Source organism: Lactuca saligna, chromosome 5 (genome assembly GCF_052625555.1).
Source record: "Lactuca saligna cultivar CGN05327 chromosome 5, ASM5262555v1, whole genome shotgun sequence".
NCBI classification, from domain to species: domain Eukaryota; kingdom Viridiplantae; phylum Streptophyta; class Magnoliopsida; order Asterales; family Asteraceae; genus Lactuca; species Lactuca saligna.
This window is the reverse complement of record NC_136421.1, coordinates 106,774,240-106,918,418: the sequence shown is the minus strand read 5'-3', so window position 1 is coordinate 106,918,418 and position 144,179 is coordinate 106,774,240. Positions and strand designations below refer to the sequence as shown.

General features: G+C 35.5%; 2 protein-coding genes and 1 long non-coding RNA gene across 4 annotated transcripts; all 3 read right to left on the bottom strand.

The window, feature by feature from the left end:
* Positions 1-33,007: 33,007 nt before the first annotated feature.
* On the bottom strand, positions 33,008-72,444 carry LOC145048866 (G-type lectin S-receptor-like serine/threonine-protein kinase At4g27290). The gene is made up of 7 exons (XM_078997492.1): positions 71,166-72,444; positions 34,976-35,131; positions 34,708-34,865; positions 34,381-34,591; positions 34,070-34,307; positions 33,829-33,979; positions 33,008-33,490 (listed from the first exon to the last, which is right to left on the bottom strand). The coding sequence occupies exons 1-7, from the start codon at positions 72,439-72,441 to the stop codon at positions 33,206-33,208; spliced, it is 2,475 nt and encodes an 824-aa protein (XP_078853618.1). The 5' UTR covers positions 72,442-72,444; the 3' UTR covers positions 33,008-33,205.
* A 35,276-nt stretch (positions 72,445-107,720) lies between these two features.
* Positions 107,721-110,937, bottom strand: LOC144998132 (uncharacterized). Of its 2 annotated transcripts, XR_013660143.1 has the most exons (5): positions 110,704-110,937; positions 110,455-110,568; positions 109,894-109,953; positions 108,514-108,594; positions 107,721-108,102 (listed from the first exon to the last, which is right to left on the bottom strand). It is a non-coding gene; the product is annotated as an uncharacterized LOC144998132 (long non-coding RNA). The 2 variants fall into 2 exon arrangements; XR_013660142.1 differs by having other exon boundaries at positions 110,455-110,935.
* A 2,734-nt stretch (positions 110,938-113,671) lies between these two features.
* Positions 113,672-122,821, bottom strand: LOC144997857 (uncharacterized). Its single transcript, XM_078957719.1, has 4 exons — positions 121,953-122,821; positions 121,744-121,869; positions 119,970-120,070; positions 113,672-113,819 (listed from the first exon to the last, which is right to left on the bottom strand). The coding sequence occupies exons 1-4, from the start codon at positions 122,076-122,078 to the stop codon at positions 113,792-113,794; spliced, it is 381 nt and encodes a 126-aa protein (XP_078813845.1). The 5' UTR covers positions 122,079-122,821; the 3' UTR covers positions 113,672-113,791.
* Positions 122,822-144,179: the final 21,358 nt, after the last annotated feature.

Sequence of the window (144,179 nt, the reverse complement as noted above, 5' to 3'; positions counted from 1 at the left end):
TTTCTATTTTTCCTTGCTTTATTCCTTTAAATAGTCATTAATTAAAGAAATAATATTAAACAGTTAAAATAAATCACCGTAAATTTTTGTAACATCATTTACAGTATAAATATCCTGGGAAAAATATCAAAAGTGGTTTTCATAATGTATAAACTGGTTTTGGGTATTTATGTATATTTAAGTGTATTTTAGTGCAATTAACTTTAGAAAATAAGAGAAAAATAGTTTACAGTAGAGAAAAATATTCAAAATTTTTATGTAACCTCCTACTCTATAATATTATATCCTGATAAATTTTCATGAATTTTGGATAATCAGAACTATTCTCCCATTTTTAGACCATTATAATTACCAAAAATTAGGAAAAATAGTAAAACATGATGGAAAATCTTGAAATTATTTTCTGGAGTCACCCATCACAGGTATGGTATGCGAAAATTGTTAGATACAATTTTCACATCCTAGAAAGTGGTTTTGTAATTTATCATGTCCTAAATAAAAGAAAATTAGAAATCATATGAAACAGTAACAAAAATTGCTGAAATTTGGTGAGGGGTCATTATTCCCCATAAGGATCATCCATGAATTTATTTAGGATTTATTGACCTCTGGAAGTATTTTATATGATTTATGCCCTTGGTTTTAGCAATAATTCTAATAAATCAAAGAAATAACAAAAGCTCTTGAAATTTTCCAGATTATCTCATGCATGCAAGGGCTTTCAAAAGGAAAAATGTAAAAAAATGTATTCAGAAGAGAAATGAGGGTAATGATTTCAAACAATTTAAGAAAAGTTGCATGCAATAATGCATGAAGTGTAAATGTGGCTGAAGTTCATGAATTTGTGTAGCCCATTCAGTGAGGTTTTAAGCCACGAAATTTCAACCATAATTCACTAGATATGTTAAGTTTCTAAGGTATTTTTCCTCAGATTTATGGTTGGGTTTAAGGCCATTGTTTAAGCAAGATAAAAATAGTGATCACAGAAAAAGAGCTGTATGCGCAACCTTTTTGTAAAATCTGCTAAAAATCGGATATTTAATATTTTACAGTGAGACCAGGTGGGTTTGAAAGTTAACTCGTGGAACTAACCAATACAAAAAGAATATCATGATTTGGTTAAGAAATGACTGAGTTATGACTGTTCAACGTCGAACAAAGTAATCTGGCAGATTGCATGTTTGCTTGTGTGCATTATTAGGGTATTTCAACAAGAACATCATGCATGTCTTTGGTAAGGCCCGATTTCTAACACATGCATGGAATGAATGAGCATCCAAGATGTACTAGAAATGGTTTAAATGCTTTTGTTCATGCATGAACACAAAAGAAATGGAGAAGAACATGAAATATTAGGTTTTGATGTCACATGATCATATGTGCATCTTTTCCACTCCTTGCATGGGTTTGATCCCGGATTTTCACCATCTCTAACACATGCATTGTGTTATGGTGAGAATCTACAAACCACAAGGGGAGAATAAAGATTTCTAGGGCTTCACAATCTCGAAATTTTGCATAGAAATGAGAGGATTTTCGTGAGTTTAGAGAGAGGGAAGAAGAGAGTGAAGTGTGTGAAGAGAGTGAAGTGAGAGAGTGAAGAGGGAAGAGGTGGAGTAAGGGTTTAAGCTTAATGATTGTGTTTTGGGGAAGAGAGAGGGCATGGGGAGAGGTGATGGCCGGTTTTTGCATGCATTTTGGCCTCCTCTCTCCTAATTTTAAACTTTATAAACTTCCCTCCTATATTTTATATAAAAACATTCATTTTTATAAAATGTTTATTAAGCAATTTGATTTATTTAAAAATCTTGTTTTCAACAAATAATTTATGATTAATACTTGTAATTTATATTTCTAGTTCATTGGTATAATCCATAATTTGATTAATAAAATTTGATATTAGGAAGTTTATAGCCAAATTTTATAAAGTTTTTAAGCTTTATAATTTATAACTTTGGATTTTTGGCTCTTTAGGGTTTTTGGAATATTGTTTGATATTCAACAACATGTTGAAGTATAATTAGAATGTTTTAATTTATTTTTAGAGTTTTATACCCTATTTCAATTATAACAAAGCTTGAAGCTTTATTCTAATTATAGTATTGGCATTTCCTATTGTAGCTAAGCAACTTACTAGAATTGTAAGTATCAAGTATATTAGTCCTAGACCTTAGTTGGATCCTAGTTTATGCAAGATTTTTGACCTAATTTATACTACTAGGTCATGGCATGTTGTGCATGAATGGTTATTATAAAGATGCATGAGTCCAAGAATGACCTGAATTGGCAGTTGGCACAGTATCCCCCACTTAAAAAGAATTTCGTCCCGAAATTCATTCTATGTCATCGCTTGTCATCGCAAGGGAAAAGTTGCGGATACTTTTCCTTTATGAAGTCCTCGCGCTCCCAGGTGTACTCCGGCCCGCGTTTTGAGTTCCATCGAACTTTCACAATCGGGATCTTACTCTGCTTAAGTTGTTTTACCTCCCTGTCAAGGATTTCTATCGGTTCCTCAACGAAGCTCAGCTTATCATTGATCTTAATTTCCTCCAGGGGTACTATCAATGTTTCGTCGGCTAGACATTTCTTAAGGTTGGAGACGTGGAATGTGTCGTGAATGGTGCTTAACTCTTGGGGCAATTGGAGTTTATACACTACTGGACCAATCCTTTCGAGGATTTCAAAGGGTCCAACATATCTCGGGCTTAGTTTTCCTTTCTTACCAAAACGCACAAGCCCTTTCCAAGGCGACACTTTTAAAAGTACCTTGTCTCCTACTTGGAATTCTAATGGTTTTCGACGATTATCCGCATAACTTTTCTGACGATCTCTAGCAACTTTAAGCTTATCGTTGATGATAGCAATCTTGTCGGATGTTTCCTGGATAAGTTCGAGTCTAGTCAACTGTCTGTCTCCGATTTCTGTCCAGCATAAGGGCGAACGACACTTGCGTCCATACAATGCTTCATATGGAGCACACTGGATACTCGTGTGGTAACTGTTATTGTAGGAAAACTCAATTAGGGGTAAATGAGTATCCCAATTTCCTTTGAACTCAATGACACACGCTCGTAGCATGTCTTCCAATGTTTGTATTGTTCTCTCTGTTTGCCCATCTGTCTGAGGGTGGTAAGCTGTGCTCAAATCTATCTTGGTTCCTAGTGCCCTCTGTAACATCCACCAAAATCGAGATGTAAAACGACTATCTCTATCAGAAATGATAGATAAGGGTACACCATGCAGAGAAACAATTTTGTCGATGTAGATTTGGGCCAATTTTTCCATCTTGAAATCTTCTCGAATGGGGAGAAAGTGTGCAGATTTCGTTAGTCAATCCACTATGACCCAAATTGAGTCATGACCTTTAGCAGTTCTAGGAAGTTTGGTAACAAAGTCCATAGATATTTGCTCCCATTTCCATTGGGGAATTTCAGGTTGTTGCAACAACCCGGATGGTTTCTGATGTTCAGCTTTGACTATTGAGCATGTCAAACACTTCCCAATGTACAAGGCAATATCCTTTTTCATTCCAGGCCACCAATAGTACTCTTTAAGATCCTTGTACATCTTATCTGCTCCAGGGTGGATGGAGTATTTAGATCGATGAGACTCCTCTAGTACCATGTCTCTCAGGTTGTTAACCCTTGGAATCCAGACCCTATCTTTAAAATAACGAACTCCATCAGGTTTGGTTTCAAATCTTTCTTCCAAACCATGTAAAGTTTCGCCTGGAAGATTTTCCTTGCATAACGCTTTCTCCTGGGCATTAATGATTTGAGATTTCAAGCTTGTCTGAATTACCATTCCCAAAGCTCTCACATGGGAAGGTTTCACTCTTTCTTTCCTACTAAGAGCGTCGGCTACTACGTTAGCCTTCCCTGGGTGATATCGTATCTCACAATCATAATCACTAAACAACTCTACCCATCTTCTCTGCCGCATGTTTAACATTTTCTGATCCAGGATATGCTGAAGGCTTTTGTGATCGGTATAAATGGTGCACTTGGTTCCGTACAAACAATGCCTCCATATCTTAAGGGCGAAAACTATTGCTCCTAGTTCTAGATCATGGGTGGTATAATTCTTCTCGTGCGGTTTGAGTTGTCTAGAAGCATATGCAATGACCTTATCTTTTTGCATTAGCACACATCCTAATCCTTGATGAGACGCATCACAATACACCACAAAGTTCTCTAATCCTTCTGGTAAAGCCAGAATTGGTGCATTGCACAGCTTGTTTTTCAGGATTTGAAACGCCTCTTCGTGTTTCTCTTCCCAGAGAAATTTTCTATCCTTTTGGGTCAAAGATGTTAATGGTTGAGCAATCCTAGAGAAATTCTCAATGAAGCGTCTGTAGTACCCAGCTAATCCTAGGAATTGTCGTATTTCTGTCGGGGTTTTGGGGGCCTCCCATTTCTTGATTGCCTTTATCTTAGTTGGATCTACATGGATTCCTCTTTCACCGATCACATGACCAAGAAAATGTACTTCCCGAATCCAAAATTCACACTTAGTGAACTTGGCATACAATTTCTGTTCCTTCAACAGCTCCAACACTAGCTTTAGATGTCTATTGTGATCTTCATTGGTCCGCGAGTAAACAAGTATGTCATCGATAAATACAATTACAAACCTGTCTAGGTATGGTCTACAGACCCTATTCATCAAATCCATGAATACAGCGGGTGCGTTCGTTAGTCCAAGAGGCATGACTAAGAACTCATAATGTCCATAACGGGTTCTAAATGTTGTTTTGTGAATGTCCTCTTCGTGAATTCTTAGCTGATGATACCCTGACCGAAGGTCGATTTTTGAGAAGTAGGAAGCGCCCTGCAACTGATCGAACAAGTCATCTATTCTAGGGAGGGGATATCGATTCTTGATTGTCAACTTGTTCAATTCTCTGTAATCAATGCACATTCGGAACGAACCATCTTTCTTTTTGATGAATAACACTGGGGCTCCCCAAGGTGAAGAACTTGGTCGAATAAACCCTTTGTCTAGAAGTTCTTGAAGTTGTTCGGATAGTTCTTGCATCTCGGATGGTGCAAGGCGATATGGTGCTTTTGCTACCGGTGCCGCTCCGGGAATTAAGTCTATCCGAAATTCGACCTGTCTATAAGGGGGTAGACCGGGCAATTCCTCCGGAAATACTTCGGGATAGTTTTGAACCACTGGAATCTCCTTGAGTTGCTTAGCTTCAGGTTCTCTTTCTAGCACGTGGGCCATGAATGCAATACAATTCTTCTTCAGGTACTTGTGAACCTTCACGCTTGATACTATGTTTAAACTTCTTCCTGGCTTCTCACCGTGTATGATAAGGGTTTCTCCATTAGGGAGAGGCACTCTGATGACTTTCTCATAACAACCAATGTCCGCTCTATTTTTGGATAACCAATCCATCCCTACTATCACATCAAAACTACCTAGCTCTATAGGAATTAGGTTAATGCTAAAGAGTTTATCAGCTAAATTCAAAGTACAACCAGGAATTATATCACTAGCCCTAATTTCATACCCATCAGCAAGTTCAATAGCATAAGCATTCCTCATCTTTACCGATTTCAAGCCAATTAACGGTCTAAATGCTAAAGAAACAAAACTCCTATCTGCTCCCGCATCGAATATTACTGATGCAAAATGGTTGTTTAGGAGGAACGTACCTGTTATCACTTCAGGGTTCTGACGAGCTTCTTCTGCACCAATCACAAAGGCTACACCTCTTGGCTGTCCAACTTGATTTCCTTGAAAGTTTTGCCTGGCTTGGCCTTGTCCATTGTTACCAGGTCCATTGTTCAGTTTAGGACATGCTCTACGGAGATGATCATTACTCCCGCACTCGTAACATGTCCTTTTTCCCTCCTTATTCACCTTACAATACTTTGAGTAATGGCCTGTTTGCTTACAGTTTTGGCACACCGGGCAAGCTCCCTTGTGATGGAAGTTACACTTATTGCACTTCGGAAGCGGCCCTCAGTACTGCTTTCGCTCCTGCACTTCTTGTCCTTGAGTTTTCACTGGTTCTTGCTCCTGGGCTCTTACCATAAAGTTTCTTGAGACTTTTTGCTTCCTCCCTGACTTGCCTCCATACTTCTTTTCTCCCTGATTTGTTGGCTTCCTCTTTCTACTAGAGCTTTCCTTTGCTGATGCTCCCATCCTTATCACATCATTGGTTAGTCGATTTGCTAGGCTTACTGCACTTTGAATGGTAGTTGGGTTTGCTGAGGTAACCATTCCCCGAATCTCTGGTGCCAGACCCCAGATGTAACGATCTATCCGTTTCTCCTCAGGAGTAACCATGTGAGGTACTAGTTTTGCTAGTTCATGAAATCGGACTGTGTACTTCTCTATTTGTGTTCCAACCATAGAATGGTTCCAGAATTCATATTCAAGTTTATGAAGTTCATCCTTGGGATAATACTCCTCTATCAGCAGCTTCTTTAGGTCTTCCCAAGTTAGCTGATATGCTGCTGTACGGCCTCGGGTTTGCACTAGAGTATTCCACCAGGTTAATGCCCTATCTTTGAATAGGCAAGATGCATACTCAACTTTGTTGCGCTCGAGGCATTTGCTAATATGAAGGACCGACTCCATGCTGTCAATCCATTTCAGTAACCCGACCGCACCTTCCTTTCCATGGAACTCCTTAGGTTTACAGGCCATAAAGGACTTGTAGTTGCATTCTCTTTCATTGTTTCCCCGGTTTCCTCCACTACTTCCTTGGTTAGCATTAAGTCCTGCAGTTACTTGAGTAACAATGTTTGGGATTGCTTGCATGAGTTGTTGTGCTACCATTTGAGCAACATCGGGCGTTTCGTTCTGTGGGCGCCCGCGATTAGGCCTTCCTGACATGGTTCTATGACACAGGAGAAGAAATACGTATAAATACATAAAATAATGTATAATATGTATTTCACTACCATTTTGAAAACCGTAAGTGTTGTCAAATTAATGGGTTGCATTAATACTATGCATATAGATTTGAGAAAGGAAAGAAAAGAAAAATCTCTTTTATTCAACCATTTATCAAATAAATTTTAGGGTTTGACCTCATAGTAAAAGTTTTCAAACATAAAATAAAATTTTTCATTACCATTTGAAATAATCTTAAAACCAAACCAATACGTCAATCCCAAAATAAAGTTTTAAATATTTTTCCCAAAAGACACCCAACATGGGTTTTCATTTCAAAACAAAATAAAACAAAATACTGAAATCAAAACCAAAAGCCAATCGCTATCCCAACAAGAAGCATCAACACCACAATCAGGAACAGCCCACTAAACACATAATATGCTGTCATCGCATGACCTGCCTCTCGTCTAGCAGCACTAGCAGTGTCAGCAGTCTCCATCGAATGCTGATACAGGATTTCCATTCCTGCCAAGACTTCATCCAAAACTTCTCGATGCCCAGCTATCACAGCGAGACTGTGACGTAGGCCCGCTGTTATCGACTGCAATCTCCGGGACTCCTCCGGGGTCATACCTGGCTGTCTGACAGGTATCCCTATGACTTGCTGAGGTGAGGGTGCTCTCGGTCCTGCATCGCTGGGTTCAGCTCCGCTAGGTCCTGCCGTGCCATGTCCTGCTGTGCTGGCGGGTATCCTTCCTGGAATGGGAACACTCTTCCTCGCTGTCCTCCGAATGCGAAGTCCATAGAGCGGTGGCTGTGGCAACACCGATGTCGGTGATGCCTCGCGTCGTTGACTCAGGGCGTTGTCATTGCTGATCTCCACCGAGTTCCCAGTATCTTCCGTATCCTCTGATGGGTCTTCTTCTACCAAGGCGGGGGGATTACGTCAAGGGATAACAGTGACGTAGCCGGATTCATCGGCTGAGGTGGTAGCGCGGGAAGATGACGATGTTGACATAGTGGACTGTGACATAGTTTCAATGAGATATGAAATAAATGACAATGCATGCCTATAATATGCGATGCTTACACACACCAAAATTAACCTTTTGAAATTTTGAAATAAAGTTTTCTCAAATATTTTTGTTGAACATATTCCCATTATAATTAGCTCAAGCTTTGTATAAATCTTTTCTTATTAAACATAGGTGATCAGGCTATGTTTAATCAAGGTCCAATAATACAACTCCCGACCTAATTATACTAGTAATATGTTTGATGTAAAAAGAATTTATTTGTAAGTTTTAGTTATAGGTTGTGTTTTCTTAAAGAAAAACCGATGTTCTCTATAACTTTAGCTCTGATACCACTTCTGTCACACCCCGCTAAAGCGGAAACGCAAGGTATGACATCGATAACGGTTTCAATGCAAAAGATAAAGATACATCACCATAGCAGTATTTAAAAGTTTACAACCCATAGCTTCAAAAGAAACAAAATACAAGTTTTTCAAAATAACATTGTTTAAAATATAGCTTCATAATAGCTTCAACACGATGCAGCATGCTCTATGATGATGAATCTTTACATCCACTTACTAATTACTTCCTGAAAAAGCATGTAAAACGAGCGTCAACTATGAAAATAGTTGGTGAGTATCACAAGTTTATAAAAATCGAGCGTACAATAAGGCTTTTCGTAAATACAAGTACATTGTTTCAATGATAAACAAGTTGATTGCTATTAATGAATACAAGTTTATTGCTATAATGAGAAACGAGTTTGTATGTGTATGAGCAAACAATGAGTCTCAACCTAACCTATGACTGAAGCCCTATCGAGATCTATGCTTATCGTTCCATAGATGAATATGGTATCATGCGCTCCAGCGATTCGGGCGAGTGAGGAGTTGTCAATTCCTAATAGCGGTATCCATAATGACCATTGGCTCAAAGAGTTAATGGTTAGAGATAAGGGAAGGGCCTTAGTACGATAAGTTCTCATGTTCCGTGTTGCATAGACATACATAAAGAAACATAACAATACAATAGCACTCATGTTTGATACAATTCAATTTAAATACAACATGCAAACAGTAGTTTTTCTGGACATGCTTTTCCACCCCAAAACATAAAACCGAAAATAGGGGAGTGCGTGAATACTCACGATGTTTTGTGTAGACACAAGCGGTACTTCGGGATGCACCAATGTCTTACTACCGGGATCCTACGACATCAAACACACGCACTAGTGAGTTTCCATGTCGATATCTAATGCTAATATACTAAACTCTACATATACGGAAATGCCAATTTATGTTTTAGTATTGGATTTTATATCAATTAGTTACACTTTTTCTGAAGTAATGAATTTCTATATATCGGGCGATTAATTACAACCTTGGAATATAAACTTTCCAAATTTTTAAGTCCTTATTACAACATAAATTCACGAAAATAGCATTCGAGGGATAAAAATTCTCAAACTTTTTATTTAACTGTTATTACACAATACTAAGTTGGGAAATTATAAAAATGGATTTCCAAGCTGTTTAATTATATTTTATGATTTTTGAGCATTTAGTTCAATAAAAATTGAAATAAATAGAAAACAGTTTCCAAAATTACCCAAACTTTTTATTTAATTGTTATTATACATAAATAGGCTGGGAAAAATATAAAAGATATTTTTCAGTGGGTATTTCTATTTTTCCTTGCTTTATTCCTTTAAATAGTCATTAATTAAAGAAATAATATTAAACAGTTAAAATAAATCACCATAAATTTTTGTAACATCATTTACAGTATAAATATCCTGGGAAAAATATCAAAAGTGGTTTTCATAATGTATAAACTCGTTTTGGGTATTTATGTATATTTAAGTGTATTTTAGTGCAATTAACTTTAGAAAATAAGAGAAAAATAGTTTACAGTAGAGAAAAATATTCAAAATTTTTATGTACCCTCCTACTCTATAATATTATATCCTGGTAAATTTTCATGAATTTTGGATAATCAGAACTATTTCTCCCATTTTTAGACCATTATAATTACCAAAAATTGGGAAAAATAGTAAAACACGATGGAAAATCTTGAAATTATTTTCTGGAGTCTCCCATCACAGGTATGGTATGCGAAAATTGTTAGATACAATTTTCACATCCTAGAAAGTGGTTTTGTAATTTATCATGTCCTAAATAAAAGAAAATTAGAAATCATATGCAACAGTAACAAAAATTGCTGAAATTTGGTGAGGGGTCATTATTCCCCATAAGGATCATCCATGAATTTATTTAGGATTTATTGACCTCTGGAAGTATTTTATATGATATATGCCCTTGGTTTTAGCAATAATTCTAATAAATCAAAGAAATAACAAAAGCTCTTGAAATTTTCCAGATTATCTCATGCATGCAAGGGCTTTCAAAAGGAAAAATGTAAAAAAATGTATTCAGAAGAGAAATGAGGGTAATGATTTCAAACAATTTAAGAAAAGTTGCATGCAATAATGCATGAAGTGTAAATGTGGCTGAAGTTCATGAATTTGTGTAGCCCATTCAGTGAGGTTTTAAGCCACGAAATTTCAACCATAATTCACTAGATATGTTAAGTTTTCTAAGGTATTTTTCCTCAGATTTATGGTTGGGTTTAAGGCCATTGTTTAAGCAAGATAAAAATAGTGATCACAGAAAAAGAGCTGTATGCGCAACCTTTTTGTAAAATCTGCTAAAAATCGGATATTTAATATTTTACAGTGAGACCAGGTGGGTTTGAAAGTTAACTCGTGGAACTAACCAATACAAAAAGAATATCATGATTTGGTTAAGAAATGACTGAGTTATGACTGTTCAACGTCGAACAAAGTAATCTGGCAGATTGCATGTTTGCTTGTGTGCATTATTAGGGTATTTCAACAAGAACATCATGCATGTCTTTGGTAAGGCCCGATTTCTAACACATGCATGGAATGAATGAGCATCCAAGATGTACTAGAAATGGTTTAAATGCTTTTGTTCATGCATGAACACAAAAGAAATGGAGAAGAACATGAAATATTAGGTTTTGATGTCACATGATCATATGTGCATCTTTTCCACTCCTTGCATGGGTTTGATCCCGGATTTTCACCATCTCTAACACATGCATTGTGTTATGGTGAGAATCTACAAACCACAAGGGGAGAATAAAGATTTCTAGGGCTTCACAATCTCGAAATTTTGCATAGAAATGAGAGGATTTTCGTGAGTTTAGAGAGAGGGAAGAAGAGAGTGAAGTGTGTGAAGAGAGTGAAGTGAGAGAGTGAAGAGGGAAGAGGTGGAGTAAGGGTTTAAGCTTAATGATTGTGTTTTGGGGAAGAGAGAGGGCATGGGGAGAGGTGATGGCTGGTTTTTGCATGCATTTTGGCCTCCTCTCTCCTAATTTTAAACTTTATAAACTTCCCTCCTATATTTTATATAAAAACATTCATTTTTATAAAATGTTTATTAAGCAATTTGATTTATTTAAAAATCTTGTTTTCAACAAATAATTTATGATTAATACTTGTAATTTATATTTCTAGTTCATTGGTATAATCCATAATTTGATTAATAAAATTTGATATTAGGAAGTTTATAGCCAAATTTTATAAAGTTTTTAAGCTTTATAATTTATAACTTTGGATTTTTGGCTCTTTAGGGTTTTTGGAATATTGTTTGATATTCAACAACATGTTGAAGTATAATTAGAATGTTTTAATTTATTTTTAGAGTTTTATACCCTATTTCAATTATAACAAAGCTTGAAGCTTTATTCTAATTATAGTATTGGCATTTCCTATTGTAGCTAAGCAACTTACTAGAATTGTAAGTATCAAGTATATTAGTCCTAGACCTTAGTTGGATTCTAGTTTATGCAAGATTTTTGACCTAATTTATACTACTAGGTCATGGCATGTTGTGCATGAATGGTTATTATAAAGATGCATGAGTCCAAGAATGACCTGAATTGGCAGTTGGCACAGTATCCCCCACTTAAAAAGAATTTCGTCCCGAAATTCATTCTATGTCATCGCTTGTCATCGCAAGGGAAAAGTTGCGGATACTTTTCCTTTATGAAGTCCTCGCGCTCCCAGTTGTACTCCGGCCCGCGTTTTGAGTTCCATCGAACTTTCACAATCGGGATCTTACTCCGCTTAAGTTGTTTTACCTCCCTGTCAAGGATTTCTATCTAATATTAAAGGAAGTTGCACTACTATTATTTACTTGAGATATAACTTACCATATTGCATTACTTATTGGTGAGTCACTATTATACTTCCACGATAAATAGTTTTCAAAGATGAAAATGACATAGTTCTTAAAGGTTTGCACTTACTATACATTTCTGGAAAATATAGGATTTTCTAGGTTTTACTACTACTTATGATTGTAAAATTTAGCTTTTCATACTATCGGTTCTAATGCTTTTTATATAAGAACTCACACTAAACTCTTATGAACTCACCAGCTTTATGCTGATATTCTTTGCAAAATAACTTGTATCCTCAGGTTAAAGTTAGACAGGTATGGATGCAGCATTTTTGGAGAAGATGGAGCATGCAAGACCAACTCTTATTTTTGGTTTACTTTTGGTGTTTGTTGAACATTACAAAACACACTTGTAAATACACTCACTATGTAAATGAAATATTTGTATGTTTCTTGCTTTTACTATTATGCAATTGTGATGATACCGTACACTACGTCCTCCACCCCGAAAAGATTCCGCCATTATCGGTTTTGGGGTGTGACAGATTGGTATCAGAGCATTGTTTATAGTGAATCAAGCATATCAACCTATAAAAGATATACGAACTACAAACACTTCGGGACTAAAACACTCTGACCAAGAATATATACTGTTAAGTATCTAAAGGATTTAACTAAGTATATATGTATATACACACATCACTATAAAACACAGAAGTCAGTATCATCCTAGAACAAAACAAAAGTATTAAGATTATTGGATAGCACAATTGGGCTTAGAGACATATAGTGACATTTAGGGGGATGTAGCCTGATCAACTACGTTTTCTTGGGAGTGACTAGCATTTGCCTAAGCTTGGTTGTGGTGTTACAACAAGTCTAAAACTTACCAACACTACCACAATAACGTTAGCATAAGAATGCTATAGGAGTATTATGTGAAGGGTTTTGAGCATTCTAACACTTCCTAAGTGTACATGCAACCCTAATAACCTTGGATCTATGTTTGTCTAATTGTCATGCAAAGTTGAATTCCAAGGTTATATTCCTATCTAGCATACATGGGGAACAATTTTAACATAAAGTATAGATAGAATAACTTACCTTGTTGTTGCTTGTGTTCCTTGAAACCTTGTGAGCCTAGCACCCCAAGTGTGATGCCTCAAATGCTTCACACAACACCAAATGCTCTTGGAAGAACTTATGAGAGTATACTCACTTCACAAAATCGGCCAAGCCCCCTATTTCTTAGTGTGTAGCCAATTTTGTGAGGAGAACATGTTACTTATATAGTATTGACACATCTAGGGTTAAACCCTAATGTGTCATGACTCTTCATTTCCATGACCCATGGGTTTGTAACTCCCATGGAGCATCCATGGAGCATCCTATGGGTGGAACCCAACTTGATGATCCATGGAGCCTTTTAGCCCACTATACAAGATATGGATGATTTACTTAATCAACCCATATATTTAATTAGTTATCTTTTGATCACTTAATTAATTCTAAATTAATTCTTGATCAAACTAATCAAATAATATTATTAATATATTAGAACTTATAATATATTAATAATATCCAAGTGTTATTTCTCTCATTTAGTCTATCCAATTGCATGGTGCCATGCAACCCAAATGGACCATGCCGGGTCGGGTCAAGTACATACCAGAAATAGTTATGGACTTAGACACCTTATCCAACAGTCTCCCACTTGGATAAGTCTAGTAACTATTACTGCAAGTATGACTTCAGGAACCGATCGGCAATCGTAGCTCTTTACAAGGTTTCTCGAAACTTGAGAAGATGATGGTACGCCATTTAAGATAAGTGATCATATAATCCTCTGTTCTAGATATAAGTCGGACAAATACATGGAACAATGTCTTACTTATTGTCCAACATTTGTTTCCCGATTTCCGATTTGTTTGACAGAGAACTTCATTGAACACATCAATTTAGTTCTGACCGGGCCCAGTACATAGGTCAAAACAAAATCATCGAGGGGCCCAGATATCAGCTTCTAATCCAAGAAGGAACAGATAAACTTCGACTCATATGTTTGTTCTACTACTCATTGAATTACACATAAGAGCGCGATTTTATAACATCGAGTTACCAATGCATTTTTCGTACAATCAATGCATAACCAACTTGTAAGTAACAAATCATATCTCTAGGTTTAAAGATATATATGATATTATCGTCTCACGATCACTCGAGATAGAATTCCATGAAGTGATTCCAGTGAGCGTGGGTTGAGTCCAATGCTCAGAACTTATGAGCACTCATGATTGTTGTAGCCTTGTCCCAGACCTCTACAACCAAACATGACAGTCTTGATTCATACCTACTTCCGACATATGACCGACTGTGGAGGTTTGAATAATATGTTATACCAAACAAAATTATTCTGGAAGTCAAAACATGCAAAAGAAATATAGTAAACGATCGACAAGAGATAGCAACAGTTTACTCATAAATAAAACACTTTTATTCATCATCAAATGTCAATTACACTTTACAAATTTCGAGGTTATCTAACTACTAAATCTAATATCATCCTTCAGCCCTATGCTCTGAGCATGCTGGAGATGCTTAACCCGAGTCAGTCCCTTCGTGAGGGGATCTGCTGGGTTCTCATCCGATGATACCCTCTTTGCCACGAGGAGTCCTTCTTCGATCCGATGTCTGATGAAATGGTATTTTCTGTCGATGTGTCTGGATCTCCCGTGATCCCTTGGTTCCTTGGCTAAGGCAACAACACTTTCACTATCACAGAAAATTTCCATTGGCTCTGTAATAGCTGGTACAACTCCAAGGTCTCCAATGAAGTTCCTCAGCCATAACGCCTCCTTTGCCGCTTCGCTAGCTGCAATATACTCTGATTCACAGGTAGAATCTGCCACTGTCTCTTGCTTGGAACTCTTCCAAGAAATTGCTCCTCCATTTAGGGTAAAGACCCAGCCCGACTGAGAGCGGAAGTTATCCCTATCAGTCTGGAAGCTAGCATCACTATACCCCACAACTCTCAAGTCAACACTCCCACCGAGGGTAAGGACCCAGTCCTTAGTCCTTCGTAGGTACTTGAGAATAGTCTTTACCGCAGTCCAGTGTGCCTTGCCAGGGTTCCCCTGAAACCTGCTAACCATGCTTAAGGCAAAGGCTACATCAGGTCGAGTACACGTCATAGCATACATGATCGAACCTACAGCCGAAGCATAAGGTATTCGACTCATTTCTGCTATCTCAGCCTCAGTGCTAGGGCTTTGTGTCTTACTCAGTTTGGCGTTACTCTGGATGGGCAACTCTCCTTTCTTGGAGTCTTGCATTCTGAATCTCTTCAGAATCTTCTCCAAGTAGGTACTTTGACTAAGTCCAATTAGTCTTTTACTCCGATCTCTCAAGATCCTTATCCCCAAAATATAGGCAGCTTCACCAAGGTCCTTCATAGCGAAACACTTTCCAAGCCAGGACTTTACTTCCTGCAGGGTTGGAATGTCGTTTCCTATGAGTAGTATGTCATCCACATACAATACCAAAAAGCTAACTATACTCCCACTAGCCTTGACATATACACAAGATTCATCTTCACTCCTAGAAAAGCCAAATTCCTTGACCTTTTCATCAAAGAAAAGATTCCATCTGCGAGGTGCTTGCTTTAATCCATAAATGGATTTCTCAAGCTTACACACTCTATTAGGGTACTCGTTACCGACAAAACCCTCTGGCTGACTCATGTAAACATCTTCAGCCAACTTTCCATTAAGGAAAGCGGTTTTGACATCCATTTGCCAAATTTCATAGTCATGAAATGCGGCTATGGCTAACAGAACCCGAATAGACTTAATCTTGGCTACCGGAGAAAAGGTCTCATCATAGTCCACTCCAGGAATTTGAGAGAAGCCCTTTGCAACCAGTCTAGCCTTATAAGTGTGTACTTTACCATCCATGTCGGTCTTCTTCTTGAAGACCCATTTGCACCCTACAGTCTTTCGACCTGGTACATTCTCAACCGAGTTCCAAACTTGATTGTCATACATGGATTGTATCTCGCTATCCATAGCCTCTTTCCATTTAGCAGACTCGGGGCCTGCCATGGCTTCCTCGTAGCTGTTAGGGTCATCTTGACTTACTAGTGTCTCATCACTAATAAGTGTCTCACCTTCTGCAGTAATATGGAATCCATAGTAATGCTCAGGTGCACTCCTAACTCTCGTGGAACGCCTCAGAGGTACAGATTCGTCAATTGGCTCAACAGGAGTTTCCTCCTCAAGTTGAGGGCTAGAGTTTGAAGTTCCTTCACCACTTGACTCTTGAATTTCTTCAAGATCAACTTGCCTCCCACTGTCTCCTTGGCTTATAAACTCTCTTTCTCGAAAGACTCCTCTTCTTGCTACAAAGACCACATTGTCACTAGGTCTGTAGAAGAGGTAACCAAAGGATTGTTGTGGGTAACCGATGAAAATACACCTCTCGCTTTGGGGTTCGAGCTTATCATGAGTCTCGCATCTCACGAAAGCCTCGCAGTCCCAAATCTTCATGTGGTCTAGTTTAGGTACTTTACCAGTCCACATCTCGTGAGGAGTTTTGGCAACTTTCTTTGTAGGGACTAGATTAAGGATATGGGCGGCAGTCTCTAAGGCATACCCCCAAAATGAGATTGGTAGCGAAGCTCGACTCATCATGGAACGAACCATGTCCAACAAGGTTCGATTACGCCTCTCATCCACACCATTCAACTGCGGTGTCCTGGGAGGTGTCAATTGTGAGACAATCCCACATTCCTTTAGATAGTCGAGGAACTCTGAACTAAGATACTCACCACCTCGATCGGATCCAAGCATCTTAATGTTCCTGCCCAATTGATTCTCAACTTCCTGTTTAAATTCCTTAAACTTCTCGAAAGTCTCTGACTTATGCTTTATTAAGTAGACATATCCATATCTACTGTAATCATCAGTAAAAGTCAAATAATAACGATTAGCATCTCTTGTGGCATGTTTGAATGGTCCACACACATCCGTGTGTATAAGGTCCAACAAACCTTCACCCCTTTCACACGAGCCTGTGAAGGGTGACTTTGTCATTTTTCCAAGTAAGCATGATTCGCAACTATCATTTGACTTTAGGTCAAACGACTCCAAGACTCCATCCTTTTGGAGTTGGCCTATGCGTTTCTTGCTTATATGTCCAAGACGACAATGCCATAATGATGCTTTATCCAAGTTATTATTATTAGGAGAATCAATACACAAAACATTATTTCCTAAGTTATCTACGACATATACAGCTTCATACACACCATCACAAGGTAATGCTTTAAAATAAAGAACATTATTGAAGAAAGCATTAATCGAACCAACTTCATTATCAAATGAAAATGTGAAACCTTGTTTATACAATGCATGAAAGGAAATAATATTTCTTGCCATTTCTGGCGAATAACAACATTTATTCAAATCTAAATTTAACCCACTACTTAGCGGTAAAGTATAAACTCCAATGTTGGTGACAGGTGTAACTTTCCTATTCCCCATGATTAAGTTTATTCTTCCTTGCTCCACATTCTCACTTCTTCCTAGTCCCTGCAAGTCACAACAAATATGAATACCGCAACCGGTATCAAGGACCCAAGATTTCAAATGGGGTGAGTTATTAGAAATGATAGTGTAAATACCTGCATGGTTGGGTTTGACTTTCCCATCCTTCACATCCTGCTGGTACTTTGGGCAGTTCCGCTTCCAATGAGCTTTTTCATGGCAATAGAAGCATTCAGCCTCTTTTGGGTCAGAAGAAGGAGTAATGAAACCTTTCTTGGTTCCACTTGAAGAAGAGCCATCAAGGGTCCGAGCCTTGGTACCCTTTGAAGATCTCTTTCTCTTCCTCCCTCGACTTTGCCCGATTGCCAAGACCGGAGTTGTGTCTGGAGTAGGAGTGATAGCAACCGACTTCCCCTTAAGACCTGTTTCTGCGGTCTTGAGAAGTCCCTGAAGTTTGCTGAGGGTGACCTCTTCCTTGTTCATGTGATATGTCATGCGGAATTGATCATAGCACGATGGTAAGGAGTGCAAAATGATATCTATTGCAAGCTCCTCAGGGAAGTTCACATTGAGCTTCAGCAAACGATCCACATACCTTTGCATTTTCTGCATGTGGCTCGTGACGGACTCTCCGTCCTTCATCATGGTTGTTATCATGGAGCAGATGACTTCGTACCTCTCTTGTCGTGCACTTTGATGGTATCTTTCCATCAAATCTTGGTGCATTTCATAAGGGTAGAAATCTTCATAAGACTTTTGGAGTTCAGCTGTCATGGTGGCTAACATGATGCAAGCCACCTTGGTTGCATCTCTTTCATGAGTATGAAAGTCAGCGATCTCCTGGGGAGTTGCAGTGGACTCGTCAATTTCCTTAAGCTCCTTGTCAAGGACATATTCTTTGTCCTCGTAGCGGGTAATCATCCTGATGTTTCTGATCCACTTATTGAAGTTGGATCCATCAAAGGTGACTTTCCCACACAGACTCATAAGAGTAAAGGAGCCATTAGGATTCGAGCCAGAAGCATTATTTGAAGACATCTGAAAAAGAAGAACAAGTTTAGTTTAGATTTAAGAGAGTCCTTAATAAAACACCCAAATGTAATATTAAGGCTAGGATCCAATCACAATATAATATAACTTAGAAGAGGTATGCCGTAATCTAAGCTATACCATATTTGAAAGGTAGGTGAATGACGATTCACCAATTTCCACCACGAAAACCGAAATATTAAATATTTAGTTTTTATTGGTTTTAGAAATTCCTAGATTCTTTGAGATCCAATGAACTTTTCAAAGGCATGTTTCAATCTCGGGAGTGCCCTCCAGGTTTTGTGACTGGGATGCCGAGGATCACAAAACGAGGTGTGAAGTAACCATGCAAATCACTTGGTACCCTTAAAGTTTATCACTCAATCGATGTGACGGTAAACCACACACACTCCACCGATACTATAATAAACCTTAAGTCACCCTTTACCTACCTTGTTAAGTCCAAGTTAGTGTGCCGGTTAACCACACACGCTCCACCAACGACTCAGACAAAGTGTAAAGTGTAATTTCATGGATTAGCACCTTATTCACATTTTTCCTAAAGTAACTAAGATTGGGAATTTAATAAACATTTAGTTACTTTATTATATTCATCATACTTTGAATGAGAATTTATAAGTCCTTGTCTTACCCGTTCGGCTAACGACCCTCCACCAGTCAAGCAAGCGGTGGGTGAGAATATTCACCCATTAAGTCACCATTTTATAGGCAACAACCTTATACCCACCTTATAGACCGGCTTCGTGAATGAGGCGTACTAGCGGTAAGACGACTTTATTCTTATACATATATATATAATTATTATCATAATATAAGTATAAGGGTTGAATTTTAACTTTTAAAATTCTAGGGGTTGGAACTTAAAGTTTTAACTTAACTTTACTTGTTCCAAAACTTGAGGGCAAGTTTTGTAACTTTCAAAACTTTTCATTTCTTGTAACTTATGAGTTTAATAGAGTAATAAAATGAAGACTCTTCATTTTTATAACTCTTGTGTTTTCTTAATGGTTTTAACTCAAGTGTGACTCTTGGTTTTCCATAACTTAAGGATAGGTTATGGACTCCATTAAAACACATTATGATCAAGAATTAAACTACCAAATAGGTTACAAATAATTCCTATGATCATCTAAAACATCATAAGAACAAGAACATGAATATGAACACAATCAAAAATTACATAAAACTTTGTAATTTTGATAACTAGTTGTTGTAAATGAATTAGCAAAGACATTACACCACCAAAAACAAGTTTACAATTACCAAAACAGTTTAGGGTAATGTTTCTAATTCATTTTCCAGCAACTGAATCGAAATTCTGCACTCATTCGACCCTACTCGCTGAGTGCATGAACATGACTCGCCGAGTTGGTTGAAGATACTCATGGACTCGACGAGTCCCCCATATAGACTCAACGAGTCCATTCGCAGACAACAAATTTCCGATTCTGTTTTCAACTTTTAAGCACAAATAAGAACAAACAAGCCTAGGCTCTGATACCACTGAAGGGTTTTGAGCATTCTAACACTTCCTAAGTGTACATGCAACCCTAATAACCTTGGATCTATGTTTGTCTAATTGTCATGCAAAGTTGAATTCCAAGGTTATATTCCTATCTAGCATACATGGGGAACAATTTTAACATCAAGTATAGATAGAATAACTTACCTTGTTGTTTCTTGTGTTCCTTGAAACCTTGTGAGCCTAGCACCCCAAGTGTGATGCCTCAAATGCTTCACACAACACCAAATGCTCTTGGAAGAACTTATGAGAGTATACTCACTTCACAAAATCGGCCAAGCCCCCTATTTCTTAGTGTGTAGCCAATTTTGTGAGGAGAACATGTTACTTATATAGAGTTGACACATCTAGGGTTAAACCCTAATGTGTCATGACTCTTCATTTCCATGACCCATGGGTTTGTAACTCCCATGGAGCATCCATGGAGCATCCTATGGGTGGAACCCAACTTGATGATCCATGGAGCCTTTTAGCCCACTATACAAGATATGGATGATTTACTTAATCAACCCATATATTTAATTAGTTATCTTTTGATCACTTAATTAATTCTAAATTAATTCTTGATCAAACTAATCAAATAATATTATTAATATATTAGAACTTATAATATATTAATAATCTCCAAGTGTTATTTCTCTCATTTAGTCTATCCAATTGCATGGTGCCATGCAACCCAAATGGACCATGCCGGGTCGGGTCAAGTACATACCAGAAATAGTTATGGACTTAGACACCTTATCCAACATTATGTACCTCTAAAACATACATGTGTGGGAACTAAAAAGGGTCGTTACTGATGGAGCAATAGTTGCTAAATGGATACTTTCCGGTTACATGTGATTAGGGCGTTATAGACTTAGAATCTGTGATCTTTGCTTTATTTCCTGTTCCTTGTTTGGCTGTGGATTTAGAGTTAGGGTCACTTATTCGACGGACTATCCTGCCCCAGTCACATGTAATTAGTATGCATTATGTAAGTATTGGTCTAACTCGTGACGATCATCTTATAAGTAATTTAGGTTAGTGCGCCTATTAATCTTCTTTTCCCTTTTCTCGCATAGATATCATGGATGGCTTCCACCCTCCAGGCGACCCGTACTACCCAAAACAGGGAAATGGAGGATGGCTCAGCGAAGATTCGGACGACGATCACCCAATCCCTCTGGATGACCACCGAGCAGAAGGCTTTTCGGATAACTCCGACTCCGAGCTAGAAGTTAATAACCTACCTCCCGGAGCTCCGAACCCCAACCCCCGTCCGATATTTCAGGGTCCCACTCCTATGTGGGCCATATCCTTGCACCGATGGAGTGAGGAACATGGTCAGCCCTTGCCTTACAATGGAGACCGAAGCTTCTACAACATATGCGAAGGAGGATCAGCAGATCGGGTTCTGCCCATCATGATCCGAAGGATTACCAGGAATGTCGAGTAGGGTCAAGCTGCTATAGGTCGAGTTGTAGAAGTGGATGCCAACTCGAATCTCAACACGGTTTGCATCCATCAACTCGAAGAAGCCGTGGACAGGACAAGGAGGACCAACAAGGCTCGGTAGCATCAGCTGGCTGCATCCCGAGCCGAAGTTAGGGAACTCCGAGCACGCCAAAGGATTCATGATCGACACCTTCAAGAAGTTATGCGTCAACTAGCGGATCTGAGGATTCGCCCAACAAGTAACCATCGCCAGTAGAAGACATCTAGTTATCTCACCCTTTTGTTTAAATGACTAGCCTTTTTCTCTCTATGTTCCGTAGATCTCCCGTCTGTAAACATTCCTAACTTAAAAGTACTCTACTTAAACCTCTAATCTGCCAACATTTTCTCTATGGTTTGATGTACGACCTACTGTTAAGTCAATTTTCATGAACCTGTATTACATCATTAATACCAGTATATTAGCAGTCAACTACTCTATTGCTATGACTCTCATTCTGATCTTGAATTATGTGATTCAATCCATGAGACACTTTATTCATATTCGCAATAGGCTCTTACTATTGCTATCATTTCTATGATCTTCCAGTAAAGGATGCCTCCACGAAAGCGTCCAAGCAGAGGAAGACCAGCAACTCAAACCCCTCCTCCACCACCTCCTCCTCCACAGATCGACCCGGTGTTGTTCCAAACAGCGGTGACTGCGACTGTGACAGCAGCCATGGCCCAAATGAACTCTGGGGACGCAAGCGGTGGTAACTCCAGGTTCGGTGAAGTCCATCAAAGGGTGCAGGGATGCACTTATAAGGATTTCATGAACTGTAAACCTACCTTCTTCGACGGTACTGGAGGAATTCTGGCATTATCCCAATGGTTCGAAAGAACTGAAGCTGTATTTGAAATGTGCTCTTGCCCCGAGGAGAGCAAAATCAAATTCGCTACTGCTACCCTCACTAACAGGGCCTTGACATGGTGGAACGACCATGTCAGTTCACTCTTCTTGGTCACAGCCAATGCCATGGGCTGGGACACTCTAAAAGACCTCATGAGAGGGGAGTACTGCCCTAGGGGCGAAGTTCAGAAACTTGAGGAACAACTCTGGAACCTCAAGATGAAAGGGACTGACATAACAGCTTACACGGCCAGGTTTTGCGACTTGGCAGCTATGTGTCCCAACATGATTCCGTCCGAAAGCAAGAAGATTGAACGGTATTTCTAGGGTTTAGTGCCCCCGTATCGGGGAAATGTTCTAGCCTCATGCCCTACCACTTTTGACAGCGCCAAGGAATTGTCCCAGAGTCTGATCAACCACGAAATCTCCTCCACTCCAGCAATAGCAACCACAACAACCACTGCACCACCTGCTTCATCTGATAGGAAGAGGAAAAGATGGGATAAGAAGAAGGGCAAGAAAACTCAAACCTCCTCAACGAACCAGCAAATCGTGGCGGTCCATGCTGCCACCATCCCAACCACTCCAGCCACACCAACCCCGCCAAAAGCTTATAGTGGGAATCTGCCCAAGTGTCCCAAGTGCCCTTTCCACCATAACGGCCCCTGCCATGAATTGCAGTGTTCCAACTGCGGCCGAAAGGGCCATACTGTCCGATTCTGCAAGGCCCCTCCCAAACCTATTTCCCAAGTTCTGGGTTCTGGAGTGACCCCGACGTGTTATGGCTGCGGCGAAGCTGGTCATTTCAAGAAGAACTGTTCGAAGGCTACAAATGTTGGGGGAACTGGAAGGTTACTCGCTATCAGTCACAATGAAGCGGTAGCTAATCCCACGGTAGTCACGGGTACGTTTCTTCTCAACAACTCCTATGCCTGTGTCTTATTTGATAGTGGTGCAGAAAGAAGCTTCGTAAATCATAACTTTAAACACTTACTCAAACAAACCCCTCAACCACTAAAAGAAACATTCGTCGTAGAAATGGCTAATGGGAAAACAGAAAGCTCTAGCGAAATCTACATAGGTTGCACTCTCATGTTAGACGATCACTCATTTCCAATCGATCTTATACCAGTCTCAATCAAAAATTTCGATGTCATTGTTGGTATGGATTGGTTGAGTCTTCTTCGCGCTGATATCCTATGCTCCGACAAAGCCATTCGCCTGAACCTTCCGAATCACGAAAACCTATTGATATATGGAGATAAGCCGAGTACGAGTCTTCGTATCATCTCCAGTATTCAGGCTCAGAAATACTTACGCAAGGAATATCGCACCTTTCTTGCTCACGTCGTCGACACTAACCAGAAATCGAAAGATCCAAAAGACATTCCCGTAGTATGTGATTTCCCTGATGTCTTCCCAGAGGATCTTCCCGGCCTACCTCCCAAACATCAGGTGATTTCCCTGATGTCTTCCCAGAGGATCTTCCCGTAGCTAAGTCGCCCTACCATCTAGCACCCGCCGAAATGCAAGAACTATCTGGTCAACTCAACGAACTACTCAGCAAGGGTTTTATAAGATCGAGCTTCTCACCTTGGGGAGCTCCGGTCTTGTTCGTGAAGAAGAAGGATGGATCGTTTCGGATGTGCATCAATTATAGGGAACTCAATAAACTCACGGTCAAAAATTGCTACCCCCTCCCTCGTATCGACGATCTATTCGACCAACTACAAGGAGCAAGTTACTTCTCCAAGATTGATCTTAGATCTGGGTATCATCAGTTACGGGTGCTTGCGGAAGATGTTCCGAAGACAGCCTTCCGAACCCGCTACGGGCATTTTGAGTTCGTAGTGATGCCCTTTGGACTGACTAACGCCCCTGCAGTATTCATGGACTTGATGAATAGGGTGTGCCATCCATACCTAGATCAGTTCGTCATCGTCTTCATTGACGATATCCTCGTCTACTCTGGGAGCGAGGAAGAACACAGGGATCATTTACGATGAGTCCTGGAAAAGTTGCGATCCAAAAAGTTATATGCGAAGTTCTCTAAGTGAGAGTTTTGGATCCGAAGAGTTGAATTCTTAGGTTACGTGGTTAGTGAAGAAGGAATTCACGTGGATCCCTCCAAAATTAAAGTTATTCAGAACTGGTCCGCACCAAAGACGCCTACAGAAATTCGTCAATTTCTAGGCCTCGCTGGTTACTACCGCAGATTCATCCAAAACTTCTCTCGGATTGCGAAGCCTCTCACTATACTGACATAGAAGGGTGTATCATTCGACTGGGAAGAGAAACAGGAGAAGGCATTCCAGACCCTGAAGCGAGCCCTATGCACCGCACCAGTATTATCCCTTCCCGAATGGACAGAAGATTTTGTTGTATATTGTGATGCATCCAATCAGGGGCTCGGTTATGTCTTGATGCAATGAGGTAAGGTTATCGCCTATGCCTCGAGGCAGCTAAAGACCCATGGGCGAACTACACTACTCACGACCTCGAGTTAGGAGCGGTAGTCTTCGCACTAAAAATTTGGAGACACTACTTGTATGGGACGAAGAGCGTCGTGTACACCGACCATAAAAGCCTCCAACACATACTGAACCAAAAAGAACTCAACATGAGGCAACGTCGATGGGTCGAGCTACTTAATGATTACGACTGTGAAATTAGATATCACCCGGGAAAAGCCAACGTAGTAGCAGACGCACTGAGTAGGAAGGAGTATTCTGGTCGAAGGACCAAGTCGTTGACGATGACTATCCATTCGCACCTATCCACACAGATCAAAGAGGCTCAGCTAGAAGCCTTAAAGCCTGAGAACGTGACGGGAGAATCCCTGCGCGGAATGGATAAAAATCTGGAGGTTAAGGGTGACAGAGCCTACTACTTCATGAACCGAATATGGACCCCGCGCCATGGGGGTTTTAGAGACTTGGTTATGAGGGAAGCACACAACACTCGCTACTCGGTCCACTCGGGTTCAGATAAGATGTATCTGGATCTCAAAAAGCTATATTGGTGGCCGAACATGAAAGCAGAGATCGCTACCTTTGTAAGTAGGTGCCTTACTTGCGCGAAGGTCAAGGTTGAATATCAAAAGCCATCAGGACTCCTCCAACAACCTGAGATACCAGAATGGAAGTGGAAGCGGATCACAATGGACTTTATAACCAAACTACCCAATACAGCGGGTGGATTAGATACCATTTGGGTCATCGTTGATAGGTTGACCAAGTCCGCACACTTCCTACCCATCAAAGAAACAGACAAGATGGAGAAACTCACTAGAGCATACCTTAAAGAAATAGTACGACTGCATGGCGTTCCTATATCTATTATCTCAGACAGAGATAGTAGATTCACCTCTAGGTTTTGGCAATCATTGCAAAAGGCACTAGGGACGAGGCTGGACATGAGTACAGCCTACCATCCACAGACCGACGGACAAAGTGAGAGGACGATCCAAACCTTAGAAGATATGCTGCGAGCTTGTGTGATTGACTTCGGCAAATCATGGGACACACACTTACCTCTTGTGGAGTTTTCTTACAACAATAGTTATCATACGAGCATCAAGGCAGCTCCATTTGAAGCCTTCTACGGTCGGAAGTGCAGATCCCCTCTGTGCTGGGCTGAGGTGGGTGACACTCAACTAGCTAAAGGACGAGTTCCTAACAGCGCCCTCACTGGTCCGGAGATCATTCGAGAGATGACCGAGAAGATTTTACAGATACGTGAATGACTAAAAGCCGCTAGGGATCGATAGAAAAGTTACGCCGACAAACGAAGAAAACCCTTGGAATTCCAGGTGGGAGACCGAGTCCTTTTGAAGGTCTCGCCCTGGAAGGGCACGATACGCTTTGGAAAGCGTGGAAAGCAGAACCCAAGGTACATAGGGCCTTTTAAGATTCTCGCCAGAATCGGCCCCGTAGCTTATAAACTCAACCTACCTCACGAGCTAAGCAACATACACCCTACCTTCCACGTCTCAAACTTGAAGAAATGCCTGTCCGACGAGACTCTCGTAATTCCCCTCGACGAGATTGAAGTCAATGAGAGCCTCAACTTCATGGAAGAGCCTGCGGAGATTATGGATCGGGAAGTAAAACGAACGAAACAAAGCCGTATCCCAATTGTGAAAGTTCGGTGGAACGCCAAGCGAGGACCGGAATTCACTTGGGAGCGCGAAGACCATATGAAACTCAAATATCCCCATCTATTCGCTTAGTAGTACTGTAATTCTTATCTGTATGAATTCTAAATTTCGGGACGAAATTCCCTTAACGGGGGATGATGTGACAACCCCAAATATATTGCCATTACAAATCCGATCTTCACTAACGGAATGCGTCACTATATGTTATTTTCTGTAATGTTTGGAGTCGTCAATAAACAAATATCTAGTTATTTATATGTCCCGATATTATCATAAGTAATTATAACTGGTAAACGTTAACCCCGTTTAACTAAATAGAGTTATATTACCTTTCAACCACTTAACCCGGGTAAAAAGTTTTAACCCCGTTAAACATTAGCATCGGGTAGCCGTGTACCGGGTGTAATACCCGAGACATATATAAGCAAATGAACACTACTTTTAAGCCTTTTTACCACTCCTTCACTCTCTCTCACTACTTTCTCTCTCTAGACCCGAACCCGACTCCAAAACTGTGAATTCTGGCTTCAAAACGTATGGGTTTCTTCCCTATCTTGTCCAAATCATAATTCATAACATTTTGAGGCCAAAAATCATAAGATTTAGGGGATTAAATGGAGTTTACGGCCTAGGAAGCCCCTTAGGCCATAAACCCCTAAAACCTTGCCAAAAGCCCCATTTTTCCTTCCTTTAAGCTTGTGTAATAATTAAGGGATATACCTAGGAGAGTTTAGTCATGAAATAATAAGAAATTGAAGCCTAAAAAGGAGTTTACGGCTCAAGCTTATGCTTAGGCCATAAACACCCAAAAACCCTTGATAAATGTCCCAAAAACTCATCTAGGGCATGGAGTAAATTAGCTATGAACCTTGGAAATGTTTAAGACCATTAAACAACACAATTTAGGGACAAAAGAGGAGTTTATGGCCAAGAATAGTCTTGGGCCGTAAACACCCAAAAATGTTGCCAAAAAGTCCCTAAAACCCCACCTAAGGCCTTCATAAATTTATCTAAGGTGTAAGAGAGTGTTTTGGACCATTTAACATGCCATTTTTAAGAACAAAATGGAGTTTACGGCCCAAGCACAAGCCTGGACTGTAAACTCCCCAAAATGTCCCAAAATGAGGGTTTAAACCCTCCAATTTAGTCCAAGACACTTGCTAGGAATTTAGGGTAGTGAAATAAGGCCTTAACTTGCAATTTTGGAGGACCACTTGAGTTTACGGCCAAGCCTAGGGGGCTTACGGCCGTAAAATCCCAAGGAGTGGACTTTGGGCCTTAAACTCCAAGGGAGTGAACTCATGGACTCCCCCGTAAACCCCTCTTGGCTTTGTACCACTCCCAGGAACCCCTTCTAGGCCCTAAAACCCCAAATTGATGCTAGAATGCCTAAATACTTAAACGGAAAGCATAAAATGATTAATTTCTTGTAAAATACATATTTCATATGACATTAGGGTCCTAAAAGGTGCACAAGTCATTATTTGGAACAAAACGCTCAACCGACACTTTTACCCGATTCACCCGATTTATGTGAATTCAGGTGAGTTCATACCCCTTTAATGAACATTTCAAATGCTTTATATGTTTTAGGGGGGATACAAGTTGATTATACATGTTTATGGAAAGTTATACAAGACAATTATTCATGTTACGGAAATTAATCACATGTGATTCACTACCCGTAGTTCAAATCACATGTGAATTATCACTATGCCTTATAAGTAAATTATTTGTTTTCAAAACTATTTTGGATAAATAAACAAGAGTTTAAATGTTTCTTTTGGACAATACTTTTATTTAACAAATCTTCTTATAAAATGTAACCACACTGATATATATTTATATAAGTAAGACTTGAAGGACTTACGACGGATAGCTCGCCTTATTTCCTGTTCTTGTTTGATTGTCGGCTTAGGGTAGTGGTTATCCGTCCGACTGTCGTTGATTTCTTAGTTATATATCTTGTATATTAGTATGGATTATGAGTATTTCTTATTTCATTATATGCCTAAATCACTAACCTGACAAGAATTATACACACTAAGTTAACTATAATAGGTATAGTTAAGGCCTCTATTACTCGCTTTAACTACTACTCTACACCACTATAATACTCTCTATTATGAAACTATACACTAATAAGAGAATACAATACGAGTTATACAAAAGACTACTAGACTATAATACAAGAGAAAGTACTAATCATGAGATAACAAATTAACCCACTACGGGATACTCTATTCGCTACGCACACGCCCAAAGTTTTCCAATAGGAAGACGACGCTATATGTATAGATCTATATGGGGCAGACGCTATTCCATCCTGACTGTTAACTTCAGTCCGAGCCGCACAGGTCCAGGGATGCCTCTACTCCACTACATTGTGCATGACCGGGAAGGTCATGGGGTCCGCTATTACTCACACTATTGGTAACATACAAGAAATACACTATAACCGCACTAAAATACTAAACAAAAGGTAAAGTTAAAATCCCGGAGTAAACAAGTTTCTAATACTAAAGGAAGTTGCACTACTATTATTTACTTCAGGTATAACTTACCATATTGCATTACTTATTGGTGAGTCACTATTATACTTCCACGATAAATAGTTTTCAAAGATGAAAATGACATAGTTCTTAAAGGTTTGCACTTACTATACATTTCTGGAAAATATAGGATTTTCTAGGTTTTACTACTACTTATGATTGTAAAATTTAGCTTTTCATACTATCGGTTCTAATGCTTTTTATATAAGAACTCACACTAAACTCTTATGAACTCACCAGCTTTATGCTGATATTCTTTGCAAAATAACTTGTATCCTCAGGTCAAAGTTAGACAGGTACGAATGCAGCATTTTTGGAGAAGATGGAGCATGCAAGACCCATCTCTTATTTTTGGTTTACTTTTGGTGTTTGTTGAACATTACAAAACACACTTGTAAATACACTCACTATGTAAATGAAATATTTGTATGTTTCTTGCTTTTACTATTATGCAATTGTGATGATACCGTACACTACGTCCTCCACCCCGAAACGTATTCCGCCGTTATCGTTTTGGGGTGTGACAGCAAAAGTTATGAATTTTCTTAAAATTGGTTGTTCTACATGCGTCCGGTGCCACGTGGCAGCACCAGGCGAAGCCTTGGTGCCTACACAAGGTCACGACGCAAATCCCCCATGTACAACCTATAAATAGAAGACGCAAATCAATATTTTCTTCACACCTTTGTATCCAACTCTCCCCCAAACACCCCCAAACCCTATAAGCCTTTCCGAAGCATCTCCTAGGTGTTAGTAGCAAGCCTCGGAGCGCTGGAAAGCCCCAAGAAGAACAACTTTCGACTTAGAAGTTTTGCCCGCTCAGAACCCGGTTCCTCGGTAAACTCCCTTGTAAGTGAGTTATGCTTACCATTCTTTAAGTATAACTTATGTTTAAATTTATTATAATTATTATGAACCTAGAAACAAGATTTATCAGTGATTCAAAGTCATTATATTGATTGATCTACTTATGGGGATGATTCCTAAGCTGTGATTTAGTGAGGTGTTTAAGGTGTGATTTTCAAACAATATACTTCATATACCAAATGAACCCTACCTTCGATATGATCCTACATGGTTGTTCCTTAGTTGGTCGATCATGAAAGTAGACTTTGAGTTAATGATGAATCTATAATAATAATTAGTCACAATAAATAATAAACTAAATCTTAGTGATAATAATACTATGTTTTGTCAACGGAAAAGACAATTGTTAGAAGCGAAGTGCTACCCGAATTTCGATTCGTCAATTTAACAAGTAAGTGCATAGTTACTTTTATCTTACACATAGATATGAAGTATTTTAATATAAATTACATGTTATATGTTCCTATTATGTGTGTTCTTGATATATATGTTGGATAAACGATTTATACTTATTTTTCTTGATTTAAACTATATATGTTTTTTTACGTATAGACATGTTGGGTAAAGATGGGTAGATGAAATAAAATGAAGAGAGGCATCGATGTTTAAGCTGATCTAGTCATCCAGCGGAGTATAGATGATCACCACAGACTATTCTAGACAGTCCAGTGGAATGTTGGCATGCTAGCAACCTGTAGGTGTTTTTAAACTATGTATTCATCAGGTGTATTCCATCCCCCTCATGGTTACCTTACTGATATATATATATATATATATATATATATATATATATATATATATATATATATATATATATATATATATATATATTGTTGAGGAAATCCCTAAGCAGTATTGTCTTCCTGATGATAATCCTTGGGCTAGGTCCCTTGAATTGGGTGTTTTAGGGATAGAAATTGAGGATAATAGGAATGGGTAATTGGGTGGAATTGTTTGATGAAATTAAAGAGCATAATTACTATGGGTTGAAACCATATGTGCTCACCAGGCTCCCAAGCCCGACACATTCAATATCTTGTATTATAGGTGGTGGCAAATGAGCACAAGTGTGATGATCAGATGAGAGATTTATGGATTATAGACCGTTAGAATAACAGATGTTTCTAAGGTCTGTACCATTTTTACTTTTTCTTATGCATTGTACTGACGATGACATTCCAACATCTTTAATATAATGAAAATATATTTCTTCGGAAATGATTTGATAATATACTTATCATATTTTTGGGAACAAATTTCGCAATATTATTCTTAAAAAAGATACTCTGATTTTAAATAAAGCATAACTAAATTGGTCTTTTCCAACCATGAAATTGAGAATGCCACACGTTTGAGGATATCATGATTGATATATCCAGATGTTCCTACCATGTAGCCAAGCGTCCTCCAAATCATGTTGAGGGATTGGCAATTAACAATTGACTTTTTGACCAGTTTGAATTACTGTCAAACTTTAAGGAATTATGGTTTTGAATAAGGTTTCACATTTGTTTGGTGCTAGTTAGTTTGTGGGAGCAGTCATTGCAGTGACTGAGTGTTTTTCTATGTTTCATTGGGTCTTCAATTTCGGTGAGTTCTCCTCACTATATTACTTATTTCATAGTAGGGTGCATGCTAGACTAGTTGATGGCTGTTATGAGTATTTACTGAGTTGTTGATAACTCAAAGACTGCTAATAGTCTCAGGGTTGATGATAACCCATAGCTGTTATATTGACATAGGGGTATTCGTGCATTGGTTATAGTACTAAGATGTCGGTAGTTGCCTAGTTGAGTGCTCTAGGGGTTGTTTGTAGTCATGTAGGATAGCTTGAGAACTCTTGATCTAGGATTTCCTTCCTATTCCTTGTTTGGTTTTGGCTATAACATGGGATCACCTAGTGGTGATGTGGAGCACTCTTTGATGACCGGTGTGCGATAGTGAGATATTAGTCCGGTAATATGGTGTAGATGTTGCCTATGTTTATGATCTTATTTGTTGATTGTTATTATGTGATGCTGAGCTACTGATAGCTCCAGGGCATGTTGTTAGCCCATTGGGACTGCTAATATTCTCCAGGGTTGCTGATAACTCACAATGCATGTTGTTAGCCCATTGGGATTGCTGATAGTCCCTAGGGTTGCTCATAACTCTCAGGGCATGCTGTTTAGCCCAATGGGACTGTCGGTAGTCGTTAGGGTTGCAGTTGTGAATTAAATATTTTTCAGGTACTATTGGTGCTCGTGGGAAGATGAAGGCTGACTGTACACACACATCTATACAATGAGGATTCCACATTATTTACAGTACTATGATTTTCAAACAACTATATTTGGGACAAATGTGTTTTCGTAACTAGGATTCTATGAAAATGAAGATTTTATCTAATTTAAAAATGAAAAGTTTTCTTATGAAAATGGGACATTAGACAAAGATTGTTGGTTTTTATTATTATTATTATTATTATTATTATTATTATTATTATTATTATTATTATTATTTTATATATATATATATATATATATATATATATATATATATATATATATATATATATATATATATTAATTCGTACCATTTTATTTCAATTTTTATACAATAATACATTAAGGTTTATGTACATTAATTAGTTATCTATAATAAAGTCATAAAATTATTAAGAAAATCTTTTATGTTTTTAGATTATTATTTTTTATATCAGTTTAATTAGATTTTAGTTTATTCTAGCAGTCTGCACATTTTTAAAAGACAAACAGTCTTTTTCTTCAGACTGCATGTGTTTGGTCCACATTTACTACTATAAACGTATGCAGATATGGTCCACAGACTGTAGATATTTTGTCTCAGAATAAACAAACAACACATTAGTTTCATATTTACACAACAAATTTCCATAGTGTAAATAAACTAAAAATGCTTCACATGTATGATTAAACTTAATTTCGCTGTAAATTATCTGTAACGTACATGTTTATGTTTCTGGTACATAGTTCTAACATACAACCCCGACAAGTTATAATACTTATTTATCAAAATGTTTTACTGTCCATCTATTCCATAATATTTTTCGTACACATCTTTGACATGGAAAAATTTAAATATTAGCGTGGTTCTAGTGTTGTCAACGTGATGTCATTGATAGATATTGGATTAGTCTGAAGCACACTTCCTTCGACAAAAAATGCAGGTTGTCTAGGTTGAGGTAATGTACCTTCTTTATCAAACATCAAAACCACATTTGGCATATTTGGTCTATCTTTTGCATAATGTTGTACGCATAAAAGACCGATATGTATCGACCGAAGTACTTCCGAGGGGACACATGAATCACGGATATCCACACCAAGCAGCTCCTCAGCCATACCTTTTTCAAAAAGTCTCCATGCCTAAAAAATGGAAAGAAACCTCAACAACAATCATTTCTAGGTAAACTTTTTTTTATTTTACTACAATAGTTTTAGGATTTGTTTTCTTTTATTCTGATTAAGGATTATTTGGATTAAAAGAATATCTTTAAATACTTGAGAAAATTATAGGAAAATAAAAGAAAAAAAAAATCATGAGAAATTTAATAAAGAAAGTAGTAGCTGAATGGGGAAAAATGACTATCACCATGAAGCATTATTCCGCAATAAGCAAAAACGAGTGTTAATAACTTATTGGAAATTGTATCATTATTGAGTCGATTAATTGAGCTAAAAGGAGCATATATTGCAGAACCTACATGTGCAAGAAGATTATCATTGTCCTTTTCATGAAAGAATCCCCTGTTTTTCTTCCCACTCACTATTTCCAGCACAAGAACTCCAAAACTGTAGACATCTGATTTTTCTGAGAAAGTCCCATCTACAGCATACTCTGGTGACAAGTAACCCCTGAAGGAAAAATATGAAGAATTAAACATATGACTTGAAGAAGTACAATATACAAAACGAATGTCTCATGTTTATTTTTTGGATTCTTACAAAGTTCCAACTATGTTATTTGTATTCGCTTCATTTTCATGTTCTCTAAACAACCTTGCTAGACCAAAGTCTGATATCTTTGGGTTCATGTCAACATCAAGCAAAATATTGCTTGCTTTGAGATCTCGATGAACAATTTTAAATCGTGAATCTTGGTGAAGATAGAGGAGTCCTCGAGCAATGCCATGAATGATGCGAAAACGATCTGACCAATCTAGTATTGAACTCTTTATTTTATCTGGCCAATGTAGATTATCATTATAACTTACCTTAAGAAAAACGGAGAAACATGTGTGTAGAAGCAGTTGTACCAAATATGAATAAGTCCAGACTTCGGTTAGGCATGTATTCATAGACGAGCATATTTTCATCTCCTTGTATGCAGTATCCAAAAAGCTTTACAAGATTTCGATGTTGAAGTTTACATATGAATTTAACTTCATTTTTGAATTCACCAAGACCTTGTCCTGAAGTTCGGGATAACCTTTTCACAGCTATTTCTCGTCCATCATCCAACACACCCTAAAAATTAAATGGCATTAAGATATTAAAAAAGAATTAAAATGTATTTTACAATTATAAATGATTAGCCATTGACGAAATAAATCACAAGAACTATAGTTAGTTAACTATGTTACCTTGAAAACCTGACCAAATCCACCTTCTCCGAGCTTCTTGTCATTCGCAAAAGCATTAGTAGATTTGGATATCTTAGTCAAGCTAAAAGACGATAACTCTGTATCGCCCTCTCGACTCTCCATGTTATACTCTTCGTCAATGGTTTGCATAACATCATCTGCAATTAGTAACAAACCAAGCTAATATAATTTAATGAATGATTCATATTTCAAATTATTATATCTTACACTTTTCCGACAAATAACCAAAATAATTAAAGAATTATACCTGGTATTTTCATATGGTATCTTTTATTCTTTCTCCAACCATACAAGATTGCTAAACTCAAGATCAACATACTAGATAAAATTGACACCACAACTATGATTCTTTTCCTCTTTTTGTCGGAACCAGGTTTGGAGGTAGATTCCGTGATTGATGGAACTGGTAGTAAAACAAGAACAAGTTAATGTTGTCTGATAATCCGAACTAACAATAACATGCATGTATGTATTAGGTTATGTTCAATAAGGAAATATGAATCAATTTTAATTCTTCAATAAAAAATACAAAGCACCAAAAAATAGGATATGTAACTAATGGAAATCTACACAATAAGATGCATATATGTATTAGGTTATGTTCAATAAGGAAAAAGGAATCAATTTTAATTCTTCAATAAAAAATACAAAGCACCAAAAAATAGGATATGTAACTAATGGCAATATGTAGATGACTATAACTAGAACCGAATATTCACAGTATCAACCATGAATACACCTAATTTTTTTAACAATCGTTTACCATTAAGTAATTAATCATTAGCATATAACACTTAATTTTTTTTGTTGGGACTTAACTACATAGTCACATTAAGTATTTTTTATTTTTTTGTACTTTACCACATAAGTTAAGGGGTATGGTCATTATTTGTCAAGCTACTCAAAATGTGACCCCACATACTACCACGACACAAACCTTTAGAAATTGTTACCAATCCACTTCATCTACACTTTTTTTTTTCTTTTTGATATTACGTTAAAGAGAAAACCATAATTTCAAAATCAAATAAATATTTTACTAATAAAAAAAATTACATAAGAAAACCGACCTTACAAACTAAAACTCCATAAAAGCTGAAAGATCAAAATTTAAACCTGCATTTATTAATAAATAAAGATAAAGATAGAAATTCAAGCGTACATATTAAAACCTATATAAGTATATAAAACTAGAATAAACTAATAATCGTATTTTTCGCGGACTTTTGTTGAAGTTTTAAAAATTTTGCTAGATTTTCCGGCTAGATCTCCGGTTGGGGCATTATGTTCAAAATTTTAAGGTCGGTAAGTATTATTTTTTAGCTAGGAACTTCCTACGATATTTCGAACTTTTTAAAAAAAAAATATAGATGTTTGTCTATTTTTCTGAAAGTAAGTCACTGGTCCTCTTTGTTGCCGATGATGATACCACCCTTTTATCTTTATCCCTTCCAGTTGGTCGACCAAAGATGACTTTCGGTGGACCTCCCCTCCCCTTCGGTGTGTCCGATGTAATCATTGAGGTTGAGACAAAAACCCACAATTGACGCGGATGTTCTAGGTCGTTTGTTTGAGTCAATGGTGGATTCTGAAAGCAATTCCAGACTAGGGACCCACTTTGGACCCTCATGACAAACTAGCCACTATTTTTGGTGATTGAACGATTTACCACTGTTGGTAAACGTTTTTTGTAGGGATGAGGTTGATAAAATATTCAAATCATTGCTTCCACTTTTGTGCAAATTTTTAAGATTTTCAAAAATGCCATTAAATTTGGTGCATTTTGCTTTTAGGGCACAACATTTTCAGTTGATCGTGTCGTACATCCAACATGTACCCTTTGCTATTTCCACGTGAAAGTTGTGTAAAAAACGATTTAAAAAACACTTACATGTTGCCATTTCTTTTGTCTTTCGATATAGATATCCAAGCTCTTGCTAAAATCGCTTCCTCTTTTTCGGTCCAATCTCGACTACCTTTTTAAACCATTCCTTTCATTTGTCTTCTTATTGGTGGTTGTTGAGTTTCTTGGACCATTTCGTCGTAGTCATATTCGACGTGTGAGAAAATGAGACTTGAGTTTGGAGTTAAGATTTTTGTAATTGAAAAGTTCGAGGTTGAGAAGGTAGTTGAAAAGTTTGGAATTGAGAATGATGGAATTGTCGTGGTGTAGGTTGTTGGAAGTAGTTTCTGGAGTATGGATGGTTGGTAAACAATGGTTGTCGGTAAATTGGGGATGTTAACATGTGCATGTAGCAACGAATATGTGTGTACGGATCATTTGGGTTATTTGGAGTATTTTGATTTTGATCCATAGTAAGTTAGTGAAAATTCGAGAGTATAGAAAAAAATGGAGGTATTCGTTGTAACGCCCATATTTCTTGCTAGGCACTTAGTAGAAAAATATGTATTACCATTGGTCGATAATGTAAATTTTAATGCAAATAAATAAATAAGAAATTTTCCTACATGTCACATGTTTACAAAAGATTATGTGTACAATTACTATGTGTATGTTATACGGCTAAATATTATGGTGATGTAATATTTGTATTAGATATGGTTATAAATGTTACAGAAAGCGATAAATAAAATATTATTTAGGATAAATGATCTTAACGAAAGTTTTAGTAATCGTAATTATGAACCCGTGAGTATAAAGAACACCTAAATCTGACTTCATATGAAGAAATTATGATTTTTTGAAGTTTCACGTTCCACCCAATACAACAATGTGTGTCATAAAATACAAAATGAAAATAGGTTTCCTATTAGCAAAAACAATGTAAACAAATGTTGGTTTCCTTGAGAATACAAATCCGTCCATATAAAGAACGTCGAGAGCGAAGCTCGTATGAAAAAGTTATGAATTCCGTAAAGTCGTCTACAATGTAATCGTTATAGACTGTAATATGACAATAGAATGCGAATTACTTGTTGAGATCTAAAGGAAAATTGGAGTACTCGTTGATACAAACTGATGATATAAATAACGTTAAAAACCGAGCTCGTATACAAAAGATATGATTTGTCGGATATTTTAGAAATTAGTAGTGTGTGGTGACATGGTGACACCTGAGCGTGCTATGTGGCACAATATGGTCGAGTCTCTCCTACTAACATGATAACATGGCCTAACAACAGAGTGATATGTGGCACCAAAAAGGACGAACTCATAGCCACGATGTGACATGCCTAGCTCCACAGTGCGATGCGCCCTTTCCGAACTACTATAAATAGAGCCATTTGCTTCATATTTTTTGGCACACATTTCTCTTAAATATGATTTCAAATTTTGAGCACTTAATCGACGCACTGAGACATTATAGAGTCCGTCGAAAAGTAGTATTCAGAGTCGAAGTTCTACCCGTGACATTCGAGCTTTTGCTAGAAAAACTTATAAGTTGAGTTATACTTATTAAGCTTTAATTGAAACTTATATTTATGTTCATTGTCTTCATTAGAACCTATAAAAAAGATTTATCAGTAATTTTAGTCAAAATACAGATCGATCTACTTACAGGAATGATGTTTAGGCTAGATCTTAGTGAGGTATTTCAAGTGGATTTTCCAAACAGTATACTCTGTATATCAAACAGATCTTACCTCCTATGTGATCTTTCCCAGTCATTCATTATTTGATAGAAATCGGTATTTCTTTGGATTATTGAGGAATCTAAAATGTTGTTATTATCTCGAATAATGCAAACAAAGACTAAGACTTAGTAATATTTGTATCTAGGTCTTTTAAATGGAAAATATAAGGTAGTAGGCGAAGCGCTAACTTAACCAAGAGACTTTCACCTATAATTAAGTGAGTGCATAGTTACTTTCAAAAGTGTAATCTTAATAAAAGTATTTACTGATTTAAAGATCAAATATATACTAAATGATTTTTACATGTGTTTTGTGTTGTATATATTTTTTTATGATGTATTGCATGAACATGAAACTATACTGGATCTCGATTGATTGTATTTTAATCTTGTTTTAGTTACATACTAAGGCTTCTAAATGATGCTTAGTTCGAAGTAAGTTGAATAAGTAAATAATTTTATTCAGGGTGATGTATGAGATTAAGTAGAGTGTAGTAGTCCTCCACTTTCTAGACAACCAAAAAAAGTGGGTATGTATAAGACAACTAGTTGTTATGTTCGCCTTATCTACTAGAGTAGGATGAGAACACTTAATTATTCTAGATGGTCTTGTTAAGTAATTTTTTAGTGTGGATTTATAACCCACGTAGGTGGATAAAATAGGATACCATATTTATCAAATACTCTAAACGTTGGTTGCCTTTAAATGACTGGTACTAGCCAAGGAATCCCCTAGTCCTGTAGTCAAGGTGATTATTCCAAGTGATCGTCAAGATAGGTCTGTGAGAATCGATTGGGTCGTGTATGTATAGGTAGAGATCTACATCTGATTATTTACTTATCTTGTCTGGTAATGTGTGTTTTGTAGAATTATTTTATAAGGTTGTTTATCATTGTAAATATTATGCGATCAAAAACCTTATGTGTCTAACCAGGTTTTTCAACCTGACCCACTAAATTTATAGGCATCATAGGTAGCGGCACTAAGTTTGTTGGGAACTCAATAGGATGCTGAGTAAAATAAGTGACAAGCCTGTAAAAGTATTTAGGACTATGTCTTTACTCTGTAAGCTATGTTGGATATTAATTAAGACATCCTTAGTGTTTTGGTATTTTTTGAAACATTATTTGTTATCTCAAAATGTTTTATTAAGTTAATATTTTCTGCAACAAAGATATCATGAAATTTTAAAGTGTAAAGAAAAAGTTTTAATTGGTTCTAAAAAATAGGTAAATATGGTTTGGTTTTTATTTTAAAAAATAATTAAAAAAATTATAGCCAATGAATTTCTCTCAATGGTCAAATTATTAACCAATTTCTCACAACCTATCAATATGTTTGTAATCATCTATGAATAGGGGCGATGCTAGGTATAAGCAAGGTGGGTCCTAGGACCTACCTAAGTTATTAATTTATCTAGAATTTATATGGAAAATTTTTATGACCTACCTCACCCATAAAATCTTTGAATTTGTATTGAAAATTCTCTATAGAAAAATTAGTGAATCACACGGTTTTTAATTCTAGATTCGCTACTTTCCATGAAGAGCTTCATTCCAAATAGACACCAATGCTCATTCGAGGTGATATTGATGCATAGAAGGAGGGTGTCATGTTAGATTCTATATGTCTCCATACCCCTTCTCCTAAGATTTTCCACATATAGTCTTAGAATGGCATCCCCGTTTTCCTTACAGGACGTGCTTTGTTGTATTTTAGGCTTATATATTGACTTCCATTTTTGAATTTATCATAATTTAAATACACCATTAAGAGTAGTCAATTTACCTATTTAAATTTAGGGTGAACATGATACGGTACATATCATTTTTTCTACAAATCGTGTATCATACCAACTATAATTGGTACAAAAAAAAATCTATTTCGTGATTAATGTATCGTTGTCAATTTACCTATTTAAATTAACTTTGAACTTGGTATGTTAATACTATCGTATTTAAATTTTTACATTATTATTGTACAATGATTACTCAAGAGGTAGAGTACTACCAACAAAATATGTTATCTATGAAACATAATATCTACTAACTTACATGGTTCGATTGATAACAGATTGATTGGTTTTCCATGACACATATTTGATAACAACCGTAATTTAAGACAAAACTGCAAATTTGGTCCTTATGGTTTGTAAAAATCTTTGGATAAGGTCCTAAAAGTTCCTGGCTTGCACAGAAGATCCAAAATAAGAGATTTTTAGGTTTTTGGTCTTAAACTTAAGAAATTCTTGTATTTTTGGTCCATGGAGCACTTGAATTGACTGTTTTGCCCTTTAAATTTCTTTTTTGTATTTTTTATATTTTTATTTTATAAATATTAACTAAAAAAAGGAATTAAGTTGGCTCTCTTTCTCTCTCTCTACCCACCCCCACCAAAGCCCTCCCCCTTCTCTCTCTTCTCTCTCTCTCTCTATCTCTCTCTCTCTCTCTCTCTTTCTCTCTCTCCGTTAATTATTCTCCCCAAGTACTCTTGTTCTCTTTGAAATGAAGAGATTGAGCAATCTCAAAACCTCTAGTAGCTTGCTTTCATGAGTAATAATATCAAGTAGAGATCGAAACAGATTTGCAGACACCATTTTCATGATTTCCTGCACTGAAAATGTGAGATGGGATGTTTTAAATCGAGCAACAATGGATAAATCATGCAACAATGTTGAAATCAAGCAACAATTGGGCACATTCCCTTTTCATTCTAGACTGAGGCCTAGTAAAAAAATGAGAGAAGTCTCCCCTGTTCACCATCTTCTTTACATAGACCTATAAATCTCTCATTTTTTGGGGTGTCTTTATTTCAATCGTCAATCAACACTTCCAACAAAAAGAATCAAACCTTTGTTCTTGGTATTAGCTGTGAACTGATTAGGGAAGTAGTATATATGTTCTTCATCTTTTTACCCATCCTTGGTGGGGTTGATTGGGGGTGGAACACGTATAGTCAACTTGTGGTCCTCGAGAGTCCATACAAACACACACATCAAAGAAATTAGGGCTTTTAAGAAGGAAGGACAATCGAAGCATATTTCCTCAAGTAATTGAAGTTTTTACATCTGGGTTCAATACACACATTAAAAAATTGAAAACACACACGCACACACACACACACACATACACACACACTCGAGAAAGTCAAAAATGGTGTAAACCCGGCTGAATAAAAATGAACTTGTGTGTGATTTTTTTCTGATTTGCAGGTCATGTTTATGATTGCAGTGGTCGAAGGTGGGAATTATGATGTCAATGGGGTTTGCTTATCGGTGAACTGTAAAAATATGAGGTTGCAGGTGGTGTGTCTATGGAGAGAAGATGATAGACCTGTGGGAAGAAGATGATGGAGTAGTTGGGTTTTTTGGTCTTAGGATGAGAGAGAGAGAGAGAGAGAGAGAGAAAGAGAGAGAGGGGGGTACCGGTAAGGGTGGAGTGGGAGTCTCTCTTTTTTGTTTTTTTATTTTTATTTCATAAATTATTAAAATAAACAAGAAAATAAATACAAAACTAAAATTTAAAGGGTAAATAGGTAATTTCAAATTTTTTTGGACCAAAAACCCACAAAACTGTTGATTTTGGACCTTCTGTGCAAGCTGGAATCGTTTTGGACCTTATCCAAAGATTTTTGCATACCACAAGGACCAAATTTGTAGTTTTGTTGTAATTTAAATATCATACTAGCTAACAAATTATATAATTGATGTTTTTTTCCTTTTCGCGTGCAATGCATACAAACATTATATAAGTTACTTTTATAAATATATTTTCTTATTCAAACCCCTCATTTGGCCCCATTCTATTTGCTCTCCTTTTTGCATACATTTCACTATTTCTTATCAAGTTGTTTAGTTTGTTTATATTTTTTTCGTGCACTTTACCAATTAAATATAACTAGTTTACTACTTTAGTGATTGTTAGTTTGTTGTTGCTACCACTTTTCTTACTAGTTATATTTAATTTTCTGTTTGTTTTTACTTTTTTGTTGGGACTTGACTATGTAGTTACACATAGTGACTCGTGTTTTACATTGTAGCATGAGTTCTTGTCATTATCATAGTGTACAGGGTTCATAGGGGATGACTGAGACCTAGGGGTGTAGAGGAGACCAGACTTAGAGTATGTACCTTGAATGTAGGTTCTATAAATACGGAGTTGCTGGATTTGACCAATGTTTTAAGGACTAAAAGAGTGGATATTACATGTATCCAAGAGACTAAATGGAAGGGGGCACAAGATAGAGAATGTTATAGGTGTAAGTTGTGGAACTCCGATGCGGAGAAGGCAAGAAGTACGGTAGGTATTTTGGTGTCGTCGGAGTTCAAAGACAATGTAATTAAAGTTTCTAGACGTCATGATATGACTATGATGATCCAGGTTATAGTTGAAGATGTGGTAAATATATGATGTGCTTACGTCCTACATGTCGAGTTAGATGTGGTAAAACCCTAACCCTAATTCCATTAGTGGTTCATGGCCTTTTTAGTGCATTTGATAGCTTGAGAAGGAGAATAAGAAGGAGCACGATGTGCTCCAGTTGTGGATCTAACAAGGATACCTCATTATTATCATCTTCTTCATATTGTGCTCATTTTAGACCTTTGTAAGTGTCCAAGATCTAAACTTTATTGCTTAATGTCGCTAGATCTAGGTTTTTGTCCCATGTTTTTCATGTTTGAGCCAGTTGAAATGGAAGGAATTCATAAGGTTGGCAACTTTGTGCATTCTAATGGTCCATTAAGTATCACAAGGTTTAGATCTAGGAGTTGGTTGAGTATTGGATCCATACATGTGAGCTTTAGTGTTATTTAATCACTTTTGACCTAGAATGGATTAAAGGCATGCATGAAGCATGCATGTCCATAAAGTAACCATTTTATGGAACTTTGCAGTCCCCTTAAGCTTCTACAAAAGTTAGAGTTTGAGACTTATTAGATTAAGGACCCAAATCATTAAGGATAGGTTTAAGACTGAAGTCACGACGTGTTACTGAGGGTGTCACCATGTGACCAAGATGGTTCTTGTGATTAGGTTGCCCTATTTTGCTCACAACTTGACCAACGAGGGTTCACGTTGTGATGTGTGTTGAGTGAGTTGTTCATGACCGAGTGGGCTGAGTTGGATCAAAGCGAGCTGGGATCAAGCATAGTGAGTTCTCATGACGTGACCAAGGGATGGTTACAACATGGGGCTCAATGGTTGATGTTTTGGCGGTTGACTTTAACCTTGCCCGTTGACTTGTTGATATGGCTTGGCTTTAGTTCAAGATGGTTGGATTTAGTGTATAGACTAAGGCTAGACCTCATATGTTTTAATAGGGGTATTGTAGCATTTATTTCGGGCTATGAACAGTTGTTTAGCTGATTGCATGAGTCAGGTGAGTCATCTCACTATACTCGTGGGCCGAAGGCAGTAATGTTGGCCCACTAGATTGTGTTGTGTAGAACACTAACGTAACATCCTCTAAATTTTAGAACCAATTAAAAATTTTCTTTACGCTTATATTATCATTGATGCGGAATTTCCCAGTATATTGAAAACTTTTGAGTATAATTGATTTTCTCAATTTAATAAAATCCTAAGAATGTCATAATCAATACAGATACATAGGTTAGAGCGTATAGACCTAATGGTCCTAAACTTTATCGTAGGCAGTCTCTTCATCACTCAGCATCCTAATCAGGTTCCAATAGCTTGAGTCTTAATACTTGTGATGCATATAAATTGAGTGGGCGTGACTTGGGAAACCTGGCGAGATCCATAGGGATTTCAATCCTACATTATTCTTATGATAATATTCCTTAAATATCATGCCAGAAAAATCAACCTGATGAACAGTTAGAAAGCTTGACTACTCTTCTAAGGGCTTCCTTTACTAGTGCAATCAAAAAGACATTGGGTAATCAAAGTATTTGATGAATATGGTATCTCATTTCATCCATGTCTGTGAGTAATGATGTCACGCCACCAATGTATTGATGACCTACCATGTTCGGTTATCCAATGTAAATACTATAATGTACTCCCATACGGAGCTACCACACATAGACACCTGAGAGTGTCACAAAACATAATTTTACTCTCCGTTCCTAGACTACACATATTCTCCTAATGAGACTACCCAAGACTAAACCTAATTGAACTATGTATCATCCATAAGTCTAAGTTTATCCCTAGACTAGATTACAACGCTTGTAACCAACTTCTAATATCAAATCTATTCTTAGGTCACACTAACCTATCTTTAGTGTATATGTATTGCCTACAGAGTATTAGGTATTATTGTTTATTTATCTTCTTAACATTGCTACTTCTAATATTATTATATATAGTTATCTATTTATCCTAAGAGAAAATAGAACCATACTTTGTTCGTAGATAGCATGATATATATATATATATATATATATATATATATATATATATATATAGAGAGAGAGAGAGAGAGAGTTAGGTTCATATATAATTCACATTTATTTTGTGAATGTATGACTGAATCGCAGCCAATCAATATATAGGGGCTTTATAGCAAATTCAATAAGTAATGAATTGATTAACAAAATTATAAACCTATAATTATGGAATGAAACATAAAAAAAACCCATACCCTTATTTAATTTTTCCTATACGTACCAATTTCAGTTCTTGTCTCTATCGTTGGTTGCTCGAAACCACCACTTCAAGTGTCGCCCTCCCGCCCTCCGATGCGAATGCCTCCCTTTGTAAATCTGATGATGTCGATATTCTTCTCTATTTCTTGATCTTTTATTGAACAAATTTATCCCTAATGGTTATTTGGAGATCAATCCTCAGACCCTACGATACCTCCGCCTCTATAGACCGTAGTTCTCTCTTCCACCACCACCGACTACCATAAACAATTATTCTTATTTCCTCACATCGCCACCACTATTAAAATTGAGATCGACACTATCTGAGCATTGCCTCTAGAAGAATTTAAGCCATCACCACTAGATTATAAATATTTTTTACATTCCAATCTTTTATGTAGTAGAGGTGATCATATTTCTGCATTTCGTTTATCTTCATCTCCAATCACACCAGTTAATCCGCTTTCAACAGTTTGCACCAGTAAGTTATCTGCTATCAGGTCTTTAATCTAATTATCTATTATTTATTTATTAAACCTTAAATAATTTATATACAATTTTCTGGGAAAGTTTGTATGGACTTAAGCATTTGCAACTTGTGAACTTATTTTGATTGATTTGTTATAGCGTTTGTGCTTTAATCTTGTTATCGTCTACTTTAGTAATTTCAATAATGATTGGGAATTGATATCTGTATGCTAAATTTTTAGGAATAAAAATTGAACACATTAGGAAGAAAAGATGATGTAAACTACAACTGTTTCTCAAAATATTGATACTTAATTGATAGATTAATTACACAATATTTGAAATGTAGTTCTTGTGCAATATTCTTGGTATTTTGATGTTTTTTTTTTGTTTTTTGTGTTGTACTGGCATGAGTCATTGGTATAGCCATTTGTTGGTGTTGTCCATGTATAATTGTTGTCATGTATGTTTATGCTGATCAGGCAAGTTATTGTACAATAACTTGATGTTTTTTTTTTGTGAAATTTGGCATTTTTTTGAGCTTATGTTCTTGCACTTAGATAGGGTTTTGGATTTATTGGTTAGAATCAGAATTAGTTTATTTAAAGTCTATGCAACTCAATAAGGGGTGATAGGACGCATGTGTTAAAATTGAATATCGCAATTTCAAAGTGGTAGAAGCAACATCCAAAAACAAATTCTATGATTCTAACTTTGGATTGATTTGTGTTTCAAAATCATAAAGTTCAGAACCTCGTGCAACCTGATGAATCATTGTCACAAAGCATCAAAGTAAGCCCTCTAATTCACTTTCAGAATCAAGGTAACTCATTGGTTTTCTAGTTCCTTTTGATGTTATTTCCATTTGTTAATTTAGAATCTTCACTTCGTTTACAATCCTTTAGTGCTTATCTAGGTGCACAATAAACAACTTATATATGTGTTTGGCTGCCAAGTAATTTCTATAGCATTTTCTCATGTTTTTCATGTTTTTCCTTGATGTTTGCAGTGTATATTGTCGTTGTTGTACTCTCCTAGTTTTGTTGTTTGATACAATCATACAAACCCATGGATACTCTTTGTTTTCCGTTAGATTTTTTCTTCCAAAAATATCCACTTATTAACCCTTGTAAGAAAATGCCCAATTTCATTTGGTATTTAACTTTTATCTAAATTTAGTTTTGTTAATTGTTGATTTCATTTGGTATTTGACTAATTGTGACTAATTTGATATATAAATAAGATTTACAGGTTGTGTTCACTAGTCAACGATGAACAAAATTTTTGTATTCTTTAATAATGAAAGAATGAAACTAGCGTATGCGAAATTTATTCTTTAAGAATGAAATATTGAGAATAGCAATTTCTTTAAGAATGAATGGCTGGAAAAAAAAAAGATTGATGGTTCAAGAATGTTGCATGCAGTGCTCGTCGGTCAAAGATGCACATAAGTGATAAAAAATGATGAACAGTGAAGAAGAATTCAGGGTTTGTATATTTTAGTTTGACATTTTGACAAAAGATTCTTAGAGAATATAGTATATAATATATTTTTTTGTATATATTTATGAAGAATGTTGTATATTAAACAAAGAATGTAATATATATTACAAACAATTTCTTAAATAATGTAGGATAGAATGTTGTGTATATTCGTCGAAATATGTATATATTCTTGTGTGTTATAAAATACCTTCGTATTCTTTTATAATGTTAATTCTAATAAGATATCTTGAATGAAGTTGTATTCTTTAAGAATTAAAAAAAATATATGGAGAATGAACTGGAAATTAGATTTGAATGTGTTCACATTGTATAATAAAAATTTTGATATGTTATTGTATAATATGTATGTGTGTATTCTTTAAAAAATATTTTACTTTTGGTGGAAATTGTTTTTATTAAGAATATACATAGTGATACTATTTAATAATTTTTTATTCTCAACAGATTCGTTGAAATTAACCTGCATTCTTTAAGAATATACTCATATTCTTCTTCATGTTCTTCTATCATTAGCCTTCTTCTCTATTTATCTTTTCAATATGATTCATATATTATCATTTCTTAAATATCCAGATAATTAGAGTTGATTTTGATAGCAAAATATTGTTTTCGAATAAGATAACTATGTTCTCCTTAATTTTCTCAATTTCCATATTGGAATGAATAAAAATGTAAATTATGCATTTATAATTATTATTATTATTTTTCTTTTATTAAAAAGAAATGTTTATATGTATTGTGTTCCATTAAAACTATGATACACTACATAATCTTCTCCATTTACAAATCTCATCTAATGGTCAATAATTTGTCATACACTCACACAATAAATACAATTCACATTTAATCCTAACCCTATATATATATATATATATATATATATATATATATATATATATATATATATATATATATATACATACATACATATATATATATATATATATATATATCTTAACATATAATCTAGGAAATAAGCACATAATTCATATATGACTACCAACATATATTTCATACCTTATTTAATACTTGTATTAAATCATGTTCATGAAAGGGAATTTGCACTAACTTGATAAACTGGATGACTTACGATTTCGGTAGCGCCTCACTTCGCACTTCCAAAGAGACTTAGATGTATACAGCACTAAGCCTTAGTCTAGTTTCATAATCCTGGCGACTATAATAATTCTTGTCTAGATTCCTCAATAGTCTCAATGTCTACATCAAGATCTATCAAATAAGGAACAAGTTGGATCATATTGAAGGAAGGGTCTGGTTGGTATAGATGGTATACTGTTTGCAAACCCCACTTTAAACACCTCACTAAATCCATAGTACACATCACCCCCATAAGTAGATCAATTAGTATAATAACTTGCAATCCCTGATAAATCTTAATTATAGGTTCACAATAACGACTATGACTATAATTTAAAGTTACATTTAGTTAAAATAAGTGTAGCTTAACTTACATAGTAATCTAGTGAAAACCAGGAATTAAGTGGGCTGAACTCTAACCTGGGAGCTTCTAGTCATCGACTATTTGACACCACAAGCATTCGTCGAAGGGGTGGGGAACTCAAGAGTATCGGGACTAAGGAGTGGAAAGAGATCCAGAGGGAATTGATGGGAGGTGTGAAGAAAAATAAATGATAATCAACTCTTATTTATAGTTGATTTTGGGATGCGGACCGTACATAGATAAGGTTCACACCACACATCTCATCGGAATAGAGTGACATGTCACTTTCTACGTGGTGCCACGTGTCGTATTATGGGTGAAGTGTCAGTGCACGCGACGTACTTTGTTGTTTCACGCGGGTGCACACGAAGACTTTATGCTCCTTAGAAATGTCATATTTTCTTCATACGAGCTCTATTTTTGATGGGTTGTATGTCCACGCTTAGATATCCTCGTCATCTACAACTTTCAATTAGACTCCGTCGGCTAACTTTGATTTTTTTAAGTTATATTTTTAATAGGCTTTGACTGTTAAAATCCGTTAAAAATTCATAACTCTCTCTTTTGACGTCCGTTCTCGACTCTCTTTATATTGTCGAGTTCCTATGAACCAGGTCTTCGATTCTCCTTTAGATTGTTTCGGCGAATAATCAACTGATCTAAAAGTTGATATCGGTGTTGCACACTACTATGCTGGAACTTAGAAAAATCACAACTTTGTTTTATGATGTCAGATTTGAGCATTATTTACATGCACACTCTCAGTTTAACAACTACTACGTCTTTCTTTTAGGTTACTTAGACTAATAAGCAGTCTATCTCCGATTCATTATTTACTATATGTTGACTGATCGTGAAACTTTAGAAGTCTATAACTTTAATATGTACGAATTTTTATTTGGACATGCTTTATATGTACAAGATTCATATCGCAACTCTTACATTTTCCGTCAAGATTATTTGTCCTAAATAATCTTCCATCAAGATTTCCATTTCATCACTTATCGATAAATTACTAAAATGGCATGATAAAACATAGTCTCCAATGTGCAAATAATAGGAACCCAAATCGGGAATTTAAATTATGATTATTATTTATTTTGTCTAGCTCAAAGATGCGGGTGTTACAACTAATTGTCTTTGTGACTTTAGCATGTATGTTGGAGTCGAAATACACCCCGGGATGCACCCACTATTGTATGTTTAGGTTGAAATATAACCCAAGGTTGGGCCTATTTTGATATTTTAGGTTGAAATATACCCTAGGGTTGGGCCCATTGATATGTATTGGAGTGAAATATAACCCAGGGATGGGCCCATTGATGTGTATTCTGTTAAAACATAACCTAGGGCTGGGCCCAATGATTTTAATGTATGTGGCATTTTGGAAAACTCACTAAGACTTGGTCTTACAGTTTGTGGTTTAAACATTTTCCAGGTACTTCCAGTTCCGGAGGGAAGGGACCGTATTGAGTGTACTGCATCCCCTAATGGATTTTTTCCGCATCAATTACTTTTGGTATACTATAATGTTTGAAATTACAATTGATATTGATTGGATTTGGAAACATTGTTTGTATGCCTCTATGTTATAAAAAATATTATTAGCATTTTTAGGATGTTACAAGTTCATAACAGAGCCTTGGTTTGATGGATTCGGGTACACTCTCTGGTATGTATGAACTCAAACTAAGGAATTGGTAATTTTTTGAAAGAAAATAAAATTTTGTAAAAGACTTTTAGATGGAAAGAGGTTTGATGCATGAAATCAGCCGAGCTCAAATAAGTGATTCCTATAATGCCCATACAATGTTGATATTTTATATCTTATGGAATGTTTGCATGCTAGGATAAGGCTAAGGATACCTTCAGGAATTGAATGATAGCATGGCCTTATTTGGGATGCCTTATATCCTAGGAAGAATCGGATGCTATGTTATATTTGGAATCTATGTTGGTGGAATTTATTGATAAGTGTATTTTTGAAAATTGTATAGGGTTAGGATCCTATATCCCTAGAATGATTGATTTAGCCTTATTTCCTGTTTCTTGTCTGGTTGTGGTCTTAGGGTAGAATATTTTATTCCACGGTCTATTTGATCCCATATTGTTTATAATTTGCATGAATAAGGCAATTGACAGTGTGAGTGGAGGTTCCTAGAATTATAGTAGCAACTAAGTTGGAGATGTCCTTTGGTTGTTTTGTGGATTTTGAGTGTTACTGCATGAATATTTATTGCTTTTTGCTTTGTCGTACTCTTATTTATGTAAGTTAACTATTAAGCGAATACGTTGAGTTATATGTTGTAAAGGTTAAATAACTTGTGTAGCTCTTGTTTGAGTCTAACCGTTGTAGGGTTGGGTTTTTTACTCTAACGATTATTTATGTTTTGTTGCATGTAATTCTATTTATGAAGTAGTTAGCTGATATTTGTATGAGTTCTTCAGTAGCTTACGACAGGGTGAGGTTGGGGTCCTATGAGCGCCTAGGAGGTGTTTTAGTGGGAATGGTGCACTACTTAGCGAGATTGGTCATTATTAGTTTGAGGAGTAACTTAGAGGAATTAATATGATTCTTGAGGAAAGTATGAATAGGCGTGGAAGGTTGTATTGGGCCCATACTCCTAAAAGTAGAAGATTTGTACTCAAATCAAGGAAAGTCATGGAGATTCTTGGAAGTCTGTAGGATGAGGAATTCATCAGGTAACTTCTGATCATTTGATTAGTTGCTTTTCAGTATGGTGGTGAGCACTCATGGAGGATGATATGGTTATGGTTCAGGTCCAGGCTCTTGCGTTGAGCCGATTGATGAGAGGATTTGCGAGTTTGTTTCTTCTGATATTACTTGTGGTATTTTGGATGCGACTCATGTGATGTTTGGTACTATGAAGGAGGGAAACATGGAGCTGGTGGATGAGAGCTTAGGGTGCTTCTGGGCCGAGACCATGACAGGACAATTAAGGGCCCAGACTCTCTTATTTCGGGGGTTCATGGCTTGTAGAGCTGCAAAGTTCTTTGGATCTAAGGACCCTATTGCTTGCCGACGGTGGATCCCTGACACGGAGAATGATCAGCGAATAAGCTTCTGCCCCAAGTGATCAAAGGTGGGATTCACATCCTGCCTTCTGAGGGATCGAGATCATGATTGGTGTGTGGAGGTTGGTCATACAATGAGATCTGCGGCCATAGCAGCCATGTATTTGGATGATTTTATGTCAAGCTTCAGGGAAGAGTTTGCACTAGCTATTAAGGTGCAACAGTTGGCGATGGAGTTTCAGGGCCTTCGCTAGACTACAAAGATAGTTGTAGAGATCATTGTCAAGTTCAAGGAGTTGGCTTTGTTGGTCCCATATATATATATATATATATATATATATATATATATATATATATATATATATATATATGTTTGTGTGTGTGTATGCTTATGAGCATTCATATGTGTGTGAAACATTATGTTTGGTTCAATTAAGTCTCTATCCAAGGATCGTAGATTTTATGTTTTCCTATTTATTATCATTATTGTTTGAGGTTTTTGTTGGATTAGGTGTCTAAGCCAATAAGTCAATTAGTATAATGTTGAACTCTTAGTAAAGTTTTTCTTAGTTTCCCTTAAACCTTGTAATTGAATAGTATAACTTTTAGAGATAGATAATGATTTATTGATTTATTATGTGATTAATAAATTACAATAAATGAATTTATTAATATGTTATGGAAATAATAAATAGATTAGAAATTGTAATATTTAATTAATAATTAATCAAAAATTAACTAGACTAATTTTGGGATTAATTATATTAATTAAAAGTGTAACGATGAAAGTGTAATTGTTCAATAGTTGAACAAGAAAGATTTCAGAACCTTCCATTGAAGGAGGTGGATGAAATTGGGGCATTCAAGGGCATCTAGAATATTTCTTGCAGATAAATAGGAAGTTGGATAATTACCAATTTAAAAAAATATTATTTTTTTGATTCAGGGTTATCTAGGGTTTCCAAGTTACACTATATAAGGACCTATAGCCTGCAATTTTCGGCTACCATTTGATTGTAAGAGCCAAGGCTGAAAATAATCCCCTCTCGCCTCTCTCAAAATCTTCTTGTTGCTAGTGTTAGGTGTGAGCCATCAGACGTATGGCAGTTATGGTGATAGCTTCCAAGTTATTGAAGAAAGGATTATTGATTGTTTACTACCACAATCAAAAGGTTTGTTGTTCCTTCTGCAATTTCCAAAATTACCTAGGGTTAGAATGTTTTTGTTGTTCAACCGAATGTTACATCAATATTGTTATGACTTAGATCTTTAGGTTCCATGTACCCTTTAAGTGTTAAGAATATATCTGGTTAATACATGTAAAATCCAACAGTGGTATCAGAGCGTATGGTTATCTGATAATTGAATGTACATTGCTTGTAATTGAACAAAATCAAAAGGAGGAAAACAAAATCATCATTCTGTTGCGGCACCATGGCATGGTGATCTTCGAATTTGCATCTTTTTTCGTTCGACCACGACGTGATAATTGTTTGCCACGACGTGGTGGACCCTCAGATCAGCTAAAATCATTTTTGCTTAATTCATAAATTGATTAGGATAATTAGTTTAGATAATGTTTATATATATATATATATATATATATATATATATATATATATATATATATATATATATATATAATTAGTTTAGATAATGTTTATCTTAGTAATCCCATATCCTTATTTTGAATTTGTGAATTATCATTATGTTTTAATTATATTTAATTATTTGATTCATTAAAAGTAAAATATTAAAAATATAATTGGTTTATTAAATTAATTTTGAAAATTTAGTTTAAACCTAGTATTTTGAAAAAGTTTTCAAAATATACCCTATATATAATATATTAAAAGTTAACTACTATATGTATAGGATTAAGTTAGTCGAATATCTAGTATGCCTCATCTACAAAGCCGAACTATAAGTGGGTATAAGGAAACTACCTATAAAATGGCGGTTGAATGGGTGTCCACTCTCACCTACCACTTCCTTATTTGGTTGATGGTCATTAGCGGAATGGATCTGATAGGAAAATAACCTCATTAACAAGTATAATGACATAAAAAGTAACTAAACTATCTTATATAATCCCACTCTTAGTTACTTTAAGAAAATGTGAAAAGTATGTTAATCCATAAAATTGCACATTATAGTTTATAGTAGTTAATGAAGTTCATGTAGTTAACCGGCACACCAATAGTGACTATAAAGAGTAATAATGGGCGTCTCGAAAATTATCATTGATTAATGGAGCGCATCTGGTTAACCAACATATTAAAATGAGATGATAACTAACATTGAGAGTGTTAAGCATATTTGTATGGTTATTCACATCTAGTTTGTGATCCTCGGTATCCCATTCACAAATAGTAGAGCATAATCTAAGATTAAACATGTCGTTGATAGATTCAATGAATCTCAAAAGAGCTAGTAATTTCATAGTTCAAAATTGGTGAATTGCTTTTACCTACCTTCATAAATTTACAATAAGATTATGACATCCCTCTTCTTAGTTGTGAATTCTTATTCTAGATCCTAGCTTTAATCGTTGCTAATGAGTTAAAATATTAAGGATAATTGTCATCTAAATAAAACTATTCTTCTTTTTCTCTATAGATGTCCACTCCTGTTGATGCTTCTGCTCCATCATCTTCTACCCACCACTTGGGTTTCTCCCTACTCTCTATCATCTCCAAAGTGACTTTTGATGCCTCCAATTGTAATGATTGGATGCACAACATTACAATGGCTCTTCGATTCGAGCGTAAAGAATATATCCTGGAAGAGAAAGTCATTGAAGTTGATGAGAACATTGATACTCCTGAACAACTAGCCTCTTACAGAAAACACTACGACAATGCAACAAAAGTTTCTTACACTACCACAATGAATCCTGAATTACAGAGGTTCTATGAGCCTTTTGAGATGAATATTGACATTGTGTAAAAGTACCACAAGAGTGCTCATCGAGAGAAGTTTGAAGTGGTCAAGTCCCTCATGTCTTGCAAGATGACAAAAGGAGATTATTTCTGCAACCACGTGCAGAGAATGCAAAGATATATAGAGCGTCTGGTCAAGTTCAATGTGAACTTTGATGAAGAGTGGCCATTCACATGGCCTTAAAATCATTGCCAAGTTGTTATGATAAGTTTATATTAGCTTATCATTTGAATAACACGTAAACCACATTGGCCCAACTCCACAAGTTGCTATAGACTGTTGAGTCAGGATTAAAGGGGAATAATTCAAATCCTCCTACTATTTCTCCCGTTCTCGCCATTGAAAAGAGAAAAGGGAAGAAAAGGAAGGCTACTCCCAGAGCTAACTAGAAGAACAAGGCCCATGCAGGGTCATCAAGCAATGGGCCAAAGCAGAAGCCTAATTACGACATTCCATTAGTTAGTGACCCCAAAGATATCGTTTGTTACTATTACAAAGACAAGAGACATTGGAAGAAGAGCTTCCCCAAATACTTGCAAGACATCAAGGATGGCGACATGACGCCATTGTCGACATGTATATACATTGTTCAAACTAATAACTCACCATCTACTCATTCCTGGGTCCTTGATACAGGATGTGGACTTTACATTTATTCTAATTTGAAGGGGCTAAAAGAAAGTGATGATGTGGAGCATGGAAGGATGAATCTAATCCTGGGAAATATATGATCTTCACATGTTACTAAGATTGGGACTTATCAACTCGTGCTTAGTAGTGATGTTAGAATTTGTTTAGTTGATTCTTGCAACTCGACAGAAATGACAGGAAACATTATTTCTTTTTCATGTATTATTTAGATAAGGTTTTTGCTACTCTTTTTATAATTTTAATGGTTCAATTTTACTTAATAAAAATGGTGTTTTAATATTTAAAGCTTTACCTTGTAGTCGTGTGTTTGAAATTGTGAATTGTGTTGATAGCTTAGGTAATAGTTTATTTCACATTGATTTGTCTAATGGTCTAGACAAGACATGCTTGTGGCGTTGTCGTCTTGGAAACATTAACAAGAAATGCATCTCCCAACTCCAAAAGGATGCAATCTTGGAATCTTTTTACCTAAGGCCAAATGATGAATGTGAATCTTGTCTTTTTGGCAAGATAACAAAATCACCTTTCACTGGGTCTTGTGAAAGAGGTGAGGGTTTGTTGGAACTCGTACACACATATGTGTGAGGACCCTTTAGATCTACCAGAAGATATGCTAATCGATTTTATGTAACGTTTATAAATGATTATAGTAGATATGGTTATATCTACTTGATCAAGCATAAATGAAAAACCTTTGAAAAGTTCAAAGAGTTTAAACATGAAGTCGATAATCAATTAGACTAGAAGATAAAGATGCTCAGATATGATAAAGAAGGAGAGTATCTTATTATTGAGTTCTACGACTATGTCAAGGAATGTGGAATAGTTTCACAACTGACTCCTCCTAGGACACCACAAGTTAATGTGTGGCTGAGAGGCGTAATTAAAACTTATTGGACATTGTTCATTCCATGATAAGTCAAACTACTCTTCCCATTTCCTTTTGGGGGTATGCCTTAGATACAGCCACCCATATCCTCAATCTTGTCCCAACTAAAAAGGTTGCCAAAACACTTTATGAAATGTGGACAGGGAAAGTTCCCTCATTAGCAAATATCAAAGTGTGGGGTTGTGAAGATTTCGTTAGATGAGAGACTCATGACAACCTAGAAGCTAGAAGTGAGAAATGTATTTTCATTAGATACCCAAAAAAAAGTCTTTCGGATATTTGTTCTACAGGCCTATTGAAGACGTGGTCTTTATAGCACAAAGAGGAGTCCTTTGCACGCATGCGAGAGATAGAGAGAGAGAGAGAGAGAGAGAGAGAGAGAGAGAGAGAGAAAGAGAAAGATCAAATGCAAAGAGGATAATAAGAGAACAATTTACCTTGAAGAGATTAAAAATTAAACCAATGATGGAACCTTAGAAGACACTAGCACTCAACCAGGGGAAGAAATTCCAGTTGAGCCACTTGACAATTCATTACCTCTTCATCGTTCCAGTAGAGTTAGAATGCCACCCGAGTTGTATGGTTTCCATATAACTTCAGATGGTGATACATTTATCAATGATTAAACACTGATAAATTTAGATGAGCGAACTAACTACAAGGATGCAATGGCAGACCATGAGGCTACTAAATGGAAAGAGGCAACGGACAGCGAGATTAAGTCCATATATGGAAACCAAGTATGGAACTTGGTTGATCAACAACGTGGTCAAAACCCAAGGGGTTGACTATGGATAGAAATGTGCACACTTTCAAGGCACGACTGTGTGCAAAGGGATTTACTCAAACCCAAGGGATTGACTATGATGAGACCTTCTCACCAATGGCTAAGATAAAACCTATTAGGATAATGCTCGCCATAGTCGCCTTTCATGATTACGAAATTTTGTAGATGGATGTCAAAACTGCTTTTCTTAATGGGAAGTTGGAAGAAGATGTTTACATGAGTCAGCCAGAGTGTTTTGTTGATGCAAAGTTTCCCAATAGAGTGTGTAAGCTTGTGAAATCCATCTATGGCTTGAAACAAGCATCTCGCAACAGGAATCTTTGCTTCCATGAAAAAGTTAAAGAATTTAGTCTTTCTAGGAGTAAGGATGAGTCTTGTGCATATGTCAAAGATAGTGGGAGTATAGTAAGTTTTCTAGTATTGTATGTTGATGACATACTACTTATAGGAAATGACATTTCAACATTGCAAGAAGTGAAATCTTGGCATGGAAAGTTTTTTGCTATGAAGGATCTAAGAGTAAATGCCTATATTCTCGGGATAAGAATTTTGAGAGATAGAAAGAATAGGCTAATTGGACGTAGTCAAAGTAAATACTTGGACAAGGTACTAAAACGGTTTAGTATGGAAAATTCCAAGAAAGAAGAGCTACATATTCAAATTAATGTCAAATTAAGTAAGACTCAAAGCCTAAGTACGGATGAAAAGACAGCTGATATGAGTCGACTCCCTTATGCTTCAGCTGTAGGATCGACCATCTATGCTATGACACGTACTCTCCATGATGTGTCATTTGCTATAAGCATGGTCAGTCGCTATCAGAGAAATATTGGTAGAGCTCATTGGACAACAGTTGCAAACATTCTCAATTATTTGCAAAGGAAAAAGGACATGGTTCTAGTCCTTGGAGGTAGTTATACGTTAAGAGTAACTGTGTATAGTGACGTCAACTTTCAAATAGATAGAGACAACTTTCGTTCTCAATCTGGTTGGTATTTACATTAAATGGAGGAGTAGTTACTTGCAATAGTTCTAAGCAAGACACAGTGGCTGATTCTACTTGTAAATCCGAGTTCATACCCACAAGTGAAGCATCAAAGGAGGAAGCATGGTTGAAGAACTTTATTGGAAATCTTGTAGTAGTCCCAACCATTCATGAACCAATGGAACTTCTCTACGATAATGAAGGAGTGGTTGCATTAACCAAAGAACAGAGAGATCATACAAAATCAAGACATATTGACAAAAAAAATACCATTATATCAGACATAGAGTTGAAGAAGGTCATCTCATAGTAGTGTCTCTTCAGAAGATAATCCTGCAGATCCTCTCACAAAGGCTCTAAGTAAGACTAAGCACAGAAAACATAATAGGAGCATTAGATTGAGAGACGAAATTAGTTTTAGTAGTTATATGATTAGTTTTTAAACTTGTAACAAAATAAATGTAATTTCCTTTTGGTGATTCAATAATAGAGTTTTTTTATGAGTTTGTTTACTGCCTTTGTAAATTATTTATTCTTGTGTTTCATTTTGCATGTTTTACTTCCTGCATAATTTAGTTATTCAAATTCAACATTCGCTCAAACTCTGGGAAGTAAGTAGTGAATTAATATTGTCATGGATTGGATTGTAGATTGTCTAAAGAAGTTAGAATATCAATTATATTGCTACAACATTCATGAGTACTTAGAAATGGAGATTTAAGTATTGGATAAATTGGATAAACCGCTTAGAGAATGACTTCATGGATTATATCACAAGTAATTCTGAGATGATAATATCTTATATTCTTGAAACAGAGATATATGAGTTGTAATTTACAAATCGGTTGTGCATTGGTGTTGCATAAACGCATCAGTAACATAATGTTTTAAAACATAGTGTCATGTATGATTTGGTGTGTAAAGGATACAAGCATATAAGTCAAAGTTTATTCATTCCTTTTGCCCTAACGGGATAGTTACCAAATTGAAAAAATATTATTTTATTGATTCAGGGTTATCTAGGTTTTCCAAGTTTCACTATATAAGGACCCATAGCCTTCAATTTTCGACTAACATTTGGTTCTAGGAGCCAAGAACGAAAATCATCCCCTTTCTCCTCTCTCAAAAGCTTGTTGTTGCTAGTGTTGGGTGTGAACCATCAGAGACACGTCACTTGTGGTGCTAGTTTCCATGTTATTGAAGAAATGATTCTTGATTGTTTACTACAATAATCAAAAGGTATGTTATTCCTTCTATAATTTGAAATTACCTAAGGTAGAGTGTTCTTGTTGTTTAATAGAATGGTACATAAACATTATTATGACTTAGATCTTTAAGTTGCATGTACCCTAAAGTGTTAAGGATTTATCCATATTAATACATGTAAAACCCATCAGTTCTTTCATATGCCATTTTTCATACTGAGATCATGATCGAAGGGTATCTGGTTGATCTGGTTATCGGCGAGCAACATCGGTCAGTGATGGCATAAGGTTTAGGTGAGAGTAAAGTTAAGTGTTCTACTTGAAGGATCAACAGCCAAATTGATTTTGATGCCTTCATCACAATGGGTAGGAGGAATTTGCAGTGCAAGTTTATTGGATTTTTTGAGTTGGAGATGGTTGAGATCTTTTGTGGTTGAGGGTATAAAGTATTGATCAGAACGCAAGTGCAAGGTGAGTTGCTATTAGTTTCATGTTTTTAAGGGTATGCATGTAGTTCTCTCATCAGAAACGTCTAGGAAAGGATCTCGTTGTAGCCATTTGTTTCTTCTATGATAGTGAAGATAGAGTTCATAGGTGTTGGTGCTGCTCATGTTGAATGTTAATTGTAGGGTAAAGAGCGGTTGTGACCGATCAACTTTTGGGTGTGGGTAGACCATTTGGTTTTCTATCTTGGGTGAGACTCATGGGCGAGGCCCAATTGGGTATGTTATCTTGGGTGAGTAGACCATTCGGTCATTTGAGGTTATGCTTAGAGCATGTGCTAAAGGCGGTAAATCCCTAGTTGGGTGATGGAATGATGACAAGAACATGGTATTTTGTGATCATAATGTTCAACGGGATTTAATAGTGTAATGGGGTTTCGTGAATCAGTAGGTATGTGACTCATGAGGGTGAGACTCGATAATGTCTGGCCTAGTTGAGGCGTTAGAGCAAGTTAGGAGTAGGGAAGATCAGTGATCGGTAACTTGGATCTATGTTGCAGGTAGGTTAGGGTAGCCTTTATTAGTTAGACTCTTGGTTCGAGTGTCGTTGTGTGACTGTGCATGAGGTTGCCAGTATTAGCAAACGGTTTGGTTTCTTCATCCCAATTTATTTGTAGGTCAAGATGGAAAAGGGAGATCTGGAATGGATCGAATATGCAAAAACAATTTGGTTATCAGGAGGTGGGTTATTTATTTGTTTGGCACCAATGATTGAGACTCACGTTGGGAGATGCCTATGCTTTGGGTGCAAGGTTATCAACATCGGTGGATGGTCAGGGATTTTGTTTTTCGAGGATCAGCGAGATAATTCAGGGTTGGAGTGGTTTGTTTGGGTTGGGTTATGTAGTTTGGAATGGTTCTGTCTGTTTGGAGATTAGACATGGTATAAGGTTTTATGTTTTTAGGCAAAGCAGTTGGAATTTTCTCTTTCTCCGTTAAGGACAGGGTGTTAGGGTCATTCTTCACCGGGGTATGTAATTTCTGCTAAGATTGGGGCTTCACTAGTAGTAATGGTAGTCGGTCATGGGTGTGAGATGACTTTAAAGTCATAATCAGGATTCGGGAAGTTTTGACAAAGTCATCGAATGTGGCAGTGAAGGTAGTAAGGAATGATTTCGATGACGAAATCTAATTTAAGTAGGGGATAGTTGTAACACCCATTTTACTGGATGGATCGATTTAGGGTTTTATGGAGTAAAAATCATGATTTTTGGAGAAAATAGGGTGTCACGACGTGACCATAACGTGTTCACAACATGACAGACCAAAGTGAGAAAAACATTTCTAACTAGATCTCACGAGGGGACACATAAGTGGTCACAACATGAAGCTTGCTGCAGACCAAGCACATGAGCTTTTAGGGGTTCATTTGTATTTAAACTCCTCTAAGTCGATTTTAGGGTTCCTTATCGGCCTCTGTCACCCTCAAACCTTAGAAAAACCCTAACCTTAATTCCTTTGTGGTTCTTGGCCTTTTTGGTGCACTTGGTAGCTTGAGGAAGGATGAGAAGGAGGAGAAGGAGGTGCTTTAGTTATGGATCTAGCAAGGAAATCTCATGATCATCATCTTGTGTTCATTTTGGACCTTTGTAAGTGTCTAAGATCTGAACGTTACTTCATAATGATGCTAGATCTAGGTTTTTGTCCCATGTTATTTATGTTTGAAAAAGTTACAATGGAAGGAAATCATAAAGTTGGAAACTTTATGGATTTTAAGGGTCCCTTGAGTATCATAAAGTTCAGATATAGGATTTGGTTGAGTATTGGATCCATGCATGCGAGTTTTGGTTTTATTTTTTCACTTTTGACCTAGAATGGATTGAGTACATGCATGAAGCATGCATCTCCATAAAGTAACCATTTTTATGGATGTTTGGAGCCTTCTTATTATTTTAGAAAACTTAGATTTAGAGACTTATTGCATTAAGGACTCAAATCATTAAGGGAAGTTTTCAAACTAAAGTCACGACGTGACACTAAGTTTGGCATGACGTGACCAAGACGGTGCTAACGATTAGGTTTCCCTGTTGTGCTCACGATGTTGCCAAGGAGGGCTCATGTCGTGATGCATGATGAGTAAGTTGTCGGTAACCGAGTTGGCTAAGTTGGATCGAAGAAAGTTAGGATCAGACTGAGTGAGTTCTCACGACATGACCAAGTGTTGGTCACGATGTGAGGCTCAATGGTCAATGTTTTTATAGTAGACTTTTACCTTGATCATTGAGTTGTTGACCTTGGTTGACTTTTTGTCAAGATGGTTGGATTTAGTGTATAGACAAAGGTTAGACCATGTATGTTTTGATATGTATATTGTATCATCTGTTGTGAGGCTTTGAGTAGTGGTTTAGTTGATTTCGTGAGTCAGGTGAGTCTTCTCACTATACTCGTGGGTCAAAGGCACCAACGCCGACCCATTAGATTGTTTTGTGTAAAATGCTAATTGTTTTTATAACTTTTCATGTATCTTTGGGTATAAATACACTCCAGGGTTAGGCCCACTATTGTATATTTGGGTTGAAATATACCCCAGGGGTGGGCCCATTATGTGTATTGGGTTGAAATAAACCCTAGGGTTGGGCCCACTCATTTGTATGTATTTGGTATTTTGGGGAACCTACTAAGCTTTGTGCTTATGTTTTATGGTTTAAACATTTTCCATGTTCTTTTAATTCTAGAGGGAAGCGTCCGACTTGACTACATTGCATCTCCCGATGGCTTTTTCCGTATCGATTACTTTTGATATCTATAATTTTTGAAATTACAATTGTTATTGATTGGATTTGGAACCAATGTTTGTATGACTCTATGTTTTAAAACAAAAAAAAAATTACTGGCAATTTTGGGACGTTACACTAAAGTAAAAGATATGGCTTATGAAAAAAGACTTAGGAAGCATAAGGTATATTAGGGATGATAATTACCAACTTTTAGTGAAAGAAGTGGATATTAAGATGATGTGAGGTTGTTCCTTTTTATTCCTTATTTGACGAGGGAACTTCATGGGATAGAGATTGAATTACTAAGGGCTTTTTTGGGCTAACTGAAACATTTGATGTTTGTCCCATTATAATTATTGATGATACATAATGAAATAGGGAATTAATAAGGATAGGTAGGGATAAACCCATTAGTCGTGATGAGATCCCTATTACTATATGTTTGTGTCTAGGTGATGAGGGTGTACAGTGGTTGACAAACCTCTCTAACATTATTTTAGAGATGGCCAAGATACAATAGAAGTAAAGATCTAGTATTATGATTTCTAATATGTAAGAAAAAGGAGATGCTTAAACTTGTGGGAACTATATATGTATTGAATCCCTTAATAATACCATGAAGTTGTAGAAAAAGGTTTTAGAGGCTAGGATAAGACGAGAAACTTTAATATTGAAAAATAAATTTTGCTTTATGCTTGCAAGATCTGCTACTGAGGCAATTCACTTACATTGATGTTTTATGGAGAAATATCGAGAAAAAGGATCTTCACATGGTGATCATTGACCTGGAGAAGACATATGATATTGTCCTATGTAAGACAATATTGAAGACCATAAAAGCTCGAAGGTTCACATAGAGTTATGTCCAGTCGTATGAGATATGTACTGCCCATCTATACTTGTGTCCAGACTACAACTGGAGACCAAATGATTTTTCAATAAACATTAGGCTCCTACTAGTGGGTCAAATGTTAGTCTATTCTCCTTGATTATGGAAAAAATATTTTGTGATACCCAAGAAGGGGTACTATGTATGCTTTTCGCAAACGACGTACTTTTAAAGGTCGAGTATAGAACATAGTGGAATGCTAGTTTTTTTTTTTTTTTTTTTTTTTTTTTTGGAACAGCAGGCATTCATTAAAAAAGAAACTAGCCAGAGGCTAGAAGAATGAGTACAAAGGAGAACTAAGAAAACGAAAATACAAGAGATCAAAAAAGATTATAGCCTACTATAACATTCGAGGATTGGGTCACTGCACCAATGTGTCCACCTTAAATTTTGCCCTGACCGCTTCCGAGCATTGAGCCACAAGTGAGAGAGGACTTGTACCTCAGATGACAGACCCGATTTGGAACTCGAAAAATCCGCATGAGCCTTCTGGTTTCTGAATCTCCAAATAACCCACAAGAAGCATAGCATTATAGCTTCGTGAAACACCTTCAGACTTTGATGCCCGCCAAGCCGATTTTTACAGTTTAACAGCTCTCTACAAGTGTTGGGGGAGTGTTCCAGCAGCCGCCACCAATTGCTCACCTGCAGCCAAACTTCTCTAGATACCGAGCATCCCACAAAGATATGGTCTTCCGAATCTGGAGCTTCGTTACACATTTTGCATAAGTTTGAGGAGCTTACACCAATTCTGTAGAGATTCTCCATACATGGAAGTTTTCCAAGCCCAACTCGCCAAGCTAGTACATTTAGTTTACCCGGGACCAGAGGATTCCATACCCATGCATCGTCACTTTTGTCGGGGAGGATCAGATTGTCGATATGAACCCTTAGCGAGGAGACAGAGTAAACCCCAGATGATTCTAGCGACCAAGTCCATTTTAGAGAGCCATCCGTATTTACTACCTGTTTAAAGTGGTCAAAGAAAGACACCTAGTCCTTTTCTAGCCATTTTGGAAGGTTAACAATCGACCCCCAGCAACCACTTCTTCTTTTTGCTGACAAAGGACGAGAGAAGCCACCATCAGGGCCATGAATTGCTTTAATTACCGTAGCCCATATACTAACAGGGTTTCTCTTAAATCTCCACCACCATTTCCCCAGAAGAGCATAGTTTTGTGCTTTCAAGTTACCGATTCCGAGCCCACCCCTTTCTTTAGCTGCTAGAATCTTCTCCCAAGCGATCCAAGCAATTTTTTATATTCGGAACAGCCACCCCAAAAAAACCTCATTCGGATCCTTTCAAGACTTTTGATAACCTTTACTGAAGCTTTGTAAAGAGAAAGATAGAAAGATCCAAGACTGCCCAGAACAACCTTGCATAAAGTCAAACGACCCCCATATGACAATGTGGAGGCTTTCCATCTAGATAATTTCGCCTGGAATTTTTCAATGATGGGTTTCCAGTGAGTTATTCTACCCATGGAAGCGCCAACAGGAAGTCCTAAGTAGATAAATAGGAAAGACCCCATGGAGCAATTGAGACTTCTGACCACCAAATCTAACTCGCTGTCCTGAGTACCGACACCATATAATTTGCTTTTTGACAGATTTATCTTGAGACCTGAAGCTAGCTCAAAACACCTTAGGATTCTGATCAGGTTTTTTAAATTTTCTTCCGACCACTTGCCCATAAAAACTACATCATCTGCATACTGCAGGTGGGAAATTACAAGTCCATGCCTGGGAAGCTGAATACCTTCAAATAAACCTTTCTCTTTAGTTGTTTCCAATGCTATGTTCAGTCCTTCTGCTGCAATAATGAAAAGGAACGGAGACAACGGGTCACCCTGCCTTACTCCACGTTCCATAGCAAATTCTGAAGTAGCCGCTCCATTGATAATCACCGAGGTCATAGCTGATGATAAACATTGTTGGATCCACGATCACCATTTAACCCCAAAATCCATTTGTTCCATGATTGAGTCCAAGAACTCCCAGCTAAGGCAGTCAAAAGCCTTTTCAAAATCTACTTTAAAAGTGAAAGCTTTCTTTTTATTCTTTTTTAACCAATTGATCACTTCATTTAGGATAAGAGGCCCGTCTAGTATGTGCTGGTTTTTGATGTAAGCCGTCTGTGAAGAGCTAACCACTAGATGAACCACCTTTTTTAGACGTTCTGCTAGGACCTTTGATATCGATTTGTATAGAAAACCTAGCAGGCTAATTGGGCGGAAGTCAGTTATTGTGATCGGATCCTGGACCTTCGGGACAAGGGTGATAAAAGATGAATTGCAACCTTTGTCGATGTGCCTGGTAGCTTCAAAGTGTTTCACTGCAAGATAGAAGTCACCTCCAATCACTTCCCAGTGACGTTTCAGAAAGGCGAAGGAGAAGCCATCAGGGCCAGGAGCCTTATCCAAGCCACATGCCCACATGGATGATTTGATTTCTTCAAAAGAGAATGGCTCCTCTAAATAAGTGATTGCGGAGGGGGGGAGCATGTTGAATTTTGGGTTGAGGAATTTCGGGCGCGACTTAATGGGTTCAGCAAATCTCCCAGCGAAATGTTTTGTGAACATCTCCTTTATTGCTACTGGATCGTTAATCCAGAATCCATTCTCCTTTATTCCATTAATCCTCTGAGATCTTCGATGCTTGTTTATTAAACCATGGAAGAAAGCATTGTTTTCATTGCCATCTAGAGCCCATTTAATTCTAGACTTTTGTTTCAAATCTTCGATACGCCTGGATTCGAGCTCCATAATTTTTTTTATAAGCATTTTTCCGACTTTGCATCTGTTCTTCATTTGCTTGACCCAACTCCGCCAAGAGATCAATGCCATTTAGCTTTTCGGTGAGCTCAACTATCTCCTTTTTGGCCTTTTCTATCGTTTCCTTTCTCCATATTTTGATATGCTCTTTTAAATTTTTTAATTTGCCTGCAACAAGAGATAGTGGGGATAACAAAAATCTATGCATTGGGTTGTTACTAATTGATCATCCTCTTCTTAATATGTCCTCGAACCCAGGGTCTTTTATCCAAGAGTTGTAGAACTTGAAAGGTGTTGGACCGAAATCAAGGAAAGAAGCGGATAGGAGGATAGCGCAATGATCTGAATGAACCCTTGGCAAGGCTGTAACGTTTAAGTTTGGCCAGAACTCAAAAGCTTTTAGAGAGACAAGGAATATGTCGAGCTTACTATGCTTATCCCCAGCTGCATTCATGTACGTAAATCTACGACCCCCCATTTTAACTTCTAGAAGCCCGAGAGAGTGAATGAATTTATTGAAATAATATGCACTATTTTGACAGAAAACAGAGCCAAGTCTTTCTTCAGGCATGCGGACTACATTAAAATCACCAAAAACAAACCAGCAAACTTCCGAGTCTGAATTCAGGAGGTCAGATAGATTGTTCCACAGAGCCCGTTTCTTCAGAGGATCTTGCGGGGCATATACGTTCACCAAGCAAACATTTTTCCCTGACTTAAGCCAAATACCCTTGATGGCGAGAAAACCATTACCTTTTATTGATTCAGAGACCTTTAAAAGGGAGGGATCCCACAAAGAAGCAATTCCACCAGAGAAACCCGTTGGGTCAATTACCTCACATTGGAAGTTAGGAGAACCCCATATTTGCCTATCCATTTTATCTCTTACCTCTGTAGATTTAGTTTCCTGCAACCCCAAAAAGAATATGTGATTTTTACTGCGACATTCCCTAAGCCAACTCCTTTTAACATCACACCCAATTCCTCGAATATTATAGGAGAGAATATTCATTGATCAGTTATCGATACTCCTCGAGTTTTAATCATCGACTTCAGTTGATCAGCTCTGTTTCCGACTTGGAAGCCAACGAATTCTCCAACAACAATTGTTCTTGCGACCGGCATTTGAATCGGTTGAAACGATGTGAGAGGCCGATTGCTGAGGGGGATGATGCGACCAGGACGACGACGAGACTCTCTGAGAGTTTTGGGGGACACCGGTGGGGGGATTCCGTCCTGGAGAGGGGCCACCCTGCGAACAACCAAGATCCGGATGTGATAGACTATTGGATCGAGCAATGACATGATCTAGGGACTCAGTTGGGTTTAATCGAGAAGGGGCTATATTAAGATCCAGTGAGTAATTGGGCTGTTGTCCATTTAACGTCGGAGCAGATTGGGCCCAATTGTTATTTTGGCCCAGGGAGAATGAGATACCAACTGGGGCGTTACCGGAGTCAAGTAACGGAGGTGGCACGAACTCTTGACGAGGTTCCCCAGATTTGGGGTTACGAGGAGACTCCATTGTTCCCGAGGCTGGGCATTTCCATGTGACTCTTCCTCTCCCCCTTCTTGATGGCGTGGCAGTTGAGCCTTCGTCGGAGAAACTTCCGGTGACTCTAACATATCTTCAGGTTGGATCGGGGCTTCACTAAACAAACTATCGTTTTCGCCAGTGCTGTCTTCATCCCACCATGACATCTTCTGATAGAAATCGTTTGCAGCGAGAACCGGGCTAAGCTTTAGGGATTCAAAGATATCCTCCATTACATTTATCTTGTACAGGATTCCATCCACCGAGATTGTAATAGAAGAACTGACGATACCAGGGTGAGATTAAGGATTCCGACCCTCCCGAAAGCCAGGTTAGGTGAATCAGTACTGCATTCCTCTGGAATAACCACTTTCCCCTACTTTGACGCAATGATACTGAAAGCTTCTTCACACCAAGCATGTTGAGGTGCACCTTGGATGATTAGAGATGCAATATGTTCATTGAAATTGCACTCCACGTCCCAGGGCGTGATTGTTTTGAACCACGGTTGCCAAATCTCTCTACCGTTGGACAGGAACTTTTCTTTCTCACTGGAACTTTCGAATTCAAGGAGCATCTTCAGTCCCCCTAAGTATCTTAACTGTATCGCTGGGTATCCCTCAACCTCCTGGAAAGCTTTCACATTCATGAGGGCTTGGAAATTTTCTAACTCCCCCACCAAAGTATTCTGCATGGCTTCTTTTGAACCAGAGAAGGATAGCAACTTAATAGGTTTTCCCGGAAATTCCAACCCCTCATTATTCTCTTTATCCTTTTTGTTAGACCCCTTTACGATCTCAGCATAGGACCTACCAGGCATGTTGTGGTTCATTTTTGTGGCTGAGAGAGGGTTTTCCATTGCTTGGGGATTTTTCCTTCGAGTTGCCGTCTCTTTCCTGCCGAACCGGGCCACATTCACTTAGCTCCTATGTAAATTCCATTTAGTCTTTTTTCAAAAGAAAGGCTGTCTTGAACTCGAATGAATCTAACAAACCCAAAATTCTTCTTGAGACGGTTTAGTTTCTTTGCAACGTAAACATCAACAACTGCTCCAAATCTTTTAAACATCCTCCATAGTGCCGCTTCATTCCAATCTGCAGGAAAGTTTTGAAAGTAGAAGGTTACCGCTTTCCCGTTTATGCTGTAGTCTCTCCCATATTTCTTTCTAACACTACTAAGAAGGGATATATATATATATATATATATATATATATATATATATATATATATATATATATATATATATATATATATATATATATATATATATAATACAATTTTAGTGGGGAAAAAAGTGTTGAAGCAATATAAATATACGCGAATGAGCATGTCTTACACCCGAAAGAGAGTTTCAAGTACATGGGTTCTATGAATCTTAAGGAAAAGGTGTTGAGGATGATGTTAGTCACCGCATAAAGTCATGATGGTTAAATTAGATGACATCTACATAAGTTTTGTGTGATAAGAAGGTGATGCTTAAACTAAAAGGGGAATTTATAAGGTCGCAATAAGTTCGGCTTTGTTATATTGATATGAATGTTTTTCGATTAAGGGTTGTGAGAGGGAAGATAGAGGTAATGTAAATGGGAATGTTATAGTGTCCTTATGGTAGAAGTTTGTTCGACATGATACCAAAATCGTGAATTAGGAATTCGTTAGGGGTGCCTTCGATCGTCGATAAATTTAAGGAGGAAAGATTATGGTGGTTTGGCTACATCTGTAAGAGATAACCAACTAATTTTGTTAGAAGAGTGGAGTCGATTAATGTCGACGTATGTGGAATAAAATGGGGTTATGTAACTTATATGTGTCGGTGGTGGGTTATTGTCCGCTAGAGGGTATGGTGGTCAAAGGTGGAGGTGGCGGTGGTGATTGTATTTTCTTTCCATAGTGTGGCTATATTTTGTGACAAAACCGCAAAAAAGTATAGCTGACAAAAAGTATTTTTATTATGTCATAGTGTTTTAGCATAACAAACTTGCCATGCTATATGTAAAAAGTATTACTAAGGATATGGATACTTTGCCTTAAGTGATAAAAGTGGTAAGTTTGTACATAAAATATGCAAAGTGTACATGACATATAGTTAAAAAGTATGTTACATGGATTAAAAAAATAAAATTGCACTTAATTGTTAATTTTCTCATATTAAAATACTAGGATAATGACTTAAAAATGTAATTTAATTTTCGTTTTGTGAACATTTAGTTATTGAAAAGAAAAATTGTCCACATTTTCTCGTTAAACTTGTTTTTTTGTCAATATGTTACCCTTATGACGGGTTGGTGTGGGTTTAGTCGGTTTCTGACCGTTTTGCATCTTCGGCGAGACTTTGGTCATCTTCTCCGGCCAATATAATTTTTCCGGCAAGTTGTAACACAAACAAATAAGGTTTTTATTTTCGCATTAATAACTCAAGAACACACATTATATTTGATTTTGATTTTCAAATAAAAAACACAAACACACACCTCACTTCTTGATTGTCATTCTTATCAACCACCACCACCACCAAGCCCTTCTTCCTCCTCCCTCGTCTCTCTATCAATAACTCAGTTACATTTTCTAGGTTTGTTAAATCCACCATTAAAATTGTTTACTGTTCATCGTCTTCAACCTCCAACCCACCATTAAAACCGAGACCTTCACCATCATAAAACTAGATCCCATCTCAAGCTATCTCTGACAACCTCCGATCAAACTTCATCGACGAGTAATTCACGTCAGACGATTCTCCTTCAATTTTCTCTAATGGTTGAAAGTCAACAAAGTACAACCTATGCAGGATAATATAAAAGCTCGTTGATGAATTATCCTTTGAACCAACACAATGGGAGACAAAGAGGTTGCAATCAAAGTCGAAGAGGGTGGGTGTTGATTGCAGTGAGAACAAAAAAGAGAAGGAGCCTGCAATCGATTCTTCTTGTTGCTCAATGCTTGGAGATCGAGTTTGAAAGAGATGGGGAGTACCCTTCTTGTTTGGTTCTTGTTTCTTGTCAGAGCACACACACGATTTTATAAAAGAAAAGAGGCGTTTTTCTTGTCATTTATCATAGATTTGATGTATGTAAATTGTTTGGAGAGAGAGAGAGAGAGAGAGAGAGAGAGAGAGAGAGAGAGAGAGAGAGAGAGAGAGAGAGAGAGAGAGAGAGAGAGAGATAATAGTCCGAAGTTTTTGCGTTCGCCGGATACTCGGCAGAGAAGATGAACGGAGCATCGCCGGAGGTGTCAAATACGTCGGAAACCGGCTAAACATCCGATAGCAAGTCATAATGATGTTTTTTAAACGATTCAACAAGTTCATTGAGAAAATATAGACAAAAAAAAAGAAAAAAAAAAAAAACTCAACGACTAAATGTGTATAAATCCGAAAATAAATTTTAGGCTAAATTACACGAATGGTCCCTATAGTTTAGGGTAACTTGTTGTTTGGTCCCTAACTTATTTTTCTAACTCAAAAGGTCCTTACTGTTAGTTTTTGTTACACGTTTGGTTCATGTCCTACATAAAAAGTCTATTTTTCCCTTAATTTTTTAATTATTTAAATAAACACACCCCCATCCCCATCTCATCTCCTTAATATACCTACCCTATCATTTTTCTCTATTTAAATAGTTATCTTTTTACTTAAGATATGGACCAAACACGTAACAAAAACAAACAATAGGGACCAAGTGTTTAGCGATAACAAACAGTAGGGACCTTTCGAGTTAAAAAAAACAAATTAAAAACCAAACGTGCAAATTACTCCAAATCATAGTATCCATTCGTGTAATTTACTCTAAATTATAGGAATTGTGCTTCCTTTCTGTTCCTTGTTAAAGTTTAGTGACGGTTTTCCATAGCGGGTAAAGAATTAATATGAAAAATGAGCTTACTCGTCAAGTCGGAGACGGCCATTCTTACATAAAGATCCTGGCTTTCATCCACTGTTCCAATATCCATTAGATCATCGAACCACAGCAAGCATCCGATTCCATTCATTCTTATATCGATATTTGCATACGCTACGCAAGAGCAATTCTGCTTGCAGGCTGTCTCACATTCGCCAAGTGTCATGCTCCGATTGTACCATGAAAGCTGAGTGTCTGGCATCTTAACGTTTTTAAAGACTCGATAACCATCCCCATTCTGACAACCTAAAGATGTTCTACGACGACACCCACTTGACCACTTTGAGGCACTCCATTCATCCGGGTTTCGTGGTACGAATCCTTCCATACAGCTACAAGGCGGCGAGTTGTTCCTGTTGCAACTTCCATATGGACCACATAATCCGTATCGGCTGCATATGTCAATATTTGCGTTCCAGTATAGGAACCACGTCTGTGTTCTTTCGATCCAGTTTAGTCGTAGCATGTTTCCTTCTGGACTCAGATACACACGCGTGACGCCTGAACTGTTAACAAGTGTGTACCCGTAGTAAACCTCCTTATCATCGAAAACAAATTCGTGAGTGAATATAGGGTTTGATCCCAAGCTAGGCATGCCACTGAGGGTAATACCATTCCATGGTCCGAATCTCAAGTGCGGAACCGAATCTTGTTGTTCTTCAAACAACTGAGGGAACCCGTTTGTATCCATGAATGATACATATGGGCCGGGTGAAGGGTCGTCGAGGCTCTTCCATGATGTCAACCGCCTATCTAGCCTAGTGACAAGGTCCTTCCCCAATTTCATCCCTGGAAGAAATGTGTCCCCAGGGTAATCAAAGCTTTGCCAAATGAAGCTTTCCTCACCGGATGTTCTGAGAACCAGATTTCCAGAGTTTAAAAGTTGCGCCACTGAATGTAGTGTTGTGTGAGATACTAGGCCGAGGTTAGATGACCAGATAGTAGTGTTGTTGCTACTGAGGATAGCCCGTAGGGATCCGTTGGTGTCGACTCTAAAAACACCGGATGAATCTGTTATTGGCGTCTCCCTGTTAGCAACCCACACCACTGTCTGTGGGGATATGTTCTTGTACCATATGCCTAAATAGCGGTTCCTAGAGCTTCCAGGACTAAAAAACCCGAGTTCGTACATTTCATTGGAGGAAACAAGGGTATCGCCATCGCGGATGGCTTGATCATATGCTATCGTGTCTCTTTGTGAACACGTTGCCAAAAAGAAAAACTGAAGAGCAAAAATAAATAAATTGTGAAAGTTTTCCATTGACGTTCTCTTCTCTGAATTGTAAAAATCTTTTAGAATATAGTATTTATTTTTCCAAAGAAGGTTGTGTGGTGGGAGAAGCAAGAAGACTAGAAGGGTTGACCCAAGAAGTCGTTATAATCAATTTGGTATTAGAAAGAATCATGGTGCGAAAACGGCATTTGGTTGACCAAACCAGCACCGAACCCCACTTGCATAAGTGGGTTATGAGGTTACCTGGGCATGTTAGAATGTAAATTTCTCTTGGAAATTTAAATGGTTATTTTACAAGTTGGTTAATTTAAAGAGAGGAAGAATCTTGATTGAGTTTATAAGGCTTTTTTTTTTGTCCACGTACATCTACCCACGCATGCCTACTCGGGCTATGGATGTGAGAGTTGAGGCTCATGAAATTTATTTCAAGATTTATTACCTATTTTAGGGTGGGTTTGATAAAAAATTTGAAGGACAGAAATAGAGTCAATTTGGTTTCTTTTGTTTGGTTTGTATTAAAAATAGAGACAAATGGAAAAAAAATGAATTCCATTTCCCTCGTAATAGTTCTCTTTAATTAATAGAGAAAAGGTGGGGAAAAAAAAAAAAAAAAAAAAAAAAACCGAGAAATGAAATGATCGGACTTCAGCCTTGCCAACTACATCCACAATTTAAATCTTTAATCCCATATCGGACTTCTAGCCTTGTCAACTACATCGACAATTTAAATCTTAATCTCATATAAGAAATTTCCGCTACTTTCATTTTTGGAATTGGCCAAATCCTCATTTGGTGTCGATATGTCCTACAAATCTCTTACAATCTAAATCTTAACCTGCTATTAATTCTCAATTGAAGTTCATTTTTTATGTACACAACTGATTCATGAAACCAATTGATTGTTGCTTCTTACTTTTTGTTTTTTTTTCAAACATTCGCGTAGAGTTTAAAAAAACTTAATTATTAAACTTTTTTTTCTTGATCAGTTGAGTGATAAGTAGTTCATGATTAACGATGCATATTTTAATAAATTGAAATGTACATTATAATGCATTTTTAATAAAAAAAAATTTTGAATATGAATAAATAACAATAAAAAAAATACTAATAAAAATCTTTTCCATTTTATAGTTTAATACACCCAAACAAGAGAGATGTTTCCTATCATTATTTCTCTAGTAATTTCTTTGTTCTACCAAACAGTGTAATCAATTTTATTTTCCCATTTTAATTCCCTTTCTCTATATTTTCATTTTCTGCTGCAATTTCATGTCTCTATACCAAACGCATCCTAAGATTTCAAAAAAAATTCAAGATATTTTCTAAAAGTGTCCTAATAATTCATAATCATAAAGATAACATAACCAAATATGATTAGAAAAAACCAAATTGTTTAGATACCTATTACGGTATAAACAGTCATCAAAAGAAAACATGAAAAGAATAAAATACAACCCTTTAGGAGGAAACACAAACATAGGTCTTGTTTGATAGTTACTGACTCAGAAAGTGCTGACTGAAAAAAGTTTGTCTTGGTAAGAAATCATGATTAAGTAAGAAACCATGATGTTTGATTGTATATCTGATTGAATGTGCTGACTGATGAAAAATGACCATTTTACCCTGTTGCTCTATACAATGTTTGATGAATTACCAAATAATTATAAAAACATACAAATTATCATACAAAATAAATTTACACACAAATCCTTTGAAAATCAAAATCCTCAATTACACCAAACACTCCAAAGTTATACAAAAACCACTTCTTGGATATAATGAATGCAAAAACATGTAATCACGGCTAAAATATTTTTCATCTACATTTTATACCATAAATTCCCACCTCATATACTTTGGAATCACCAATTCCGGAGATGTCTTCAATTTCAATGGGATTACAACCTCGATCAAGATCATCTGAAAATCAATCCACACATTCCTCCAAAGCTACAATCACTTCAAAAGTGCATCCTTTTAATTCTTCCTTTCTCACTATCAATCCTCCTCTTATCATCTCTTTTTCCGGACTCTATCATTCCATCGTCCAAACACAACTGTGGAACACTTTTCTAATCATGTCATCACACTTGATCAAACACAAACATAACAACAAAAAATTTGAACTTTTAGAGAAGTTTAAAAGGAACATAAAAACAAAAATTAGACCATTTAGAACAGCAAGGATACAACTGAAAACCCTTACAGCAAAATCAGAAACCGAACATCCAACATCAACACATGAACATAAAATCACTTGAAACAAATCACTTGAAAATTCGAAACATTTATCCATCTAAACAACAAAAGAAATTTCAACCACAAAAATAATGTCAACAACAAAAGAAGATTCAGCAAAAATCAAAACAACAAAAATTGAAACAGTAGTCTTTTAAGGCATTTTGACATACAAATTCAAGAAATCGGAACAACAAAAATCGAAACAGTGGTCGATGATGGCAGAAATCGGAAGTATTAGAGATGCTTACCTGATAAGACGAGGAAGGAGCTCCGATCGGTGGGTGGAAGAGAAATAATAGGGTCAACTATGCTTGTTGGTCGCAAGAGAAGAAAGGATTCATTGAAAGAGGAGAAGAAAGGGAGGTTGGAAGATATCTTAGGGCAAGGGTAGAAGTGGAAACTTTTCTCTCTTTCTCAGTCAGGCAATTTCTTATTTCTTTCCCAATTAGATCCATCTTTCTGAGTCAGACGCAGACAAGTTGTTTATCAAACACGTTTGGCTGACCAAGTCAGACAAAAAGGTCTGACTCGACCCAGTCAGACAAATATCAAACACCACCATAAGCAAAAATTTCTAATGTCACCATCATTCTTCTTCTCCCGTGCTATGGTTTCTTTCTCTCAAAAATCTTCATCAAGATTTTCCTTGACACACTCTCCAACATCATTTGACTCTCATCCACTTTTATTAAGCTCCACCTTCTTGCTTGTCCTTCCATTCTTCTCTATTTTCTTTTCACATGAATTCACCTCACCTATATCTACAAGTAGCTTCTCCAAGGACCCACGCAAGGCTTCCACATGCCAACCACATTGGCATCATTCTCTATGTCATCCACCATCTTTAACCTATCTTGCAGGATGGCTATAGCAGCATACAACCTGGCATTGACACCTTGTTTGTGATTTCCTTGCATCCTCTTCAAACTTCTACTTACAATCATACACCTATTTGGAAAACTAAGAGTTCTCCACATGCGATTCTTTGATCTTCACTTGGTTTTATATTGCACAAAGCGCCCTAAAGCATTAAAGCCTTTGCGGTGGAAGCGTTAAGCGAAAGCGCTCACCTCACATGATACGCTAGAGATTTAAAAGGAAAATATAAAAAAAATATGGAAATACTTAAAAATAGTTTTATATACTTCAAAATATCCCAAAATCATAGTTTTATAGTGGTATCATATTAAATCCTAAATACTAATAAGTTATAACTAGAAATCATCTAAACTATCATCATATTCGTCGTCAACATAGACGATAACATCTCCTCCTCCATCATCACTATAGACGTCGATATCGTTTTCGATAACAACTTCATCTACTAAATGCCTATGAGATGGTTGAACAAATGTTTTTCCCTTACCAACACCCAATGTTTCGGGTCCTCATTCTGTACTCTTGATACTCTAGTTCGATAACTAGGCTCATAAGCATCGGACGCTTGAGCTACATCTCTCAAAGTTAAATCTTCACCAACAAATACCGCCTCATCATCACTCTCATCTTCCATTCTTTCCATCAACTACATGTTGCTTTCATCAATATCTTGTAAGATAAGGTGATCATTCTCTTTGTCTTTTGTCTGTCGCTCCAAGGCACTATTAAATTTGACAAACACTATGCCATTCAACCTCTCTTGTGTCAATCTATTTCGTGTCTTTGTATGAAGCTACAAGTAAGGGAATCAAAGAAATTACGCGAATGGTCCCTATGGTTTGGAGTAATTTGCACATTTGGTCCCTAACTTATTTTTTTTAACTCGGAAGGTCCCTACTGTTTGTTTTTGTCATGCGTTTGGTCCCTAATATTTGTTTTTGTTACACGTTTGATCCATGCCTTACCTAAAAAGACTATTATTTAAATAGAGAAAAATGATGGGGTAGGTAAGGTGAGAGAGATCAGGTTGAGGGTGTGTTTATTTAAATAAATTTAAAAATCAAGGGCAAAATAGTCTTTTTAAATAAGACAAGGACCAAGCGCGTAACAAAAACAAACAGTAGGGACCTTCCGAGTTAAAAAATAAGTTAGGGACCAAACGCGTAATTTACCCTAAACCATAGGGACCAATCATGTAATTTACTCTATTTTCTATTAAAAAAAATTAGATTTTCTGGCAATAATAAACAAATTCCAGCAAAAAAAACATATTTTCTAAAAAAACACGTTGTTTCTCTGTAAAACACAATTTTCACTAAAAAAAAAACTTTTTTTTTTAAATAACATTTTTTCCGTAAAAAAACTGATTTATTTGTAAAAATTAAATAACGTGTAAAAAAAGACTTACATGTTGAAAAACACTCCAATTTCTTTCATAACTTGTAGCACTACAAGTGAGACTAAGAACCTTTATAACATTTTTTTTAGATTAGGAGTTGAAGATCCATATGCTCCCCACCAATCAACTATAAAAAAAAAATTAAAATTGAGTTGAAGACTATAAATTAGAATTTAGAAGAAAAACATTAAGTTGGAATTCACCTGGTGATTTTGCCGCCCTATATCTAACAATCATAGGATTACCAAAGAGTCCTTATGCATTCCGATATATGTCCAAATCCTCTAAAATGTTGTTTTGAACTTGTTCCTCGTGAACAAGCCTCATAATGCAATCATACCCCACTAACATCTTTATAAAACCATAAGGGTATGGCTAAGTTGGTTTAAGCATGCTCTAAATATATTCAAATGAATAGTAGGTCTCATTTTCAAATCCAAGGAGGAACAAAAAACCTTTTGTGGCCACAGAGGTTCACCTGCGATGACTCCATGCTACTCGCGAAACGGGTAATCGCAATGCGTGTCGGAACCTCGAATCCATAGTCGGCCAAAAAAACATCTTTATAAAAGATTCTCGGGTTCAAGAAGTGTCCCACATCATGCAAAGTTCTACGTAATTGACATTCCCACCTACGATCTATAATTTCAAAAGTTGTCTTGTAGTAATCCAGTTTCGAAAAGCTATCACGAATGGCCTTTTTAACCCTATCCATGGCCTCATAAATGTAGCCTATGACTGGATATTTTTCTCCATCAACAATCCTAAGAACCTTAAATAGGGGACCCATCCACTAAAGAGTGCAATGTACATTTCTCCAAAATGTTTATTGCATAAATTTGACTTTAACTTTTATCCCCCACTAGTCTCACGACCACCTAGATGCTTCCCAGTCTTTAGAAATCACCATATTCCTCAAATTGGATCTTCGTTTGTAGATTTGGGCAAGAGTGCTGAAAAACATTACAAATCTTGTGATAGACGACATATGTAAGTTTCTTTGGTTTATGAACTTTCTCATCATGTTCACAAGAGGCACACACACACACACACACACACACACACACACATATATATATATATATATATATATATATATATATATGCTAGAATTGACTTATTTAATGCACTTTTCACCATCGGAACTTTTTTTCATTATCTTCCAACATCAAATCTAGGCAATATGCGACACACAGTGTCCAATAGAGATTTGGTCTTTTAGATTTCGAGAACCTCCCTATAAATTTTATTTCAAAGTAGATGACATTAGACAAGATATTAGCATTTATAAAAGATAAAAGACTAGGGTTAGAAGTTAAAAATCTTACATGGCTACACATAACTTGATGCATTATCAGTCACCACTTGTACCACATTTTTTCACCAACTTCCTCCACCATTTTATCAAGAACACGGAACAGCAAACCCTTTTGGGAGTTCACCATGAAGTTGATGATGTTATTTTCACCACGGAATCGCGCAACCCATCCCATAATACAGAGCAACCTTTTGCAGCCATTCTTCTTCATGCTCTAAAAGTTGTTTTTGAACATATTTTACTTCATTTTTAGTATAGGAACTCTTAACGTGTTCATAGACGGTGGTTTCAACCCGAGACCAAACTATCCAGTAGCTTCAATCATAACTTTGAAGTTAGCATACGTCGCAAAATTGAAAAGAATATCCGCATAGAAAACCCATCTCCCAATGTGACGACAAACTTTATCTCTAAGGTCCTTTTGATAAACTTCATTGATGGTTTGTTGTCTCCGATACTTCTTCTTAACTTTCATTGTGTCTTGTGGGTTAAGAGGATAATACATGTCAATTGAGCCTTTTTGTCTTGGTTTTTTTGGAGGGGGAATCTTGCTACTACTACCTATTTCAAAAACATCTTCCTATTCATTTTCAATGTCTTCGTATCCATAAGCTTGTTGCATCCGGAAACTTGCTTCCATTTGTTGTTGTGCCTTTAATGATTGCTTCTTTCCATCAATTCCTTACATTCTTTTCGTACATGCACAAGACAATTTGGGCATTTCTTTGTGTATTATTGGCCACCAACCAAGTGTTGTTTGAGGAACTATACTCCTCCTTTCAGAAACAGTCCACAAAAAGAGCAACCAAAGTTGTTTTTATTACTTAGATCTTGTTTACCATATCTCCTACCCGGGTCCTCTAAAGTTGAACCCATTCTATAAAATAGTAAAAGTAACAAATAAGTTCATAAGAGTAACAAAATATTGAAACATAAGTTAATGAAATGCATTACATCAATATAGACTACAAATAAGTTCATAATAGATTACAAATATGTTCATAAGAGTAAGAATTTAACACTTTAACAACATTACACATAAGTTCATAAATCATAAAAGTTAAATACTTCTTAATTATCATTTAAACAATAACATATATTACATATTACAACATAAGTATGTATAACAACTATTAGAAAACATTCACATAGGCAATACAACACTTAATTAATATATTACATATTAGTAGATTACTAGATCACACAATCAACATTTTAGAATTACATAATGATCATAGAAAAAAAATAAGAAAGAGTATAGTAGGAAGAGTTGAGGCTTAGGAGTCATTGGGGGAAGCCTGAGGGAAACAATTCAAGCTTAGGGATCATGGAACACGATATTTTATGAACCAAATTTGGACACTAAAGTTCAGTGATATCAAAAGCTTAGTCTTGGATGAACCTCAAAGATCAAGAAATTTCGTTCATCCGGGCTATGAAAAAATGTACCTAGATTTGAAGAAACTGTATTGGTGGCAAAACCTGAAAGCTGTAATTTCCACTTATATGGACAAATGCCTGACCTGTTCCAAAGTCAAGTAGAATATCAGAAGACCTCAGTTCTACTACAAAAACCAAAAATACCCAAGTGGAAGTGGGAACAAATCTCAATCGACTTCATCACAAAATTTCCTAAGACATCAAGTGGTTACCACACCATCTAGATAGTTGTCGACAGCTTGAACAAGTTCGTCCACTTCCTACCAATCAAATAAATGGATAAGATGGAGAGATTAACTTGTACTTATCTGAAATAGATTGACAAACTGCATAGGGTACTTCTATCTATCATCTATGACAGAGATAATAGATTTACCCCATGATTCTGGCAATCATTACAAAAGTCTTTGGAAAACCGACTAGATATGAGCACAACATTTCATCCGTAGATGGATGGTCAGAGTGAGGGAACCATTTAAACACTCAAGGACATGCTCCGTGCTTGTGTGAGTGACTTTGGAAATGCATGGGATGCTCATTTACCGTTAGTTGAGTTTTCCTACAATAATATTTATTACACTAGCAATAAAGCGACATCTTTTGAGGCCCTTTACTTGAGGAAAATGTTGCTCACCGATATGTTGGGCGGAAGTTCAAGCTATCTAGATGGCCAAGAAGCACATAAGAGACATGTTTCTTACTAGACTAGAAATAATCCTTGAGAGTACAGAAAAGATTTTGCAAATCAAGGACTGACTAAAGGCTACACGTGATAGTCAAAAAGAGTTATGATGATGTGAGATGTAAGCCTCTAGAATTCCAAGTTGGTGACCAAGTCATCTTAAGGGTTCCCCTTGTAAGGGAATGATATGATTCGGAAAACAAGGCAAGTTAAGCCCACGATTCATAGGACCATTCAAAATTCTTAATAGAATTGGTCTTGTTGCATATCAACTCAAATTGCCTCAAGAGCTCAATAATGTGCGTGATATCTTTTATGTGTCTAATCTCAAGAAGTGTCTGTCTAATGACATGCTTGTCGTACATTTCGACATATCCAAATCCATACCAAACTTCACTTCATACCCTAACTATTCAATAAGACCCCGACTACATGCTAAATTTCGGGACAAATTTTATTTAACCCGGGGGGGGGGGGGGGGGGGGGGAGGAGGAATGTGACAAATGGTAAAATTAGATCATCGTTCATAGGTCAAAATCATAATGAACACAGAATGTAATGAGAGCTAATATATTATATTCCATAATTTTAATGCAGTTGATGTTTTAACACTTGGCAGTGTATACAAAATATCACTTTAGTCTTTAATGGATCTAAATCATTGACAAACAAACGATATTCACAATACATATGTAATGAATTGATACACTGAAAATAATATTTAAGTAATAAGTATTATTATGTACAAATAACACTCTAATCATGAGAACACAATTTTGTGGATATAAAGAACGTTGAAAACGAAGTTTCTATGCAAAAGTTACGACCGTTCAAAGATAATGAATTGTCAAATAACAAATTGTGGCATGTAATGGCCTAAAAACATCACTTCAAACGATTCATTGGATAGCTACACATTTCTTTAAGTGGTTTTGAAAAATATTGGAATCAGAAAATACTCTAGTATTTGTTTCTACTTTTGAAAGTTTCATATTACGAAGTTATAACACTTTTGGGAAAATCAATTGAATCGTTGAACCAGGAATCCCCTGAAAAAACACTTTGAACATAAAATTTTCATGGTTACGTCTTTTATTAGGTAAATATTTTTACATATTCTGAACTTTACTTTTCGGTACATCAAACTAGTGTTTTCGAAAAAATGTGAGATGTCGTTTTTTGTGGGACAATAGCATACGGATCGAGTAAGCGAAACATGTCACCATTGGAATGGTGACACCTTTTCACTCATTAGACGGATACACTTGTTAAGATTTAGAGGTCCAAAAATTCCCTTAATTAGAGAAAGGGGGCTACCTTATCTCCCTACTCTTTCTCTTCCTCACAACCCGATCTCTCCCTCTTGGCCCTCTTTTTCGGCGACATCGTTGCCATTCGCCACCGTCATCTGTTGATGTAGGCATCCACCAGAGCTCCGATAGCCATCCCACCCATCGTTAACCACCCTCCAGCCCCTCCCATGCCTTATCCAAGTGGGAGACTGTTGGATTAGTGTCTAATTCCATAACTATTTTGGTATGTACTTGACGTGATTATGAGCATGGTCCTTTTGGGTTGCCTTCACCATGGCAACTTGTAGGATGAATTAAGAAGAAAAATGATTAATTATGATTTATTAATATATTATAAGAATAATATATTAAAGGAGAAATGTTAACATTTAATTAATATTAGTATAGAATTAATTATGAATTAATTTTGTGGCTATAAGAGATTAATTAAACTTAGGAGCCTAATTGTGTAATTATAAGATATTTACATAGATGGGCTAATGGACTACATAGAAGGTGGAGTGGACGAATTCTATGGGGAAGCCCATAAGAATTCGTCCAAGGCTTCTAAAGAGGGAGTCTGTGGGCTGCTTAGGGCTTAAGCAGTTAAATTAGAGTTTCCTTGTTAGATAACCCTAATTGCCTACCTATTTAAAGAACCCTTGAGACCCAAAAACGTGGCTAGCACTTATGAAGGGTTTCTTGGACGTTTTGGAGTTCCCATTCTCTTTTTTCTTCATCTAGTTACTTAGTGGTGTTTGTGACACCATTAGAGGTGCAACATTTGAGGCAATAAGCTTTCTGAAGCCAATTACAAGAAGGATCAGATTGTTATTGCTATATAAAAATGAAAGGTTAGATCTAAACCCTATTTTATGTTAATATGATTAATTGTATGCTAGATCTAGGGTTTATAGCTTTGGATATTCAATTGCATGTTCATTAGACAAACTAGATCCATATGCTATCAGGGTTTGCATGTACACCATAGGAATGATGTAGTGCTCAAAACCCATCAGTTATAACTATGAACAAATTGCACCTTTAAAGCATATGATATTACACTTCTCTTCATTGTATCCTATGTTGTCACTAATACACAGAAGGTGAGTCTATGTTTCTTCGTTTTACCTTTTTTTTTTTTTTTAATATTGTGAAGATGGAAAAAGTTGATAGTTTTTTTTAATGAATATGGATTCTACATAAAAAATTATATAAGAATATGATTTGTACATGAAAACTTTAATGGGTCATTTGTAAACTTGTTGTATTTATGTATTTACGTGCATATCCTCCTTAACAAATAAATGTTTTTTTTTTGTCATATGTTATTCTCTCATTAGTTTTGACACTTGTCATTTTGTGGTATTTTTGAAAAAAATATTATCCACTTGTCAATTTTTGGTTTGTTTCAATTTTTAAAATTAAAGTCATATACTATATGTGTAAAATATTAAATATCATATATATAATATTATATTGCAATAAATATATTTCTTCTTTCTTATTTTAAAGTTGTACATTAAAAAATATTAAAAATTTACACTTTAATGTTTAATTTTTTTTAAATCAATCCGTGTAATACACGGGTCTCACACCTACCTCCTTAATAAATAAATGTTTTTTTTGTCACATGTCATTCTCTCATGAGTTTTGACACTTGTCATTTTGTGGTATTTTTGAAAGAAATATTATCCACTTGTCAATTTTTGGTTTGTTTCAATTTTTAAAATTAAAGTCATATACTATATTTGTAAAATATTAAATATCATATATATAATATTAAATTGCAATAAATATATTTCTTCCTTTCTTATTTTAAAGGTACATTAAAAAATATTAAAAATTTACGCTTTAATGTTTAATTTTTTTTAAATCAACCCGTGTAATATTTTTAAATCAACCTGTGTAATACACGGATCTCACACCTAGTGTATATATATTTACTCGTGTATATTTAGGTTTATTAGATGATCATTTAACCCTTCATCTCCTTATATGTTTATGCATCTATTAGTGTATTTATGATCATTTTTTTAACCCTTATCTCCTCCCATATTATCATCTTCTTAATATCTTAATCGATTACCCAACCGGTAAAATAGAGACGACACCGGTCTGTTCCTCTTATTCAAATCCTCCCAACCATTCCTCACTGGCACCACATCGCTGCATCTCTATTCCTCTCCAGATTGTTTCGACTGTTGGGGATCAAAACCTTTCTTGTTAGCAGCACCGCTCTAAATTCTCTTAAACCCTGACAACCACTAACACTTCGACCACTTCTTATCCTCATATACAGAATTGGGACATTATATGCATTCATAGTATTCGATGAAAGTCCTCAATTAAGTCTGGTAAAAAATTTCGATCAAAATTCTTATTAACTGCCACTAATTCATTCCCTCATTCACTAGAATTCTACACTAACTGTTGGATAAGGTGTCTAAGTCCATAACTATTTCTGGTATGTACTTGACCCGACCCGGCATGGTCCATTTGGGTTGCATGGCACCATGCAATTGGATAGACTAAATGAGAGAAATAACACTTGGAGATTATTAATATATTATAAGTTCTAATATATTAATAATATTATTTGATTAGTTTGATCAAGAATTAATTTAGAATTAATTAAGTGATCAAAAGATAAATAATTAAATATATGGGTTGATTATGTAAATCATCCATATCTTGTATAGTGGGCTAAGAGACTCCATGGATTATCAAGTTGGGTTCCACCCATAGGATGCTCCATGGGAGTTACAAACCCATGGGTCATGGAAATGAAGAGTCATGACACATTAGGGTTTACATGGTGTAACCCTAGATGTGTCAACACTATATAAGGATCTCATTCTCCATCAAAATCGGTTACACTAAAGAAACAAGAGGGCTAGGCCGGTTTCAAGAAGTGTGCATTCTCTCAAAAGTCTTTCCAAGAGCATTTGGTGTTGTGTGAAGCATTTGAGGCATCACACTTGGGGTGCTAGGCTCATAAGGTTTCAAGGAACATAAGCAACAACAAGGTAAGTTATTCTATCTATCATTCAAGTTAAAATTGTTCCCCATGTATGCTAGATAGGAATATAGCCTTGGAATTCAACTTTGCATGATAATTAGACAAACATAGATCCAAGGTTATTAGGGTTGCATGTACACTTAGGAAGTGTTAGAATGCTCAAAACCAAACAGTGGTATCAGAGCCTAGGCTAGTTTGTTTGTTATTTGTGCTAAAAAGTTGAAGAAAGTCGAAAAACTTGCTGTCTGACTGCTGGACTCGTCGAGTCCATGGGCGGACTCGTCGAGTTCACTTGTATCTTCAACCTACTCATCGATTAGGTTAATGCACTCGACGAGTAGGGTCGATAGAGTGCAGATTTTCGACTTTAGTTGTTGGAAATGGATTAGAAACATTACCCTAAACTGTTTTGGTACTTGAAAACTTGTTTTAGATGGTGTAATGTCTTTGCTAATTCATTTACAACAACTAGTTATCAAAATTACAAAGTTTTAAGTGTAATTTTGATTTATGAATGTGCTCATATTCATGTTCTTGTTCTTATGATGTTTTAGATGATCATAGGAATTATTTGTAACCTATGTGGTAGATTAATTCTTGATCATAATGTGTTTTAATGGAGTCCATAACTTGTCCTCAAGTTATGGAAAACCAAGAGTCACACTTGAATTAAAACCATTAAAATAACACAAGAGTTAGAAAAATGAAGAGTCTTCATTTTATTACTCTATTAAACTCATAAGTTACAAGAAATGAAAAGTTTTGAAAGTTACAAAACTTGCCCTCAAGTTTTGGAACAAGTAAAGTTCCAACCCTTAGAATTTTAAAAGTTAAAATTCAACCCTTATACTTATATTATTATAATTTAATAATTATATATATATATATATGTGTGTGTGTGTGTGTGTGTATAAGAACAAAGTCGTCTTACCGCTAGTATGCCTCATTCACAAAGTCGGTCTATAAGGTGGGTATAAGGTTGTTGCCTATAAAATGGCAACTTAATGGGTGTCCATTCTCACCCACCGCTCGCTTGACTGGTGGAGGGTCGTTAGCCGAACGGGTAGGACAAGGACTTATAAATTCTCATTAAAAGTATGATGAATATTGTAAAGTAACTAAATGTTTTATTAAATTCCCAATCTTAGTTACTTTAGGAAAATGTGAATAAGGTGCTAATCCATGAAATTACACTTTACACTTTGTCTAAGTCGTTGGTGGAGCGTGTGTGGTTAACCGGCACACTAACTTGGACTTAACAAGGTAGGTAAAGGGTGACTTAAGGTTTATTATAGTATCGGTGGAGCGTGTGTGGTTTACCGGCACATCGATTGAGTGATAAACTTTAAGGGTACCAAGTGATTTGCATGGTTACTTCACACCTCTTTTTGTGATCCTCGGTATCCCAGTCACAAAACTTGGAGGGCACACTCGAGATTGAAACATGCCTTTGAAAAGTTCATTGAATCTCAAAGAATCTAGGAATTTCTAAGAACCAATCATAAAACCTAATATGTAATATTTCGGTTTTCGTGGTGGAAATTGGTGAATCGTCATTCAACTACCTTTCAAATATGTTATAGCTTTGATTATGGCATACCTCTTCTAAGTTATAATATATTGTGATTGGATCCTAGCCTTAATATTACATTTGGGTGTTTTATTAAGGACTCTCTTAATATCTAAACTAATCTTGTCCTATTCCTTCATATGTCTTCAAACAATGTTGCTTCTGGCTCTAATCCTAATGGTTCCTTTACCCTTATGAACTTGTGTGGAAAAGTCACTTTTGATGGATCCAACTTCAATGAGTGGATCAGAAACATCAGGATGATTACCCGCTACGAGGACAAAGAATATGTCCTTGACAAGGAGCTTAAGGAGATTGATGAGACCACTGCAACTCCTCAGGAGATCGCTGACTTTCAGGCACATGAAAGGGATGCTACGAAAGTAGCATGCATCATGATGGCCACGATGACAGCGGAACTCCAAAAGTCCTATGAGGATTTCTACCCTTATAAAATGCACCAAGATTTGATGGAAAGATACCATCAAAGTTCACGACAAGAGAGGTACGAAATCATCGGCTCCATGATAACAACCATGATGAAGTACGGGGATTCTATCACGAGCCACATGCAAAAAATGCAAAGGTATGTGGATCAATTGCTGAAGCTTAATGTGAACTTCCCTGAGGAGCTTGCAATAGATATAATTTTGCGCTCCTTACCATCGTGCTATGATCAATTCCGCATGACATATCACATGAATAAGGAAGAGGTCACACTCAGCAAACTTCAGGGACTTCTCAAGACCACAGAATCAGGTCTTAAGGGGAAGTCGGTTGTTAACAATCCTACTCCAAACTCCACTCCGGTTTTGGCAATCGGGAGAAGTCGAGGGAAGAAGAGAAATAGTTCTTCGAAGGGTACCAAGGTTAGGACCCTTGATGGCTCTTCTTCAAGTGGAACCAAGAAAGGTTTTGTCACTCCTTCTTCTGACCCAAAAGAGGCTGAATGCTTCTATTGCCATGAAAAATCACATTGGAAGCGGAACTGCCCAAAATACCAGCAAGATGTGAAGGATGGGAAAGTTAAACCCAACCATGTAGGTATTTACACTATCATTTCTAATAACCCACCCCATTCGAAATCTTGGGTCCTTGACACCGGTTGTGGTATTCACATTTGTTGTGACTTACAGGGACTAAGAAGAAGTGAGAATGTGGAGCAAGGAAGAATAAACTTAATCATGGGGAATAGGAAAGTTACACCTGTCACCAAGATTGCAGTTTATACTTTATCGCTAAGTAGTGGGTTAAATTTAGATTTGAATAAATGTTGTTATTCGCTAGAAATGGCACGAAATATTATTTCCTTTCATGCATTGTATAAACAAGGTTTCACATTTTCATTTGATAATGAAGTTGGTTCGATTAATGCTTTCTTCAATAATGTTCTTTATTTTAAAGCATTACCTTGTGATGGTGTGTATGAAGCTGTATATGTCGTAGATAACTTAGGAAATAATGTTTTGTGTATTGATTCTCCTAATAATAATAACTTGGATAAAGCATCATTATGGCATTTTCGTCTTGGACATATAAGCAAGAAACGCATAGGCCAACTCCAAAAGGATGGAGTCTTGGAGTCGTTTGACCTAAAGTCAAATGATAGTTGCGAGTCATGCTTACTTGGAAATTTGACGAAGTCACCCTTCACAGGCTCGTGTGAGAGGGGTGAAGGTTTGTTGGACCTTGTACACACGGATGTGTGTGGACCATTCAAACATGCCATAAGGGATGCTAATCGTTATTATTTGACTTTTACTGATGATTACAGTAGATATGGATATGTCTACTTAATCAAGCATAAGTCAGAGACTTTCGAAAGGTTTAAGGAATTTAAACAGGAAGTCGAGAATCAATTGGGAAGGAACATTAAGATGCTTCGATCCGATCGAGGTGGTGAGTATCTTAGTTCAGAGTTCCTCGACTATCTAAGGGAATGTGGGATTGTCTCATAATTGACACCTCCCACGACACCGCAGTTGAATGGTGTGGCTAAGAGGCGTAATTGAACCTTGTTAGACATGGTTCGTTCCATGATGAGTCGAGCTTCGCTACCAATCTCATTCTGGGGGTATGCCTTAGAGACTACCTCCCATATCCTTAATGTAGTCCCTACAAAGAAAGTTGCCAAAACTCCTCACGAGATGTGGACTGGTAAAGTACCCAAACTAGACCACATCAAGATTTGGGGTTGCGAGGCTTTCTTGAGATGCGAGACTCATGATAAGCTCGAACCTCGAAGCGATAGGTGTATTTTCATCGGCTACCCACAATAATCCTTTGGTTACCTCTTCTACAGACCTAGTGATAATGTGGTCTTTGTAGCAAGAAGAGGAATCTTTCGAGAAAGAGAGTTTATAAGCCAAGGAGATAGTGGGAGGCAAATTGACCTTGAAGAACTTCAAGAGTCAAGTGGTGAAGGAACTTCAAACTCTAGCCCTCAACTTGAGGAGGAAACTCCTATTGAGCCAATTGACGATTCTATACCTCTGAGACGTTCCACGAGAGTTAGGAGTGCACCTGAGCATTACTATGGATTTCATATTACTGCAGAAGGTGAGACACTTATTAGTGATGGGACAATAGTAAGTCAAGATGACCCTAACAGCTACGAGGAAGCCATGGCAGGCCCCGAGTCTGCTAAATGGAAAGAGGCTATGGATAGCGAGATACAATCCATGGATGACAATCAAGTTTGGAACTTGGTTGAGAATGTACCAGGTCGTAAGACAGTAGGGTGCAAATGGATCTTCAAGAAGAAGACCGAAATGGATGGTAATGTACACACTTATAAGGCTCGACTGGTCGCAAAGGGCTTCTTTCAAATTCCTGGAGTGGATTATGATGAGACCTTTTCTCCAGTAGCCAAGATTAAGTCTATTAGGGTTATGTTAGCCATAGCTGCATTTCATGACTATGAAATTTGGCAAATGGATGTCAAAACTGCTTTCCTTAATGGAAAGTTGGCTGAAGATGTTTACATGAGTCAGCCATAAGGTTTTGTCAGCAGCGAGTACCCTAATAGAGTGTGTAAGCTTGAGAAATCCATCTATGGATTAAAGCAAGCACCTCGCAGATGGAATCTTTGCTTTGATGAAAAGGTCAAGGAATTTGGCTTTTCTAGGAGTGAAGATGAATCTTGTGTGTATGTCAAGGCTAGTGGGAGTATAGTTAGCTTTTTGGTATTGTATGTGGATGACATACTACTCATAGGAAATGACATTCCAACCCTGCAGGATGTAAAGTCCTGGCTTGGGAAGTGTTTCGCTATGAAGGACCTTGGTGAAGCTGCCTATATTTTAGGGATAAGGATCTTGACAGATCAGAGTAAAAGACTAATTGGACTTAGTCAGAGTACCTACTTGGTAAGGTGCTGAAAAGATTCAGCATGCAGGACTCCAAGAAAGGAGAGTTACCCATCCAGAGTAACGCCAAATTGAGTAAGACACAAAGTCCTAGCACTGAGGCTGAGATAGCAGAAATGAGTCGAATACCTTATGCTTCGGATGTAGGATCGATCATGTATGCTATGACGTGTACTCGACCTGATGTAGCCTTTGCCCTGAGCATGGTTAGCAGGTTTCAGGGGAACCCTGGCAAGGCACACTGGACTGCGGTAAAGAATATTCTCAAGTACCTACGAAGGACTAAGGACTGGGTCCTTACCCTCGGTGGGAGTGATGACTTGAGAGTTGTAGGGTATAGTGATGCTAGCTTCCAGATTGATAGGGATAATTTCCGCTCTCAGTCGGGCTGGGTCTTTACTCTAAACGGAGGAGCAATTTCTTGGAAGAGTTCCAAGCAAGAGACAGTGGCTGATTCAACTTGCGAATCAGAGTATATTGCAGCGAGCGAGGTGGCAAAGGAGGCTATATGGCTAAAGAACTTCATCGTAGACCTTGGAGTTGTACCAGCTATTAAAGAGCCAATGGAAATTTTCTGTGATAGTGAAAGCGCTGTTGCCTTAGCCAAGGAACCAAGGGATCACGGGAGATCCAGACACATCGATAGAAAATACCATTTTATTAGACATCGAATAGAAGAAGGACTCCTCATGGCAAAGAGGGTATCATCGGATGAGAACCCAGCAGATCCCCTCACGAAGGGACTGACTCGGGTTAAGCATCTCCAGCATGCTCGGAGCATAGGGCTGAAGGATGATATTAGATTTAGTAGTTAGATAACCTCGAAATTTGTAAAGTGTAATTGACATTAGATGATGAATAAAAGGTGTTTTATTTATGAGTAAAGTGTTGCTATCTCTTTTCAATCATTTACTATATTTCGTTTGCATGTTTTGACTTCCAGAATAATTTTGTTAGATATAACATATTATTCAAACCTCCACAGTCGGTCATATGTCAGAAGTAGGTATGAATCAAGACTATCATGATTGGTTGCAGAGGTCTAAGGTGTTAGACAAGGCTACAACAATCATGAGTGCTCATAAGCTCTGAGCATTGGACTCAACCCACGCTCACTGGAATCACTTCATGGAATTCTATCTCGAGTGATCGTGAGACGGTAATATCATATAAGTCTTCAAACCTAGAGATATGATTTGTTACTTACAAGTTGGTTACGCATTGATTGTACGAAAACGCATTGGTAACTTGATGTTATAAATCGTGCTCTTGTGTGTAATTCAATGAGTGGTAGAACAAACATATGAGTTGAAGTTTATCTGTTCCTTCTTGGATTAGAAGTTGATATCTGGGCCCCTCGATGATTTTGTTTTGACCTATGTACCGGGCCCGGTCAGAACTAAGTTGATGTGTTCAATTTAGTTCTTTGTTAAACAAATCGAAAATCGGGAAACAAACTGTTGGACAATAGGTAAGACATTGTTCCATGTATTTGTCCGACTGATATCTAGAACAGAGGATTATATGATCACTTATCTTAAATGGCGTACCATCATCTTCTCAGTTCCGAGAAACCTTGAAAAGAGCTACAATTGCCGATCGGTTCCTGAAGTCATACTTGCAGTAATAGTTATTAGACTTATCCAAGTGGGAGACTGTTGGATAAGGTGTCTAAGTCCATAACTATTTCTGGTATGTACTTGACCCGACCCGGCATGGTCCATTTGGGTTGCATGGCACCATGCAATTGGATAGACTAAATGACAGAAATAACACTTAGAGATTATTAATATATTATAAGTTCTAATATATTAATAATATTATTTGATTAGTTTGATCAAGAATTAATTTAGAATTAATTAAGTGATCAAAAGATAAATAATTAAATATATGGGTTGATTATGTAAATCATCCATATCTTGTATAGTGGGCTAAGAGACTCCATGGATTATCAAGTTGGGTTCCACCCATAGGATGCTCCATGGGAGTTACAAACCCATGGGTCATGGAAATGAAGAGTCATGACACATTAGGGTTTACATGGTGTAACCCTAGATGTGTCAACACTATATAAGGATCTCATTCTCCATCAAAATCGGTTACACTAAGGAAACAAGAGGGCTAGGCCGATTTCAAGAAGTGTGCATTCTCTCAAAAGTCTTTCCAAGAGCATTTGGTGTTGTGTGAAGCATTTGAGGCATCACACTTCGGGTGCTAGGCTGATAAGGTTTCAAGGAACATAAGCAACAACAAGGTAAGTTATTCTAACAAGACCAAGTTCATACATTTCAAAGAAGATCTTGCATTTGGATATACCCGTTAAAAGCTTCCCAAATGTATGCTATTTGTATTTAACGAAATTCATCAAGATATATCTTGACAAAAATAGAAAGACTTAATGATGTTTTTTTCTTTGTAAATATCAACAGTTTAACTTTGTCGGGAGGCTTTTGGTTCCTAGAAGCAATTCATTGAAGCGGGTTGAAGCCTCAACTGTATGTTGTCTCTTCATCAGAGGCCAGGGCTCCATTAAAGATCCTAAAAAGGTAAGCTTTCATCTTGGAGCCTTTATAAGTTTTGGGTACTTACAGATTTCACGTAAGTTTCTGAACTATGTTTTAGAAATTGTTTCTCTTTTTGTGAAAGAAGGTTTGAGTTTTACTAACATGTAAATATACTGTCTTTAAAGTACTTATAAGGTCTGGGTACTAACAAATTTCACTCATAATCTTTTGAATTATACTTTAGAAATCCTTCGCTTTTTGTTGAAGGATGATAGAATATTCCTAACATGGAAAAATCCGACTTTTAAGTTTTTATGTGTATGAGTACTTACAAATTTTACATCAGTTATAAAGTGTGTGTTAAAATCACTTCATTTTTTGCAATAATAATGCTCCTAACATTGAAAATTCCTATCTTTTAAGTCTATAAATTATGGCTACTTGCTCTGATTTCACATAGTTTAAAGAATTGTGTAAAAATCGTTTCTTCTCTCTTTTTTCAGTAAAATCGAGGTAAGATTACTTCTAATATGAAAAAAATCTATGCGATGTAGGCGATGATCCTTAGGAAAAGTTCTTAGGAACAAACATATAAGGTAATAAGATGAGACGTAAAACACGATATAGGAGATGACACTTAGGATAATATCTTTAGGGAAGATTAAACAAAGATAATGGGAATGGGTAATTGGGTTGATTGTTTTATGATTAAATATAATAATTATATTATTGTGGGTTGAAAACCGTATACGCTCACCAGGCTCCCAAGCATGACCCACTCAGTTTTCTTTGCATTACAGGTAATGGCACATGGGTATAAGTTGGTGGACTTGACGAGAGATTTTGTATTATAGATCAGTAGTTAAAAATAACTGTTGTAAGGTTTATTTTATATTGTTTATGCTTTTGGTCTGTATCGGAACATGACATCCCGAGGTTTTATCATTTAATGAAAATACATTCTCTTTGAGAAATGTTTTGATAAATGGTTATCATATTTTTTTTTAGAACAAATTCCGCAACTGTTTTCTTTAAACGATTACTCTGATTTTAAAAACAAAGCATAAACAAATCGGTCTTTTCTGGCCGTGAAATTGGGGATGTCACAGTCGGTATCAGAGCATTAGTTTAAGTGAACTAGAAATTTGTAGGATTTCTAGACTTAAACTTAGAATGCTAAGCGATGATTGTAAGATGAGTGTCTACCATATTTTAAGGCACGAGCACTAGTATATTTTAGGAAACTTGCCTAAAATGCTTTTATGTGCTAAATGTTATATGTTTGCCATATATGATATTATTTGTTCGGATCTATGGTCTGTTGCCGACCGGGTCTGAAAACCTTATGTGTTTAGGATTCTAAGCGTATGACTACGATATTAGAACTAACAGCTAAACGTTTCGGAGTGATAAGGAGATTTATACGTCTATCGTAAATAAAGCTTTCTTATCTTAAATTCTCGCCCGGTACACCGAACGTCTGCTTAGATGTACAAAATGTCATGGTGATGACTCATAGACAAGTGAGTAAATGGAGGAAATGAAAGGCTTATGATAATGAATAACACCAATCAGAAGATATCGTAAGAGTGGTATATTGCCCTTAGAATATGTTTGATAAAATAACGGAACGTTTAGAGGAGTACGGTACGTCTGAAGTACACCTTCGATTGGCAGGATGATGAAACGATTGGTGTAATTCTTGAAGTAGTCCCATCGTTTGGAATTTCCATCACTAACCGAGATGAAGTAGAATTGATGAGTGAAGATGCACATGGAAGAAGTCCAGGTAGAGTCTAGGAAAATTTTTATGATTATTTGGACACATTCGTATGTGTTAAATTGTTTTGTGATTTTAGGACTTGGGGACTACGAGACAATACTTGGGACGAGTATGAGTAGGTGTGAATAGTAGTAGAGATCTATACTACTGGAAGCACATGACTCACTCTTGGATCAGGGAAAGTCACAATGTTACCAAGAACCTAGTGATTGATTCCGTTTTATTCAAGTATGTCATTGCCATTGTTTCGGTAATGACTAGTAAGACGGATGTTATTCTGACCCTAGTGGTCAGATCAAATTGAGTCCGACTACGATGAGCTTGCTAGATGGTCCAGAGGAGTAAGTTCGATGTAACATCTGACTTAAGTAAGAAGATTGGAATCATTTTACAAGCCCTATTTCGTTAATGATTCTGGGACATAATCATCCTAAGGGGGTGATAATTGTAACGCTCGTAGATCAGGGCTAGTCAATTTAGAGACGATAAGCGTCAAAAATGAATTTTTTTATGGAAGATTATTTAGAAGGAGTAATCTCAACTAAGTTGTAGTATATGTTACAAGGATTTCGTACATATAAAGAACGCAGAAATCCGAGTTATAACAATGAAGTTATGACATGTCGTAGTTTCGCGACAGAACTGGCACGACGTTGAATGACGTAAAAAGTGAATTTACGATAGAACGATATTTAGCCTTAGTGATCTAAACGAATGTTGTAGAGTTCGTTAAACCGAGAGTGTGCATAAAAAGAAAGCCCAAATCTGACTTCGTATGAGTAAGTTATGATTTTTCTAAGTTTCAGCTTAGCAGTATGCAGCCCGAAACTCGAATTCGAGATTGAGTGATTGTTGGTCGAAGCAATCTAAACGAGAATCGAATATCTTGTTGATAGTAGTGCAATGGTGCAAAGACAGATGAAAACGGACGTCGGATGAAGAAGTTATGAATTTATAACGGAGTTTTCCTATCCCGGCCTACTAAAAATAAATAATAAAAACAAAGTCAAAGTTAGCCGACGGAGTCTAAAAGAAAGTTGTAGAGCATAGTCTCACCTACGCGTGTATATAAAGAACGTCGAAAATGGAGTTCGTATGAGGAAGATATGAATTTCGGAAGTTAACAAATAACTAAAATATATTTAATTTTAATATTAATTCGGATATTATCCGAAAGGAGGGGGAGTCATTGATCTGATCCGAACTATGCCCAGCGTACCCGGAACCGCCTCAGCTACGTCACTTTACCGAACTCGAGTGCCATACGCATGCAGTGACGTCGTGTACGCCCAACATAAGGCTTAGTACACCCAGCGTACCTAGATTTACGCCCAATGTAATCGAGGTTTCAACACCCTATAAATAGATGTCAATGGCTGATGATTTCTTTTGTTCAAACTCGTCTCTCTCACTCATTTTTACCCCGTCTTACGTGAAAGAAATATCCCGAAGCCCCGATATTAATCCTGAGCCCCGAAACAAGTCCCGAAGCCCTAAAGATCCCGAGAAGTGAAATTTCCAAGCCGAAGCTCTGCCCGTGAGAAGCCCGGTTTTTATGAAGATCTCCCGGTTTCACCAAAGAATACTACTTCTACAAGCCGTAGTGGTGTCCGATCATCTTCTGATCAAGTGAGTGTGTAGTTACCTTCTTCTTGTTGGATATTGTGTCTAAGTCCATAACTTTATTTCGTATGAACTTGACCCGACCCGGCATGGTCCATTTGGGTTGCATGGCATTGCAATACTTGGATAGACTAAATGAGAGAATAAGGTACTTATGATTATTAATATATTATAAGTTCTAATATATTAATAATAGTATTATTTAATTAGTATTTGATCAAGTATTAATCTAGTATTAATTTGGTGATCAAAGTGAAACTAATTAAATATGTAAGGGTTGATTATGACAATCATAAATTCTTTTATGGTGGATTAATGATCCATGGTTTATGGGTTATGGATGTAACCATTTGGAGCTCCATGGATAGTCCATGGGAGTTACAAACCCATGGATCATGAGAAATGAAGAGTCATGATAATTATGGGTCTTCTTAATGAAACCCTAATTGTGACACCACTATAAAAGGAACCCTTTGGCTAGTAAAATCGGCTCTAAGAGGTTACTAGAGAGGGCATAACCGATTTTGAGTGCTACAAGTATTCTCTCAAGTTATTCCAAGTTTTGTGGTGTTGTGTGAAGCATTTGAGGCACAACATTTGGGGTGCTAGGCTCACAAAGTCTTGAAGGAATCCAAGCAACAACAAGGTATGTATTTCTACTAGTTTTATGTTTTATGTAATCCCCATGCCATGCTAGTTAGGAAATAACCTTGAAAAAGAAATTTGCATGTATATAGAGAAAACATAGATTCAAGGTTATTAGGGTTTCATGTACACTTAGGAAGTGTTAGAATGCTCAAAACCCATCAGTGGTATCAGAGCCTAGGATTGTTTTCTGTATACTTGATGCAAAACTGCTTGAAAAACGAAAATTCTGCATTCTGACAACTATACTCGCTGAGTCCATGGGGAGGACTCGTCGAGTCCATGAACAAATTCATCCTACTCGCCGAGTAGGATCGAGCTGGGCAGATTTTTCGAGTTTTTGTTGCTGGAAATGGATTAGAATCATTATCCCAATCTGTTTTGGACTTGTAAAATCTGTTTTTCAAAATGATAATGATTATGTTAATCCATTTTACATGACTTTTAACAATTTCAAAGTATTATATATGTTCATATGATTTCTTGAAATTGCTTGACATGAATTTGTGTTCTTATGAGTTTTAGAATATCATATGAATTATGTGTAACCACCATGTGTGTTTAATTCTTGATCTTAATTGTATTGATGGTGTTCATAACTTGTCCTCAAGTTATGGATAACCAAAGGTCACTTATTTAATTTGTGTTTAAAGAACTAAAGAGGTTTCATAAAATGAAGAGTCTTCATTTTTATGAACAAATAAAACTCATAAGTTACAAAATTGAAGAGACTTGGAATAGTTTCAATTCTTGCCCTCAAGATTTGGAATTTGAAAAGTCTTACCAAATTATACCTTAGATTTTTAAAAGGTTTAAAAATCAACCCTTATACTATTATTATAATTTTATTATATAGATATGTATAAGAATATGTCGTTCTTACCGTTAGTAGGCCTCATTCACGAAGCCGGTCTATAAGGGGGGTATAAGGTTGTTGCCTATAAAATGGTGACTTAATGGGTGTCCACTCTCACCCACCGCTTTCTTGATTGGTGGAGGGTCGTTAGCCGAACGGGTAGGATACGACTTTAAATCCTCATTAAAAGTATAATGAATTATAAAGTAACTATACATTATAAATTCCCAATCTTAGTTACTTTAGGAAAATGTGAAATTGGTGATAGCCCATAAAATTACACTTTGTACCTTACCAAGTCGTTAGTGGAGCATGCGTGGTTAACCGGTACACTAACATGGACTAGTAAGAGTGGCAAAGGGTAACTTGACTTTATTATAGATCGGTGGAGCGTGTGTGGTTAACCGCCACATCGATTAGGTAATATTGTTAAGGGTACCAAGTCAATTTGTATGGTTATTCACACCTTGTTTGTGATCCTCGGCATCCCAGTCACAAACTTGAGAGGGCGCATTCGAGATTCAAACATGCCATTGAAAAGTTCAATGTATCTCAAAAGATCTAGGAGTTTCAAAAACCAATAAAACCTAATAATAAAATATTTCGTTCTTATGGTGGGAATTGGTAAATCGTCATTTACCTACCTTCAAATATTTTATAGTGTGGATTACGGCATCCCTCTTCCACCTATAAATAGTTTGTTGGATCCTAGCCTTAATATCTCATTTGGGTGACTTATTAAGGACTTTTAATCTAATGAAACTTATCTTCCTTCTATTCCAGATGTCTTCCAATAACGCTGCTGGCTCAAACCCTTCAGGCTCCTTTTCCCTAATGAACTTGTGTGGTAAGGTCATCTTTGATGGATCCAACTTCAATGAGTGGATCAGAAACATCAGGATGATTACCCGCTATGAGGACAAAGAATATGTCCTTAATAGGGAGCTTAAGGTTGTTAATGAAGCCACTGCTACTCCAGAAGAGCTTGCGGAGTTCATTGCACATGAGAAGGATGCCACCAAGGTGTCCTGCATCATGATGGCCACAATGACTCCGGAACTCCAAAAATCTTATGAAGATTTCTACCCCTACGAGATGCACCTAGATCTGATGGAAAGGTACCATCAGAGCGCGCGTCAAGAGAGGTATGAAATCATTTCCTCCATGATAACCGCAAGGATGAAGGATGGTGAACCCATCACCGGTCACTTGCAGAAGATGCAGAGGTTCGTTGACCGATTGCTAAAGCTCAATGTTGACTTTCCTGAGGAATTGGCGATTGACATCATTCTCCATTCCTTACCTTCAAGTTATGATCAATTTCTTATGACTTATCATATGAATAAGGAGGAAGTCACACTTAGCAAACTTCAAGGACTCTTAAGGCAGCTGAAAATGGCCTTAAGGGTAAAGCGGTTGTTACTTCTACTCCTTTAACAACCCCTATTCTTGCAATTGTGCAAGGAAAGAGTAAGAAGAGGAAAAGCCCTTCAAAGGGTACCAAGGGTAAAACTCTTGATGGTTCCTCTTCAAGTGGGACAAAGAAAGGTCCCATTACACCTTCTTCGAACCCAAAGGAAGCACAGTGCTTCTATTGCCAAGATAAGGGACACTTCAAGCGAAGCTGCACCAAATATCTGCAAGATGTAAAGGATGGGAAGGTTAAACCCACCCATGCAGGTATTTACACAATATTTTCTAATAACTCATCTAATGCTAATTCTTGGGTGCTTGATATAGGATGTGGTATTCACATTTGTACTGATTTGCAGGCACTAAGAAGAAGTGAGCATGTGGAGCATGGGAAGATAAACTTAGTCGTGGGCAACAGGAAAGCATCACCTGTTACCAAGATATGAGTTTATTCTTTATTGCTTAATAATGGGTTAATGTTAGATTTGAATAAGTGTTGTTACTCGCCCGAAATGGCGAGAAATATTATTTCCTTTCATGGCTTGTACAAACAAGGTTTTACATTTTCATTTGATAATAAAAATGGTGCTATTAATGTTTATTACAATGATGTATTTTACTTTAAAGCAATACCTTGTGATGGTGTATATGAAGCCGTGAATGTTGTAGACAATCTAGGAAATAATGTGTTGTATATTGATTCTTCTGATAGCTTGGATAAAGCATCTTTGTGGCATTGTCGTCTTGGACATGTTAGCAAGAAACGCATAGGCCAACTCCAAAAGATTGGAGTCTTGGAATCGTTTGACCTCAAGTCAGATGATAGTTGCGAGTCTTGTTTACTTGGAAAAATGACAAAGTCACCCTTCACAGGTACTTGTGATAGGGGTGAAGGTTTCTTGGACCTTGTACACACGGATGTGTGTGGGCCCTTCAGAGTTGCTACAAGAGATGCTAATCGTTATTATGTGACTTTTACTGATGATTACAGTAGATATGGATATATTTACTTAATCAAGCATAAGTCAGAAACCTTTGAAAAGTTCAAAGAGTTTAAGTAGGAAGTTGAGAATCAATTGGGCAGGAACATCAAGATGCTCCGATCCGATCGGGGAGGAGAGTATCTTAGCATTGAGTTCCTTGACTATCTTAAGGAATGTGGGATTGTCTCACAATTGACACCTCCCAGGACACCACAGTTAAATGGTGTGGCTGAGAGGCGCAATCGAACCCTGCTAGATATGGTTCGTTCCATGATGAGTCAAGCTTCGTTACCAATCTCTTTCTGGGGGTATGCCTTAGAGACTATCGCCCATATCCTTAATCTAGTCCCTACTAAAAAGGTTGCCAAAACACCTCACGAGATGTGGACTGAGAAAGTGCCCAATTTGGACCACATCAAGATTTGGGGTTGTGAAGCTTTTGTGAGGCGTGAGACTCATGATAAGCTCCCCGAAGTGAGAGGTGTATTTTCATCGGCTACCCACATAGATCCTTTGGTTACCTCTTCTACAGACCCAGTGATAATGTGGTTTTTGTAGCAAGAAGAGGAGTCTTTCGTGAGAGAGAATTAATAAGCCAAGGGGACAGTGGGAGGCAAATTGACCTTGAAGAGCTTCAAGAGTCAAGTGGTGAAGGAACCTCAAATACTGTCAGCCAACCTGAAGAAGAAACTCCTGTTGAGCCGATAGACTAGTCTGTACCTCCAAGACGTTCCACTAGGGTGAGGAACACACCTGAATTTTATTATGGTTATCAAATCACCACTGAAGGTGATGCATTTATCATTTATAGTACACTGATAGATTTGGATGAACCTCATAATTATAAGGAAGCCATGGCAGGCCCTGAGTCTGCGAAATGGAAGGAGGCTATGGACAGCGAGATTCAATCCATGTATGACAATCAAGTTTGGAACTTGGTTGACAATGCACCAGGTCGTAAGACAGTTGGGTGCAAATGGATCTTCAAGAAGAAGACCGACATGGATGGGAAAGTACACACTTATAAAGCGCAACTGGTTGCGAAGGGCTTTACTCAAACTCCGAGAGTTGACTATGATGAGACCTTTTCACCAGTGGCCAAGATTAAGTCTATTAGAGTGCTGCTAGCCATAGCTGCATTTCATGACTATGAGATATGGCAAATGGATGTCAAAACCGCCTTCCTTAATGGGAAGTTGGCTGAGGATGTTTACATGGATCAGCCAGAGGGTTTTGTCAATCTAAAGTACCCTAATAGAGTGTGTAAGCTTGAAAAATCCATTTATGGATTGAAACAAGCATCTCACAGGTGGAATCTTTGCTTTGATGAGAAAGTCAAAGAGTTTGGCTTTTCTAGAAGTGAGGATGAGTCTTGTGTATATGTCAGGGCTAGTGGGAGCATAGTTAGCTTCTTGGTGCTGTATGTGGATGACATACTTCTCATAGGAAACGACATCCCAACTTTGCAGGAGGTTAAGGCCTGGCTTGGGAAGTGTTTTGCTATGAAGGACCTTGGGGAAGCTGCCTATATCCTAGGGATAAGGATATTGAGAGATAGGAGTAAGAGACTAATTGGACTTAGTCAAAGTACTTATGTGGATAAGGTACTGAAGAGGTTCAGTATGCAAGATTCCAAGAAAGGAGAGTTACCAATACAAAGTAATTCCAAGCTAAGTAAGACTCAGAGTCCGAGTACAGAGGCTGAGATAGCTGAAATGAGTCAGATATCATATGCTTCCGTTGTGGGCTCGATCATGTATGCTATGACTTGTACTCGCCCTGATGTGGCCTTTGCTTTGAGCATGGTCAGTAGATATCAAGGGAACCCTGGCAAGGCACACTGGATAGCGGTAAAGAACATTCTCAAGTATTTGCGGAGGACTAAGGACTGGGTCCTTACCCTCGGAGGCAGTGATGACTTGAGAGTGGAAGGATATAGTGATGCTAGCTTTCAAACTGATAGCGATAATTTTCGCTCTCAGTCAGGCTGGGTCTTTATCCTAAATGGAGGAGCCATTACTTGGAAAAGTTCCAAGCAGGAAACAGTAGCTGATTCGACTTGTGAATCAGAGTACATAGCAGCAAGCAAGGCGATATGGCTAAAGAACTTCATCGGAGACCTTGGAGTTGTACCAGCTATAAGGGAGCCAATGGAAATTTTCTGTGATAGTGAAAGTACGGTTGCTTTGGCGAAGGAACCAAGAGATCACGGGATATCTAGGCACATTGACAGAAAATACCATTTCATCAGACATAGAATAGAAGAAGGACTCCTCGTGGCAAAGAGGGTATCATCAAATGAGAACCCGGCAGATCCCCTCACGAAGGGACTGAGCAGGGTTAAGCATTTACAGCATGCAAGGCGCATTGGGCTGAAGGATGATATTAGTTTCGATAATTAGATTCCTGAAACTTGTAAAATGTAATTGACATTTGATGATAAATAAAATTTGTTATTTATTTATGAGTAAGGTGTTACTATCTTATGTTGATTGTTTACTATGTTTCAATTTTGCATGTTTTTACTTCCAGAATAATTATGTTATGGTATATATCATATTATTCAAACCATCCACAGTCAGTCAAACTTTGGAAGTAAGTATTGATTTAAGACTGTCATGAATTTAGCTTGTACGATTTGTCTAAAGTGCTTTGGACAATGCAATGGTTGCTACAACATTCATGAGTACTCATAAGGGCTGAGTATTGGATTCAACCCACGCTCACTTGCATCACTTCATGGAATTTATCTCGAGTGATCGTGAGACGGTAATATCATATAAATCTTCAAACCTAGAGATATGAGTAGTTGACTATGAGTTGGTTATTCATTGATTGTACGAAAACGCATTGGTAACTCGATGTTATAAAACGTGCCTTTGTGAGTAATTCAACAAGTAGTTAGTACAAGCATATCAGTCGAAGTTTATCTGTTCCTTCTAGAAATAGAAGCGATATCTGGGCCCCTCGATGATTTGGTTTTGACCCATGTACCGGGCCCGGTCAGAACATAATTGATGTGTTCAATTTAGTTCTATGTCGAAACAAATTGGAGATCGAGAAACAAATGCTGGACAATAAGTAAGACCATGTTCCATGTGTTTGTCCGGCTGATATCATGAGAGCAGAGGATTATATGATCACTTATCTTAAATGGCGTATCATCATCATCTCAGTTCCGAGAGACTTTGAAAGAGCTACGATTGCTAGTCAAGTTTTGAAGTCATATTTGCAAATATAGTTATTAGACTTATCCAAGTGGGAGACTGTTCGATATTGTGTCTAAGTCCATAACTTTATTTGGTATGAACTTGACCCGACCCGGCATGGTCCATTTGGGTTGCATGGCATTGCAATACTTGGATAGACTAAATGAGAGAATAAGGTACTTATGATTATTAATATATTATAAGTTCTAATATATTAATAATAGTATTATTTAATTAGTATTTGATCAAGTATTAATCTAGTATTAATTTGGTGATCAAAGTGAAACTAATTAAATATGTAAGGGTTGATTATGACAATCATAAATTCTTTTATGGTGGACTAATGATCCATGGTTTATGGGTTATGGATGTAACCATTTGGAGCTCCATGGATAGTCCATGGGAGTTACAAACCCATGGATCATGAGAAATGAAGAGTCATGATAATTATGGGTCTTCTTAATGAAACCCTAATTGTGACACCACTATAAAAGGAACCCTTTGGCTAGTAAAATCGGCTCTAAGAGGTTACTAGAGAGGGCATAACCGATTTTGAGTGCTACAAGTATTCTCTCAAGTTATTCCAAGTTTTGTGGTGTTGTGTGAAGCATTTGAGGCACAACATTTGGGGTGCTAGGCTCACAAAGTCTTGAAGGAATCTAGGCAACAACAAGGTATGTATTTCTACTAGTTTTATGTTTTATGTAATCCCCATGCCATGCTAGTTAGGAAATAACCTTGAAAAAGAAATTTGCATGTATATAGAGAAAACATAGATTCAAGGTTATTAGGGTTGCATGTACACTTAGGAAGTGTTAGAATGCTCAAAACCCATCACTTCTAACACATAGATATGAAGTATTTGCTATGAAATACGTGCTATGTGTTTATACATTTTTTGTTTACTTGAGATGGATGCTAAATGAATGTTTTATACGAGTTTTTAAATAGTTTTAAATTGTATATGTAATTTATATCTACAAATATGTTGGGTAAAACATGGGTAGATGAAATAGTTTGTGTGTGATGAAATAATGTGATAAGAGATATGTGAGGATATAATGGTGATGATAATTAGGTGATGATAGATAGGTGATGAATTACGAGTCCTTGCGATGTTGTGGCTGCGTATTCATGCGATGATAGACTAACCCTTATTATGAATTACGAGTCCAGGCAATGTTGTGGCTGCGTATTCATGCGATGATAGTCTAACCCTTATTATGAATTACGAGTCTAGGTGATGTTGTGGCTGCATATTCATGCGATGATAGTCTAACCCTTATTATGATTTACGAGTCCGGGCGATGTTGTAGCTGCGTAATCATGCGATGATACCATAACCCTTACTAGACACATGTTGAGGGAGTGATCCCCGAATTAGTATTGTCTCTGTGATGTAGGCGATGATCCTTAGGAAATGTTCTTAGGAACAAACATATAAGGAAATAAGATGTAAGGATATGAGAGGTAAAACACGATATAGGAGACGACCCTTAAGATAATATCTTTAGGGAAGATTAAACAAAGATAATGGGGATGCGTAATTGGGTTGATTGTTTTATGATTAAATATAATAATTATATTATTGTGGGTTGAAAACCCTATACGCTCACAAGGCTCCCAAGCCTGGCCCACTCAGTTTTCTTTGCATTACAGGTAATGACACAAGGGTATAAGTAGGTGGACTTGACGAGAGATTTTGGATTATAGATCAATAGTTATAAATAACTGTTGTAAGGTCTATTTTATATTGTTTATGCTTTTGGTCTGTATCGGAACATTATTATTTAATGAAAATACATTCTCTTTGAGAAATGTTTTGATAAATGGTTATCATATTTTGTTTTTGGTAACAAATTCCGCAACTGTTTTCTTTAAACGATTACTCTGATTTTAAAAACAAAGCATAAACAAATCGGTCTTTTCTGGCCGTGAAATTGGGGATGTCACATTTATTGCTGAATTGCATTTTTTTTGTTGAAATTGTTGTTGAATTATGCATCTTTTTTTTGTTGAATTTGTTGCTGAATTGCATTTTTTTTGTTGAATTTATGGTTGAAAATATGCATTTGCAATGCTTAAATTGTTGCTTAAACATGTATTTGTTTGTTGAATTGATGAAAGAAATGGGAGAAATGAAGGATATGATTAGTTGGAAGGTTGAAGGTGTAGAGAAAACGTTTCTAGAAGCTGTTTACATGAAGTTACAATCAATGGGGGGGGGGGGGGGGAAGGGAGCAGTTTGAAAGCACTATTTGCGTGACCAGATTGTGAATCAATTTGGGTCAAATTAAATTTGTAGGATTTTATTTGGGTTTTAGTATGATTTTGTGGCTTTAAATATATTTCTGTTTGATTTGGATTTGTGTTTAATTTAATTTCTAAACAAACACTTGAATTTTATAAAAAATAAAACAGAAGGGTAAAATGGTCATTTTATTAATTTAGCACAACAATTCAGAGATAAGGACAATATGATAACTTAGTATTTATTTTGGACGTATTTTCTATATTTAGGTGACAAATGCACTAAATAGCAATGTACCTTGCATTTTTGTTATGACTCTTTTACCAAAAACCAGAGTACATTGCCATTTAGTGCATTTTCCATATTTATATGATAAATGCAGTAAATAGCAATGCACTTTGCATTTACACTTTTTTTTTGTAGTTTCTTTTGTTGTTTTTTCCAAAAACCTAACTACATTGTCATTAGGTCCATTTTCCATTTTAAGGAGTAAAATGTTCCAAATAGCAATGTACTTTGCATTAACCAAAATACATTGCTAGTAGGTTCATTTTCCATATTTGGTTATTAATGCTGTAAATATCACTATACTGTCAATTTACAACTTTTTTACTTTTTTTTTAATTTGTTTTGATTCTTTTTCCAAAAAAGAAATACTAACTAGCAATTTACTTTGAGTTTACACCTTTTGGTTTTTGTTTTCAACAATTTATTTGATTTTTTTACCAAAAACCAAAAGACATTGTTATTTGTTGCATTCCATCACTTGTATATTTGTTGGTCAATCATGACGCCTAATCTTTTTTTTCCAGATCTATACGAAGTGAAAGCATGAGAATATTATTCAGATGTTCGATTCGTTTGAAACCGCACAAGAGTTATATGTTGTCACTTGAGGGGATTTTCTCGACTAATTTGGAACTGCATCGTTAGTTTTTATTTGTATTACCAACCCTTGCAACGTGGGGAATCTTCACTAGTTTATATTTTCACTAGTTTATATTAAATAAATGGATTTATTTTAATTATTATTAATATTATTATTATCTTTTATATTATAAAACCTACAAAACTTGATATTTGATTACTTTTTATATTAATTAATTATAAAAAAAATTAGCATGGTAAATATGACAACCCATACCATATAAATGATAAATTTTTGTTAAAATATGATAAAACTAACTTGACCTTTACATGGACTATAGCAAGTATGATAACACTGTCACCAAACTTATAGAAGTTTACTTTTGATGTTCAATTTAAAAATTATGACGTTCAATTTAAAAAAGAAAAAAAGGTTGAGCAATAAATACAATTAAATACAATTAAAAATATGATGTTAAATTAAAAAAAAAAAAAAAAAAAAAAAAAAAAAAAAAAAAAAAAAAAAATCATTGTCAAAAGTGAAACAAAATGAAATATAGCGCCAATTGTATTATTTGGTTACAAAATACTGTAAAAATGTTGAGCAATAAAATAATTATTTAATTTACATGCTACACAGGTCGAAATTCGATGCCTTCAATAGCATACATGCGTACGCTTTCCTGCCTATGACCCTCAAGAAAGAACTCAATCCTAAAGCTATTTTCCTTATTTTTGTTGATAAATTGATATAGTTCGGTCGTTGTCCATCCATCTTCTCTGACACGAGGAACAGAAGAATTACGAAAGAGTCTGTCGTCTTCCATTTTAATTTTGAAGGGTACATATATCTGACTATTTTCATTTTTGCTCATATTCTTGAAGACAAGGTTCATAGTGTAAGCAATATTTGATGACAAGAATTGGGTCTTCACATTTGCAACCAAATAACGGTAAGAAGAGTATGTACTCATGATTCTAACAGATAAAAATCCGCACACATCACATTCACATGTAACTTTTTATCACATTTCACTAACTCATTCATAAAAAAATATCTAAAATATAGCGATAATAATAATTTGGAAAGAAACAAAATTTCACCATAAGAAAATATCTAAAATAATTCGATAAGAATAATATGGAAAGAAACCAAATTTCAAAATTCCTTTGCATTATACAATTGTTCATATATATATATATATATATATATATATATATATATATATATATATATATATATATATATATATATATATATATATATATATATATATATATATATATATATATATATATATATATATATACAGAGAGAGAGAGAGAGAGAGAGAGAGAGATAAGTTCACACTACAAGAAAATTTGAATTTAGCTACGGAAAAATTCCGTAGTAAAACGCTAAAATTCCGTAGCTAAAGCTAAATAACTACGGAATTTGCTACGTAACTTTCTAATTAGACTTCGTAACTATATTTCTTGTAGCAAAATGTCTAGCTACGGAATTATAATTTCGTAGCAATTGTACTATGGCGGTTTCTACGACATCTATTTTGTAGCAATTTGAGTTCCATAGCATTTTTGTAGCAAATTTCGTACCAATGTTTTCGTACTAAATTCCGTAGCAATCTTCTGTAGCAAATTTCGTAGCAATGTTTCCATAGCAAATTCCATAGCAATGTTTCCGTAGCAAATTCCATAGCAATTTTTCCGTAACCAATTCCATAGCGATTTTTCTGTAGCCAATTCCATAGCTATTTTTACATAGCAAATTTCATAGCGGTTTTTCCGTAGCAAATTCCGTAGCGATTTTTTCGTAGCAAATTCTGTAACAATGTTTCCATAGCAAATTCTATAGCGGTTTTTTATTACAAATTCCGTAGCAATTATTCCGTACCATTATTAGATATAATTCAGTTATTGAATTCAATTATTTATATTAATTTATAAAAATACAATTGATATAAAACCAAAAGTAACAAAGTATTTCTATACAAACTAAAAGAAATATATAGTAAATCAAATGATACATATTTCAAAATCAAACGTCGCCACAAATTTAACATAAAACGCTATACGATACATAATATTCTATCACATTCATTGTTTGTGCAAGTTGTTCAAACTTTGCTTAAACAACTTCTTTTGTTAAAACTTCATATTCTTTTGTTGAGCATCCTCATATTTTTGTTGAGCATCATATTGTTTGGTTGTGTCTCAACTAACTTCTTCAATTTTTCAATCTCAACATTTGTCTTGGCACGCTCGTTATCGGCGTTATTTTAAGCTTCCTGCTTTTACTTTAAAATTTTACCCAATTGTAGCAATTTGATCTAAATACAAAAGCTGAAAGTATAATGTTATAATTAGGAAAGATTACTCCAAGTACAATGGTTTGATAAGAAAAAAAGATTAAAACATAAGGGTAAAACTGTTATTTAACAATTAGTAATAAATTGGAAACACACGATGTTTTCTTTTCCAAAATCTAAATACTTTAATGATAAAGGACTAACTTCAACTTACTTTTAGGATTAGCCCCTTTAAAACTCAAAATGGAACTATTTTTTAAAGTACAATGTCTTAGTAAATATAAAATATAAAGTACAATGCTATAATGGGGTCGATTTTCGAATGTAAAAATATCTTGATAAGAAAAATATCATTAAAGAATGTGGTAATTTTGTCATTTATTTAACCTTAGACATAAGGGTAAAACTGTCATTTGCAGAAAACAAAGGATGGTTTTGTTATCACCTGGAGTAAAGCGGAGTGGATTGGAACCTAAGCTAAGAAATTCCGTCTCAAGAAGTAGAGTGGATATGAGTGGAGCATAACCTGGAATAAATAAAAACAAACCATAAATTTTATGGGATCAACCATCTACATAAACAGAACTAATCATTAATCTAGTTTATATATGTAAAGGGAAGGATAAACAATATTTTTTTGTAGCAAAAGTTGTAAAAAACCATGATTTCACGTATTTATTAATTCACATAAATATACATACATCATATTCTTCTAAATTGTTTAACAGGACCAAAAAGGAAAAGAAAAAAAAAAACTTTAACAGGGATTTTAATGAGGCCAAACAAAGGCAGAAACATACAAATTTGTAACCACTAGCTGCAAAGAATTCAACTTACAGTGTTGTTTTGAAAAATGTTTATATAATATATTTAGGGGAATTGAAGGAAAAACTAAATGAGGAAATCAATGGAAAAATACAAAATGAAATTTTAGTCGTCCAAATCTAAAACAAAACCCTCGGCTAAATGGTGTATAAGAATAAAAAATGTGATAAAAGGAAGAGCTAATATATGTAATGACCTTTTTGCCCATGCTAGAAGGATCTTGAAAATCAAGATTTTGTAGTATGAGGGAGGGACTCCCTTGTCGTTTTATCAATTTAAGATCTATGCTTCTAACACCTTTTTGTTTGCAAAGATATTTATATGCTTTAAGAAACTAAAATACAACAATGAACAAATTTGGCTCTAATATATTTACTTTTGCTTATAAAAACTAAACATATAAATGGTCTATGGACTATAAAAATTAAGGCCCACTACCCACCAACAAAAATTGAATATATAAGAATCATTAAGCTGTCATTTTTTCTATAATATCCGTATTGTATAGCATTGTAACTTTTAGAAAAAGAAAAGTTGAAATATGTCAAATCCCAGATAACAACATATCCTTTACTTCCCGTTTTGTTTCATCTTTTAACTTTTCTAGACAACATAATTACCATTTTCTCCATTTCCTAATTTACTTTTGATTAAGCTTGATTTTGATTAAAAAAAAGTAGTGATCGCCTTTTATTTGTTTGAAATTTTCATTCGGTTTCAACAATTAATTAAATATTTAAAAGAAAATTGGAACTACAATGATATAATACTTCATAGAATCAGGAATATTTTGGCATATGTATACATATAGACATGTTTTCTTATGCATAACTACTTATGTGAATCAGATTTAACTGAAGTTAGAGATGGTCATATGATTAAGATGTAAGAGGTGAGAGGCAGGAGATTGGAATGGAGAAAAGAGAAGAGATCAAACCGCAAAATAATCAAGCTACAAAAAATCAATTGTTTTCTAAAATAATCAGATACCTGCAATTACCTGAAATTAAAGGTAGAGTGAAAGTTCAAAGCTTGTATAATGCTTCAAAGAACTCCATGCCTTTATAAACAGGAAAAGTAATGTCAATTCCACCACACACACACACACATACACAAAAGCACTCAAACCACACGCAACCATACACACATACTCAAAACATAAACTAAGATATATACCGATCATATCATTGTACTCGCATCACAAACAAAGAATCACAAAACACAAATCATTTGCGTCATTACAGAGAGCATAATCATCTTGTAATGTCCCTATACATAAACATATAATGGAATCTAACAACTATACCAATTAGGTCAAACTCTAACAAAATTCCTGGTCTTGTGGGCACACTTTCAAGAAATCAAAGAAATTCACTGCAACAAAGAAATTAGGCCTTCTACAACACAATTCTCGGACAAAGGACATAAGTAGTACTATTGGAAGCAATAATTTAACAGAAACTCACATGAATGAACTCCAACCGGTCCTCAAGGTTCATGTAGGTCTTAGTGGTGAGTTATACAGGTTTTAAGAAGCAAACAGAACAGTGAAGAAGGTTACCTGGTAGGGACGAAGACGATCGAGAAAAAATGGCGAAGATGAGTAGAACAATGCACAATGAACATGATTAACGGAGCAGGTGGCGAACGTCAGAGCAAACAAGAGGAGTGAAGTCTGATCGATAATGGTGTAAATGGAGACAGACAGTGGAATTTGAGGTGTGAATTTGTAGGATTCAAATAGGATTTTAAAACATCAAAGTCTCAGATTTGAAGAAGAGACTGAAAAGGTAATAATGATAGGGTTTACCTTTTTCCTTCAAAATCTAAATTGAACCTAGTGAGGATGGATTCGGTGTTTCTGCTCTTCGGAATAGCCAGACGGCGGTGGTTGAAAGAGGGAGAGAGGCGATCGACGGCAGATAAGAGGTTTGATCGGGAAAACCTCATTGAATAGCTTCGCAACTGAGTGCAAAATGAGGAAAGGTGATTTTACCAATTTGCCGGTCCCTTAATATGAATACAGGATGTATTTTACCAATCTAAAACGAAGTTCCAAAAAAGAGAGAAAATTCGCTCTTAGGCTCATTAATAAACAATAAACAGAGAAAATGGACTCTTAGGCTCGTTAATAAAACAACAAATATTTTTTATTATTATTTACGTGTTTAAATAGATGGGGTTATGGTTAATATAAAGTGTATTTTTTATTTTTTAAAATGAAAAAAAAAAAAAAAAAAAAAAAAAAACTTGGACTAAAAGTATTAAAAAAATATATTAAAGGTAAAATAGCTACGCACTTTCATTTCGTAGCAAAGTAGCTACATAATTTAGTTCCATAAGAGTTTTTGTAACAAAAAAACTATGAATTTTTTCACCGTAGCAAAATAGCTATGAAATCAGTTCTGTAGCAAAATTCCGAAGCATAATAGCTACGGAATTTCATTCCGTAACAAAATAGCTACGAGATTTATTTTCGTAACTACATTTTATAGCAAAATAGCTACGAAATATCATTATGTAGCAAAATAGCTATGAAATTTAGATTCGTAGTAATTTTCGTAGCAAAATAGCTATGTATTTAAATTTCGTAGCAAATTCGGTAGCAGACTACCTACGGATTACAATTCCGTAACAATTTTTCGTAATTAGTTTTAAGTTTGCAACAAAATTTTATTGCGTAGAAATTTTTGTAACAAAAAATCTACGGAAAATCATTTTGTAGTATATTCCGTAGCAAAATAGTTACAAATTTTGATTCCGTAGCACTTTTCCATAACTATTCATGATTTTTCTTGTAGTGTCAATTGAGAAAAAAATATAAGGTTGAGAATGGGGGAATCATTCTCAACCAATCATTTTATATATGTAAAACACATTTAGATTAAGTCATTAAAGACACGCTGTTTTTCTGAATCGTTCATTCGTTATTCATCAACAATATCTATTATTCATTCATCTTGATCGTTCATCTGTTCTTCATCAATATCATATCTTCTCCATCAACATCATTTGTTCTTAATCAATGTCATCTGTTCTTCATAAAAAAAAACATCAACGTCACCTATTCATCATCAAAAAACATCGACACTTCATAAAATATCAATTCTTCATCAAATATCTTCGTTATTTCATCAAAATGTTGTGATTCATCATCAAAAACATTTATTCGTACTATTAAGTGTAAGTCGTGATTCAATCTTGTCCAGTTTCATTGATGTCAAGCAAAATCGATAAACATAATCCATATTTATCGATGTCACATCATTTTGCGATCACCAGTAATCGAAACTTCATCAATCGAACCTTCACCAATATCAAAAAAACAGATAGCCATCGAAAGTGCATCAAGATAACCATATATTTGAAGATTTTTTTTTAAATCGATTTTCAGGCTTGAAAAACGAAGTTTTTCATAAAAAATTTCACAATTTTTGATCTAAACCTACTGATTATTGATCAATTTTGATAGGATTTTATTTGTGTTGTAATTATTGGCTTCAATTGATAGGATTTTATTTGTGTTGTAATTATTGGCTTCAATTGTTAGTTTTTTTTTTTACCATAATTATATAAGTTAATTTATTTGCACATCAACTGTTCGATGAAATGCATAAACTAAATATATCACGTAATATTCACAAGTGAATATGTCTTTACACGAGAATCAATGTATGTCTTTTAAAAATACAGAGTAACTATGTAATTTATATGTGAATAACATATAAAAATTATTTTCACATGCAAATACATGTAATATTCACAAATGAATACAGATAATATTCATAAATGATAATGTATTTTTTTCGAAAAAAAAAACATTGTTTTGAGGTCTTAAGCAAGTTTGTAATTCATATGTGAATAACATATAAAAATTATATTTGCGTGTGAACATATGTAATATTCACAAATGAATATACATGTAATAATCAAATGTGAATATATATATATATATATATATATATATATATATATATATATATATATATGTATGTATGTATATATATATGTATGTATTATTCACAAATGAATAAATATGTCAATAAAACCGAGGACTACAAAATATATGAAGTTAAAGATAAAAAAAGTATTTGATAAGAATATATATTTATTCACATACAACTAATCTTTTTAGGTTAATAAAATAATTATATAAGCATATATATTTTTATTAATGTTATATTCATTTGTGAATAAATGATAACTTTTTTTTCGGAAAATTATAAAAATAGAAAAATGTCATTTTGAGGTCCTAAACAGTCCCGAATGGCCGAAAAACACCGTACGTCACGGCGAAGCTATGAGTTTTGTAAATCGCACCATTTTACATCAAATATGCGAATTTCGTCAAATTCCGAGAATAAACTTCATTGCAGCAAACTGTTTTGATGATGTCACTAAATTTTCATTCGTACTAGTGATGACATCATCATGACATGCTATGTATTCATATATGAATAAAGTTTAGAAATCATTACGACATATTTACTGTTGATGTTACTAACTTCCATCCCACTAGTAAAACATCATTGTAATCTGTTATTTGTATTTATGTGAATAAACTATACATGTATATTTATTTATTTTGTAAATACAACCTTTATATATATAAATAAACAATACACTATAAGAATTGGTTTGTGAATAGTTTTTTTTTTGTATATTGTAACAATATTATTTTACATGTAAAATCAACATTATACTAAGATAAACAACATTGTATTGGTTAATGAATATCATTTGCATTTGAATTTAACACGATCAAAATGAAGAATATATTAAATTGTATAACATTTACACGTGAATATAAAAACATATTGTCTTCGTCAATGATATCTTTTCAATAACGTCAACCAATCGTCAACCACCAGGATATGAACAAACCATTGATTGAAATATTATTCTTTTATTGAGTTATAACGATACCTGAAAAACATGTGAATACACAAAAAAAAATGTTAAAAATATACTTTTAGTTCATAATAATAGCGATTTATCACATGATATATTTACACATGAATGTATAATCATATGTGAATATTATATGATATATGTTGTTTATATTGTATATTTACATGTGATATTACATGGTATATTCACAAATGAATATTACATAGTATATTCACATATGAATATTATATTGTAAATTTACATGTGAATATTATATAGTATATTTACTTGTGAATATTACACATTCTAGTCGCATCTAAATATTGCATGGTATATTCATTCATGAATATTATACAGTATATTCACATATGAATAATATATAGTATATACACTTGTGAATATGATACAATATATTCATATTTAAATATTAAACGATGCATTCACTTGTGAATATTACATAGTATTATCATTTGTAAGTATTAGATAATATATTCACTTATAAATATTAGATGATATATTCATATGTGAATATTATACAGTTTATTCATATATGAATATTACACAGGATATTAATATATGAATATTACAAGGTATATTCACAAATATATATAATTTTTGTATGTTATTCACATATGAATAACATATAAAATTATAAATTTGTTTTGTGTTTTAATAATCATATACTGAATAAGGTGCGAAAACATATTCATATGTGAATATAACGTGGTAATTTAGTTTATGCATTTCATCAAACAGTTGGAGTGCATACAAGTAAGCTTTTTCAAAAATGCTAAAAACATGATACTTTAACTATTTAAAACTTACAAAATAGTAGATTGATAGAGAATTATATGAAATTTTTCAAAAAAAAAACGATTTGATGTTTTTCTAACCTTAATTTCGAAATTTTGTTTGATGATCGATGTTGAATGAATGATATGAAGTGAAGATGTTGTTGATTATCGATGATGTTGATCTAATGACATTGGGAGTATAATTAATCGTAGATGTTGAAGATATGCTCGTATTCAAGCAAAATTGAAGGTTGGATTGAAAGAACCACAAACGAAATTTTTTTGTCTACTGTTGAATGACGTTGATGAACGTGTTTTTGATGAAGATGGATGATTGTTTAACACTGGATGATGTTGATCGAGGATTTAATTGAAGAAATCTGGATGATCGTTGAAGTTTGGAGAAGAAATTTGGATGATGAACAATCGAGTAGTAATGAATTTGAATTGTTATCAAATTATCCACAGTTACATATCTGTGATTGAAGGATATCATATCATATTTACAAGTTTGTCACCGTGTATTTTATGTTAAGGTGCTAATTAAATGATTGACTAAGAATGATTCCCCCATTCTCAACCTTTTTTTTCTCAATTGAACCCTCCTCTCTCTCTCTCTCTCTCTCTCTCTCTCTATATATATATATATATATATATATATATATATATATATATATATATATATATATATATATATATATATATATATATATATATATATATATATATATATAGTCCAGTTCTAGTGACAAATCAAAAAATAATGACCACTGCGAAGACAATTCTCCACCATACATTTCGTCAAGATTACAAACGTCAAATTCAACTATTTTGTCATGGTGCGTTTGCATTCGACCCACGTCCGTGGTAACTGATACAAACTCGAGGATTTAATCACATACATCGAACGTCCATGGAACGTTATTTAAGTGAGTTTTACTATTTATCGTTTATTATTTATTTTATTTTTTATTTTTTGCTAAAAATAATTCAAAAAAAACTTAAATACATATGCTCGATTTTGATAGTTAATTTTTTTTGTTTTTTTAATATGTTATTTTTTTGTTTTTTTAATATCTTTACTACATACTTTAAGGTACTAGTATTTTTTTTTATTATTTTTTTATTTTATTTATTTTTATTTACTTTGATTTTTTAAACCACATATCGGTTTGAATTTTTGATTTTTAACAATTACAAAATTTTAAATAAGAAGAATATTAAAGATTATAATATTTTCTGTTCATACTTTTTTTGAATCATATTATTTTTTGTTCTTAAAATTTTGAATCAAATTATTTTCAACCGTAGTAATTTAAATCAAATTATTTCTTAATAATATAATATTTGATCAGTTACATTTTCAATTAAATATAGTTTTTGTTCAAAAAAGTTATGTGTCATTATATACTTTGAATTATTTAATTTTAAATCATAAAAGATATAATTAATGATTATAAAATACATAAGTCAAAATATTTTTAGATCATAACAAACGAAGGATAAAAAACAAATTGAAAGATTTTTTTTAAATCATAAATATTTTGAATCATCACATTTTCAATCATATTATGTTCAATATTTTCTTAGAAATTAATATTTGTTAAAATTAAAAATAAATGCTTCAAAAATTTACTTTTGAAAAATTCCTTTTAGAAAGTCACTAATATATTGAGTAACTATCCCATAAATTTATATGATTTTGGAGAATATTTTTTTCCGGGTTTTTTAAATTAAAAAAAAATTAAAATTTTCACGATCATGCTCATTTTGTAGAGAATTAAATTTTAAGAGCTTTGATTTTTTTATATTTATTTTCAAAGAAAAAAAAACGTTATGACCAAAAAACAAAGTAGCTAGGGAAAAAATAAACTAGCCAATAAGAGTGTGCCAAGTGTCATAAGTGGTAAATTATGAAAAATGTCATTTCGGATTTAAACAAAATACAAAAAAAGACTAGATTAATCATTACCACTCAATTTTCTAAATTGAAGGCCGATATTTGCCCTCGCGATGTTCAATTATTTTTTTTTCCTCACTCGATCCTAATTCTGTGTGTGTGTATATATATATATATATATATATATATATATATATATATATATATATATATATATATATATACACACACAGACACTTAGGTTTAAATTAGAACACTCATGTAATTAAGAAAGCAAGAACAAATCTGAACCACATATTTTCTTAGCCGCAAAACACTCATGCGTACGGGGGTAACGGAGGAACATAATATATATATATATATATATATATATATATATATATATATATATATATATATATATATATATATATATATATATATATGGTTTTGCGTTAGTTGCGATGGTGGTTGTTTATAATCACATATGAATAATATGCTGCTCCATCGCGCCGTTACGTTGGAGGGTTTTGTGGTAAAAAAAAATATGTGGCCCAGATTTGTTCTTGCGTTCTCGATTTCATAATACTCTTATTTCAACCTTATATATATATATATATATATATATATATATATATATATATATATATATATATATATATATATATATATATATATATATGAGGTTACTAGAGAAGCATTATTAATAAGGAACCAAGTAACAAATCATGAGCGTCAAAATTAAAAGCGATCAACGGTCTAGAGAATTAATGTACACTTGTACATTGGATTTACATATACTAATTTATATCATAAAACTCATATTTTTAGCAATAAATCCACCTCTTTTGTTCATTTAAAAATTTGAAGTTATGTTTTTTATCGGAAAAAGAACGAATATACCGTTGTTCACGATTTTCCATCTCCTTTCCATCGATATCCATGTTAATATATATATATATATATATATATATATATATATATACATATATATATATATATATATATATATATATATATATATATACTTTTTTCATTTAAACAAAAAAAACTCACTTTGTTTTGTAGTTTTTTTCAATATTTAAGTTTGTTTTTATCCAAAAAAAAAACTAATTATAGTAAAAATCTCAATTTTTTTATCTTCTATTAATAACTTTCATCATTGATTAAAAAAAACTTGATTAATTCGGATTTATATTGTGAATTTAAACTATAAATATTTCAATTTTAACATTCACAATATGAATTTGACTAACTATTTCAACTCTTTGATCATTTATAAATTAATCGAAATATATTTCTTTTTAGTTTTTTAATATTTGAACGATTTAATTGCTTGTACATTAGTTTTCTAAAATCTACAAATAAATTTATTCACATTGTGAATCTGAACTGTATATAATTTAGTTTTTAGAAATCTTAATATGAATCTGACTTACTATTATTCACACTATAAATTTGGGCAGATTGGCAATGTGAATTTGTATTGAAAATTTATTATTTTGTTTTCTTTTCCATCATAATTAATCTATTTTTAATGTGTACCAAAAAAATATGAATTTTGATATATATTTATTAAATTTTTTCGGTGAAAAACAGACCTTAAAGTTTCATAAAATAAAGAAATATAATGGGTTTTTTATAAAAAAAATTATTTTTCGTATATAAATATATATTTTTATGAAAATTACAAGAAAAATCATAAATAATGATATATTCAGTATTTTTATAATTAAAAACATAACCTAAAATAAATTAAGCGAAAAAAAAAGAAATAAGTTTTGTTATATATATATATATATATATATATATATATATTTATAGAGAGAGAGAGAGAGAGAGAGAGAGCGAGAGAGAGAGAGAGTTAAGTTCAAATGTGGATTAACATTTATTGTGCATACGTGTGAACAATGTTATTCAGTGAGAAATGACAAAGAAAATATGTTGTTTGATAATATGAATACGTTTAATCTTACATAACTATTGTCACTATCACACATTCTCACTAATTAAATCGTCTACTAGATTATTATAGACTTTTATTATTATTCTCACTCTGTCAGAATGTTGTCAAGATGTTTGTTTAGTTGTATTCTGTGAGAATGAAATAAGTGAAAAACGATGTTTGAAAACAAAAATAAATAAGAATTATAGAATTGATTAAAATGACGGTATCTATATGAGGTTGAATGTATTCGCATTAATAAACATCTTATTTTGTTAATGATTCTCATATAATAACACTGTTAACACGTCCGCACAATAGTTGTCTATCCACATTATAACCTAGTCCTATATATATATATATATATATATATATATATATATATATATATATATATATATATATATATATATATATATATATATATATATATATATATATATATATATATATATATATATAGAAGTAGGTTCAATGGAAAATGAACAATTACGGCAACATATGCTGGAACCAATGATCAAGTGACACGTGTCCATTTCCTTATTCATAAGCAATCTACTATGGAAGTTATTTATGTAGTTATTCCAAAATGATGTGTTGTTATGCTTTCATTGGTTCCAACATGTGTTGCCCTAATTGTTTATTTTCCATATAACCCTTCCCTATATATATATCTCCCTACGTAATAAAAGAGTAGCACATTTGCCACGTATCAATCAATTAAAGCTTCACATTAATTATTTGCTACTTGTCATTCTAAGGTTTTTCCTCATTACTTAAATTTCCACTAAGTCACTTCTCCATTTTACACATATCAAACAAATCAACAAAAAACTTATTTGTAATATCTATTGCCTAATTTATTAATTTTTTTTTTTTATCATTGCTCTAATTACCTTATAATTTAATTAAAATTATTTCTACCTTTCTAATCCGTGGTGCCCACGGGTTATAAACTAATATATATATATATATATATATATATATATATATATATATATATATATATATATATATATCTTATCCTAATAAATGAAGATTATTTTACCAAATGTTATATTCTCATTATATATATATATATATATATATATATATATATATATATATATATATATATATATATCTTATCCTAATAAATGAAGATTATTTTACCAAATGTTATATTCTCATTAAATTTACCACATGTAATTTTGTAAATTTTTTGATTAAATTTAAATCCACATGTTATTTTTTGGTTTTTTTGAATTAAATCAATTAATATGCCACATAATATTAAATTTATATATGATATTTAATGTGATAATAAATGCAAAGAACCTTAAAAAATATATAAGATATATTAAAATACATTGAATATGACAATAAGTTTAATGAATACGATAAACAATCATTTATATTATGGATGATCTTTTTAATAGTGATTCTATTTATTCATTAGTTGAATATTTATTTATTTTGAAATTTTATTTTAAAAAAGTCTTAATATTTAAATTTTGATATAATTTTTTTAATCAATCTGTGTAATACACGGGTTTCACACCTACTATATATATAAATCGACCGCTTACCTTGATATTTTAGTAAAGGTGGCCACCCTATCCAATGTATGGAAAGATTCTGTTGCTGATTCCATTTCATTAATTTTTTTGTGTTCATTTATCCAAAGCCACTGCCAAATAAAGATATAAACATACTTAGTTCAAAGAAAAACGAAGATTTTACTTTTCTACAAAGACAACTAATTTAGTTACATACAAAATTTAAGGTATGCCATTTTTCTATTTTAGGTGATATATAGTCTATATACGAGCAACCAATGAATTTATTATTTATCGGTAACATAAAATCACCATTCTTTGAGTAAAGTATGTTGTATGAGAAATTTCTAGTGTTAGTCGATTATATATATATATATATATATATATATATATATATATATATATATATATATATATATATATATATATATATATATATATATATATATATATATATATATATAACGTTCTAAATGGCATGAGGCATGGCGTGGCGGCATGGTCAAACCTCAAGCTTAACGAGCCATGGCGTATATATATATATATATATATATATATATATATATATATATATATATATATATATATATATACACAACGTTTTAAATGGCGTGAGGCGTGGCGTGGCGGCATGGTCAAGCCTCAAGCTTAACGAGCCATGGCGTTTTTCATGGCGTGATGTAAGGCGGCGATTTTGTATTAATTTAAAATTATATTACCACATAAATATAAATTTATATTAAATATAACTACTTTTTATAAGTGTTAGATCAATAACTACTAACAAAAATTTAACGAAAACCACAATACTTGTATCTCCGATTAGAAAAGATATAACAAAGAGCACAAAACCATGTCTCAAACGAAAAAACACGCGCCATAACACGCCATAACGCGCCATGGCGCGCTATATCACGCCTTGCCACGCGCCACGCCTAACAGCAACGTTATGAGACTTTTCGTAACGGCAGAGCCACGCTTCACGCCATGACGCGCCTTTAAGAACAATGTGTATATATATATATATATATATATGACTCAACAAGAAACCATTTTAAACCATAAAATCAATGAACCAAACGGTTGTCTAACTTTTAAAGCAAATTTATCATACAAAATAAAAGCTAAAAATATAGATATTAATAACTTTTTACCATCCATCCATTCCTAAAAAATTTGAAAAAAAAATTGATCTGTTCAGATTTACACTATAAATTTGTGCAGATTCACATTGTAAATTTGTACAGATTTATACTGTGAATTTATACAATATTAATTATTTATAGTGCAAATTCATAATGTGAAGTTGAACATATATAAAAAAATTATCAAATTTGATATCGATGGAAAGAAGATAAAAAGTTATGAATTTTTATATTTTTAGAATTTTTTTTTTCGATAAATAATAAGATTTAAAACTTGAAAAATAATAGTAATTGGTTCCATAGTTTAAAATAATTAGTTATTGAATATATTTGTTATTCCCAACATATATGGGAAAGGAAAAATAAATTTAAAATGATAAGTCATCAACTTTAAATGTAAATTTCATTAAATACAAGCTAAATATATTTGGATGCGTCCTTACCATATGACTTATTCAACGGGTACCCAATGATCTAAAATAACTGAATAGGTACAAAAAAAAACCTTTGGTGACCATGATGAGAGTAATGATCAAGTGCATAGTTATTTTATGACTTAAACATAATAAGAATTACAAAGTTTAGTAAAACTTTGGAAGTTATTTGTTTTGTTTTATATAAAAAATAATAAAAATAAAGCAAACATAAAAGCTAATTACCCTTTTCCCCTCATTGACGAGAATCCCATTTGAGAGACGTAAGACGAGTTCCTTTCGGGATTTGTACGGCAGAGGAGGTATTGCAAGCTTTGAAATCTTGAATAAATGGTCATCAAAAGTTGTATTCTGCAAATAATATTTTGTCATAACGTTATACCACGAAAAACAAGATATGATACTGCATATCTTTTAATGTTAAAGATACTTACCTCTTGTTTTTCTAGTGCAACCTCGAGTTCATTTAAGATCTCATCCATCGTGGGTTGCTCTGTACGATCTCTTTCTAAACATCGTCTTGCAATGGCTGCAAATGTAATGAAAGAATCCCAAACCATTTGTTCCTTTAGATCTCGAAAGATAATATCATGTAGTTTCGATGGAGAATTCTTTGTTGTGTTTCCATGGGATCATGAAGATAGTTTAATGCACGTGCAACCTCGATGCATATACAAAGCCGTTGGTTCCATTTAAGAGTTTTAGCATCACTTAGATAATGATCAAGGCTTCCACGAGCGGGATACTCGTACACAAGGACTCTCTCGTCATCCTTAATGCAAAAGTGAAGGAGAGAGAGAGACAAGATTTTCATGTTTGCATTTGGAAAGCATCATGATCTCCTTCCAAAACTCGGTGTTTAATTCCTTGATAGGATCTATGATCCAAGCACTTGAAAGCTACCATAGTTGATCCAGTCGGAAGAGAAAGTTCACCTTTGTACACCGGACCAAACCCACCATGCCCAATGAGTTTGCTGGGGCTAAAGTTGTCCGTAGCCGATATTATGTCTTCCATCTGGATTTTTAGGTGATCATACTCTTTCCCGATTGAAGACATTAGTTCATCGGGTATGGGGGACCCTATGGGGGACACGGCATGCAGCGTGGTTTCCCTCCACCTCATCACCATCTCCTTCCACTTCGCCACTGTCTCCTTCCACACCATTATCGTGGTGAATAAAAGGAAGAGAGAAGAAAATATTGCTGATTGGTTGTGGTCTTTCCACAGATGCTTTTTTCCTGATTATACCAAATGGGCTTATAAAAAATATCGTGTAAGAAGAAAATGTGAATGGAAGCAATTGTAAGTCAATAACCTTATTCAACCTTGAAAGCTGGAGCTGCTTAAATAGGAATCAAATGGTCAATTCAATTTTTGGTCAACTACCCTCCACTGTTGTTTTCTTCTGTCACCCACTAAAATATTTGGATGGATGACGGGTCCTATCATTTTCTTTTGTTAGGGAGTAAATTACACGAATGGTCCCTATGGTTTAGGCTAATTTGCACGTTTGGTCCTTAACTTATTTTTTTAATTCGGAAGGTCCTTACTGTTTGTTTTTGTTACGCGCTTGGTCCCTATCTTACCTAAAAAGACTATTATGCTCTTGATTTTTTTAATTTATTTAAATAAACACACCCATAATCCCACCCCCTCACCTTACCTCACTAACCCCATCATTTTTTCCTTTTTAAATAATAGTCTTTTCAGATAAGACAGGGACCAAACGCATAACAAAAATAAACAGTAGGGACCAAATGCGTAACAAAAAAAACCATAGGGACCTTCCGAGTTAAAAAAATAAGTTAGGGACCAAGCACGCAAATTACCCCAAACCATAGGGACTATTCGTGTAATTTACTCTGTGTTAGGTCATAGGTGATGTTAAGTTAAATTATGTCGCATACAATTTTTTTTTTTTTTTTTTTTTGTTACCGGTCTACGTTCAGTTCTATTTAATTTATGGTGTTAGGTGGCATTATATACAACTAATGTAATTGATGCTGTTTTGTGTTCTAGTCTCCTTTCAATTTTATTTTATTTTTCTGGTGTCATGTGGATGTGTAGTTTTCAACTAATATGATTGACAATGTTTTGTGTTTTTAATTTTCTTTTTGAATTTATATTTTATCTTTACGCACGGCATTATTAAGTGGTGTAATGCGCAACCGGACTTGAATGATATTGCTTTATGTTATTTCTTTCTTTTAATTTTATTTCATTTCTATGATGTTAGATGGTGCAACGTAAAAATAAACTTGGTTCGCTTTGATTTGCGTTGTTGGTCATGTACTCATGTTTCAACTTTAAATAGTTTTAAGGTATTATTAAAATTTTTAAAATGGTGTGAAAAAGGTTTGAAAATCAGGCCCGAAATCAAACTAACTGTCTTAGCGGTTTGATAGTTCACGTAGTTGGACCCGACCTTAAAACCGGTTGATTATATATATATATATATATACTAGGCATTCTTGAAGGCCGTGCTAAGCACGGCCCATGAAAGGTGATTTGGTTATTTCCTTCATCATTGTCAAAGTATTTGAAAAAATATAAGTACATTGCTATTACAGGTAAGGAATTCCAAGTACAATGCTATTATCAATTAAGAATCAAGTATGTGTACGTTGCTAATACAAGTAAAGACATGAAATTACATTGTTGTGTTATATCATCCTACTATTACTTTTTTTCTATTATAGCATTAGTCTTCAAAAATAAAAGCACATTGCTATTATGGGTTAGGAAATAAAACTACATGCTGTGGTTTTGGACTTTTTCCGTTTAGCAAAGTGGGATCCTTCATTTTCTGTCTATCATGTAATTTTGATTTTGTCTTTTTGTTCATGAAAATTAGTAGCAGTTTCTCCTCGTCTGTGTCTATTACCTCATCCTCATGATTTTGGTTCCCATGGAAGCAGAGGTGCTGCAGAGTCTGTAACTTCTACTCATGCAAATTAACAATCAAAATTTTAGGCCACAAAAATGATAAAAAAACAAGGGTGGGATAAAAAATTTGCAATTATTGTCTCGTTGACACCAATGGGTACCAACCCTATCACTAATCACAATTCAATAACTACACAGGGACTAAACTTTATCACTAAAATGAGAATAAGACCCATTTCGAGCTACTGCTTCAGGACTACCTAGATTCATTCTCAGATGATGTTAGATAAAATCAACTTAGTTGCCTAAAATTCCATTTCCCAAGAAAATTTTGGCTTAGAATATAATACAACCTGAATTGAATTAAAAAACTTGAAATTTCGAATAGAGTAACTGTGGCCACAAAACACCTTTTATCGGGTTGAATGCTTGTTAATGCAATGACATGTCACCTTTTTCCAAATTTATGTAATTTTTTTTTCTTGTAAAGTATGCAATTAAATTGATTCTAGATGCCAAATAGGTGATAACCCATTTTTGCTAGCGCAACTACCTGATAAGAACCTGGATGCATAGTAAAGGATATTAGATAGACCACATACTTCACGAAGATAACAAGTGGAGACAAGGGTTTATAATCACCACGTTCAAACTATGTTCAATCAAGCTGAAAACATGTATTAGATTAGAAGAAGTAATTATCATCTTAAAGTCACCATAACCAACATCATTTAATATATTGGATGACCAGTTTGTTATAATTAGATAGGTTTTAATCTCACACATTAACCATCTGACAATAAAATATAATTGACATCGTTAAAGAACCATGGACAAAGTATTTCATGATCAGCCTTAATATATATTTCACCAATCTAAGAATAAATCGCAAAGAGAGTAAAAAAACGACCATTTTATTCCAAAAGTTACACGGACCTTCAACTTTTTGTATCCAATTTACAAAGTTGACATGCCTATGTATATTAAAATATCAGGGATCTATGGACGGCTTAACTTAAAGAGTTGAATGAAATGCTAAAATGAGTTGATTGGTCATGAATGATTGAGAGATTATTAATCAACTTATGTAAAATACCACTCCATTTAAATCTTCTTCCTGTTAAATTCAAAACCTCTTCCTTTTAATTATTTAGAAATTCATTTTGCATATTCCTCCATCTTTCCAGGCTTTCTTCTTATGATAAAAGATATATGACAAGTTCTTGTGACATCATTGTTTCATATTGCTCCTAAAAACCAACAAAATTAAACTAAGAAGTGGACACCGGAATAAAATTTACTAACCATATACACAATATTTCAAGAAATTGACTTATGTTATTTAAATAACACACCCACTGAAAAATTAATAAATACATTAGAAAAAACATGAAATATAATCTCTCAGGTGCTTTGTTTCAAAGGAATTAATATCAAGTGCACCTTATTTACCCTTAAAAAATTGCAATCACTTAGGTTTTTTTTGATAATAATACAACCCTTTTATATCATTTGAATCTTAATGGTCTACAATTTGCCAGCAACCAATGAAGAAAAACTCTAAACAATCTATTTTGTAGTGTTGCATTAGATTATCATATATGGGATAGAGGAATTGTGTTTTTGATAAAAGAAAAAAGATATTGAAATTACAACCTAGAACAAAACTCTGAAATAAAATCCAGTTTGCCAGATTGGCGAAAAAGGGACAATTTTGAATTGATTCAAGGCTTTATTCACTTGTTCCTTGGTTGTCTTTGATCTTATTGCTATGTCCACTATTTCACTATTTCTTCATTCAACTTGACCTAAAAAAAGCATATATTAGAATGATTTGGGACTTTTAAAACTTTTTTTTAGATGTTGCAACGATCAGAACATATAAAATGTATACCACAACATGAGAAAAATAACCACTATTTATATAAGATCGAGTGCACTACTCATATGGTATTAGCTAATTAACTTAAGGAATCAACATACCTTCGTGTGATTACCTATGGCAAAGGCATCCTATTTGTTCGTCCAATTCATCATCTTTTACCTCTTTAGTGTCATTCTGTTTCTTCAGTCCTTCACAATTACAAAAATCATGATTACTTGAATGTGATGAAACTTTCCATATGCCTCCTATATACATCATGCAAACATAATAAAAATAAACCGACCATAAGTGGAAAAAAAATGGTAAAATGGTCGTTTGCTCCAAAAAGTTCATATAGTCCAATGAAAGAAACAATTGTTTTCTTTATAAATTGTCCAATTTTTTTAATTTTTATGTATGAAATTAACAATCTTTTAACGTAAATATGATAATCTTTTATGTAGTAAATCTGTTATCATGTCATCTACAAGCTTTAGACCAGAAATGGATCTTCTAGGAAGGCCTATTCTCCTCTTTTAAACAAACAGAACTCCTCAAATCTCACCTGCTCCATGTGTAGTGGTCAACTTGCAATTATCAACCAAACACAAGTATATATACAATATAAAGTTAATTTACAAGGGAAAAAATGACATATTGAGTGCTTGGTGTAAACAAGTGGTCCTACCATATTAGCATATTCATCCTTATATAATAAGACAATAGAAAATACTTTTGCAAAGATAATTATCAGAATCTTCCAGGCCATGTTGGCAATGATCCTTGTAGGCCTACAAGGCTAGAACTTGGAAGCAGTCAGTATGGGTACAAAAAGTTAGGAAACTAAGAGGTTAAAGTGTGTTACATGATGTTATATGTTCATAATGGTGATTGAAAATTGGGTTGAAGGGGCTGTAAAACAGGGGAAAAGGGTTTGGGGTAAGTTATAACTGCACATATTACCACAAGAAGTGTGAAATCCACCTAAACCAACCCAATATCAAGATCCATCAAAATCAAACAGATAGGAAGAAAAATAAGAAATATGTATTATTAAAAGGGTAATTAATAAAGGGAATCAATCAATTACTTCTTACCTTAATAGAGTTTTTCCCACGAGCCCTATATCAAACATATTGGTAAACGAATATAAATGAAAGTGAAACCTGCATATGTAAAGAACGTTAATTTCAAAAAAGAATCACTTAATAAGATGAAGATACCATGAAGGGTGGTAGATAACTTATACCTAAAACATCCCAAAAATACGGTCCAAAATTTTTGTTTTAAAATCATTTAAGAAAAACCATAATTCACCAAACATCACAAATAGGATCATAAGTCATGTATTTCAAATCATCATAACAAAATACTGTATCAAAATCATGTGTAAAAATATCAAAGTCTAAACATCCCAGAATGAACGAATGGTGTATGCACTGCAATCATCCATAGCTCTTCCATTTCCTACCAGAAGTACCTGAAACCAAAACTTAAAACTGTAAGTACGAAGTTTAGTGAGTCTCCCTAAACTACCTGATACCATACACATAACATATAACATGCAACTAGGAGATACAAGTCTCGCCCACACTCAAGGAGATAGGAGCCCCCTACCACACTAGGCTAACTATGAGATACGAGCCTCGCCCACACTCAGTTATCTCAGAGATACATGCCTCACCCACACTCTGCTAACTAAAAGATACGGGCATTGCCCACACTCAACTGGCTAGGAGGTACGGGACTCGCCCACGCTCCGTTATCCGGGAGATACGGACCCCCGCCCACACTCCGCTAACTAAACATACATACAAGTATCACACAGAAAACAAGTATAACTATAATCTACCAGTTCATAATTATACTTAGATAATACTAAGATTCGGGCCCTACCCACACATAGCTACTAATCAGAAACAAGTCTAAGATACAGGCCCAACCCACACTTAGCTATAAAACATAATAATTCTAAGATACAGGCCCAATCCACACTTAGCTATTGTACACGGGCCGACATTGGTTCCTTCGACCCATTTCTACCGAAGGAAACTCACCTCGTATGCTAACTGTGAAATCTCGTGTGAGGAATCTCCGACTGCAGCTCCAACGACTCCCCGACTATCATTAACACATTAATCACTTAGTCAAAAACTGAGAATCCTTTTTAGGGTAAAATAACCATTTTACCCCTGGTCAAAGTCAACATTCTTGGTTGACCCAACTCGCCGAGTTGACCTATCAACTTGCCGAGTTCTATAACTCAAAAATCACGAAATCGCGATCCAACTCGTCGAGTTCCCTGGTTACTCATAGTCGCGATTTGGCGAATTAACTCGTCGAGTCCTACCTTGTACAAAAATTGGGACAACACGACTCAACACGTCGAGTCCCTCTCTGGACCCGCCAAGTTCTCAATCTGTTTTGGCCATAATAAAGGATTAAGTCCATACTCTTCAGATCCAAACCCCATACTTCATCTACATACTGAAATGCCCTTTTAAGGGTAAAGTTACCAACTTTACCCGCTAATAGTCCTTCTTAATGAGTTTAGCTAAAACCATAGTTCTTTAGAACATACATCTTGGTCCAAAAGCCATACTACTCCAAGATAAAGCATACTAACATAGATCTAGGCCTAAAATATCATTTGAACACGTAAAGCGCTTAACTTTCCTTCCATGCATAGTTAGCCTCGTAAGGCTTCAACTGCCTCAAAGTGTAAGCTATCACGTGACCCTGATGCATCAATATCGCATCCATGCCCGTGATCAAGGCACTAGAATAAACCACGAAGTCATCGACGTCCTCCGAAAAAGTCAGAATCAGTGCCTCGCATAACCGCGGTCTGAGAGTCTCGAAGGCTGCTTGCTGCTTAGGCCCCCAACGGAATATCACCGACTTCTTGGTCAGTCAGACCAAAGGAACGACGATCTTGTAGAAGTCCTGATTGAATCTCCGGTAATAACCCGCTAGACCAAGGAAACTCCGAATCTCAGTTAGAGACCTCAGAACCTCCCACTGCATCACAACCTCTATCTTGGCCGGATCGACCAAAATACCCTTCTGGTTGACAAGGTGCCCAAGAAACTACACCTCGCGCAACCAGAACTCACACTTGGAGAACTTTGTGAACAGTCTCTCCCTCCTCAGAGTCTCTAACACCTCCCTCAAGTGCTCCTCATGCTGATCACGAGTCTTGGAGTAAACCAAGATATCATCGATAAAGACTATCACAGACCGATCTAGCATCGGTCTGCACACGCAGTTCATGAGATCCATGAACGCGGCAGGAGGATTGGTGAGTCCAAACGACATCACCACAAACTCATAGTGACCATAGCAAGTCCTAAAAGCTGTCTTTTGCACATCCTTATCCCTGCCTCGCATCTAGTGATAACCCGATCATAGATCAATCTTGGAAAACCAATATGCACCCTGTAGTTGGTCAAACAAATCAGCAATCCTTGGGAGAGGATAACGGTTCTTCATCGTTGCCTTATTTAGATCCCGGTAGTCTATACACATGTGATGTGACCTGTCCTTGTTCTTCACAAACAGGATCGGGGCTCCCCATGGCGAACTGTTTGGCCTAATAAATCCCTTGTCTAGCAGCTCCTGCAGCTGTGTAGACAACTGTTGCATCTCGGGAGGAGCCAACCGATATGGTGCCTTGGCTATCAGAGCCGCACTAGGGACTAGGTCAATTCTAAACTCAACCTATCTCTCTGGAGATACCCCAGGTAAATCCCCCGGGAATACATTCGGGTACTCTCGCACAATCGGTACATCATCCACTATCGCCTTACCCTTTTCCCGGGTATCCATTACATAGGCGACATTACCTGCGCAACCCTACTGAAGATAGCGCTTCGCTCTCGCTGTTGAACATAGGGTCAGTCCATTATGCAGCCGCTCGCCCTGAAGCACTAACCTTCCCCCATTAGGAGTCCGAACCCTCACTAGTTGCTGCTCGCAGTCAATCACTGCCCCATTGGGGCTCAACCAATCCATACCAATTATCACCTTATTGCCTTGTAGGGGAATAGGGACTAGACCCATAGAAAACTGCTCATCAAATAACTGAAATGTACATCCTCGGTGAACCTTCGCAACCTTGATGGTCCTATCGTCTACTATTTCCACATCAAGTAGGCAATCCAGCTCTTATGGATCCCTTACGAATCGCTTGCTGAGCGTGAGTGACACAAACGGCCGGGTAGCATCCTAATTAAATAGTACCAAAGTTGATATATCGTTCACTAAGAACGATCATATGACAAAACACATAAACATAAGCAATAATCAGTATAAATAAAAGATAAGGAGAAGACACATACCCGTCACCACGTCGGGAGGTGCTCGTGCCTCATCTACTGTCAACTGGAAGACTCTGCTCTTCGCCACTGGCATATCCGCCTAGCCCTGGCAGCCATCGGTAATCCTCAATGTAGCAAGAGCGGGTGCCACCATCTTCCTTACTGCTGCTAAACTCGGGGCGCTATAACCGCTTGTATCCCCTTTGATTGAACTCGAAGCAAATCAGGTCTGGTATTGTGGTGGTGGTGGTAGTAGTTGTACAATCTCTGCTCAAATGTCTAGTTCAGCCGTACTTAAAGCAACCTGAACTACCTTCCCTACATACCCCATCATGTGTCCTACCACACTTGCCACAATGGCCTCGGCTTTGCTGGCCCTTCCCTCGTGAATCTACCGTGGGCTTCTTGCCCTCACTTCCTGACTGACCCCCCTCTGGTTTCCTCTTCCTCTCCATCTCTAAATCCAACTCCCTATCTCGATCCCTAGCAATCATATCTTCCAGCGTCTTGCAGCTGGATCGGCTCACAAACTAGCGGATATCAGTCCGCAACATCTCATGATATCAGGCATTCTTCATCTCCTTGTCCGCCACATACTGAGGAACAATAAGGGCCCTCTCCCTGAACATAGCGATGATCTCCCTTACCATCTCAGTTGTTTGTTGGAGATCCTGGAACTCTCTAGAAAGCTATTGCACCTCTATCACAGGTGCAAATTCGGCTCTGAACCTAGCCGAGAAGTCAGTCCAGGTCATAGTATCAAGGGCAATATCACCCTCAGCATGCCCAACCTCCCCCACCATTCACATGCATTGTCCTTCAGATGATAGGATGCAAGTCAAACCTTCTCCCCCTTGGGACATCTGCTGGTGCGGAATGCATTGGTGACATTAACCAACCATCTGGTGCTCACAATGGGGTCTCGAGCCCCATGGTAATCGGGAGCTCCACAAGCTCTGAACTCCCTGAATGTCTGTGTATACAACCCCATCATGGCCGCCACCTCATTGTAGAAGGCACTCAATCTCTCACCCAAAAGCTCCAAAATACCTTCCTTGATCGTGCTAAAGATCACAGGATTTTGATCTAGAATACTGCACATGATCTCAGAGGAGATGAAATCCCTCGTCTGGTCATCTAGCTACCCGGCTCCAGAGCCCGAGCCTGATCCCTCACTGGATCCTGAACTGCCGACTAGTCTAGTGCGTAATACCACCATTCTGTAAACACATCAGAACAAACATCAGAATACTAATCATATCTAGAGGGATCACATATACTACAAGTTCCCGACATTCATCTCAGCCTTCCTTGATTCGAGTACGGATCCTCTGCTTTCAGTAGTACGTGCCCATACTACCTTCCACATCTATCCGTACTTTCCTCAAGAACTGCCTTGACTTCACCAAGTCCCTTCTACTACTACTGCTTTACGCGCTACTCTCATCCTAGGCTTTCCCTAGGGTAATCACCATCTCACTCTCCATCATCAGTTGCATAAGAAGTCCCTGCTATCTCCCCGTAAGTAGCTTGCGAATACCTTTACATATCACTAAGGCTAGATAATTCTTCGAAAGAGAGATCCTACCTTACAATGGTTGGACTTAAACAAGAGCTGTGAAATAGAGCTAGACCTAACCTTCTAAAATTATTTAGTCCTTGCAATATGTAACTTAACATATTCATTTACTGGTTAGTAAAAGATAACTAAGACTTCTAAAAGCACAAAGCAAGCAACATTCGAGCATCGAGGAAACATAATCAAGCATATCCTATTCAGGTCATCGTATCACTAACTAAACTGTACTAGCATACCGTTCATAAAGCTCATACACATATAACAGGTACATAAGGCATCCTTCCTAGATCATGAGCCTTAATCTAACATGCAGTTCTCATAAACATATCATAACATAAACTTGTATGAATAATTTGGGAGTACTTACTTGAGCTTGACTGATTGCATGCACCACACCCTATTCTCTTTTCAAAAATTATTTTCCTTTTGCAAAGTTCTTTTTATAAAAATAATTTTTTTTGAAAATTTTTATACCAAGTCCTCATTTTGAGTTCAAACACACTCAAGAGTGTGCTCGAATCCCTCAAACCAAGGCTCTGATACCAACTTGAAACATCCCAAAAATACGGTCTAAAAATTTCGTTTTAAAATCATTTAAGAAAAACCATAATTCACCAAACACCAGAAATGGGATCATAAGTAATGTATCTGAAATCATCATAACAAAGTATTGTATCAAAATCATGTGTTAAAATATCAGAGTCTAAACATCCCAAGATGAACGAATGGTGAGTACACTGCAATCATCTCGAGCTCTTCCCTTTGCTATCGGAAGTACCTGAAACCAAAACTGAAGACTATAAGGACTAAGCTTAGTGAGTCTCCCCAAACTACCCCATACCATACATATAACATATAACATGCAGCTAGGAGATACGAGCCTCGCCCACACTCAAGGATATACGAGCCCCCACCCACACTGATACGGGCCTTGCTCACACTCAGCTTTCTCAGAGATACGGGCCTCACCCACACTCTGCTAACGAGGAGATACGGGCCTCGCCCACACTTAGTTGGCTTGGAGGTAGGGGCCTCGCCCACACTCCGCTATCTAGGAGATATGGGCCCCCACTCACACTCCACTAACTAAACGTACATACAAGTATCACACAAATAACAAGTATAACTATAATCTACCAGCTCATAAACATACTCAAATAATACTAAGATACGGGCCCTACTCACACTTAGCTACTAATCATAAACAAGTTTAAGATACGGGCCCAACCCACACTTAGCTATTAAACATAATAATTATAAGATACGGGCTCAACCCATACTTAGTTACAATACACGGGCCGACATTGGTGCCTTCAACCCATTCCTAATTAAGGAAACTCACCTCATATGCTAACAGTGAAATCTCGTGTGAGGAATCTCCGACTGCTGCTCCAACGACTCCACAACTATCATTAACACATTAATGTCTTAGTAAAAAACTAAGAATCTTTCTAAGGGTAAAATGACCATTTTACCCCCAATAAAAGTCAACATCCTGGTCAAAGTCAACATTCTAGGTTGACCCAACTCGCCAAGTTGACCTATCAACTCGCCGAGTTCTATAACTCAAAAATCCTAAAATCACGATCCAAATCACCGAGTTCCCTGGCTACTCATAGTCATGATTTGGCGAATCAACTCGTCGAGTCCCTTCGCAGACTCGCCGAGTTTTACCTTGTACAAAAATCAGGACAACACGACTCAACTCGTCGAGTCCCTCTCTGGACTCCCCAAGTTCCTCAGTTTGTTTGGGCCATCTTAAAGGATTAAGTCCATACTCTTCAGATCCAAACCCCATACTTTAGCTACGTACTGGAAATGCCCTTTTAAAGGTAAAGTTTCCAACTTTACCTGCTAATAGTCCTTCTTAATGGGTTTAGCTAAAACCCTAGTTCTTTAGAACATAGATCTTCGTCTAAAAGCCATACTACTCCAAGCTAAAGCATACTAACATAGATCTATGCCTCAAATATCATTTGAGCACATAAAGCTCTTAAATTCCCTTCCATGCATGGCCTATTGGGCTTGGAATGCCACATAACACCTTAGAGCTTGCATGGGGACTCCAATGGCATAAAGTTTGCACCTTTATGCCTTAACAATCCTTAATGATTCGAGATCTGAAGGGATCCTTGCTTGTGACGTCCATATCCCAAGGGTCAAGCTTCTTGGACCCAAAACCCAAAAAAGTGAATATAAGGAGATCTAATAAACTAATAGACAAATTAGAGGCTTGATTACCAGACAATGAAGAGGATGAGATGTTGCTTCTGGTTCTATAATCTTCTCTTGGAGTCCTCTAGCTTCTTCTTCTTCTACAAGCTCCAATCACACAAAGATCACTAAAAAATGGCTCACAAACTCACACAACGCTCTAAGGTTTCGTGGATTAGGGTTTAGGACTGGCAGGCTCGAAATGATGCCATAAAGTAGGGATTAAGATGCTTAAATAGGGTGCAAAACCTCGAAATTAGGGTTTGACTTTGGCAGACCTAAGCGACTAGTGCGAATAATTTTTTTTTTGAAATTAGTTTATATATATATATATATATATATATATATATATATATATATATATATATATATATATATATATATATATATATATATATATATATATATATATATATATATATATATTTTGGGTTAAAAGTTTTTTTTTTCTTATGTTAAAAAAGAAAAGTACATTGTGGTATTGGGTTAAAACCAAAATATATGTTGTTATTTTTTGATAAAAATAAAAATTTGTTTTTCTTTTTCGGAAAATGCTAAGTTAAGTCACTTTATTGGATTAAAAATATAAATCCGATGACTTTTTGGTTTATAAATATAAGTATGTCTCTTATTTAGGGTAAGTTGTAAACCAATTTTGAAAATTTATGTAAATTTACCTTTCACAATACAAAAAATATAAATAAATTATTGTGACTGAAATTGATTTTTATTCATATCAGTGTTAGAAACCTCGGCGTACATGGACTTGGACATGTCTCAAGGCGATTTATTAGAAACCTGCCAAAATATACGAACCCAGTCAACCACGTCGTTACTTGGTCAAACTCGGGTCCAAAACAGTCAACTCAAAAGAATTCGGTCAAAATCGGACAAACTCGGAAAACTAAGTCAAATTCGTCAAACTTGGTAATCTTGATTGTTACACACATTAGGTCTGAAATAGAACATCAACTTGGAATTTTAATCTCTATAGTTCTTATAAAGTCTGCATAGTTCTTATAAAGTATGCAGGAATCATTTTGGATAATAAGATAGTCGCCCAAAACAGTCCAGTATAAATTTTCTGGTTTGAAAAATCCTTGCATGAAAATGTAACTCTGATTTTCATAGAGACCCGACCTTATGATATACGCCAATGAAAGATGAAATAAAGAAAAGAAAACTTATGTGGTCATTAGTAAACAACTAAACTACATACAAATCCATAACTTTACATAGTTGTTTTTTTTTTTTTTTTTTACATCTTGTAACAAACATTATACATGCCACTGTATGTTTTTAATATTGGAAGTTTAGAATTGCCAATGTACGTCTTTGACATCTTATCATGTACATCTCATACAAGAAGTGATTGAGGAAGATATATTAATATTTTTTAATCTCATTAAATGTTATAAATCATATACGCAAACTATACACATGCTCGTGATCAATTGTGTTAATAGCAATGTTTTAAATATAAAAGTTCAAAATTTTTTACAAATAAGGTAACCGGAACCGAAACGGTTCCAGTAGCAATTCCAAATTCTGAAGAACCAATGTAACTTCCGGTGCCAACATTCTATGAACTACCGGTTCGTTTTAAGTTCCATAAAATTTCTTCTTGAGCTTTGGTCATTTTGGCAACTTGTATTGTTTTTTAAGCAATCTTCAAAAACAAAAGTGGTCATCTACCCGTTTTGATTGTTCAATGGGTTTAACCGATCCTAAAAACCACCAAATCCGCTACATCATAGTTTCTTTAAAATATATAAAAAATACAACCATGATTTTATAACCATAAGTAATATCAAACAGGGTCCCAAAATATTATACACTACTTATACAAAAGAGATCCATTTATGAAATTCTATCTAACTCTAAAAGTAAGTAAATACGCCTATTGAATCAAATAGAATACCACATAAGAAAACGCCTAATAGATTCTTCCCCATGAAATTAGATTGTTATTTCTTAAGCTTGACCCAAAAAGGGATAAATGCAAGTCATATCAACATACTTATACTTATTTGTATAATGCAAGAATCCTACTTTCATTTCTTTCATATTTGTGAGATATCGTGTAATATTTACATATATTCAAACAGATATAAAAAATAATTATGTAATACAAGTTTTATCAATGTACTTCCACTTATATTTGTATACAGCAAGCTCAACTATCTTAGTAATAAATATAGTATATACATAGACTTTGTTAAAAAGACACAATAACCTAACATACCATGTGATCTTCATTTGGCTGATCATTTTGTGTTCCAAATAGGTTCAGAAATCAAAGTAACCTTAACTTACATAATGTCAACATTTAGTTGTGCTTGTGCAATACTCAAAACTCCCAATCTATGAACCTTAAACATGTAATACTTTAAGTGAAAACATTGTTCATGAATCCTTTCTTTATATAATATCACTTTTGGTCTGTGGTTTTCCTCAAACGTAACAATTGTCTAATCTTAATATGTTTTTGTTTTGTCACTTATGTGGCATTGCATTTTCTAGCATATAGTATATACCAATACACAATATTTAAAAAAAGTATATTAATACAAATATGTAAACTTGTGATCTACTGACTAGTTCAAGTTCTTCAACTATGACATTGTTCCCTCTTTAGCATGAAGAAATTTTTGAAGGCTTATATAAACTCAATTAAACCTTTTTCAAGTAACTATATTGAGAGGCTTACTAGCATGCATATGTTTCTCTTTTCCTCACTACTCACCATAATTGTATTGCAATCAGAAGGTTTGTGAACTGGTCAAAGTCTTAAGCTTAATGATAGAAAAATCTTAAAAGCTTATCAAGATAGGGTAGTTTATCCACATATCATCTAAAAAGCATAAAAGATCCAATAATAATTAGTGAAATTAAATGTCAAATCTGAGTTTCTTCGCTTGATGAGTACAACAATTTCATTGTTGGAGGTCCATTGAGCTTTGGACCGCAAACACTACTCTGATCGAAAACAGATTAGCCGCAAACTCCTTTTCTCGGGTAGGGTTCTCAGCCGAAGACTCGAAATTTTATCACTTTGACACACTTTTTAACATGATTTAATCTCAATCACCAACATCACCGCCTATACTTTTACTTCATATTTAAGCTACATAATAGAAAACACTTTCATTTTCATATCTCTAGTACCGAAATTACTTTCAATTCTCTCTCAAATGTTAAACCAATTTCCTTCATCCTTCCAATTTAAACTCCAGGAGACCATTCTTCTTCCAAATGATTTTTAAACTTTGGTAAGTATTTTATATAAACAAGTGTTAGTTAACATTTTATTATTAGATTAACTAATTTGAAAACAACATTATGTGTATGAATATTAATAGGATACACTTTTAATCACGTATTCTATCTTGAGGATCATTCGCAACCACTTCGTATCTAAACAAGAAAACGAACACAAGGTGGGTTCATATCTCTACGTTTTTACGATGTTTAAATTGTTTTAAAGGGGGGGATACAAGTAAAACACAAGAAATCTTGTGTTTGAAAATATAAATTTATGATTATGTTTTATTACCATTAATAAGAAATTAAATGTAATATTTACTAAATACGAAAAATATCGTTACTATTGAATTTACAAAACATGTTAAGATGCGGCGGTTTTTACACCAATACGGAAACAAACTTATAAACTATAATATGTATAGTTTAAGGAACAAAGATACTATTTTACAATATTCAGGTTATAACACGGAAACAAACATATAAACTATAATATATATAGTTTATGGAACAAATGATCTATTTTACAAAGTAAAAGTTAACGTATAAACAAAAAGGGTTTTCAGATAACAGATGAACAAAAAGGGTTTTTAGTTATTACTCGTAAAAACGTTGAAGCAATTTATGAAATGTTTTTGTGTACTTATGTAAGTACTAGTCCTGACTTATAACCACAGTCTTTTGTAGGGAGAGCTAGATATTTGTGTATAGATCTATTTGAGACTATAGTCCCACATCTCGAATGTTAGCTACAGTCAGGCCGGCAAGTCTGGGGTGACAAATGTCGTTAATATTTCGACGCTTGAAAAATGTTGCGATCAGGCCGACTGGGTTAGTATGCTTATAAGAACTCACATAGAGAAAACAACGACATATTTATGAATAATGTATTATCAAATAATTTTCATTGATTATTAACCTTACATTTGGATTTCAGAGAATATACTTTCAGGGGTTTTATATAAATAATAAAACCATATTACATTATCTGCAAGTACTAAATTTCTAGATTTACATACAATTATACGAAAAGCAAACCATAATATTATTTATTAATATGGTACGAACAGAAGATCAGAAAACATATATCGAGTATTCTTTTTATTATAGTCTATGATTTCTTAATATGTACATTATGATTATTTATAATAAAGATCCCATAGATAGTCGAATGTGTGATTTCCGCTTTTCTTCCTGTTCCTTGTTTGGTTGTGGGCTTAGGACAGAATCACCCAATCGACTATCCGTTCGATTTTGATTATACATAATTTGTATACATTAAGTAACCATAGGGGGTAACGGTAAGGGTCATACCAATTACATGAATTAGAACCTCAAATCACAGGTTATAAACATAATAAACTTATACTTTTTAGTTTCAAAGTACTAAGACTATGATTTATTTATTAAGAAAATATTGGATTTTCAGGAAAAACATATTAACGTTTTCAGTGACAAAGAACACATCTTTTCCAAACAAAATACTTATGAACTCACCAACTTAAATGTTGACATTTTTCAAACCACTTGTATTCTCAGGAAAGATAATAGACAGATACCCTCTCAAGCGTTACGAAGACGGAGCATAGTAGAATTACGTCATATCTTTTACTATATTTTTAATGTTAAACAAGTAATGTTTTGAAACCAATGTAAATACTGTGTTATTAATACAATGACTGTTGTTGCTTTGATTATTATTATACAATTGACGTGATATTGTACATGACGTCACCCACCCCCGTTTCCGCCGTTTCGTTTTGGGGGTGTGACAGATTGGTATCAGATTATTATTTATAGTGAACTAAGTATATCAACCTATAAAAGATATACAACTATAAATACAATAAGGCCGAAGTGCTCTGACTAAAAGAATATTTTTAAATTATAACAGTATTTTATAAAAGTATACATACATGCACATATATATATATATATATATATATATATATATATATATATATATATATATATATATATATATATATATATATAGACACACACACACACACACACACACACTAGAACAAGTATCACAAGAAGAACAAAAGAAAAGTATTTAGATGTTGGACACTACAATCAAATTTAGACAGTTATGTAATCATATCTTGGATAAATATAGCATGATCAACTATATTTATTTGAGATACGACCAACATGTGTTTGGGAGTGATAGTGGTATTGCAACTACCAATTCTATACACAAAGGAATACTAGAACCAAACATCAAGTTTAAAATACTATAGGAGTATTTTATGATACTTCACAATAACAACAAGTCTAGAAACTTATCAACTTCGTATACCAAGAAGCTCTAGAATCAAACATACAATCACACATTCTACTATAAGTATAGTGTTTGTGTATGGTGTCAATGTTATTGATTGTATTGATTAGGGATTTATATATAAAACAAAAAAAAAATTATTCTTCATATTACTGTACTTGTTGCACACCAAGTGTTCGATGAAATGCATTTGTGAAAATTTGTCAGTAATATAAGTTACTCACACCTTTTCATTAAACATATAAATAATCAAACTTATTTCCTATGTTTCATGTCAACATAAGAATCATGGAGGTGAACAAGGAACAACATGAGGATATGCCCAACTATGATATGGATTATGAGCAAGATGATGGAACCCAAGTTTATGATTGGGACACAGAAGATGGTGAAAAAAAGAACATTAACTATAATAGCCATTCAGATTCAGATGAACAACTCCAAAACACAGTTCCTACAAGGTTAAATAGGAAGAGGGGAATGATTCGATTGCCAAAGCTGAAGACTGAGTATGTCAATTCTGGTGGTAGAAAAAAATGTGTCAAGTTTGATGAATTCAGTAAATTTACAAGAAATAATAATGCGGTGTTTTTAGTTATTTAGGATCTCTTGTCCACAAAAAGGTGGGATTAAGTGCTCTTTGCTGGAAGAAAGTAAAACTGGAAGTGAAGTACAAACTTTGGGAAGAGATTATAGTAAATATTTTTTTTCACTTTTTTTAACTTCATCTCATACTGTATTTACAAATCATATATTAAACACTAACATATTCATTATTGTTTCATTTTAGTGCTTTTTTGAAGTTGATGAAGTTGGAAAACAATTTGTGATGAATAGGCTTGGTATCCTTATATGGAACTTCAGAAGGAAATTGTACGCAGATTACATCAAGCCACATCTAGCCAATCCCAAAAAGATTGCAAAAATCCCCATTTGTTATCGTGCACTAATTACTGAAAAAGATGATTAGAACAAATTTGTGACATATACGCAATCTGAAGAGTTTAATGTTACAATTTTTTTTCCAAAACTTATTCATTTATTTATCATAAACTTACCAAAAAGTCTTTGACAAATCTTTTTTTTTGATAGGTTGTGTCACAGAGGATTATCAAAGCGCGAAAGGTGTCAAAGTATGCTAATTAGATGGGTAGAGGGGGGGTGTACTACTCTTATGCGGAAGTTGGTAAGCTTGGTCTTTAGCTATATGATCCTATTATATTACCTTCATAGCATTATACTTAACAAGATTTTGCTTTATATTGTTTACAATTTAATTTTTTATCAAGATTGAAGAGAAAGTGATTTCAAAGGAAGAAATGCTCCCAAGGTTAATTATGTGGTGTAAAGGATGTGAAAGTAAAGGAGAATTTAAGGATGAAGATGTTACACTCATGGCGGATAAACTAGTAACTTAACTAAACTTTTTTATTACTATTACTATAAAGATTTTAATAAGTTTTATGAGGACAATAATTATTAATATTTTGTGTACTAGATGGAACTTGAAATGCAAATAAAAGAAGGACAAGTAAATGTTGAACCAGGCACGGAAACCATGACCTATGTTTTTGGCAAGGAAAAGGGTGGATTTTTAAAGGGTGTCGGCACGGGAGTCACTGACAATAGATATTTGCATTTCTTATATACATTTTCCCTATTTCTTTATATTTGCAAGGGCATTTCAAGTGACAAGATTGTTGAAAGTTGTAAAACTCTTGTTAGTCTCAAGACCAAGGAACCATCAGAACCTGTAACACCAATATGTTATCATCTTATAAGATCATCATTATTATATATTTCATTAGTACTAATTTTTGTTTTTTGACATGGGAATTTAACTTATTTAGGTAATTGCAAAAACCACCAAGAAAGCAGTTCAATCCAAATCTACAACTGCAACTCTCGATACACAATTGCTTAACATGAAATCTGCAACACTAGTATATACTAACTTTATAGTTTTCCATATATTTAATTTAACTTTTATATTAAAATATAATTTTACATATATGTCTTAAATCTTTATATTAGGAAAATACAAAACCCACCAGAAAAGATGTTGAGTCTAAGACTACCACTATCAATCCTAAGATACCAACAGTTTCACCAAATAAATCATTCACCAGGTTAGTGTTTTTTTCATGCTGAATATACATTCCTGTCTTTTTTTCTAATTCTAATATTACTTATCATTGTAGCCAATAGAGTGTAGTGTAGCACTGCATTCCTGGTACGATTTCTATTTTTATATTTTTCTCATTCTGCCTTGGAATCAGCGAGTTGGAGGCCCGACTCACCAAGTAGGAGCGTTTTGGGGCGGGATTTAAGTAAGGGACTCAGCGTCGGGTCCCATACTCTGCGAGTCCATGCTAGGCGAGTAAATCCCTAACCCGAGTGTTTGCACCCTATTCAAACACTCTAACTCGGCCTTCCTTGTCCCTAACACATCGAGAGAGCTGTAGAGTGAAACCCTAGCCCCCATATTGTTCTTGTGAGTGATTTTTGGCTTTGTGAAGGAATTTTGGAGCTTAGAAGAAGAAGGAGGAGGTTGAAGAGTGCAAGGAGGGGAATAGATCCTAAATCTACACTGTGAGAAGCTTCCATTCAGGTAGAAAAGTACCTACCTTGATCACTAGTTCATTAGATCCCCCTTTTGTCCCTAATTGGTGGTTTTCAAGCCCTAAACCCCCACACCCCATGTGTTTATGCTCTATATTCTGAAAGGACTTCGGATCTGGACCTTATGGATATTTTAGAAGTGTAAAGTCTCTGTGGTTGAAGTGATTAAGGTCCCTATTGAGTGTATGACCTCATAAAGAGCTTGGAATTGCCTTTTGGAGCTCATAGGGCTATGCATGCCCGTAAAGTTTAAAAATTTACGTGATTAGCATGCCCTAGGAGCTTAGATCTATGGTTTGGAACCGTTGCATGTCTCAGATTTGGTCTGTGGGAGGAGGGTTGAAGGGAATCGACGAGTTCCAAAGTGGACTCGGTGATTTCTATGATGATGGTCTTAGACTCGATGAGTTGGATGAACAACTCGATGAGTCCTATGAAGATTGCCTGGAACTCGACGAGTTGTTCTTCAAACTCGACGAGTCATATGAACTGTTACTAAGTTAAGAGGGGTTTAAGTGTAGAAGGTCCAACCCTTCGTGGCTGCACGCGGAGTTAGCAATTTAACGTGTAGCAATAGTCCTAGAAACCCAAATCCTCAAGATGGATGCTCTGGTGAGGATTTTGAAGCGAGTAGGAGATATACTCGTGAGACTCGGCGAGTTGTTCCCGGACTCAGTGAGTCAGATCAAGAGTCGGCCCAATCGTCCCAAGTAGTGAGTTAAGGGTGATTCAGTGAGTGGAAAGAGGGACTTGATGAGGTAGTACTGGGATAGTAGGAGAGGGACTCAGTGAGTCTGTGTGATGACTTGGCGAGTCTAGTCAACTGGAAGTTGACTTTGACCAATGAGTTGACCTTGGACCAGGGGTAGGTCATTCATTTGACCTAAGGGTATTTATGAGTGACTAAACTATGTATATGGATTTACAGCCGAAGGATTACCGGTACAGCAGCCAAACATCTAGGAAGCAGACTTTCAGCAACTACTTTTCGAGGTGAGTTACCTTCCTGTAGAAGTGGGTCTACGGCCACAATGCCGGCCCACCAGTAGGAGTTGTATGTTAGATGATTGTCTTCGTGATTATCATCTAGGTTTGCTACTACTTGATATGTTATGTGCTACTATGTTATGATGTTATGTGATAGTGGTAGTAGGGGTGAAATAGTCCCCGTTACCGGTCGATAGGACCGAAGCGGTAGTTTAGTACCCAGCCATGCTAGCCTGATTATGATATGTATGATATGATATTATGTGGTAGTAGTAGGGGTGAAATAGTACCTGGGTATCCGGTCGAAAGGACCGAAGGGGAGGCCAAAACCCAGATATGCAAGGTAGTATCCGGTCGAAAGGACCGAAGGGGAGGCCAGCACCCAGATATGTTAGGCAGTATCTGGTCGAAAGGACCGAAGGGGTAGGTCGGGCACCCATATATGCCTGACAATATTTGTATGTTATGTGATTGTATGGTATGTGGTACGATGGGGGAACTCACTAAGCTTCGTGCTTACCGTTTATAGTTTTGTTTTCAGGTACCTCTTCATCGAAGGGGAAGGAGCTGGCACGGTAGCGGCACATCATACACGAACATTGTTTTCCGCACCATGAGTCATTCTGGGATTTTGTA

What these genes read in the sequence shown, in the direction of transcription:
- LOC144997857 (XM_078957719.1), bottom strand. Translation starts at nt 122,078, where the DNA reads ATGGTTTGGGATTCTTTCATTACATTTGCAGCCATTGCAAGACGATGT. An exon ending in TTGCACTAGAAAAACAAGAG is followed by an intron (nt 121,870 to 121,952) that starts GTAAGTATCTTT and finishes TATTATTTGCAG; the next exon opens with AATACAACTTTTGATGACCA. An exon ending in ACCTTTACTAAAATATCAAG is followed by an intron (nt 113,820 to 119,969) that starts GTAAGCGGTCGA and finishes CATGTTTTTCAG; the next exon opens with GTATCGTTATAACTCAATAA.
- LOC145048866 (XM_078997492.1), bottom strand. Translation starts at nt 72,441, where the DNA reads ATGGAAAACTTTCACAATTTATTTATTTTTGCTCTTCAGTTTTTCTTT. An exon ending in GATTTGGTCAGGTTTTCAAG is followed by an intron (nt 34,592 to 34,707) that starts GTAACATAGTTA and finishes TTTAATTTTTAG; the next exon opens with GGTGTGTTGGATGATGGACG. An exon ending in ATGATAATCTTCTTGCACAT is followed by an intron (nt 33,491 to 33,828) that starts GTAGGTTCTGCA and finishes TCCATTTTTTAG; the next exon opens with GCATGGAGACTTTTTGAAAA.